The 129,136-nt window shown below is 40.5% G+C and overlaps 4 protein-coding genes across 9 annotated transcripts; all 4 read left to right on the plus strand.

The window, feature by feature from the left end:
• Window positions 1-4,692: 4,692 nt before the first annotated feature.
• Window positions 4,693-74,586, plus strand: LOC112564769 (calcitonin gene-related peptide type 1 receptor-like). 3 transcript variants are annotated; one of them, XM_025239833.1, is made up of 13 exons: window positions 4,693-5,706; window positions 35,306-35,413; window positions 45,608-45,705; window positions 50,650-50,759; window positions 51,502-51,628; window positions 52,468-52,621; window positions 56,954-57,020; window positions 66,322-66,385; window positions 66,667-66,746; window positions 67,274-67,409; window positions 69,771-69,812; window positions 70,063-70,239; window positions 71,266-74,586. In XM_025239833.1, exons 1-13 carry the CDS (start codon window positions 5,544-5,546, stop codon window positions 71,362-71,364), a joined length of 1,425 nt encoding a protein of 474 aa, XP_025095618.1. In that variant the 5' UTR covers window positions 4,693-5,543; the 3' UTR covers window positions 71,365-74,586. The 3 variants fall into 3 exon arrangements, with proteins under 3 accessions (XP_025095618.1, XP_025095619.1, XP_025095620.1); XM_025239834.1 differs by having other exon boundaries at window positions 71,288-74,586; XM_025239835.1 differs by having other exon boundaries at window positions 71,306-74,586.
• Window positions 74,587-83,705: 9,119 nt separating this feature from the next.
• LOC112564394 lies at window positions 83,706-85,817 on the plus strand. The gene is made up of 4 exons (XM_025239169.1): window positions 83,706-83,896; window positions 84,649-84,810; window positions 85,220-85,365; window positions 85,545-85,817. Exons 1-4 carry the CDS (start codon window positions 83,832-83,834, stop codon window positions 85,646-85,648), a joined length of 477 nt encoding a protein of 158 aa, XP_025094954.1. The 5' UTR covers window positions 83,706-83,831; the 3' UTR covers window positions 85,649-85,817.
• A 1,449-nt stretch (window positions 85,818-87,266) lies between these two features.
• Window positions 87,267-90,238, plus strand: LOC112565154 (ribonuclease P protein subunit p25-like protein). Its single transcript, XM_025240472.1, has 6 exons — window positions 87,267-87,418; window positions 87,598-87,828; window positions 88,159-88,193; window positions 88,580-88,621; window positions 89,144-89,218; window positions 89,421-90,238. The coding sequence occupies exons 2-6, from the start codon at window positions 87,598-87,600 to the stop codon at window positions 89,761-89,763; spliced, it is 726 nt and encodes a 241-aa protein (XP_025096257.1). The 5' UTR covers window positions 87,267-87,418; the 3' UTR covers window positions 89,764-90,238.
• Window positions 90,239-92,579: 2,341 nt separating this feature from the next.
• LOC112563889 (bcl-2-like protein 2) lies at window positions 92,580-113,478 on the plus strand. 4 transcript variants are annotated; one of them, XM_025238336.1, is made up of 4 exons: window positions 92,580-92,718; window positions 97,720-97,814; window positions 101,536-102,111; window positions 105,232-113,478. In XM_025238336.1, the coding sequence occupies exons 3-4, from the start codon at window positions 101,665-101,667 to the stop codon at window positions 105,370-105,372; spliced, it is 588 nt and encodes a 195-aa protein (XP_025094121.1). In that variant the 5' UTR covers window positions 92,580-92,718; window positions 97,720-97,814; window positions 101,536-101,664; the 3' UTR covers window positions 105,373-113,478. The 4 variants fall into 4 exon arrangements, with proteins under 4 accessions (XP_025094121.1, XP_025094120.1, XP_025094123.1 ...); XM_025238335.1 differs by lacking the exon at window positions 97,720-97,814 and having other exon boundaries at window positions 92,593-92,718; XM_025238338.1 differs by lacking the exon at window positions 97,720-97,814 and having other exon boundaries at window positions 92,700-92,718; window positions 101,539-102,111.
• The last annotated feature ends 15,658 nt before the right edge of the window (window positions 113,479-129,136 follow it).

The raw sequence follows: 129,136 nt of genomic DNA on the forward strand, positions 1-129,136 counted from the left end.
AGTATTACAACATTTTGATACACATACTCTAAACAGTAAACATGATACCGTCCCGTGTATTCCAGTAGATGAGGGCTACAGGATTGATATAAATTCCAGCTTCGATTGATTTATCGCTGGAGTTCACAAGATCGATGTTGATGAGTTTTTGTATAGCATTCTTAGATAAATATCTCAAACAAGAGGACCAAAAAAGGACTGTTCTGCAGGTACTAACATGTCTCTCTCTGCAGCTGGGTGCAGCTGTCTCAGGAGACTGACTGTCGACCTTTGTACAGGGTACCTGCTTCTCAGTAAATTTCTTCCATCCAGAGAGTCGGTTGTCTTTCAAAAATATTCCAGGTTGATAACAGTCTGCATTTAAAACAGTTTTGCCCCTTGCTCTCTAAGAAAACAAATAAAGACTTTATTGTATTCGCCTTTCTGTAGACAAATTTTAACTGCCAGAAAATTTAATTTTAATGTTGAATAGAGACTAGCATAAAAAGTCTGGTTATTTTTCACAAAAGAGATATAGAAAAGACATTAATAAGACCGAAGATGACATTTTAAAAAAGTGTTCAATAAGGAATCAGGAATAATATAATGTGAGGACAGGCAAGATTGGCCCGAAGACTTTGAAAAGCTTCCCCTAAGACTGCAAGCCTTTTTCAAAGGGACTTGGCTCTCATCCTTTGCCGCAGAAGAACATCAACAGGCGTGAGAATATTTCATGATTGATCTCCACGCTGTCTGGACGGACGACTTCTTCACTGGGGTCAGCAAATCACCGCCAGCACTCGACAACACTTCCACAAGAGCCGCTCTCTTCATGTTCTCGCCAACATCTTGACATCACTTCATACTTACAGGCTCCACAGAGGTTTACTGTATCTGCAGACAGACGGTAGCAAACCTTTGACAAGGATCGAACACATCACAGTCTTCTTGCCTAACCAACCAGCTTCCGAATCCTAACAGTTATCATCTACTGACATTGTCTCCTCTACAACTAGCAAATGGCTTTGTTAGTTCTCAACTTAAAATATTATCGTTTGTTCTTGATCAACCTGATGATCATTTCTGTAGATATAGAAACCAAAATAAAAAGTATTTCTAAAAAAAATCCTTGTTACACGCAAACTGTTTTATAGCCTTCGCGCATAATCGTTTGTCCTTTCTTCATCTTTTTTTTTTTTTTTTTTTTTTTTTTTTGTTATTGATTTAAGTTTTACTTTGTTCTTTCTTTATTAATTCTGTTCTCTTCTGTTCTCTCTTTTTACGATTTCCTAAATTTTATATTAATAAAGATGCAATAACCACATGATATATTTTTTAATTCGAACTTTTCTGGCAATAAAAACAACAAAATATATCACCGGCAGGGAGGTAATTAAAACCTTTCATGCATCCAAAGCTCGGAGTGGTTATTACCAATCACTTCATCTGTGATTGTGAGCTCTATTTAATTTTATTTATTTCTTTGCAGAAAAAGTGCATCAGGTCAAGACTACAAAAACGATGATGATGTCACATGCACCAACTTAGTTCTCAGTTGTTACAGCTGTTGTCGTACAATCCAAACAATCAAAAACTCACCAACACGAAAAATACAGAAATACAAGAGACTGCAACTCTGTCCATCCAGTTAGGCAAAAGGACATCACTCTGTCATTAGAAGTTCCAAGTTATCTATTTTTTTTTTTTAATTTACAAGTATTTTTAAAAGCAGAGGAATAAAACCAAATCCGGCTGTTAAATTCAATGGACAAAGTTCAGATAGATGCTCAGACCTTCTGTACAAAGGGTTTCTGGTGTCATCTCCAGCCCATCATTGAAACGTTTGATCAACAGCCGCAACCTCTTGACGAGGATGAGTCGATGGTCCAAGGAAGAACCCTGTACATTCAAGCTTCGCTAACAAAGCATCTTGCCTGCCCAAGTGAGGAGCCCCCACGTCCACATTGTCAAACATTCAGTTGATGTTTCCGTTTGTGACCCTGCTCCTGATCCTCACCATAAATCATCTCCTGACAAGTCTCCTGGGACCTCGTCCCTTCACAAGATACTTACCCCAGGACTCTGATGTGGTCACTGGCAGGCTAGTCATTAACTCAAGCTGCTCCCTTGAAGGTGCACATCCCTTGATTGTAATCAGTAAACTGTCAATATCCTCAATTATTTGTTTACGCTGAACCTTGAGGTTCAGTTGAGCGAAACGAGGGCCTCATCGCCTTAACAGATGACAAGGAGAGCTTTGTTTGCGTGTTAGTGTGCGAGGGGACGAGAGGAAGGATTATTAATTGTTTATATTATATTTCTTGGCAATATTAAACTCATCACATTAGTTCTTTAAAACAAGATTCTGTTTATCCCTTGTTCCCTCTTCTCCCCCTTTCTTTATCGGTCCATTTGCACCAACCTCTCCAGAAAATAAATTTCGGCATCCTTACAAAACAAATAATGTTTATATTGTTTTCTCTTGTTCCATCTCATTTGTTTTGTTTAAACGAGACTATCAGAAATATTAGCAGCAACAACAAAAAAATAAATAAATAAACAGCAACCCCAAAATCCTTCTCGCAGCTGTTTGCCCACAATGTGAAAGATGGCAGGCTCGATCTCATGTCAACATCTTTTCTATGGGTGGTAGGAGGGCGAGGAATTGGATGCTGTTGAAGCCTTAGATTGATAACTGAAACCTGACCTCTGTGCGGACAAATTTAAAAAAAAACTTTTCTTCCAAGATTTTCTTGCAAGGACAGCCATATATTACTGACAAGCTTTGCTTCATTCTCATGCAGAGTTCATGCGTAGGACCCACTCACAAGCAGAAAAATTGGTACACATGTTCATCAGTGAACGACAACAACAATCAAGCAGAGTAGTTGAATACCATTTTTCAAAACGGGATGTCAGAGAAGAATTGTATTTATGTGGAAAGAAAAATCATAGCAGTCTCGAGACAATTGTTTTTAAAAATCGGAATTAAGCGAATTTACTTTTGCAATCATTTTATCCCCAACCCCCGGTGTGATTGGCTGATGGCGGGTTGGCACATCGAGAAAAGCAAGTCATCTGTGTAGCCTTATAATGTTGTCAAGAAGATCACCTCACACTAAAAATAGATTGGGATGGGCGGGGACCAATAATTTCAACCCGTGTCTCAATAACGGTTGTGTGCTGACATATTGGATGAAGACCAACCTACCAAGCCACCCATACCAACCGGTCATCCAACCTGCCTGCTAATAAAGAAGGGTTGTTTCCTTTCTAACAGGCCGTTTTTAAATTATTTATTTTCTTTTTGAAATAAATAATACATTTTCTGTATCTCAATATTTTGTCTTTTTGTTCATATCAATCTATTGGCTTAGCTTTTTATTAGAAATGGATATTTGTATACTTTTACTGCCATATTTCTCTGATCAATGACTGATATTTGACTTATCTCATCGACAACACAAAGATAAAATAAAACGAGAAAAGATTTACTGATGATGATGGAATTAAACATTGTATTCTAAACGACTGCGCAGTGTTACTAGGGGACTATATAATGTAATTTCAAGCATTCGGTATTAAGTGATTTATATTTTTCATGTATCTTCTATTTGATTCTTTCATGTCTGCTTTAGAGGATGTAAAAGTGTGGGAGAATATCTGTGTGCACGCATGCGCAATGGGATTGTTTTGAATGCCCTCAGTACTCGAGCTGCTCCCATCCAACTCCATTTTGTGCTCAAGTGCTTTCCTCAGTTGATTCTTTTTTTTTCTCTCTCTTTCTTAAACCTTGGAGTATAAGGTTGGCTTTATGTCTTCAGGGTCCACACTCCACTGACTCCCTTTATTCATTACTCGTCGCTCATATGCGTGATCACAGAATCCCTTGTGTCCATGCAGGCAGGATGCAGATGTTCACGCCTGGACAAGCAGGGGACCGTTTCCATTGAACTATCTGTTTGTCAGCTCATTCGTTTGCTTGTGTTTTGGGGGTCGTTCTTCGGTCAACTGGGTTATGCTTTAATCGTGCTTCTATGTCAATCTATCTACATATTTTTTTATTTTATGTTTCTTCATTATGTTTTGTATACATGCGTGAAAGACAGTACAGTCTGTGTGTGTGTGAGAGCATGAGTGTTCGCTTGTGTGTCAGAAAAAGAGAGAAGAATATTCACTGCTAAATGATTATTGTGGATGGCTAAAAAAATAATACTGTGATATTTTCACTTAAAAAGTCGAAAAAGAAGAGGAGAGAGAAAACAAACAATATGTATTGAACACCTGTATTTCCACACCTTCGAGGATACTACTATCATCTAAATACCAGGACCAGTATTTTTTAAAACTACCAAAAAGTATTATTAATGACAATTACAGTATTTTTATGCAGCAAAGGGATTGGCTTTGCAATTCAATTAATATAATAGATCAAGGTTAAAGTTCGTCTCATAATTTCCCTGTCCTTATCAATTTATCTATCCTTCCATTTTGCAGTAGTGAGTTTTCATAGGTTGTGGACGATTAAATATACGAATGATACGTTTAGTTTAGCGATATATTTCCTGGTTTGACAAACAAGAAAAGTACATCATCATCAACTGGCAGTCTCCCCCGCGCGCTCCACCTCACAGCGATTGGCTGGCAGGTCCAGGCTCTTCCTGTATAACAGACCAGGCGTCGGATGGTCGCAGACAGCAGAGCCCCGGATGGAGAAAAAGCCGTCGCCGTGCTTCCCAGACCTTATGTTTCAACAACATCTTTCGCTTCAGTGGCTAGCGTAGAGCGAGCGAGCGCGCGAGAGAGAGAAAGGGGAGAGAAGCGCAGATGCTGGAGTAGTCGGAGCCTGCACGCGCGTGGGTTCCGCTGCTGCTGTGTGCGAGGGCCGGCGAGAAGTGATCGACGAACGAGCGAACACTCCCACCGACATGTGCCTGGCTTGTGAACACCAGGGATGCAGTTTTCTTTTTGTTGACGTATCAGTTACCCGACACTCAACCGCCGCTGCATCCGTTGTCGGTTAAAGAGAGAGACACACACCTTCATCAACGTAGCCTGCGACTCGCTGTTGTGGACTTTGTTGGACTTTGTATTATTCTGAGACTTGTGTGAAGTGCAAAACTTAATTTTGTTTGACTGTTCGAGGTTTTGCGAGACAACAAAAAATTTTTTCGGGAATACCCGGTTTACTCCCCTTTATTTCCCTCCCTTGACTGACTCCAACATCCCATTGGACAGAAGGAAGAAAAGAAATCAGTGATCGTGTTGGTATTATGGACCTGTCAACTGGAAGATGATGATCATGAATCATTGATGTCATCGTCGCAAGAGTCTTAACATCTCCCTCCCAACGGACTCTGGCATCAAGCGACGAGTGCAGTCCCCTTAGTACCGCCGCAATTTGTGTGTCATGCCCTTGCAAAGTGGTACACGAGCATGTAATTTAGAGACAGCGCCAGAAAGGCCACAGTGAGAAAGGTCAGGGGTACGTACAGGAGGAGGTAAGGTGGAAAAGCCGAGGAGGGAAGGAGGAGCTTGTTACGGATCCTCCGAGCGTTGCCGGAATGTCTTCGCGAAGTACCGGCGCCAGGATGGATGACAACGGGACCTCGGCGAAGAAACAGCAATCAATTCTGGACTCGGCTCACGAGGACATGCGACAACTGACGGCGATGCTGCACATGGAGTGTTCCGAGACTGTTCTGTCCTTAGCCAGGCCCAGCGACGGTAAGAAATGTCTGTTGCTTATTACCAGGGTGTCATTCCATTCCTTGTTAGCGATTGATTGTAGTGTCCCCCCTTGTTGTTTTTTCCTTCCTGTCATCATGCTTCATGCTCATTAAGAAGCCTTTGTACTGCTTCCGATGTCCTAAATGCTCTTCATTCTTTCCTTTGAGTGGGGAAGGTGAGGAATTTTGTAGATAAATAAAAAAGAAACATTTACGTTTAAGACAATAAACTCAATGGTTGTGCGTGCGTGAGTATTCATGTGTATGTTTGTTTGTGTGTGTGTGAGACAGCGCGCGTCTGTACGTGCGAGTGGGAATACAAGCAGGTAGGTGGGTGACAGGACTCAATACCTGCATGCAACGGAAGAGAAAATATTCAATGTTGAGATTTAACATCACCAGAACCACGCCCAAAGCTTATTGTTCATCCCAAACTTGTCTCTCACTCACTTTCTCTTCTTCACTCCTCCACTACTTCCTTCTCTCCAAGTCCTCTTTCTTCGAAATATTTCTTTCCATTAGATCCCCCTCCATTATTATATCTCTTTTTTCAAGTTCTTTTAAGTAAGCTTGTACTTATTTAGCGCGAGCGTGTGTGTGTGTGTCATATATAGAGAGAAAGAAACGAGGAGAGAGTATTTCTACATCCGTGATGAACAGAACAACACAATCTCACACAAACAAACAATGTCTCTTGTCGTAAATGAAAACACAAAGCACAGAGCACTCATATCTCCCATGCCACATTTTATATCGTCGATCAGCAGCAATGTTATTGTGTGAAGTTCAGTCAAGCATAAACATTGTCGGAGCTTTTATTCCTCTTTTCACACCATTCTTCTCTCTACTGGTCTTGCTGGAGGCTTGCTTGCTGTGGCTCTCAATACAATTCCTTTCCTAGCTGATGTACTTTGATCTTCATCAAACTATACTGTGCTTTATCTATTAAATGTTTTAATATTTGATGATTTTCTCCGACAATTGCATTTCCTTGTATTTATTTTAAGCAGAGTGTGGTAAAAGCTTTTTTCACAAGCGCCATCAGAAGTAAACATTAGTCCTCGCCTCTCCATCTCCCTCTCTCTCCTCTCCCTTCCAGTGCCTATCCCATCTCTCTCCTCTCTTATAAGCAGAAGAAAAAGCAAATAGTAACTAATTGAAAGACAGAAAAACAATAAGACAGGTTCGCTATTTCCCAGTCGAGGCACAATATAAAGAGAAAAATGAAGAGAGAGAGAGAGACTGTGTTTGGCCACCATGGCAGATTGGTGGCCATTATTGCTAAGTGCAAAGAACAGTAAAATCGACTTCTCCTGACGAAAGCTCATCAGCGACAAGCCAGCAGTGTAGGGGTGGTAGGGATATTGGGGATGCTGGGGGAATGTAGGTGAGGAAGAGCGCTCATCATTCCCAGAACTGGAACAAATGTCGCCTGTCGTCTCTCAGTTGGCAAACAAACTCAACATCCGCACTCACTGTGGCTAAAGTATTATTACCATCATGGATGCCCCCCACTTTCCTTTGTTTTAAATGTATTTGTCTCAGTTTCTCAAGCAGCTGTTGTCCCCAGCAGGAAACGGTAGAAAGTGGAATGAGATCCCGTCACACGTGTAACCAATTAATACAAAGCCGCGGAGACAGCCTCTACAGGACCCAACATATTTTAGTTTTCTAACATTCTGCTGCTGAAAACATCTGTCTTTCGATTTCTTTTTTAACCGTGTTTGTTTTATCTGACAACACCATCATGGGGAACAGGATGTAGCGACTTCCATGTTCCCGCTGCCTACGCGGCGAATGAAGCGAAGGGACAAATAAGAAGAGTAATTCGTTAGGACACACGCCTGACAGAGGGAAATGCAGGCTAAGATCAACTGGAGAATTTAAAAAAATTGTTTGGCTGCATGTTTGTGACCCAATGACTATATTTTGCGACTGTTTTCGCCTGAAAATTTTCTCTTCACGCAAACCCAACTTGTCAGATGATCATCGAGGACACCGAGTCTCGGAAACAGACTAAGTGCAATACTTCATCACCGATGTCCCCTGGTGATGTAGATATTGGTGTGAGCTGTTCAGACTGGTGCAGAATTAATCATAAAATGACAGCAGAAAAACAAAAACAAAATCAGTCAACACGATCACATAATCACGAGTGTTTTCAATTCCACATTTGTTGCTCTTCCCCTGTCGAAGGAAACTCTAGTAGTAGGCCTCAACTAAGAAGTGAACAAAATTGAAAGGCACTCTAAGACACGGATTCAAATTACTTCTGGAATTGAACAAGCTGAAAAATAAGTTTCAATCTCCTCTTCCTGGAGAAAGCAATCTCTGCAATAACAGAATAAAAGTCATGAAAGTGTAAAGGGAGACAATATCTTGACTCACTGATGTTGAGATGATTTTATGTTTAACAAGTTTTTATTGGACCTTTATTATGAGTTTCAAAAATCTAATCATCGCTGTACTGTTTCCTTAACTGTAAAGAATTTGCGGAAGTAGGACTTGAATAAGTTTCTATAAAAGATAAATTTAGTTTGAAAACAAGGAAGATGTGATGTAGGACATGGCTATCTAAAATATGTCAGAAGAAATGAAATGTCTTTGGGAAAAAGTTGTACTAATTTTGTAAACGAACTTTTTGATATTTTCACTAAAATTACATTTCATAAACAACTCCAAGACACAATGAGAATTTTTAAAGTAGATTATTTCGAAAAAAGTGGATATGTTAGTAGAATAGTAACAAGTATCATTCCAGGTGGTCAATAAACCAATCATTTTTAGTTTAAGGATCAGAATTATTGTGCATCAGTCACTCAGCAAAGTATAATGAAAAGACCTTAACAAAATCAGTAAAACTAAAACAACATTTTCAAAAAATTGTTATGAAATTAATTAAGCTTGCTGGACTGGGTATCCGGTCTTTGTTCCTAGCTCTACAACCACAATTTGTTTCAAAACCATCATCAACCTATTATCACAGACAGTCTCATCCACATCATACTGTTTCTATTTTTCTGATCCCACAAATCAACAAATCGATGTTTGATGCTTGTGGCAGATGCTCAGTGAAGACTTTAAGGTTCTATTTTAGTGCAAAATAGAAATAATCATAGAATTAGCCTCCTTTCTTCAGGCTGTTTTCTGACTTTTCGTTATTTGAGAATTTAGACCTTTTTTTTAAAATTCTCCAGTGATTTCCATTTACGGATTTAATCTCTCATTTACAGGTTGTTTTCTCAGTCTGCTTCTAGGGTTTTCGCCCTGTTTTTTCATACTTTTCTTTGGCTTCCTGTGTACATAAATCTCTCAGTTGCCACATGATTGTTTGGCCTGGGGGGACTTGCCTGACCGCCACTCACCACTGATTGCCGAGTGCTTTGCCTTCAGCATTAATAACCACAGCAAGCCCTCCTCCACTGTCTTGTCCCCCATCTCACCTAGCCCCACTAGTCCACACTTTATTCACTCAAACTGTTCAAATCACCACAGTTCCTTGAAACAGGAGAAATACATTACACAAATATATGTTCGGAGAGAGAAAGACTGTCATCAAAGGAAATTATTTTGACTGATTTGCAGTCCCGTTAGCAAACACCTTTTATGTCTCTCATTGTTTGTTCCCGTTGATATAATCTAATAAAGACTAGACAGAACATACCTAAGGTTGGGGGAGAAGTACAGGGGTTAACAACAGCCCCTGGTACTACAAGAGATAATACAATTATTAAACCAGCTGTACTGTTCTAATGAAAACTAATTAATTATGTAGACAGATTTATAGTCTTTACTATTTGATTGTTCTCGCAGAATACATTTTCGCAATTTCTATATATCTTAAAATTAATCGAAAACAACAGATTAAAGTCTCTCTTTAAAGTATTATTATTCTTATTGCTATTCTTAAATTATTAGTTTTAGCTGATGGTGACCCAGGAGAGAGAGAGGGAGGACACATGGTTTGCTTTGCTCCAAAAATTCAAGGAAGCGCTAAAAAATAGAAGGTTTCTTGTTTTAGCAACTTTTTTAACATTTCTTTTAAAATCTCGCTTCATAACACTATTCCACTGAAGAGACACCATTCGCTTTTTTAATAATCCTGAATCATAATCATCTGAATGAAGAAACAATCCAATCCCCGCCCTGGCAGTAAGTGAGCCCTCCCTCCGTGTGGAGAAGCATGTTCGCAGGCTACAAAACACTCCAGTTGATGTTGACTGGCGGCAAAGAAGCGGAAGGAGGCAGCACTTGTGGTCTTTGTTTTCCTTTCAAGGTTCTTCTTCATCGATTCTCGTCCACGATGGTCCTCTGGACATCTTGCTTCTACCTGAGCAAGCTCCGAGCGCCTGGCATTTACCTGTCGGGCCTGAGAGGACGGCTTTCACCTGCACAAGCCTCGGACACCGAGCTTTTTACCTGTGCAAAGCTCGTCTTTATTCCACGACTCAGGATGCCAAGAAAAACAGTTTTTCTTTGGGTATTATTGCTCGGTAACAAGGGCTGGCGGCTCTGACACCGTCGGCGAAGTGGGTTTCGCCATTCTTCCTATAAATCGATGTTGAAAAGACTGCTGCATGTGCTTCTAGCCACCAGACTGCTGTCGTCTGTCGTTCAATCAGCACTTTTAGAAAGTATAAAACTTAAGAAATGTCAACTGTACCATGTACTTGTCTCGTTTTACCTCAAGTGCATATAGGTGTGTCTCCACGTTATCTGGTGATAAAATTTCTTCATAAATTTTGTATCAGACTTTTGTGATGCCTGTGCCAGCTTTTTGTCTTCCAGAGACCGCCAGACCATCCTTCTTTGTCCCCACTTTCGTCTTTCTAATACTCCTTTCACATTAACTTCTCCTTGTTATCCTGATTTGTTTCTCACTTCCTTCTCTACGTCTTTGTCTTCTCAACTATTTCTTGCCATACTTTCTTGTTTTCTTTGCCCACTTTTTACCCTATTTCCTTGCCAATTTTTCTTTTATCCTTGCTTTCTTCTTTACATTTTTTCTTGTTTATTTCATTTTTGCTACTTGACTGCTCACTTCTTTCCCTACTTTCTTCTTCGACTTCTTCTCGTACTTACTGACATCATTGTCTATATTTGGCCTTTCGCTTTGCATACTTCCTCCTTAATTTATTCTTCCTTTCTTGATTTCCTTCTTCCCATATATACTTTTCTTGTCTGCCTATCAGTCCTGGGAGTTTACGCTGAAGAACAGTTTTAATATACTATAAGCGCAGACCGTTTCTATATTTACTTACACTTACTGTCGATAAGTCTTCAAGCTGTAATGTGTTTACAGACGACTCTCTCATATTTACACTCCAACCGCATCCCCTCACGGCGATGTAGTCAGATCGTTGTAGATAACGATGAACTGTCAAAGACACCTCATCAAACCTGCAATTACACCTGGCAATGACATTGTCCCATGTTTATTAATGGTAAAATATATGTTCTTATCTGAAATATTTCAGTGTGATTATCCTATAATGTTCAGCATACCAACAAGTTTCACGAACCAAGTCCCCGCGCGTTCAGTGCACGTGTGTTTGTGTGTTCGTGTGTTTGTGCGTTTGCTTGGAGAGAAAGAGTGATCGTTTTAAGACTGTAAGTGTTCCATTCTCTGTTGGGTCTGTCATCAAATAAAGCTAGTTGAAAGTACGACGACCCCAGACCGCAGACAAACAATGTACCAGGGGCTGTAACAAAGCCATTTACACAAATCTTGGTAGACGATGGATGTGCGGGGGAAAGAACTCTTGGAAACAAGAGAAGTAAGAAGGATGATTATGTTATTTTTTTTGGTTGGTTTTATTCTTATCCCTGTCGTCTTTGATATCCTCTTGAGACAGTCACGGCGGCGAGCAAATAAATGGTGATCTATACACAAACTGGTTTGAAATGCTCCCCGTTGTACTTTCAGGCTCATTATTTTTTCTCGCCTATCGTATTTCCGCTAATGACTTTGAATAGCAAATCAAAGTAAATATTTACAGCTTGTCACCTCTGCCAGGTATCTTGTTCTTAAGAATGAATTTGTTTATCCCCATCTAACTTCTTGTACACAACGGCTAATGCGCGCTTACTAATCACTTTAACTCCTTTGAACAGCTTTAAAGGGATTCTAAAGGTAAACTAAAACTGCTTAGAATGGCGTAAAGAGTAGGATACATTTGAATCTCGTCTATTTATATGTGTGTTCATGTGGAAAACGTTGAAGGTTTTTAGTAGAATGTTGTGTTTAATAAGAGAAATGACACGGGACTCTTTTTTTGCTTCCACGAAGTCTCGTTCTCCGTCACGTGACCCTATGACGTGTGGTTTCCATAGTGACAACCATGCCTCGAGAATGTGCTGCACCCGATTGCCACGAAAAGATGGAAAAGATTCAAAATTGTCTTTTCATCAGTTTCCGACAGACAGAGCCTTACAAGCCTGACACACAGAGTGCGTCATACGATAAAATGACGTCAAATCTTCGCAATGACCTCAGACACTTCCTGTGCTTCTGACGTCATAAGGACACTGACGTCATAAGAAGACTCAGATGCAGTAAAACAGAGCTACATTTATAAACCAATCTCAGTTATTCAACACCTGTACCTCTACTGCAAACGACAATGGCAATGCACAAAGTGGAGGATTCAGACAAAAGTCCTTCATTCAGCAGGAAATTTCTTTATTCACTCAACTAATCTCACTATCTCGCTCCCGCCTCCACCTTCTTCCTTTCATAATGTTTAAATGTCTATAATATGTTTCTAATCTGTCTGTAATATGTCTTTACGTGTCTAATATATTTATGATATGTTTTCCAGTCGCATTGGGTGAAGTGGTGGAATTAAAATTAAATTAGATTAAATGATTAGACCTCAGAAAGTTTGTCTCTCTCTCCACTTCCTCTCTCTATCATTCTTCCACCCGGCTGTCGTCTGCTGAGGAATATAGACATAGGATATATTAAGCAGTTAATGTTTTTACAGCGTCAGGAGTCCTCAGCGAATCAATATCACAGAAACACAAACACCACGCACATCTCAAATGTCGCGTCTAAAAATTCTCAAGCATACGTCAGCGCATGCGCTCTGACCTACTGAAGGTCGCAGCTCCAGGACGAATCACAAAAAAAAGGAAAAGTAAGAATAAGTATGAAATAAGCAAACTTCTTGCCATAAGCAATTTTACAGACTTCATCGTCATTTCAACTTTTAGAAACACTTGCGTCACCTTCAGACAAGCTCTTGACCCGGATCTTGCTGAGTGACGTCAGCAACCGCTTCACGAGGGCAGCAGTAGGCAAATCGTAATGTCCTGGGTTCGAATCTCATCTTGGGATACACATACTTGGCTGTGAATGATCACAAATGAGGTTTTTATTTTCTCCTCTCTTCCACCACTCTCGCCAGAGTGTACTAACATCGCTAGGTTACAGAAACGCTTCATAGTCTCGTAGTTGGTAGTTGTTATTGCGATGCATTTCTGACAAAAACGTCTACGGCTCGAGATGCTGGACTGCCGGCAATGTCTTCAGAAGTTCGTGAAGGCGGCCATGGATGCTCTGTCCGTAGAAGGCAAAGTGTGATTGTATCTGACAGTAACTGCGCTTTTCCTTCACTCGGACAGCCAATCATTCAGGGAAGATGAAGCCACTTGCTGTGACACACACAGAGCTTGGTTATAAATGGCCGCATCCTCTGCTCTAACGATTCATTGATCAACATAATTGGATGAATTTCTTCATTTTTTTCTAGCTGATAATCCCTTCATCTGTCCACGTGTGTCTATCAATTGTTTGTTCGTCTCTCTCTATATCTCTCTCTCTCTCGCCTTTATTTTTCCTTTTATAATGTATATTCTGGAGTTTTGATAAAATATACCGTTCAAAAATAGCGTGAACTCCCTCAGAAGAAGTATTCTTCTCTGTATAGTTTAACTCAAACTTTATTTTGTCCTTATTCCAAGACATGTCTTAAGGAATAATCATGGAGACGTCTACTGAAGTTTCCTTACATCTTTCTCATGCATCTTAGCTTCGTTTTCATGCGCATCCCATGTTTCCCAATGATTTTTTCTCTCCTGTCCTTGATTGTCTTTGTTGTCTTTGCCCTCCTCGAGGCGTTCTGCAAGAGATTGCGTTAAAGAACATTCCCGCTCATTGTTTTGCTTTGTTTTGTTCATTCTCAGTGCTGCTGACAACTGTTCTTTTTCTCAATCTGGAATAAAAATCCCAAACACCCATCTTTCTCCTTCCCCATCTCTGTCATCTCCATCCCACGTGTATGTCGCCTGCTTGCATCCTCCGGCACAACAGACATAAAATCCACCTCAGCAGACATCTCTCCACTTTGAAAGGTGTTGTCAGTACTGCACGTGCAGGAAATGACGTAACCACACCGCATCTTCATGCAGGCGGTGGTCGGCTGTTACCTCCGTGTGGAGACGTGTATGGACATAACTTGAGGGCGACAGTAATTTACGGTTACAATTTACAGCACAGACCCAGGTTCTGTCTGGAAGACAGCTTCTAATGGTTGGGTCATGTTTTTCACAGGTTCGATTTTTCTTTGCAGTATTTGCTCTTAATTGTCAGTTGGCCTGGAGTAGGGAGAAAAAAAAAGGTTTTCTGCCATTGATCATTTCAATTTTCGCTCCTGAGCCAAGAAAATCATGATAGGTACAGACGCCAAGATTCGACACTTTCTCATGATCCTTCTTTTTTTTCCCTCATCCCCAACCATTTCCAATGACTGGCACGATAAAAAGGCGAGCTCATCGGGATGTTTTATCATCCTCGTGTCGTGGAGATAGCGAGGGTGTTGGCGCGTACCTGTTATCAAGATGGCGCATTCTGATGCACGACGGCGCCAGCATGCAAGTGCGCATGCCCGCACGGGACGCATCTGGGGAAGAGCGCAGTCTGGAAACGGATAGAACCTTCTGTGCCATTAGAAGTAACTGCTGAAAACAGATGGGAGCAGGCTTGAAGAGCCCTGGAGATAAATTGATCTCCACGCCACTATTTCTTGAGTACTTTCCCCTTGACACTTTGGGAGGTAATCTATAAGAGCATCCCGAGAATGTCATACGGATGCCGAGCTTTACGAGTAGTGTTGCCAGACATTTGAACCCATTTCTGGCAAATTTAGGATGAAAAAAAGTATATTTATTATCACTGAATAGTTTTCAGCTGATATCCATATCTTGATTCTTCATCCTCAGCATTGATAAAAAATCATCATAACATTTATTACTAATATCATTATTCGCTTTGATGTACGATTATCTAAAGTGAAGACAGGAATCTTCTTGTCGTTAAACGTGGTTTCGATCCAAGCTTTCCCGAACAAGTCGACTAAAAATAACCTGAGATGTCGACGAGAGATGATTTAAGCTTTCATAAATTTTTTTTCTTCAATAATCTCATCGTCAATTTGCACATAAGGAGATGCCGATAAAAAGAACAGCCTACCATTATTCTTATATATGATTCCAGAAGCTTCAGCACAAGGCTGTGTCCTATAGTCTTCCTCAACCTCAATTTGTCTGCATGCCAACGGATGGCAAGCATGTGGAGCGAATCGGAGGGTGCACGCCGTTACAGCGGTTATAAAGGGTTGATTATTTGATTAGCATCTTGCTTTCGGAAATCGTTCATGAAAGCGGTATTCATCAAAGCTGTGTCTGAAAAGGGTTTCTGCAGCAGATAATTTGCCTACGTGGCCCCAGCCGCGTGTACAGGAAACGGGGCCACTGCACTCTGCGCAGGCATTTATCTCCTCAAGGGAGGAACAGAAGTTCTGAAAGATGTACTTGACGAGGGGAAATGTTAAAAAGAAGGTCAGGGATAAACGGTCATAGAAGTATGAAGAAGGAGGTCAGAGAAGTAGAGAGTAATGGTAACTTTCCTCAAGTTTGTCTAAATGGATTTGTGATGTCAACGGTTGAGGCTGTATGCTTTCAGGAACTGTTGATCTGTCTTCTGGAAGCGTCCACCGTAGGCAGACATCTTGCACTCGGCGTATGAGATCCTCTGATGATAGCATTTTCTCTTAACCATAAATATTTATGCTTTGGGAATGAGGTTTGGGAGGGGCTGGACTAGAAAGTTTCAAGTGAGACCAGTGTTCGTCTTCACCCACTGAAGCCGTCATCCACTCCTCGACTTTTTTCAAACTCGCGCATGCGTGATTCGGGGCACGTGAGTCCAACGTCAGCGTTCACTGTTCCACCCAAGCTTGGTTGCTCAGTCCAACCGTGGCTGAGACGAAAAGATAATCTCAACAACATAATCTGGTTCAGTGTCCAACAAGTGGACTAAATTGTCTCGGGTTACGATGATTTTACAGGTGGGAGGATGAAGACAGGAGTGGGAATAGGGACAAATACACTCGCAGACTTGCTTGAAGATCTGGTTTCAGTTTACTTATTAGTGTATGTACCCCTTCCACCCGCGCACTAAACACGTGCACGTACCACGCACACATTGAAATCCGTACTGATTTTTTTTTACTTCTTGTTTCATTTTATTTTATTTTTTTCCCGGAATAAAGTATTCAGTATCACGTTCATCTTCTGGCCATACTCCCTTTGACATTTCATTTAATGAGCAACATTAAAAACACTGAACTTGTCGTGAGGGCGTTAGAGAACGATTCTTGTACTTAAACGAATGATTTAAAGAACAAACGAACGAACGAACACATGCGCGTTTGCATGTGTGAGAGAGAGAAGGAGAAAGAAAGATTCCAGATCCTACAGGTCCCACTGCAGTAAGCAGAAGCTACTCGAATTCATTGCTGAATATTCTTTATCATATCTTCGTCAGCATCAGAGAAAAGCCTGACCTCATTCTACAATCATCGAAACTCCTTTCGCGAGCAGCGCCACGTGGACGTCATGGCGGACACCCTCGGTGGTCATGAAGCCATCGAGAGTAGGACGAGAGCTGGCGTCTCGTTCTCTTCATGTAAATCCAGCCAGACGATACCAGAAAACAGAAAACCACAATATGCAGGCGAACCTGGGTGCCATTGATCACTTCAGTCTTGCTGCCATCACGCTGCTTCTACAAGTAAAAGGAAAATTCATATTTCTCTTCACATTATCTATCTTCATCAGATATGACTAAAGCTTTCAGAAGACAACAAATATAATGAAGATAACAGAAGAGCAGGAAATTCATATATTAAATGAACGAACAAAACACACCCTTCTACTGATTAACCATGCTGGAAGGGTGATTAAAAAAATCAGGACCGATTCGGACCCAGCAAGATGGTAGTAAAACAGTAACCAAGGTAATAGAATCCGTCACCGCCCTACCTGTCTCCAACGAAGAGAGCAAAAAAAAAAAAATCATTTAACTTGCTGATCCTATTCCTGCACGGGAAGTTCATACCCCAGGCTACCACCGTAACAGCTCTCCTGCTGAAAAAAAAATTGCTCAGACCCTGAGCTATCAAGTGCTTCTACCTGTGATGTAGAGAGGAGAGATAGAAAGGTGGAAGAGACACTCTAGAAAGGTTGCGGCAGGTGATGGAGGAGCACCTGGGCGGCGGCGCGATCCGACAGAAGCCTCCGGCAGATAGACTGGGGCGGACGCCGTAGGAGCGTTGAGGCTGAGAATGATGGAGAAACTCGAGCCAGACCGTGGGACACCGAACTCTCAGGTGTAAAAATCCCAGCATCGCCCACCGACTGGCAGTCCGCGATGGCGCACAGGTGACAAGGTGGGAGGAAAAATGTTCAACAACAAAGAAATAAAACAAAACAGCCTCACAAAGTAAGACAAAAGTTTTATAACTTCTCCGTGTTCCCAGAAGCCCCTAACTGACATGAATGATGAATGCAGGGAGCTGTTGTTGCAGTAAAAAGACGGTTTTGTCCTTAAAATGATGCAGCAGGCAGCTGGCTAGCACACATGTTACATTCGACTCTGGCTTGAACAAGGGAAATTTAAACCCACGGGTTTGAAACCATACCTAGGGACATCAAGGACAGAAAAAAGAAATATTTTATCTTTGAAATATGTTGTTCTTAAAAGATTTAAACCATTGCGGTAATAATTCTGGGCTTAACCGTTTATCATCTGTCACCTGTATGCGTCCAATGGTCTTTAATTCCTTTATTAATCTACTTTTAAAAAATTTTATCTAACACGTTTCTTAGCACCATGATCTGGGTGTGAAGAATATCTGCTTTTGATAATTCTAGCAGAAAGATTTCCTTGAGAGAAAAATGTGAAGAAAGTACATTTAGATTACAAGAGCCAGTAACATCCAAAGCTTATTTCTACTTTCAAGTCTGTCCGCTAACTGCCGCATGTTGCGAGACAGAAAGATATTCAAAATCGAACTTGTCGGAAGGATTTCATACTAGAGCGCACCAGCTGTTGGTGTCCGCTTCACATCCCGCTTTGTCAGCGGCTGTATTTTTTTTTTCTCGAACAATTTATTCGTCAATACTGCCATGATACCCAGGGTCTGAGGTCGGACTACGTCCTCAACACACTTTGCTGATTTGAAAGTCTAAGCGATGTCTGAATATCCTCGCACCTGTGACATGGACAAACCATAAAGTAATGGGTTCCAAAATATTTTATTACATTAAATCTCCCTCTTTCTCTCACAGATGGGTCAATATAAGCAAGAGCGACCACCTGGCTCTTTAATCTGCCACCGCAAATAGTTCATCCTTTGTGTATATTTGGCTTTCAGCTCGCAAAACCACGGTTACGATGTTTTGGTTTAAACAGCAGTTAATACTACTGGAGGTCAAAAGTTCAACTGCCATATCATCAAGACTGTGTACACAGCTCGTACCTCTTGCAGCTGAATCTCAGTTAGATATTAAATAAATAAATTGTTTAGGAGGATGTTTGTATACCGATTTTTTTTAAATTTTAGAATACATTTATCATTCGTAATCAATCATAAATATTCAATATCCAGTTACTACCAGTCTTAGTCCCAACGGAAGTACAGGGTGAGCTCCTAAGTACTTATAATACTGATCAGAGGAAGTTTCTGGTCTACCCTGGAGTTAAGAAAGTAAGATGTTGACTGTACTTGTGGTACAATCTGCTACGTGGCGAAGGTTTGACGGTTTGATGATTGTTGAATTCCTAAACGACTTTGACAAACCTGATCTCTCAGTTGTAACCCGCGAACAACAAAGATCACCTAAACTATGAATTTTCTCAAATGTCTTGACAATCGCATGTGTGAACATTATTCAGACAACCGTTGGATGAACGTTTGTTTTTATAGTTTTGCATAATAGTTGAAAGGTTTAAGAATCGTTCTGGGACCGTAGTTATGAAAGTTGAGAAAGTTGTTTCCGAGGGGCAATGTGTGGAACTTCAGAAAAAGCATCTTGTTTACTAAGATTGATGTTTCCTTTTCCTTTGACACTTTTGGAACTGTTTTATAACTACAACTCTTGGGACCGGGACACTGCTTATAACTTCGGAAACAAGATGATTGCTCTTGAATTCTCCACTTGCCCCAAGACACAGAGACTGACCCTTTGTTTATTACTAAACCATTGGCTTACATGTAGAGGGTATACAATCAACAACAACAAAAAAATCAACCATAACAAGCGTATAACCAGTTATATGGATGTTTTGGCTACCGCCCAGGAAAAAATATAATTTTGTAGACAGAGACAGATGTAAGGAAATTGTGGTAAAGATTTGTCTTAGTTTTTATTGCTTTTTATTTTAATTTAGTTTTGTTGCGTTTTTTAATATTTTTTTTTATGTCGAAACATTCAGTATCGCCGGAAGACTTCGACTTTCAAGTCCGCTTAATCAAACCTGAAGATTCCCATGTTATCGCTCTTCTGGTTTTTCCAGACAGTTGCAGGGTGGCTGCCCCTGTACTATCCCCTCCACCCAGCAAACCCGCTGCTATCTCTTCTCTTACAAGCGAACGCGCATGCACGCACGCACACAATTCATGAGAAATGTCACGTGTGACCTGCAACCTTTACCCTCCCACCCTGTATCCACTACCCTCCGGTGTGCTAGATACCGGGAATATCATCAAATGTTGAAGTGGTCGGCCCCGTTATCTGCGTGGTGCCCACCTCGGTGTAGCAGCCTGGAGAGCGGAGAGTGTGAAGAGGCGGAGTGATGGATGCTGTCCGCTTTTCCTGGACAGGTGTCCTCAGGTGCCAAACTGGAGATGGGAGGCAAATGATGGGGTCCGAGTAAAGCCTTTGGCCTCTACCTGGAAGCGAGGCTGGTGAACCAGGTGAAGCGTTTCGAGGCTTATCGTTGTGCCAATCGATGTCGATGTGAGAAGGAGGAGGAGGAGGAGAATGGTGTGTGTTCTTTGTGTGAAACAACGACGCAGGAAGGAAAGAATAGTCGGGCGTCCATGTCAGACAGATCATATACACACAGTGACAAACATGCAGAGTGACACATACACATACAGATGTGTCTTTGAGAACCTAAGACAAACTCTTTCCGGTTCCAGACAAGGAGCTTGTTCTCACTTGCCCCTCTGTGACACAATGTTTTTTTTTTGTTTTTTGTTTTTTTTGTTTTTTTTTTTTGCCCATTAATTCGCTCATGCTTTCTCTGCTCCGTCTGTTGTCTTCTGCTCTGGTTGTGTAGATTAGCTTCTCTCCTTCCCTCGTCGGTAATTTATACGATTCCTGCTCCTCCCATTGGCTTGTCCTTCCTGTTCATTGACCCTTGTCTTTTTTCTAAAACTAACGAACGCAATTTGAGAAGATAAACTGCAATTCAATACAAGCCCGTGCATAAAGTAGGACCAAGCTAACCTGCTTGTTTTTGTTTTGCTGATTTCCGGACATCCTGCAGGACACGGAGTGCGGAGGGCAATGATCCTCGTGCGACTAATTGCAGGATACATTGTGTCCACCCTTGAAGCGAAGTCTGCAAACAATTACATTGGAATTGTAAACGAAATGAATTCAGTTCCTTGTGCTGCAGCAAAACCAATTTTGACTTTTTTTTTTTAAGATGTAGTCGCTCTTTTGCTTTTCTTCTTCTTCTCTCCACCTCTTCTCTTTAAAAATTATCTTTCCAGTCAACTTCTCAACTACTCTTTCTCTCGCTCACTCTCTCACACACACACACTTCTCATTTTCTAATTTACTTATTCTTAAGATTGCTTTATGTATTGTAATCAAACTATGTTGGTAATCTACATGATGATTACAATGAAGGCAGAATGACTCGTTTGATGCTTAAACTTCAGACCAAAGACCGTTGCATGTTGTCACAGCCTGTAATATGATTGGATTACATGATTAATTCTAAGCTTCTTTCTTCTTTGAGTCCTCTCATTTTATCAAACTGGTTTTGCTGTTTGAGGGAAGGAGTTTGCTGACTGGCAAAAATTTATTTAAAAAACTGAAAAACTGAAAAAAGCGTTAACATTAAAGAATGAGCTCAGCCAGGTTTTGATCGTGCTGACAACAATAATTCATGGAATCCAGAGAAAAACTAAAGAACTGTTTTTACTATTTTCAACAATGTGATCCTTCGTTTCTTGCGATGCAAAAGGGATTAGACAGATATGGATTAGATGGACAGGCAGACAGACAGAAAGACAGAATGTTAAAAAGATAAATCACACAGACTGAATGTTTGTGTGTGTTTTTGTTTACAAAGAAAAAATTAAGGAGGCAAAACAGTGGAAAGACTAAAATTTCTAGTGCTTTAATCACTTTAAGTTTTTGTGTTTCTAAATAATTTTTTGATTGAACATGAACATTTCTGAGTTTACATCTTCCTTCTTACATCTTACATCTCTTTGTATCGTTGGTTGACATCATCAAGAAGAGTTTTTCTAGTGGTTGGAATCCATTCGTTATTGAAAACATGGATTACGTCATCCCAAAATCCATTTTCAAACCGCTGGTGAATACTGTTCAGCATCTATTCAGGAGGGAACTAGGGGGGTGGCATCCTCCAATATCCTTTTCAAGGTGCCGACAACAAGAAGTAACAGTGTGCTTTCTTCCAATGTGCACTTTGTTACACAAATATGATCTGTTAACAGGTTTGCAAGAGATTGGGTGTGTGATGGAAGCAGGATCATCTATTTCTTCACACACACGCACACACACGCACACACGAGCGCACACACACACACTTAAACCTTTGAAAATTGCAAACAGCTTGGAGCAAAGTAAAATCCGTCGGAGATGATCTAAAACATCTTGTCGAGGGTTTGGTTTTTGTTTTGCTTACCAGTAGATATGAATGTCGGAAGGCCAGTGTCTATATTGAGGAGAGCTGCGATTGACAAGGACTGGCAGCAGTTATCTGAGCTTTTCAAGATTGCTCTACCTTCATCCCGCCTTCCATATTTTCCCGGTGAAATCTTAGCTGATAATAAGTAAAATGTAAGGTGGGGTTAATAACGAAAGGTGTAGTCTTAAATGTCGACCTCAGACTCGTCTTTTTTCTTATCATTGTTATCGATATTTGCGAGATAATTGCCCTACTTTTTGACCCTCTCTCTTTCTTTCTTTATTCTTCCGCTGTGTGTGCAGGTCAAATTACCGATGTTTGCCATATTGTAATTTGAATCTTTCCGGAGGACATAAAAATAACAATGAAGTAAGAAAATGAAAGAGACATACATATCAGATACATATCACATTACAAACATGTACGCAATGCCCTCAGCACTCTGATTTGAGACTCACTGATGAGGGTTGGTACAACTGCGGAAACAAGACTTCTTCGCTCCATCTCTGATGGCGAGTTCTCCTCTTCCTTCACAAGATGTCGCCATTTTCTGGTTTTTTGACGATGGCGTGGGGGACACCCGTTACCTTCAAGTTCTCTCGACCACATGTTCAGAATTTTTTTGAAGGAAGACGAGGTCTGAGAAGGTTAAAATAGAAAACCAAAAGTCGTATCAAGAGATTGCACTGTCTGAAACTCTAAACTTCTTTTTTTCCTGAGAAAGAAATCAATCATCTTACGAGACCTCCCGCGCACAAGATAAACGTACCTCCCTTTCTCTCTCTTATACACTCAGTCTCTCTCTCTCTCCATCTTGACCATACAAACAAAGCACACACACACACACAAGCACACACACAAGCACACACACACGCACGCACGCGAACCCTTTCTTGTCCACGAAGACTCCCGTCGCCTAAGCAGTCTGAGAGGACCGATGCTGGATTCCATGGACTTCATCTGTTGGTAAGCTCGCGCTTAGAACTTTCTAAGTGATCCGTGCACAGTGCACAGACCAATCAATGAGGCCCGACAAGTGACAAAGAAGTGTCTGCATGCATTCCCATTCTTCAAGCTTTGTCAAGAGTCCCAGGAAGCACCTAACCCAAAGAACCACACAGGCGGTGTGTAAGCTCTTTTGCGGATCAAAGAAAATGGTTTTTTTTTTATATTATATCGAACGAAAAACATTTTTCTAAAGTTAGATGAGTTCTATACAATTTTTATGCTTCATCTGTTTGTTTAATTTGTTGTCGTCGATATCGAGGCGCCCACTGAAAAAGAAAAAAAAACTTGCCAGCAATTTGTAGTCATTAAAAGCCGGTGCTTGGTGTTGGTGTATAATGTCGTCTACATTTTTTTTTCTCGGGAAAATAATCTCAAAGATGTTTCACTACCAGCTTTTTTTATTTATTTTGAAGAGATTAATTGTAGCGGCAATGTCTTTGAAAGAGCACTGTAAATTATTAATTACATTCTCGCCAACCTTTGGGTTTAAATGATGCCATTAAAGTAACCGACTTCAGTAGCCTCGTAACATCTGGTTTCTGGTTCAAAGTGTACAACAGCTAAACTGTCATGTCTACTTGGCAGTAAGTGTGCTGTTAGTGTAGATAATGTTTAGCCGCCACATCGGGGTTATTATTGTATTCACTAGATCTTGACTAGGTGACCTCGCTCCATACTTTATCAGTGCCAGCCTTTTATTCCCGTCTGCCTCTAGGCATGTCTGGGTGTGATGACAGATCCTGTTGGTACCCTCGTTTATCATGTCATAATTAGTTTACTATAAGTAGAAAAAGTAGCAGGACGGTTGGTTTATCTTCTTTTATCTTTCTAACAATCGAGTAAGGTTCGTTTGTGTGTTTGTTTGTTTGTTTGTTTGTTTGTTTGTTTGTTTGTTTGTTTGTTTGTTTGTTTGTTTGTTTGTTTGTTTGTTTGTTTGCTTTGGTTGTTTGGTTGCTTTGGTTGGTTGGTTGGTTGGTTGGTTTGGTTGGTTGGTTGGTTGGTTGGTTGGTTGGTTGGTTGGTTGGTTGGTTGGTTGGTTGGTTGGTTGGTTGGTTGGTTGGTTGGTTGGTTGGTTGGTTCGTTCGTTCGTTGGTTCGTTGGTTCGTTGGTTTGTTGGTTAATTGCTTTGGTTGGATGGTTCGTTGGTTCGTTTGTTTGTTGGTTGGTTGCTTTGGTTGGTTGGTTGGTTGGTTGGTTGGTTGGTTGGTTGGTTGGTTGGTTGGTTCGCTGGTTGGTTGCTTTGGTTGGTTGCTTGCTTTGGTTGGTTGCTTGGTTGCTTGGTTGGTTGCTTTGGTTGGTTGGTTGCTTTGGTTGGTTGCTTGGTTGCTTGGTTGCTTGGTTGGTTGCTTGGTTTGTGCTTACCGTGCAGCGTTGATGTTCCCAGCAAGAGAGTTGAGGCGAATCTTCCTCTAAACAGTTTATTTTCATGACATAAGTTTGTTTCTCCAAGCAGCCGACATTAAAACTGAGAAATGGCATAGAACATAAGTAACCTGGTTTAAAAATCTTGTGTTTCAGCTGGATTTGTTTTATGTTGCAACTGCTGTCACACACTTAAGTCTGCTTATCTCTGTCGTTTGTCAGCCCAGAGCTAGAATATTGATGCCGCTTTTTTTTTTCCCACGAGTTTTCAGGTCCTGTTTGCCGGGGTGTGGAGGGGGACACCTCCCAAACCTCTCAGAGTCTTTACAGGCGCAGCAGCTAAAGAATCAAGCTTATATGTTGTAATGAAATAGCACCGTTTCCAGCTTCCAAATAAATTGAAATATATGCAGGTTCGGATTCCTCAAAGAACTTTCTTAAGTGTTTTCCAATAAACATTACAACGCCAGACATTCCCCAGGTGCCATATTTGTTTGCCATCGTGTCCACTAATTTATACATTTGTCCATATTTTTCTCTACTTAGACGACTTTTTTTTCTATCTGATTATCATCATCATTGTCGTCTTCATTCTACTGTAGATTTCATCAACGTTTTTGCCTTTCTTTTGAACTCTGGTGTTAAAGCCTGCGCTCAGAGACATGAACAGACCTGCTTTTGCCCAATGTGATGAACGGTTAAACAATAATTAGGATGCTGAATCAGAGAATGCCGGAAGGGTTTTCTTAATCACCCGCATTGTCGGCAATTTTTTATGAAAATCACTGTTAGGCATAACGAACGCAATATTTTGCTCTCATGTCCAGTGATTTTTCATTGGTCTATCAACATCAACTTGACAGTGACAAAGAGTTGGTGTCACAGCCAGCTTGGCACAGCTGTGCTCCCTTATTAATTAAAGTCTTCCATTCTGTGTTATATCCCAGTTTTAAGTAGTTTATGTTCAGCAACAAAATGGTTGTATCAGGGCTTCTGCTTACGCAAAAAATTGCGTACAGTACGCATTAAAAGTTCGGAGGACCCCTTCAATTTTCGTCAATGGGGTCCCCTTCAAATTTGAGCGAAGAACAGGGACCCCTTAAAAATCTGAAGAAGGGATCCATGGGACCCCAAAGAATTTAGCCTTAGCAGAAGCCCTGTGTATGATGTGACTGTAGAATAATATTGTCTGATCAACTCTTACCTGTGCAGACAATAATGTAGTATGAAACAGAAGTTAATATTCAGTGCATCTGAGGTAAGAATATATGTTTTTATCATTTTTACACATCTATTTTTTGTTGATTTTTACAAAACTTTGCATTTGCACACCTTTGAATGTCTGCAGCCTTGTAATAGCTTTAAATGTAGTTGAATTAGGTATTCTATTTTTACTCATACTTAGTGCACTTAAGACTTTTACCGGAAAAAGGATGTCTGTGTTTGTTTTTGTTTGTTTTTTTCTTTATTATTTTGTTGAAAACAGTGAAGCCATTAGTAAGGCTAGGCGGAAAAGAGAATGTTAAAGGCGGCTTGAGGTCCCAGAAATCCTCTTGTGAGAGTTTGAGTCTGTGATGTATTGTTGTCGGGGGGACAGCGGAGGGGGATCAGAACTCTAACATCAGGTTACAGCGAGAGTGTCTGCTCGGTGTGTAAAAACTACTTTAATGTTATCGTCTGGGTATTGTGGACCCTCGTGTAGTTTCAAATTTTAAAAAATCTCTAAGACTATAAAAACAATCTTTAGAGTAAAGGTGTCCTGAAAGAGAAAAATCAAAATTATTTTTCAGGTTTGTAGAGATAAAGGACAGCGCTGACTTTTTGTTTCGTTTGATGTTTGTTTGTTTGTTTGTTTGTTTGTTTGTTTGTTTGTTTGTTTGTTTGTTTGTTTGTTTGTTTGTCAGACTGGTCAAGGAAACAACGTGCACGACAGTGGGTTTGATTTTTTTTTTACCTCCCACCAGCTAAATGTAATGAGCTAATAGAAACATTCTTCATGTAGATAGCAAGTAAAGTTTTCAAGTCCTGGTCGAATTTTTTAGCTGGAGTACTCCTTGACCATGGAGTTTCGAATGGAGAATTTGTGTCTATTTTTAAGTCTTATTTTTAGTTTTGATTCCTTTATCTAGTTTTCCTAATGTAATGTTAGTTAATAACATTATATCATATACTATGTTAGTCTACATCATCCGCTACATACTTTTAGCCGCTATTTCTTACAACCCTGGGAAAAATGTTACTTCCTAGGTTTCATACGACCATGATAAAGCAAAACCTTGTTTGCCCGAATCTCAAATCTTCAAGCATCGCAAATACTGTCTACAACATTTAATACACTTTTTCCCCTAGTTCCTGCCTGCTGCTTCCGAATATCAGACTCCAGCCGAGGATGGAGGGAGGATGTGATGTGCAAATGCACAGAATATTTGCAGCCTCATGCTTGTCTATGTTCGCAGGAGGGCGGAGAATGTTTTTGACAAACATAAATGCTCTCTGAGCAAGACTACTGCCATCAGACGAATGTGCGTGCACGAAATGTCGGCCTTGGACTCTAAAAACCACTTGCAGGCACTCCCCTTCCACAGACCCACTTCTGTCCACACCAGTATTAGCAGCAACGAACCCTAGCATCACAACTCCACTACTCCAGCATTGTTATCATCTGGGAGGACGTTGCATACCGATCATCAATCATCGATATTAGCCTGGGAGAACTTTACTTGGACATGGACCTGGACGATCCATTGAAACCAGGGTTGAAACACCGACATACTCCTTCAGGTTTTCGTTGTCCTGTGAGCCAAGTACCGGCTGTTAGGGTAAGACTAATCTCATAAACTAGGGGCTGAGCTTTTCTATGTTAGCTTTCCGCACCACCGGCGTTCCTCAATTTGGAATCAAGATGAAAGAAACCAAGTCATGCCGGCAATTGTGTGGCGCCGGAAGTCGGCTAATCCGGTTAGTGCGCCTGCGCAGAACTTTGTCAGACGGAATGACATCTTTTTCTCCCTGGCAGGGGCATTCCGGCTACGGCTCTTCATTGCCGACGACACTGGCTCCGTCTCTGTTTGACCCGCTGACCCAGGTGATGGAACACATGTCGTTCAAACTGGAGAAGAGAGTTCAGACTGGTTGAAGGTGGGGCTGGCGGTTGTCAGCGAAAGTCTGGGAGTTGCAGCTATCTGTTTATTTTATTTTTTTAATTTTGTGATGTTGATTGACTTTCTGTATCTCGGATGCTGGCTAAATTAGGTGAGCTTTTTTCTTTGCTTGGCTAGGACGACTTCAATCAAACACTGCTTCAGCAACAAAATATTCTGGGTTTTAAACAATGGACAGGCAGACAAAAGCAATAACTTGATACCCTTAATTTAAGACACTTATGTCCCTCACCAAGACAACACAAAATAACACCAAGCTTCAACATTTTTAAAGAAACAAAGGAAGATTAAAGTTATTAGGTATTTTAGAAAATATAAAGTATTAATCTCCTAAGATAACCGTTATAATTAGAAAACCAAAAAAATTTAATGACCAAAAAAAAAAAAATCTCCGGCTTTCAAATATTTTTTTATAATTAAAGACTATAAAGCCGGCCATAGAATAAGGTCATAAGACTGCTTCATTTATACACATTTAATAACCATCCATATATTTAAACAAGTTTCTTTATTCAGTTTAATTAAAATTTCTACATTTACGATACTTTTCATGAAATTTTTTTTCAATACTGTGTGGAAATATTTGTAGTAATCAGCCGATATCGTCCGTCTCCTGATCTTCAAACAGAATCGTTTTACACGGACTTGTGTTGAAACTAAGTACATATTGTCTGAGTCTACTGGGTGCTGTAGGAGAAAATACCCGTTCAAGACATTCCAGTATCTTTTTGTTTGACTTCAATCATCTGCAATGTGTCTGGCCAGACCTCTGTTACCACAGCATCGGATGTGTGTTAATGTCAACAGTCTTCTGTCAAGGAAAGCAAATAAGATATAACATCAGAAGCGTGCTCTACGACCGTCAATAATCAGCTTGAAAAGGAAAATATAAAATAACAGAATAAAATATTTAAAAAAAATTACAACGGTTTGTGTAAGGGATAAAAAAGCATGGTAGGTGTTGGCAAACACGTTTTCCGTGATGATTATAAAAATATATTACTGGATTGAAAAAATAGAGAGAAATCGAAGATAATTCACACCTCGCTGCAACAATGAGTACAGCAGCATCGTGTAATTATAAAAGGACATCTATAAAAGGACATCTATGATGATCCGCTCGCGGCATGGAACAAAAGACTCGAACATCGAACGCCTGACATTTGCAAAATGTTGCAAGCAGTTACTCCACGGAAATATTGAAGGTTTGGGTATATCAGCCGCGAATATTGAAACAGGAAAAAAAATAAATAAATACAAAACAACTCTTTACCGCCACGACGTACCGCGCGTTCAATGACAACAATAAATAATATCGAGCTCATCGAGCGAAGCCTTTGGGAGGCCGACATGCACGCGCCCACACGCGCTCATGTTTTGTATGCACGCGCGAACACACAGACACACACAAGAGTGCTCACATATAATCACATATACTGAACGTGCATGCACGCAAATTAACTTCCTGCCGCTTGAAGTAATGTGTATATGGATGGTAGGGGTGGACATGCTCACCTAACATCTCCCTGAAACCAATCATAAATTATCCGTCTTCACGGTACCGATCCCTGGTATTAAGGCTGCACACACACACACACACAAAACAAAAACAAAAAAACAGAAAAAAAACCACGGGCTTAAAAACATTCTACAAAAAGAAAAAAGACTTGAATTATTGTGTGAATCACTAAGCAGCCCCACAGCCCTCCACGGAAGACGGAGAAAGTGATAATGGATTTACTGGCTCCACTACTTTGCCTACTGTGTCCAGCAAAGTGTTGTGTCGGGGACCTGGCTTCATCAGAAAAATAGGATCGAGCTTATTTTCCAGAAGCCTGGCACATGCAAAGTAGCACTTCCGGTCCAGCTTGCGCATGCGTCGTGGAACGTTTCGTCTTAATCCGCACAAACGCTGGTCCCACGTGCGAGGTTATAGAGCATCCTCCATCACAGGGACCCGCGTGAGAGGATGAACTTTTTTTCAGTTGAATGCAGAGGCAGTCACTTGGGTTCTTTGGACTCAAGATGTCCTCGTCAGTAAGAACAATCAAGCGGAAGGATACAACATTCAGGGGTAGGGAGGAACAATGCTCTGAACATACTACAAAGCAAATGGATGTTTTTTAAAGTACTAAAAATTCTTATCAAATAAGCTGTTCTGTGAAATGTTATTAGGGTTAGGTGGACATATTTATTACTGATGTGCGCAGGAGCATGTAGCAGAGTCGGTGATTAGTTATCCTCTAAATTTGTTTATGGGAAATATGAGAGATTCTGTTTCAAAACTGATTTTACAACGAATGAGTTACAGACATAAATCTACTTTTATTACCAGTACAGTAGGTATAAACGATAAGTGTAACATTATAGCAGAGGAAGATGAGAGGAGGGAGGGAGACATGGAGAGGAAGAACAGCGGACGATACCAAATATCTAAAAAGACTTCAAAATAATTTCCTGACAGAGATGGAATGAGAAAGATTATCAATTTTAAATAGAAACGAAAACTATTGGATCCGTTAAATTTTTGTAGAAGGAAACTAGTGTGTGTATAGATAATAATGACTTTATTAATTATTAACACCAGGAAGAAGACAGAAGAATGTTTAAAAATTATATACAGAAACAGGGTTTCGTAAATTTTGATTTTATTTTTTAATAAAAGGCCAAAACTCATGTTCTTTTTCTTGGAAAGGATGAACGATTTAAAAACTAGAGAGAATTCGGAGTTCGTGTTTGTAAGATGTCAAGTCTTAGCCGGGTAAAGCCATACATGTCATCCGGGTATCAGCTCAAACGGATGATACAGATACTAGATACGACTGGTGGTTACTAGGGATTCTATTTGCGTGTTAATCACAGATGCAGTTTATCATGGTCTTCATCTGTCGACACACACACAAACACACACACACACCCACATTTGTTTTGCTTGAAACAAGAATACTTTAGTTGGACTCGTAATGAGCTGTTTATTTTCAATTATCCTCACCGCAACTGTCGCACGATCGAATGAGCATTTGTCGAAGACATAAAAGAAAATGAATCATTAAAAAATCAGTGTATGTGTATAAATGTCCTACATATGATTGCATGTGTCCCCACATAATGGCGATGGTTGTGTATCTCCGTTGCCACAAGTGTGGGACCACAGATGTTCATGTACACAACACAATGTGCGTCTGTCTAGACACAGTGAGCCACCTGCCTGATGCTCAGTGAATCATTATCGACAATATTCACAATATTGCAGTTCACATAGTTCATGTCTAGTTAAAGCATTAGTATGATGTGATGCATACCATTATTTTCATATTATTTCCAGATGCTTACCATCCCTAGACACACGGGCGCCATTAGTCGCCAACCGTTCAACACCGAGTTCAAACACTTTGCTGTTACAAACAGAGTAACTAACCTGTTTGTCAAACATCTCTAAATTTGATTGAATTTCTGATTAAACAAATGCAAAAATATGTCAGAATAGTCCTTTTACTCTTTTCTTAATAATCTTCCCACTCATTAAGAACATTAGTATGAAACCCCAGATGACTGTCTTGGTCTTATTTTAGTAATACTGTTTTTTCAGGTGTACCGATGATTCAGGTACAATCATTTGATGAAGTACTTAGGTACATAAACATTCATTTGACATTATGGTTACAGTTTAAATATATTTTATATAATTTGATCGTAAAGACCATTCAGGCTCATATTTGTGAATATTGTCCATCAACATTCTTTTACAACTTGTACAACTGTCATTTGCGGTTGCTGTACTGACAGTTTATTTTCTTGAAGTAATATTTGTTGTTTATCCAGTGCGGCATTGAACACCTGGAACAGGAGCTGTCCGTTGCCGACATTCGTTTAACTCATCTAAATTTACATCCAAACTGTTTCGTTGTGTACATCAGGTATACTTCTATTCTTTCCGAAGCATCATTGTGAATTATTATTTTCTCTGTAACAGTTTCAACATTCTCTATTTTCGATATTCAGTTGAAAGTTTACGAGGAACTGCTCCCACTAAAAGTCTGATAGCAAACAAAGAATCGGTCAAAAACAGGGATGATAAAACTGTACTCGGACTCAATGCTTTTGATAAAAAGGTTCGTATCCACTCGTTGCCAGAAAACCAATCTGGGAAAAAGTGCCAAACTAGTGGAGAAGAAACGAAACGAAGCTGGCTTCAACCTGACACAAGGTTTGCGTGCAAGTTGGTGTCGTCCGCTGGCCATTGACAAGATTATTAAAGAGAATCAATCAATCATGAAATTATTACCCAGTAGCTTTGGTGCAGCTGTACTTCATTCTGAAATTAATACTTCTCAAAAATGATTTTATTTTTAGAATCTCATAAGAGAATCTCACAGAAAGGACAAAAATCTTCAAGTTTCTAAAAAGTGTTTCATTCAAATCTTCCTTGCAAGGCAACCGGTGCCATGAGATCTTTCTTTCTCTCTCTCTTGATCTTGACAATGCTTTCAACCATGTTAGTTTTTACTTCTATTAGTTTCTTGAGGTCTGATCAGTAAAGACATGTGATCCTGATTCATCAGGAGGAGTAAATGTAGGGGAGAAGTGGCTTGGTGTTTGACTTACTCGTCTTGCAACAGACACAGAACCACTTACCAGCTCTGTCCTTAAACCCACTTGCTCTGCGATTTTTTTCCATTTTTTCTCTTTTTTTTTCTCTCCTAGTCAGTATTTTGGACAGCTCAGGGGAATAAGGCTCGCAAACGTGTAAAGTGTTCCAGAAAAGGCAAAGATTAAAGTTTAAAAATGCATGGTAAATTGATGACATGTCTTCCCGTAAGCACAGCAAGAATTGCGCACTTCCGTTTCTCAAAAAATTAACTTTTTTTAAAAACAAAACAATGGGAAATGATAATGAAGACTTACTGGGTTTGTGAATTTTTTTTTTTAGCTTTTCCGTCTTTTCTAGAAGACTTTTGAAAGACGTGTCTGATCTTTCTAGGCCTCGGTCTCTCCCTAATATCACACCTTCACAACCAATCAACTCCACAGCAGCTCCGCTAAGTCACCTTTCTCTCACCTTGTCTCTTCAGTTGCAAAAATGTTTTTTGTCACTCCCTCTAGTGTCGGAGGAGATATGTCATGGGTGAGACTGCTACCGTCAGCCTAACCAAAAGCAGATTGCTTAAGATAAATACAATGTCACTAATGCATTTTACCCACAAAATGTTTATATTCAGAAAGTGAGAGAGAGAGATGCACAGGACTGAAGTTTGTCTATTTATGTATATGTCATAGCTATGTAAAGGACATTCCAGGTGCGAAATTCAGAATCAGTGAACGCGATAGACACCTGAGTAGACACAGGGAACATTCCACACAGATTGGCTGTTCAGCTATTTTTATAGTCATCAATAAACAATAAAAACAAACAAGATCAAAGTCAACAAAAGTACGAATACCTAATACCCCAATTTCATTCTTTTGGGTTTTTCTTTCGTTTCTTTTTTTATTTCTTTTCTTCCTGCTTACATTCTTTTTGGTTTGTTCGCTTTTCGCTTGCTTGTTTCCATGTCCTCTTGTTTGCTTCTTTTTAAATTGAAGGAAGGTTGATCGGCTTGGACACAATAGGAAAACCAAAATAAAATTCTATTTCAGTCGTAAAACCATTTCAACAATTTTTTTTCTAATCATCTCATTGACTGATCTGCAATTTTTGGCACAAATGCTGTCCTCTGAAAAACTTGAGTCTTCTCGCCATGTAGATTTTCAGAGCCGTATATTATTTCACTGAGCTCCTATGTAGAACAAACTATCCCCAAGAGCTTGAGACCAACAAAAATCTGTAACCATCAGGTGGAAGTACCTCCACAGCGGAATAAACCAGAATTTTGGCCGACGGTTTTCACCATGTGTGTGAAACTAAAGCTTATTTAACACCTAAGTATTTTCCCCAAACTCTATAACAAGGAGGAAAACCTAATTACTAGACAGGGTTTCTGAGAATGATCTGAGACTCCTCGGCAAAAAAAAAACTATCACAAATAATAGAGGATGCAATCCTTTCAGCTTCTCTTTGTTGGAGCTGCAATCTGGAGTCACCAGACCTAATCGTAAAGGACGCGGGTCGTTATTGAGGAACTGAATGATTTTTTTTTTAACAACGGTCATCATTCTTTCTGGAATGTCTTGGGCTTTCTAGGCCGACAAGATGTAACAGTCTGGACTGCTTCGCACAGAACAAGATTTAGTCCCATTTTATTATGTAAATAACCAAATGTTTATAATTACTTCAGAGAGTAGCGACACGTGGTCCTCATGAAAGTAAATGGTGGTGGTGGCAAAAGTGAATTTGAGGGAAAATGTGGGGTAGTGGCAAGGATACAGAGAAATAGTAATACAGACAGTAAAACTTTGTGATATTCAGATCTCAAGAAAACAAATTTTGGGTTCAAGAACTTTGTTAAGACATTCAAACGAAAACTAGCATAGGGGTTTCTTATTTTTATTGGATGAGAAAGGATGAGAAAGTTGGTTTTTATTCTTCTGTTTCTTGAATTTTTAAACGTCTATCAAAAGATAAATAACTTTGTTATTAGCGAAGCAATATTAAAGGTTTTTGAAAACAAACAGCGCATCATTTAGTCTACTGCTTATAGTCTAAGGTCTAAAAGGTCTCTCAGTGCATCATCCCTCAGACTTGGGGATATCAGAGACCCTATCCACCTACACCTGATGTAACCCAGGTGGGTTAGCCGACTCCTGTGCTTTCCGACATCTTCCACTTTCAATGGCGGCGACAATAAGATGAACTGGACGCCAGCCCTAACAACCGACAGCAGGAGATATTGCCATCATCTGACTAGCCTGGTGATGAAATTGGCCTCCGCATGCAACAGTCCGCAAAACAGTGGCTTTGACCTCCATGAACTGAGCCCTCCTCGAATAACTGGCTCGCTGCAGCCCCTAACGGCCCGCGTGTCCCGCCAGCAAAATGAATGGCGGCCAATCGGGAGTCTTCGTCTGAAGCTTCTGGAAACATGATGACAAGACAAACGCCGAAACTAAAGCCCTGGTAACAGAGGAAAATATTAGACTACTCATCGGGTGAGGCCGTCTGTGGAAGAAGGGAGGAAATGAAACACATTCTGGGTCAACCACCCGACACAGGCTGGTGGCTACGGATATTTGACCGAAAATAAAGGAAATTTCCGGAGCGTGGGTAAAGGGGGAGACATCTTCGTTCAAGCGGAAGCAGGATCATTGAACTGAATGAAACCTGAAACTGTTTCCAAAACAGTACAACGGAGGAAGCTGTTTATCGAAGACCAAGTTGAAAATGAGTTTTCTAAAACATGGAAATGGTGAAGGGACGACTGTCAGTCAGTCTCCAGCCCGACACACATCAAGAAACTTTAAAATGTTTCTACTTTACACAAATTGTTTTTTCGACACTAAAGAAGACAAATGTGAAAACCGACTCCCCTGTCATTTCTCAAAAAAAAAGCAGTCTGGTCCGGAATAGAAGGGATGTGGGTGAGAAGTAGGTGTGGAAGAGATGGAGAAAGCAGGAAGAGGTGAAGGAAGTGGTGGAACAATACCAAATGAACTTTGAACTTGTCAGGGTATAGACTGCTTCACTAGTCATTTTCATACAAATAAAGAAAAAAGTAAGACTACAGATGTGAAGCAGCAGAAACAATAATAATGAATATTTGACATACATTCCTCACCCCCGACAGGGAAACTCAAGTCTAATAGAAATTATTATAATTTTATATATATACACACACAAACGCCTGGGGTGTACAACTGTCAAATTCTCATGAACTCTTGTCTGTGTGCAGGTGAGGTGTACTGTAATGCTACATTCGATGGCTGGGGATGCTGGAACTACACCATAGCCGGTGGCATCGCTGTCATCCCGTGTCCTGTCTTCTTTAACAACGGCCACGGTATGTCACCACTCTTGCTTTAAGTCGATACCGATAAAATTTCATAATTAAAAATATGTGCTGTAAGTAAAATTTCTCATTTACATTTATATATAATTTTATATTGCCCAATGACATGCAATTCAAGTTGGATGACTTATGTTGTAGTTTTATTTTGTTGGGAATGTGATGATTTTTGTGTACAACTAGATTTTTTTGTTTTACTTCTTTTTAAATTAAATTGTTAAATTGTTTTAAATGCAGACGATGGACGTATTTTTGTTCTACGGTATTCATAAAAAATAACACAAAAGAAGACTTCCCAAGATTAACATCGCCTTCTCATTCAGTGTGGGTGTGTAGATCGAAATTAATTAAATAAAAACTCTGTTGGCTAGGGATGTCTGCTATTTAGAACATGTCTGTGTGCTTCGTTTCAAACAGTATCGTGTGTTTCACGGGGAGATGGCCTTCGATAAACTCCGAAGACTGCGCCTTGAAGTAAAAGGAGGTGTCCCAATCGGTCCTGTGCCCCTGTGTTCAGATAATAAAATAGAGATTTATACCAGCTGCTACCCTCGCCTGGCGCCACCTCCCGCAGACAGTCCCAGACCAGTTGTGTAGTGCTGATTGTATCTCTGGTGGTCTTTGAAGAGAGTTTGCTGTGTTGCAATACTCCAGTGTTCTTTTTTTTGCTCTTACTACCAACACCACATCAATCGCGCTGCCAAGTGCTTCTCCATGTTCTCTGTATCAGATGCTGCAGGGGAAGGGGCTAGAGAAAAGGTCGGGTTGAGGTGGAGAGCATAGTTGGGAACTTCAAAAGATCTCATGTCATTTGATTCGGCTATGGTCAGAACTTCTCTTGCTGTCCCTTGTACTCATGTAAATTGTACTCAGTTGTGGTGTTAAGTGGATAAATCTTCCCTCTATCCATGTTTTCTTGTAGCTCTCGCCACTGTTTGGATAAGCTTTACGAAAGAAATTATATTAAACTTTTGCGATGTCGAAGCTTGCCGTCTTCTGCTTCTTTGAATAAGTCGGACTGTGTGGAGACAGCTTCACCGATAGAGGAGGAAAGCCCAACGACTATTTTGCGAGATGCTTAGAAGACCTTTTCAAGTTCACATGCGTCTGATAACAGGTCTTACCGTCCAATTCTCACAACTCGGAGAACAAGCATGCGAAGAATGGCTTCGCTAAGATACTTGATGGGTCCCATATATCTCAAAGAAAGTTCATCTGCTGTGTGCTGAGGACCATATCGTCTACAGTAAATCTCTGAGCTTGATTTTTGTTTTTTCCACACAAAAAATCAGTAATATAACCGTAGTGTGCCTGCTTCCCTTTCGTCCAGAGCATACTGATGCATGAACAGTTTGTCTGCTGCTTTAGTGGCATCAAATACCAGTAACTTATCCACACATCAACAAAGGGGGTCCTCTTATTGAATCTATCAAGTTACTTGCAAGCAGACAGTGGGGGACATCATGACAACTCGTAAAGAACACGCTTAACAACATCATCGACAAGTGAACAGCAATAAACAGTAGACAGAAGGAGAGGCTTGGGATATTAACGGGTAACACGAAAACAAACTACTCGGTTTGTTACACTGTAAGATGTGAACCGTTGAAAACTGTTTCTGATGGCTTTCCTCTAAGGGATAATTTCCCCCTGTTCTCGTAAATTCATTTGTCATTTGCAATATATATACAATGTACAAAACATGAAAGCTTGTGCAGACCATTGCAGAAATTAATTCACTACATGTACATGTAATGAGCCATAACATATGAACTTAAATAGGCAGAATCACAAGATAACCTACACAATGAAGGAGTTGCAGTCATACTAAAGAAAAAAGTAGAACGTTCTCTGTTAGGATGGAAGCCAGTCAACAGTAGACCCATCTCTGTTAGGCTGAAAGTGGAGCATGAAAACATAATGTTGATTCAATGCTATACACTAATCTATGACAGAAAACATGAAGAAACCTTTCAGGAACATTTCAAGAGAAGATTGAGAAGGCGTCTTGTCATAATACCCTGATTGAATGGGTGATTTCAATGCCGAAATAGAAAAAAAGACTGCAGCATCTCAGAAAGTAAACAGGGAAGAGATGGAGAGATGTGAATGATAGAAGAGAAGCTGGGATGAATAAAGTCACGATCATAAGGACCCACATCGTGACCTCCACAAACTAACTTGGCATTCACTCAATAGGAGAGAAAGAGAAATCAGTCTGACCACCCGCTAATCAACAGTATATCAAAGAGCTCACGACTAGATGTCAAAATAAGAGGAATAGACTTTGGCAACTGTCGCTACTTGGTGTCAGCGACTGAAAGGCTGAGAGCTGGAAGAATACAACAGCAAATACAATGGAAAACTGATTAAAAAAACTGAAAGTCAAGAATATAAGAAAAGCATTCATCTCGCCAACTAAACAGATTCCAAGCACGGCATGGCCTCTACTGTGAAGGGACATCGCAGGATATTAACAGAGATGTGGAGAAAATATCATCATTGTTCACCACGACAGGTGACGAGTTCATTAGTTACTGTCAGAAGAAAAAAAGCAGACTGAATATTGAATAAAGAAAAAGTAGAAAGAAGAAAGTTCACATTGGCAATTAGTAAAAATGCCTGTAAGACGAGAACAATGCTGAAAACATTTGGTTTGTCCACGATTTCAAGTTGCATTCTCATCTTGGAATGCGCGGGTGTCCAGTGGTGTATCGTAATCTTCACTTTAGAAATACCGAAACAAATCGTGAACTATGTGAAGATTAAAAAAGAAAAAAAGAATAGAAAAAAGTGGATAAATCTTAATGGAGAAGCAATCTTTGACTGGCTTTTTATGATTTTACCTACTTCATTTTATAATCGATCAAACACAATACGTTGAGATCACGAATCAATAATGTCATTCTATATTCAATCTTACTCTTGACAAAAACCGAATATCTCTGACCGATAGGTGTTAGAAAGGAACTACTTGCTATACAATGTCGCTTAAAGGGATTGTAAAGGCAAAATAAAACTGCTTACAATGGCGTAAAGAGTAGGATAAATTTGAATCTCGTCTATTTATATGTGTGTTCATGTGGAAAACGTTGAAGGTTTTTAGTAGAATGTTGTGTTTAATAAGAGAAATGACACGGGACTATTTTTTTGCTTACACGAAGTCTCGTTCTCCGTCACGTGACCCTATGACGTGTGGTTTCCATAGTGACAACCATGCCTCGAGAATGTGCTGCACCCGATTGCCACGAAAAGATGGAAAAGATTCAAAATTGTCTTTTCATCAGTTTCCGACAGACAGAGCCTTACAAGCCTTACACACAGAGTGCGTCATACAATAAAATGACGTCAAATCTTCGCAATGACCTCAGACACGTCCTGTGCGTGTGACGTCATAAGGAGACTGACGTCATAAGAATTCATAGAAAAAAAGGCTTTCATCAATTTTTTTCTTGGCGTCTAACATAAATGTTTTAACTGTACAATAGATCAGACACAAAATTCACAAGCAACTAAAAAGATATGGTGAATAAATTCATTCTTATTTCGATATTTTTCGAATGACTATTGATAAATACACAGGTATCGGCATTGTAACACCACCTGTGCACCATACAGAAAATCATGCAGCAAGATTAATTTTGTTTCTAAAGTAGGAAGTATTTTATACGAAAATTACACCGAAATTGGCGTTTGATAAATAGTTTTGTATTGAATTCTGTTCCTATGAACTGATTACCATACGCTCACATTACACAAGACTGTAAGTGTCGAACAAATCAAATGCCAATAGGCGCAATTATGTCCATAGTCGTCTGACTGGTGGCCAAGCTAACTGTTCCCTCATTGCTTCTGTAATCTGAGAGCTGGAAGTTGCCTGGACCAGTTCATGGCTGTTTTACTGCCACTTTCCTCTCAGCATCTCAGTGCCTTGCCATGTTCTTCATCTCATTGACTGGCTCTCTTTCTATTTCAAAGCGAATGCTGGGAAACTGGGTTAAGAGAATCAACTTGAGTTTTATGACAAACATAAACACAGAAATGCTTTAAACAAGTTAAAACTGTGTTCGTATACCTGGAAAAGTTTGTAGTATTGTTGCCTCAACTCTTAAACATTTCACTGAAAGCTAGGCAATAGAAATGGGTTCATAAAGGACAAATTGGTGGGGTATGAAACCCCGCGGCTGATTGGTCACAAACGAGCAATCGGAAAAGGTAACGATGGAATATATCGTTATGTTGTTAAAGGATTACAAGCAATTTCACACGAGAGAATGTTATTTACACATGATAAACCTTTATTTCCTATTCACTAAGCGCATAATTTGTGAAAGCTTAAATGACTTTTTTTACCACCCACACATTGCGAAATATGAGACTATTTTTTGGCACGTCTCGCCATTATAAAGAACTTTGTCCAACCAAAACTCATACATTCGGAAATAATTATATGTCCAGGTACTAAGGCCTTAAAAGTCTTGCAGATTAAAGGAAATTTCTACTTTTGCTACGACCAGAATGTCTGACGATAAATTCTAAATAAATTCTTTTCATGAATATTGGATGCTCCGTGTCCGGCCGATACACCACGTGACGGTGGTTAGGTCAGGGGGAATGGTGATGCTTTGAACAAGAATTAAATTAATGTGTGAAGAGGTAAAGACACATGACTGCGCAGATTTGTTGAGCATTATGGGATATTTTCCTGCTGTTGGTCTTTAGCAGGCTTTTTTGAAGCAAAAAATTCTGTCATCATCGTAGTCATCGTCGTCGTTGTTGCTGTCATCGTCATTGATCCCCCTTCTCTTTCATATGCAAAATAAAACTTCTGATGGATCTCGTGCAGTTTTTTGGTAGAAACTGGGTGAAGCTTGGCGCAAGATAATATTTCAAAAAAATCTGGTTGAATAGCCAGCGCTTTCTGTTCTCTGTCCATGAGAAGGGTGGACAAGGTTTAGGGAAAATACTCTCTTGCTTTACCCAGTCGTTAGGAAAAAATTGCACCACACCAGACCTTTAATTAGAGAAATAGGCGAGGCTCACGGTGTAAGCCCCGTGGCTAGACCATTCTGACCATCCATCTAGTGATGTCTTGTTTACCGGTAACTAAAGGAGACCTCACAGGACCAATGGTCCAGACGAAAAACATCTCTCGTAGCCTCCGACCTGGACTGCTCGTCTGTAAACTATCGCCAATAATTCATTTTCATACACGTGAGACCTGGGTCCTGACTCCTGATTTACACAGACAAATCCAGGCTATGGAAATGGAGTGGTATCATCTGGATGATCTCAGGCAAGACAAAAGCTCTCTGGGTGTCGTTTCGGACAACGGTGAGAGTCCCTGTCTGTGGACAATCTGTAGACACACAACAACAAAAAAAAACAGACGAGAGTTACATTTAATTGGGTCTGTCTCGAGATTTTTGTCAAAGTTGCCAGACAAACAAAACAAAACAAAAAACAGGGAAGGTTGGCTGTTTTCATCTTTCATAATGATCATAAACAAAAGCCTACAACCTTCAAAAAAAAATTGTTGTCGTCAGTCGAGCACGAGAGGCAATGTACTAAATAAAGAGTTCAAATGTAACCGTTCACATTAGAGTTTATTTTTAATTAAAGTTAATTTGTTATTTACATTTCTTAACATCCAAAAACTATTAAAATATCATCCCAATATCCACTTACACTGCCTTGGAAGTTTTTAAAAGTAGTTAATGAGTATTTTTTTTTTCTTTTATGTGTGTCTGTCCATTGACTTATTCTAGGATGCAGCTGTAGCAAATATTTTCACTCCGATGTCACAGATGTACATTTATAGATGCTTACTCCCACGTGCAAGAACAGGAGAAAGCGCGTGGAGTCGTTGGCCATTAGAACTCTCTGTGTCCAGACACGATGTCTACGTGAATGAAGAGAGAAGAGACACGCGATGTCTGTCACGTGACATGAGCTGCCAATGGGCGACGTGATGCTCGTAACATTTGTCAGAAGCTTCCACCGTGTGTGATTATCTCACACATCTTCGCAGCGACTGAGGATGCTACCTACCACGTGTCTGGAGAGGCAGATCACGTGTGATGCTGACATCAAGAGAGGACGAGTACCTGCTGGTGCCATTCAGTCTGGTCATGAACACAAATAATACAATGAGATGTCCTCACCGGTTCTCCCTCTTCTCAGTCTCTCTTTCCCCTCCCCCTAACCCTGACATTTCATACCTCTAGCTCTCTTCCCTTCATGAACAAATAACAGTCATCTGAATAAAGTGACAAGACTTTTGGAACATTCAGAGTTTCATCCAGCCATCAGGACCAAATTTGCTCTAAACCTACAAAAATGATTTTAACATTTCGTTTAGGTTTTTCTGTGCGGGATTTTTTTTTTTTTCGTGATTTGCTGACATCGCACCTACAAGGAGAGAAACGTGGCTAAGAGCAGGAAGGAAGAAGGACAAATCACTCCAATTCGCGGAGTCGAATGTCGGACAGAATTAACTCCAAGCGGAAACAGGTCAATGGCTTAACCACTTGGTCTGGCAATAAAGATTTTATTGTAAACAACACTAGGTTTGATGGAATGCTTGAAACTTTGCTTGTTCTGACCAGGAGTTCGTTCTTCTCCCTTTTTTCTTGCTAGCTTGTGATGTAAAGTCGACATTTTGAGGCAACTGTTGTATCCGCAAGCGAGAGTACGTATAATACCCGGATAAAACAATGTTTTCAGTCAAGCATCAGAGTAAGAAATGTTCAGGAGTACTTCACAATTTATTGGCTGAGATTTCTGTCCTTCTTAACTGTACCTATTAATAAATGTTGAATTTATTAATAAGTATGAAATTCATAAATATACAACGATCGTGATGGCGTATCTCATCGACTCCACCACCTTCTGTTGTTTGATGTTCCATTGTCAAGAAAAGCTCTTAAATGTTTAAACCAAAACAATTGTTGTTACTCTCAGAACTAGCCAAAATAGAGAATGTTTGTGACAGAGCAGCACAGTCGTTAAAAACCTGAGAGCATTCATTTACCTTTTAAAAGAAAGCTCTTCAGGGCCAAAGGAAAATTCCCCAAATCAGTCCATGTGGATGTATTTTATTTTCCTCTTAAGTATATCGTTCCTTAAATATTGGATACCGAACATAATTGCTTGTGTTATAGGGATATAAATGACTGTTAAAATTAAAAAAATTTACGGCTGATGTTAATCCATTTTACAATCAAATAATCATCATCACCATTGTCGTCACCGACCAGTAATAACCAGTCGTGGCCATGATCAGGCTAGACCCAGCTGCTGACAGGGTTTGCCACTTAGGTCAGTTCTGAGCGATTGCGGGACGACCAGTCCACTCCTTCACGTTCATCATCCAGTTGCTGGCCACCTCGGCGTCGACATCGCTCTCCGGTTCCCTGAAGATTGGAATTAGACAGACTGTCCTGCCGGGGGACATTGGCAAACCAGACCACCTTGCGCCGCTTCACTGTTGTAGGAAGGGCTTCCTAGTGTCCCACGAGAATGGCAATCGTGCTCCGTAAGAAGAAGTCATTGGTCTTGTGTCCCAGGAAAGAGATTCGGTGTAGCTTTCTGAAGCACTTGGTCATTCCTGAATTTGTTTTTCGGCATCAGCAATCGAAATCCACGTTTGGCAACAGTACAGAGGGAAAAAGGACTACGATGGACTTGTACCGCCTATACATGGTGATCAAGCTGATGACATTACTGCACCAGATCCTGTTCAGATTTGCCATTGCACCTCTCCTTCTTGAAATCCGGATGCCAATGCATCTGCCATTTTTGGTAAAGGTGTATCCCAAGTACTTAGAGATGTTTACCTCCTCGACCGGTACTCCATTCATCTAAAACAATCCAAGATTAATGAGAGTTAAAGAATAACAAAAAGACTGGGTTGTTTTAAAGAAGCTGTATTAAAATACGAGTAAAAGTTCAACAACAGGCATCAGCTGTGTGCACTGTCACACTTGTATAAACGGAGGCTGGTGGCTCCAGACTTCGATTTTCCACCTAGCCAGAAATGTAAACATTTGTTGGAAAGAAGTGAAACGAGGTGTTCAGTGCAATGCTGGGCGAGTTGTTTTCAGCACTACAGAGAGAAGGAAGCAGGACAGCTTCCGACTTTCACATCTTTTCTTGGACGAAAAATACTTTTTCATTTCGAGGTCAAGTCGCAAGGACCTGGAAGACGAAAGGATCTGGTTGCCAGCTCATCTACCGTCCTCCAGCCCGATGTCTGATCGATGGATGTTGGCGATGTGCTAATACTGTGCCATTGATAGATGCCTGCATTCACGTTATCGACTGCTTCTGTCGTTGTCTCTTCGTGGATTGGTCCTGGAAACGATTTTTTTTTCTTCCTCTCTGTTCCCTCAAGACGCGGGACACTTTGGAGCTGTCGTGCGATAAACCGCTCAGCGAGATCGAGCAGGTGGAGATCACCCATAATTTTCTACCGATGTAGAAACTCGAGGGTAATTTTAGGCCAGAGACCGACATAACCACAATAATTCTCCTTCCAGTAGACTTCTTCAAGTAGAATACACACCCGCACGCACCCTCTCTCTCTCCCTCCTCCTTCTGTCATGTCATGTGCTAGTTACCCCCATCACTGTATCTGCCGGATAGTCGCAGAGTTTCTGGAAATATGTGGAGATATTGCCCTCGGCAATGAGGACCTCGTCCCCCTTTTTTCCTCACAGAGAAAGAAGTTCCTATGTCCTATCTTTGTAAACAGAAATTCCTAAATTGGAAAGTCAAAAGAACGATGATCTGGAGATATAAGTCAGTTACGAATTAAGTATAAAAAAGCTTTCTCTTTGTTTCACTCGCTGGCCTGCCTTCTCCGGACATGTTAAGATGAGAGACGAGCAAAATCCATTTACTCTCCGACGGACTGCCGACTGTTGTCTGTGGAAAGAGTTCTCTTACACGGCATTCGTTGAAAGGAAGGTGATGATAAAGAAAAGATAAAGAAAAACGATTGTCTTGCTTTTTTCTAAATTGGTTTTTGCCAGTTGCCATTATCTTTACACTCCTTGTAGTTAGTATTTCTTGCCCGACCTACACAAGCATTTGATACTGAGAATAGCTTCAATAAATGTCTTTCTCTTGAATTATTGCATCTGGAAAATGTCCAACTGTGTTCTTAAGTTACAAGCATTTTCTTTTTTATTTGAGTACTTGTAGCATCATTTGTAGGTTCAGAATGGTAAAGGGATTATGATAATTATGGTGACAAAGGGCTAAAGAGAAGGTCCACGCGAAATTTGTATCATAAAATATCATTCTTCTTCTTTAGTCGACTGACGATCGTGACATTGCCACACGTGCGTGAGTTCTGCTCCTCTTCTAACACCAGGAAGACCCCAGCCATGGCTTCCTGACAGTTAACCTTTTCAAAATCTCCATGATATCTCCAAAAGATACCAGAAGTGTCTTGTTTTCTGAAACCTATCAGCGGTAAGAAGCGCCGAAGGAAACCCAGTCGCTGCAGCCGATGGTGGCGTGGGTCGGCTTACAATGGCGGCTTCTACAAGCTTAGTCCTACTGACTCCAGCATCGGGCCCTGACCCCAGCTTCCCAGAGCAGGGCCATCGCCGAGGATTTTGTTACGACCGTTGTTGCCTGGTTTACGACCAGCCGTCTTCTGCTGCCAAGATGACATATGCATCTTCAAAAGCCACCCGGATTTTGCCAGAATTCAGAAAAGGTGCCATGGGAATAGACGTGGGGATGGTTAGAGATGCTTCGAAAAAGGAGCTTATCTCGAGGAAGGGGCTTCAGAAGGAGGCAACTAATTCTTGCGACCAATTGCATCGTATCTCAACAGACCACAGGCTGTTACGATGAGTCAAGGACATGGGGATGTCTGTAGGGCTTGCTCTAGTTCTTCTTATCTTCATTAATAAAGTAAATCGAAGGTTTATGAGGGAACCTCATTTATTGTGTTCATAGGGTTCAGTTACAGGTTATGCGTGTATTCAACCTGTAGAGTCACGTGACTAGTTGGTGTCCTCTGCTTTGTTGTGTGTGCATCAAAACATCATTGGTGATGAACAAGAATATCTTGCTCTGTTGTTTGCTCATCAAGTTCTGTATGAGGTTCTTGATTGTCTTGCTTGTTTGTTTACTGTACTCACCTGGCATCCCTCGGTTCCCTGGTTGCAGATGTTGCGGTGAAGGAGTGCGAGCTGAACGGAACATGGCGTCGCTCCCCGGTCACTGGAGCCCCGTACGCCAACTACAGCTCCTGCTCCAGAAACATGGTGAGTGTGACTAGTCATTGTTTGACCATCCCAAAGCTGTCTGCCTCTTACCAGTCTTTGTCCTTTCAACTTCTGTGATGTAAGCCTTGAAGTGAACTTCATCCTGATGCAATCTTCATCATCGACGGACACTTTTCTTCGTTTTCTTCTCCTGCTCCATGACTCAGTTGAACGGAGCAGAAGTCAAGTTTGCATCACCAATGCAGTAACAATTAATTGCTCCTGGGATTTCATTTCTTGTCTCGTGGTTGATTTTTTTTTCTGCTCGTGACAGGACCGTTTACAGGACTGGCTACTTGGTTGCAATCCAGCCTTAGTTGCTGATTCGGCTTAAACCATCAGTTCTTCCCCATCTTCGTCCATCTCCTCCTCTTTCTTCTTTACAATCACCTATTTCCTTTGTATTTTTCCCTACCCAGGAATATTTATGTATTTTTTTAAACTTACCTTTCTTTTTTTTTCTTTAGACCTTCTAATTATCTTTTATACCTTTTTTACTGTTTATTGTTACAATTTTTTCTTTTGCACTTTTGTCTCGTACAGACACATTGTCCTACTAAACTGGGTCAACAAGTCTATGTATGTTTTATCGAGAACAAATATAGAACGACCGAGTGCTTACATACATTTAACCCTGCTGAACGGTTTCAGAACCTCTAGTACCTCGTCTACAAAGTTACAAAAACGAATGCATGTAGTTTATGTCTAGATGCTGACCTATGATCTTAGACATAAAAAATAAACTGAGATATTATTTCATCTCTTTTCCAAGCAAAGAGCCTGGAAAACTGTCGGTAACATTTTTTATATATTTTTTTTTTATTGTTGACCAATGCGTGTAAGTTTTATGGCTGGTTAAAAAAGAGAAATGAAGTGTAAGATTCCATTAACGATTTCCATCGTTACAAGAGTCTAGACAGGAGCGAACACTTACCAATGCGAGCGGAGACCCGGCAAGAGGTCAAGAAAAACTGCCAAACACTTAGCGAGCTGCCTCGGGACTTGACCACAGTCGTGACACAGCGGTTACAAAAGTATGGAAAACTGAGACAGTAACAATTGCAGTTTTATTGCTGCCTTCGGGCCAGATTGTGGAAGCAAAATACTATGAAGTGCAACTACAATGATTTAGTTTTGCCAATCCCTGCGAACAATCAGGTCAAGTGCTATTAGTAGGTCAATTAAAACTTACACGAAAATATCAACTGCTTTAAATTAGTATATATTTATGAGCTGCTAATGTTGTTTAAATACTTATTGTAGAATCTTTTGAAAGGTGTAGCTTTCAGACCTGCTTCTCTCCTATCTGAAACGGTTTAGGTAGGGAGAGGGTTCAAGAAAATGTGTCCTCTGGGATCTGGTTTTTCGAGTGAAAAGGTCAGGCTGGTCTGTATATATTCAAAAATGTAGAGTTCGAAATACAATGTTAAATTTGTAGAGAGAGTGAAAAACCGGTCCAACTGAGCGTGGATTGGTGTTACTGCGAAATATTTTAACGAAGCACGCAATCAGCTTTTATCCTTGAAAAAAGCTTGAATGGTAAATAAATGTAGAAGTAAATGACTTGTTGCTGGATTTTCTACTTGAAATACTAGATATTTCTGGAATCCTGTGGTAATATATAAACAGATTAAATTTTCTGTTTTTGCTATCGTTTGTCTACTGTACACTTCTCGACGCTTGCTTCCCTGTTCTCAAATTTCGCCGGAAGCCTTGGCAAGTAAGGAAAGCATGAGAGCTGGAGCTGAAAGAGGAAAGACCATTTAAGTGATCACAGACGTGTGAGCTTCGATCGCAGTGGTGTTGATGACCTGACAACACGAGGACCCAGCACCTCTCAGGGAACGGTGCGGAAGAAAGAGGAGGAGAGGTGAAACGGAACTTAGAAATGTTGACGCCACTACGTCGCCTTTACGTGCTGCCTACGGGCTACGTGATCATTTATTCAAGATTAATGGTCGATTGTATGACTTTTTCTACAGTTCTTGAGAGATGACCAGCACTGAACTAAGCGAACAGTAGGAACAATACTTAGCTACAAGGTGTTTTTCAATCTTATACCACAATCAAAGAAATCATTGCGCCGAAAAACATCTTAAGCAAGATGTGTGTTCTAAGGAAACTAAGGGAAAATAATATTCTCCTTCACGAAAATCAAGAGATAAATTCAATAATAATCATAAAACTTTTAAAGGAACCTTTTTTTAACTTGTACTTTGGAGTAGAGCTTGAAAAAGCTTTAGTTTAAGCTAAACTTAGCTAAGTCTGACCTCAAAGAACACTACAGTCCAGATCCAGCCTGGCTGCTAGTGCGGCTTAATCAAAGGGAGATCATGCGGAAGTCTATAAACCGTAAATGCTTCCTCTGAGCCTCGGTTTGGACTTCCGTCATCAAGTGGTGAGCGAACGAGAGAAGTTGTCACCAGCAAGATGGGGAGCTGAAAGAAGTTTCCTGAAGCTCACAGACGGAAAAGAAAGTACCATCGACGACAGGGTCCTTCAAAATCATCAAGTCGATGGTGTCGCGATGACAGAGTTTCTCTGGGGATGCAGTCGAGTTTCGGGTGGGGTGGCAAGCGGAGAAGAACCAGAAGCTGACAGAGGACAGGGGGGACATCAAAGAAATGGCTAACCGGATGCATAATTCATGCAACCCGGCGGCTTATGAAGCAGAAGGCTGGCGTCGTCAGTTAAACAAAGAACAGCTCGCAATATGCAGGAAGCGGTTCGGGTCCCTGTCTAGACTGCTAACCTCAGCTCTACTGCCAATCAGCTCTAACTATACTCCCCCAGACAATGTCTCTTATTAAAGTTAATTTTTATCTCCACCTTGCCATGATCCAAAAATAAAAAGAGTTCAACAAATTGCAATCAAGGTGGCTTAAAAGCTCTGACAGGGGGAAGGTAGTTAAGTTTTGTAATTATTGTTGTAGTTATTATTATATTGACCTATTTAATGACTCATTGTAAAAAGAAACTACTTATAATAATAAAGAAGAAAAATAACAAGAACAATATCACTGTTTTAATTCTTTAACCCCATTTTCGTAATTTTTCAAGAGCTTCCACGCAGCAAGCAGGATAAAATGATTTATATTTTATTGTCAGTGTGAAGACTGGTCCAGCCTTGTCCGCGATGTCCATGATGATGCAGGCATTAATTGTAATCCTAATTCCTCATTATAATCCTCGAAGTTGTTTATGTTCATTAACTCTCACATCATCTTATTCCACACACATTAAGCCCCATTCATCCTCTGAAATATCTTCGCACTTTTATATCTTTACAGGCGCTTTTACATTCAGTCTCTGGACCACGTGCTTCTCTCCTCTGCCCATCTGTTTCCGTGTTTAATATGTGCCCCTAATCTATTTAACATTGTTTCTTGTTTTCATGTTTTCCTCCCATTTTCTGCTGTCGTTGTCGACTGAGCCTCTAGGGACCATGGCTTTGCCGACACTTGTTAGGACATTGAGTGCAGATGCAGGTGGTCTTCCCAGGAGATATACAGCTTCGCGGGCAAAGGGTAGAGGCCAAGATTTGCCGGAATTTTTTTACGACCATTTCCCTTGTTTTTAGATGGTAAACAATGCAAGTTAATCCATCTGTGAAAAGGCAGTTCCGCGATAACAGTTCGTGTTCGAGAAGGAGCGCTGTTGCCATGATTGATATTTTCATTAGATATTCCTTTTAAAAAAATGTGTTTTCTTGAGCTTTCACGAAATTTCTGTGTTGGAATTATTGGGCTTAAAGTTGTTACATCAGACCGGGTTTTAAGTTTCTTGTGTTTCATTTTAGCTCAGATTTAATATCTTTAAGGATTTTACAACTCATAAAGAGGCTAATCGTCCCAGAAAATCATGGTGCTCTGAAAAATCTCTGCTGTTAAAGAATATTCTGGACGTTGTAGCTCTGTATATTTTCAGCACAATAGTTTTTCAAACATTTTTAATAAAAAATATGCAAAGTTTTGACTGATTTTTCTCTGTCCACCATAAAACGTTTTATTGTTAGTTTTTTTTCGGGGAAAGAAGGTTAGGCTGATTTTCTTTTCTCTGAACTCTCCAAGAAAAGCCAGTTTTCATGTGTGTCATATATTTCGTACTTCCCATTCAACGCTTAGAAATTTCACACCTCGGTCACTGCTGCTGGACGACCACCGAGCCGGCAGACATTAATTACGAGCAAAAGTCTTCCGAGGGTGGTTTCGACCCTCGGCGTTTTCATAAACTAAGCAATTACCGCCATAACGGCGTCATCAGCGCCGCACAAACGCCGAGATTGTTTCATTTACCCTGTCATCAGCATCTCCTGGTCATCATCTCCTCGCACATATTGCATCTGTCCCTTTAGGGGAAACAACCCTGAAAAACTCCCTTTCATCCGCCGTTCGGTCATTGTTGTGTTTGTTATTCTCTCCCTCCTGCAAGCTGTCCTCAATTCCAGGGCTGGTGGCCGACGCATTTTCTTGTAATATTATTATTTTCTCTTTGACGATCTTTATATCCTGAGTCTGGTGGGTGGTGGTGGTGGTGGTGGTGGGTGGTGGTGGTGGTGGTGGTGGTGGTGGTGGTGGTGGTGTGGTGGTGGATTGTGGTGTATCCTACACGATTGTACGAACACAAATTTTTGTTTTTATTATTTATTCTAATTTATGTAGATGATCATGATAAAGACTTTGATGGATGTGGTTGTTGTTCACTTTCCCCTTGAAATGGGTTCATGCCTATTCAATGAAAGTTCTCTGCCTCACTCTTCCCTCCCACTCTCTCTCTCTCACACATTTACACACACAGTCCACGCACTATCCTCCTATAGGTGTGTTAGGTTACCTGTTCATCACAGTTTGCTCGCTCGCACAACCAAGGGGAAGGGAATAAAAGATATTTTCTCTTTTATTAAGGTAACCACACAAAAAATATTTTCTTTCTCCTCTTGGACAGGCCCAGATATCGGCCATCCACCACTTCATGCCCCTGTACTTGTTCATCGCAGGGTTCTCCCTGTCCATCGTCATGCTTCTCATCTCTCTTGGAATCTTCTTCGCTTTCAGGTCAGTATTACCTCGTGCTCGTCTTCGTCCTCATTAAATTATTTACTAATTTTAGAAGTGTATGTAAGGCATACATCCATAGATTTGCTCCTTTATTTGATCTTTCATTTGTATCACATTCTATCGATAATGTATTATAAAAATAGAAATAATTAATTCGAGAATTAATATGTGTTCAATATGTTGCTTTTCTCAATTGTTTCACTTTGCTTATTATATTGTCTCTTGCTTTTTCGTTTGTTTGTTTTTGTTTTTTTTAACAGAACACGGTTGAGAATAATAATAAGTTCTACAAAACTAAATATCAGTTCTAAGTTCTTAACTCCTTATGTGTGCTAATATGTTAATATTTACAAGCACACAGTTATTACTGATATTTCAAGTGAGGTCATAAGAAAAAGTTTTTAAATATTTTATGTTTATATATATTATTTATTTGTACGATTGAATTTTTAATTATTTCCCTGTCCTATTTGTAATGTCTATAATTGACACATGGGTGTACTGTAGTATAAAGGCTTTTAAATCCAATACAGTCCAATAATTTTAAATCCATAATTACTGAATAATAATTTTTGAGTTAGAAATCCACCGCATCTGTCTGGCACGGACTGTTTATGTGGCTTCTAGTGCATATTGAATTCGTGTTCATCCATTACGTGCCTCTCATATGTGTCTGTGTGTGTGGATGGCTGGGTGGCTGGGTGGCTGGCTGGCTGGGTGGACGTGTGTGCGCGCGCAGACAGCTGCGGTGTGAGCGGATTACTGTCCACAAGAACCTCTTCGTGTCCTACATCCTGACGGGCGTCGTCTGGATCCTGTACTTTGTCCTGGCGGCTCTGGATGGCGACGTGCTGCTGGCAAATCCCGTGGGTATCAGGCACCGAGGTACTCGTTGAGATAAACGAGTCTCGTCTTCTCGGCAAGAAGTTAGCGAATTAGTGAAACGAGGAGACTTTCTTTCCCTTACTCTTGTCGCCTGCTCTCTCCGTCTTAGTCTGTCCGTGTTTTTTCCCCCTTGGAATCCAGATAATAAAGGTTCCGAGCTAATTTGTCTTCAGGGAGAATTTATTTCCTTTTGACAAAGTAATTAAACTTTTTAAAAAAATTTTGCAAGAACGAATTCATTCTTTCTTTCTGGTTGAAGTGCTTAACGGTCTGCAGGCCTTGTGTCCAGGAGTTTGCTCTCTCCGTCCTTCACTCCGCGCTCGTAATCTGCCTGTCAATGCTCAGTGTTCGGAGAGCAAAGGTCAAGGTGCGACCATGACCTTTGATCAAAGACCAGGAAGACTAGATAGAAATTAAACAGCAGATGCTTGGGTCTTCTCTGACAGCATCTGACAGCCAAGCTTAGCAGGAATCGGATCTGTAGTTTTTGTTTATTTAATTTGGCAAATGTAAATACAGTTTGATAAACACGCGTAATGAATGACCTCAACAAATGTATTTCTGACTAGTAACTGAACTAAACAAAACGATATCTGTTTTTATTGTATAAATTCAAGACACAAATTATTATTGTATCCACCCAGTCCGCTTCTGCCCTTACCTAGTAAGTTACCCTATTTTTGAGATTTGAAAACTTTGACATATTTCTGTGATTTTCTGTATTATTCGTGGAAGAACGACTGATAATTAATTTTTAATGAAGTGTTCTGCAACAGCAGCAGCAAAATACTTATTGTAATTTATTGTCTTCGCCCTACAGCTGTGGTGTCGCATGCTGCACGTGCTGACCCAGTATTGCACGGCCTCCAACTTCGCCTGGATGTTCTGCGAGGGTCTGTACCTCCACGTCATCATGACTCAGACCTTCCGCACGGGAAAGACACTCATCCGAGTTCTCCTCTTTGTCGGTTGGGGTCAGTGACACTTTTCTGTTCCAGAGTTTTCCTTTTTCTTCCCTCACTCAACAATGTCTCCATTTCTTGTCTCATCATACACTCTATGACATTCCATCTTATTTTGAGGATTTTTTTGGATTTAATTATTTTTTTCAATTCCCTTGAATCGCTGTTCTGTATTTTTTGTATTTTAATGGATGGGATGCTTTCTTCTTTTCCCACTTTTGCTAAGATTATATTCATGCAATATTGGAGAGACTGTAAATAACTGTTAGAAATGATAAAGATTTTATTCCATAAAAATTAGAAAGCTTGCACTGTCTCTACTGCCAAAGATTTATCGATACTAGGGAACATTGATCACACAAAAGCAGAGGAGACCTCAACTATAAGCTGTGTTTATTGAGCAATCAATCTTAGCAAAATTTAAGCTTTCTCATCAAGTCTGTTGTATTTTTCCAGGTGAGCAAACTGTTCGCTACCTGTAAATAGTTGATTTGATGAGCGAGATTTCAACTCTGTGAGACAGAAAAAGTGAATGAGTGTGGGGGGAAGGATAGTGGGGAGGGGACGAGCGTCGAGGTGTGTGTTTGTGCCCGTGTGTGTACTTATTTACTACGTGTTATTTACTTTTAAAATCTTATCCTTCTGATACTACTTAAAGCGAATCTCTTCACTGCGTTGTGGCTGTTTACAAAGAAATTTTAGGACATGGTTAAGAATACATTTTATTTTCCTTAGAGTCTCCTCTGTTTAAGACCTTTTTATTTGTTTATTGAATACGTACATACTCCTGTTCTGAGCAAAAAATTATATTAACTGTTCAGCTTCAATAATGAATTTTTCAACCCCGTCCTTTGTACTGTTTTAAAACCAGGAACCACTGACAATCCAGTCTAACCTAGTAATTCGGAGGAACACAAATACAAGAGAAGATAGAGATACAGGGTAACCACATCCCAACACTGGCGTCTCTCAATCACATCAACTAAATTATCTCCCCCTGTTTCCTTTCTTAACTTCCTGCTTGTCTGCCCTTTCTCGCGCCTGTCAGCGCTAAGCGAGAGCACGAGAACAAGAAATCTCGTCCAGCTCCCTGTCTGTTGGTGTGTGGTTGGCCCAGGGTGTGGGTGAGTTTACACAACCCAACGGTGAGAACTGTCCTCCACACAGAAGAGCTCCATTGTATTGTTTGGCGCCAAAGAAGCCGAGAGAAAACCGTCTCTCTAGAGTAATATTTGCGATGGTCATCCGTAGTCGATGGCGGCAAACATGGTCGATCCCACTCCACGAATAACGATGACCAGTAATGTAAAGGATGGAGAGAAAGTGAGATGGCGGTGATGGAGGAGGGGAGAATTAATAGCAATGAGACGCACGACCTCAGACTACTTGTGCAGGCGGACGCCCGAGGAGCTGAGATGATTTACTTGGGAGTCGAGAGATAAGAGGACGACCATAGCTTTGGATTACCTTGCATATTAATCTTCTCTTACGGTTGACCGGAAAACAGAAAAACAGAAACTTCCATTCCGACCTTGATCTTTAACGCTTTTCACTTTATCATTAGGAAGATACCCAGACTCGAGGTTGTCAGCCAGTATCTTTCTATTTTAGGAAAATCTAGAGAAATCCTCAGGTTCTTAATCATCTTATCTCCTCTAGATTGCTAACAGAGGTAGTTGAACATTTCCAAAGTGAATGGTGAGGCTTTATTAAAGGAGATTTAGGGTTAGGAGAGAGATGAGTGTGTTCGGTTTTAAATTGAGATAATGTTGTTGTTGAAATATATTCTCTCACTCTCTCTTTTCTTGTTTATCGTTTATAATACTCAGTTCTTTGTAATGATTTTTTTCCGAAACATAATCTTCTTACGGTGCAAAGTAAGCTTCATGTCATGTCCTAGCTTTGCGATAATCTCCTTCCGTGCATTGCATTCAACGGCATCGATAAATGAAAGACTGATTTCTCAACTGGATAAAGCGAAATAACATAAACGAGATGTAAGGATAAGATCAAGATCGAACTTTTTAGCGTGATGAAGAGAGAAGCAGAGAGAGAGAGAGAAAGCTAAAGGACTTCCTTTTCACATCTTATATTTGGTCTGGGGTCGTAGTTATGAAGAAGAAGCAATGTTACTTCAGGGTTAGCAGGGTTGTGTGGTCCGTACTTCTTCTTCATGGGTATGGTCAGTAGCTTTAGTTTTCCAGAGTTGTATAAACATGGAGGTACAGAGTTACCATTGTTTCATATGGTCCCTGTTAAAGGGATACTAAGGGTTTGTGATAAGGCTCGGGCGACTGTCAAACGTTTCAAAACTATATTTAGTTACAATGACAGAGCACGAGAGCAACACAGGAGAAATAAAGGATTCGTTTCTCACTTAATTACCACTTATTAGCACTATTTCGGTTGCCGATGTTTATAAACATTGAAAAAATCCAGTGAAATCGACCCTTGTGTCCTTCCGCCGAGTAACCACGATAGCTTCCCGAGATGGTCAAGCAGAGGAGTCTTATTGTGACGTCAGTCTCCTTGTGACGTCAGTCTCCTTGTGATGTCAGTCTCTTTATGACGTCACACGCACAAGAAGTGTCTGAGGTCATTGCGAAGATTTGACGTCTTTTTATAGTATGACGCACTTTATTTGCCCCGGACTGGCCCTGTCACATTACAAGTAATCGACTTTACTCATGGAGTCCACATGATGGCCGACACGTGGTCTGGCTCCGAGAATGTCTGTCATTCACGTGATATCGTGTGCCACACCAACAGACAGAAATTATTTCTGCTCCTCAAAGATGTGTTGTTAGGACGGTCGCGTGTGAAGTATCTACTTTGTTGTTTTCGCTGGCGATCCAGTAAGTCCTGTCAATTTTCTCGGAGGATGTACGGAATCAATGTCTGCAATCACTGGACTCATGTTACTCGTTTCCCAAACAAATTTCCTGTTCTCAGACTCAGTTCTCTCCCTCTTCTCTATCTATCTTTACCCACTTTTCCTACGTTTGCTTTAATTTTGTAGTAGTGCTAAAGTATTAAGACATCATTTTAAAACCTAAATAAGTTCATTCTTCAGAACCTAGGTATAAAAATTTGCTTGCACGGAAACTGTAGGGCAATGGTTAAATTTTATCTCACCTGAAATTCGTAACCCTTTCCTTCATCGCCGGTGGTGTGATACAGTCCACGTGGTGAGATGTGAGGTGAGCTGTGAGTAGATGTAAGGGAAAATTTATCATTTTAAAGAAAGTAAACAGGTTGAGGTCCTGTACACCATGCATCCTGCCACACACACACTAGTAGTTCCGAGGAATTGTCCACAGCTTTGTGCTAAAGTCTTAAAAGTGTTGAGTGCAAATCTTGCATCTCGCCAAAAACAATTTCCTTTAAAGAGTTCAATTTTTTTACTGATGTCTAATCTCTAGTTCTTTGAAGTTCCCCGGCGATAAGCTTTGGGTTCTCATTAACCCACGTCACCGTCAGCGGGTTATCTCCTTTAATCTTATCGGTGATGGAACGATGTTGTCCATCAAAAAAAAAAAAAGACAGACACTACATAAAGTCTGTGATATTTTTATCACTTTTTTCAAGGGGTTGCTTTTACCGATGAGAAATCGAGTTCTTTGTTTGTTTCTTTGGTAACTGTATTTAAGTAGGAGTTACCTGAGACAGTACCAAAGATTTAAATGGTTTTTTTTCGTCAAGAGGTTGTTGATCATACCATTCTGCATACATGGTTTCTAAAGTATTTTCCTAGTCCTACATTTGTAAAAAACTATTTCATCAAATTCTCATCTGTCTCCTGACAAGTAAATGCAACATTTGTTGAAGCAATCAAAGAGACTCGATCGAATTTTCTTTTCAAAAGTATCACGAAATGCTTTTTGTTGTTGTGTTTCACTAGAAGGCAGCTGGAGAAAGTTGAGCCTCCCTGCTAAATGGAAGCAATTTTTTTTCCAGTGAACTGATAAGATTAAGGATTTTTGCAATTTAAAATATGTTTGATTGTTCAGTTTAGCATCTCTGGCTGACCTTAACATTAATGTGGCATGAGAAATGAGCTTGTTGCTCTCATAGAACAGATTGGAATCCATTTTTAAGAAGAGCAACACACTAGCTCGTCTGCTGCATGTATTTTGGCAGAAACGAGAAATAAATAAATTGTAATGAATTTTCTAATATTTTTGTCCTTTTCCTTGGGTTTTGTTGTTGTTGTTTATTTGCTTTTAATGTAAATTGAAACTTTACAGCATTTTAAAGTTCATTGATTTATTTATTATAGATGGCTGTTTAAGAAGGTCTTTTCATTACTATCACACTTTCTAATAGTTTGGGTTTCACTTTCAGGTAACCCTCTCATCTTGGCCATCGTGTATGCCTGTGTCCGCGGGCTGTACAGCGCCAATACAACGAGGTAAGAACCCTGAGTCCCCCTCCAATATATTTACTGGCTCACATGCCAAGGAAATAATTAATGTGGACATAAATTTATTTTGATGTGGACTTCTCTTTACATTTTTTCCTAAATGAGCATTTAAAACAAACTTATATTTATAGAGGTTATTGAAAGACTCATTCAGACCTACTGACTGCTTCTCTCTTCACTGACACCTGATACTAAATAGTTGAGCTCATCATTAGCCAGGTAGTTGCATTTCTACTGTATTTACTGTATTACAAGAAATATATGTCTGCATTGTGTGCTTGGCTTCAACTAATTAACTTGCTGATTTCCCTTTCTTTCATAAACAGTACCTGTATATTTTATATTCAGTACATTTTCCAGAGTGCATAAACAGTGCGACTGGAATTATTTGGAAGTTTAAAATTAAAATTTAACATTATATCGATATACCAAACTTTTGCGGACATCTAGTCTAAAGATTAACACAAATAAATCATTAAAGAGATGAATACAGGTAGACTGACAAACAGGAAGAGAGGCAGACAGAAAATTACAGTAAGCTTGAGATACTTGAGTTCTATTACAATGATAATACCAGTCAAACACAGTTCTAGAACCTGAACGATATGTAATAAATAACTACCACCTCTCCATGTATCTATCTTCCTGCTGTTGCTCCTCCTCCTCCTCCTCCTCCTCCTCCTCCTCCCTCCTCCTCCTCCTCCTCCTCCTCCTCCTCCTCCTCCTCCTCCTCCTATTTACGATGTTCTCACTCATTTGCGGTTGCCTGCAGGACCGTGCTGTGTTCAAAGAACAAATTTGCCGAGTGTAAGACCAGGCGACACATTACACCCGACACGTGGTACAATTCCTGCTAAAGGACTCAGGGTCCTGAGACTCACATTCTAATCCTCACAGAAGAGCTTCAGAGGATGCTGCTCACTCTTTGCTTTCGGTCTTTGCATGGAGGAGCTCATGTAAAGCAGTTTTGCTGCCGGCGAATGCCAATGGATATTGCGAGAACCAAATGAGTGGATTTCTGCTTCGATCGCCCGACATTGAGTCGTGTTTTGTAAAAATGGACTTGGGGACACCCGAAATGTCCGAGACACTAAATATTTCTGACAGCCGCTAAACTGTTCAGATTCAATCGATGTGCAAGTCCAGGTATCGTGTTCGTCAAGACGAGGTGTGAGGGGTGACCAGTGCCAGAAATGGTCTGGCTCCTGATTGATGACAAAGCTGATAAACTGTTTTTAGGAATAGAACTAAAAGTAAACAAAAGATTGAATTTTTTTCAGAAATCAGTTCCTGTTACTTGCTCACATACTCCAACATTTTTTTTTATATTTCGAATGCAATATATAAACTATTCTTGTTGATTTAACCACACAAATTCGGACACTCCAGACTACTTTCTTTAAAAGAACAAAAGATTGGCAGACCGCCATCTTATCTCGATGGTATACTTTAAGCCTCTCCTGGCAACAATGAAGTGGGGAAGATGATCTGTTACCAACCGTTTGCCAGATCCTCTCGTTGCCTGTAGTCTCAGCTGCCACCCAGTGTTCCCTCAGTATAGGGGGCTCCACCAAACCTTCGCTAACTCCGAGAAGCAGCATCGGAGCACGTGTAGCACCGCAGGGCCCGCCGCCAGACGCTTCGACATCGTAAATAACAGCTGACGCTGCCTGTTGCCTCCCCTTGCTCGATGGTGGCGCCCTGTCATCCGCAAGCCAGGACCGCCGCTGTCCAATTTGTTTCGCGTGGCGTCAACTTTAAAGGGCATGTCACAACTCCCACCGCCCGTCCATCTTTGAAAATTAGACTAAAGTTTTCTTACCAAGAGAAACTCATTACTGAACTCTCGTGAGGACCATCTACCCCCTTCACCTCCCCCTCCTTTCGTTTCAGTCGTTTGCTCTGTCATCATCAAAGAGCCAAACCATTCACAGACCATCCAGCATCGCACATAGCTAGCTTTAAACACTTGTAGCCTCTAAATCTGTTTAGATAATCAGCTTCATGGAAACACAGTGCACAACACAATTTTAGAAGTTTTTTTATTAAAAAAAAACCAAAACTGTTTTAAATAAGATAAAATTGCTGAAGCCAGACTTTCATTCCCGTCAGCATCTTTTTTGTATGCGCTTGTGCAAAGCTTCTAAATGCCATCCAAACGATTTTTGAATTTTTTTTTTAATTTGCTTCTGTGGAAAATTTTTAGAAACATCGTGTGCAACTAGCCTCTAGATTAAATGCGTCTTTCTCAAAATGAAACGGATTTTTATATTGAACTTAAATTATATTAAAACAAGGCAAGTCTGACTGTTATTATCGCTATTTGAAGATGTTGAATGTTATTTCAAATTTCTTGTTTCTGTTGTTGTTTTGGTCTTTTTTAGCTTTTTTCTTCTTTTAAAGTGTAAAAGCATGTATACTTGTATACTTTGTGGTCCATTCTTTTGATTCTAATGTCTTTGGATACATCAGCATCAATGCTCGAGGTTTTTTCTTGTGTGATTAAGTAACTCAATTGAATCCACCCAATCATACTGAGGTCCACTAATATGTAGGATTCTCACAACTTTTACGAGTTCTTTCAAGATTAGGTCTCAGGCTTTTGGGTGAGGATAAGCAGGATCGTGAGGAATAATACAGTCTGAGTGGAGTTCACAGTTTGGCAATATTCAGTGCACACACTAATGCAATATTCACTCCCCTTTGCTAATGGAGCTCTCTGGCGTGTATGAGAAATCTTGGCTGTCTTCACCAATAGACCATTTTTGCATCTGTCTCTTCAAGGAATAAGCAGTATTTTGTCCTGCATTTTGCAGTTTCCTTTGTCGTCGACATCGCTTTTCAGTTGAGACTTCTGTGGCAGCTGCTTTATTCTTCCTTCTCTGCCTTTTCACTCTCCGCATTGATAATAATGATAAGGACTTTGGTCTTTCAGATTCGCAAACTAACTGAATTATTTTCTAGTCTAGGATTTCTGCGGATTTTGTCTTTTAGTGTTGATTCTTTCTTCGTGGCCTTTCTTTCGTTCTCTTTTTTCAGATTCATTCCTTTCTTCCCGTTTTCTCCTTATTTTTCACCTACCTCATCCACTCAGCCGTTCACGGAACCGCTCAGCAATTTAAATTTTTATAATATTCGTGTATCGAATTGCTCGGTGAACAATTCATATAAGCTTTTATTAGTTTATCCATTGGTATCTGTTTTGTTCAAATTTGATGATATCATTCTATTTCTACAGATAAAAATTGAGAAAAGTTGGTCGAACATTCACGTGCTAGCTCGCCCTGCGTGCAACCACCATTCTTTTTAAACATCACAGTTTCAATTTTTAAAATCGTTTTAATACAACCCAGTGGGTCGTTCACCTTTGCAGTGTGTGCCAATCAATCTATTGTCATTCTTTGTCATGCTACATGAAAGATCATTCCATAAAATGTCTACAATTTTTCTGTCTCCTTTTCACTACTCAATCGCTGGGTTCTTCACATCATTTTATTAAGAGGGAAGAGTAAGATTTGTTTTCGAGATAACACACACAAAATTCAACCGTTGAATTAAGATATTTACATGTCAGCGTAGTAAAATTCCGAAAATCCGTTTTTCTCCCATTTCTCCACATGGACTATTTTAAGGCGGCTGCAGCTCGATGTGGAGGTGGGAGGCACTGACGGCGTCATGGAGGTTGGCGCAGGGGCACAGAATGCACTTTGTCAAGATGAATCATTGCTGCCTTTCACATCCTTGCAGTGCAGCCTTGCTAATCTGCTGTGGACAGGACTGCCTGCTCATCACAGTCCTCCCCCTCCTCCTGTCTTGCATCTTCCTCAGGTTTAATCAGGTCTTAAAGGAGATGTACGGGAGGTGAGCAGGTTGCCATGCAAATGCGGTGCTTGCCCTCGAGAATCTTGCCTCGTGCAGAACAAGCTTTGCAGGAGACATGGGAAGTGTTTTAAATGTTCGATTCTTCAGATTCTGCGTGCTGAAAATGTTGCTAAGCAAATATTAGTGTGCTTCTTCTACTTGACAGTTTCGCCTTCTTGAATGTTGAAATCGACTGGATGACATAAAAGTTCGAACAAAATGACCTCCATCAAGAGGAGGGATATGTTTGGCTCTCTTATAGCCGATAATGTTGAAACTCAATCTCTGAAACTAAATCAGTCCATAATCTGTGTATTGAGCAACACATACAAAGTTAAATTTAAAATAAAATCCTGTCTAAATTTGTTGGCCCTCGTCTTAAATATGTTGAAAGTAAAATTTGTTTCTAATCTTTGGGACCAGATGGCGAAGTCCTGTGAAGCATATTACAAAGTATTTCCCAGCCTCTGACCGCGTGTGTCGTCTGGTCTCCCACTCAGTCATTGACCAGACTCTTGGGTCCCAGCTTTTTCTTTGCTGGGTTCTCCATATCAGTCACTTTCATCGGCCTCCACTCATCACTCATCCTGTTCCTTTCATCGTTCTTCGCTTAGCTTTCATTTCATTTCCTTGCCGGTCTTTGTTCCTCTCCGTCCTTGTCCTTTTTTCCATTATCATTATTAGACAACTCTCTATCTCTTTCTGGGTTCCTCCCATATTTTCTGCGAGTACATTCGGTTGTTTCAGTCCACAAACTCAATCATCTGGTCTATCATTACTTTCAAATATCTTGTAATGTAGGCTTTGAACAGTAATGCCCTTCTCGAAACTCGTATCATCTGATCTTGACAGTTTTGTGGCCATGGACGAGTTAAAGTTAACATTATCAGCTCCTGAGAGCTGCAAGGATGGAAACACATTAATCTCTGTGTACAAGTCCCTTCAAGGGCCAGGTTGGTGCTCAGAGATGTAAACCTAGGCACCTAGACAGACCTGGCAATTATCTTCGTGAAAGATGACTTTTCTTAATTTTATTAGTCACGTGTAATAAGATCTGTCGGATTATATATCTTCTTTATCTCTCCGCATGATGGCAACATCTCTCTCTTCGTCTGTAAAACTGTAACCACACCCTATCTCGCGACAAACATAAAAAGACACTTTTGTAAAAACGGGGTTGCTTTGACATTTGCGTATTTCTCTTGAACATTCTTTCTCGAGAAGAACTTAAATAAGTTTTTATAAAATGGATTAACGTGGTGATGCCAGACATTGTACTTAGCTTTTAGTTTTTCATCAAACTGTTTTTGATGAGCACGATTGCTTTTGATCGCCATTTTAGTACTCTTTGTCACAAAGGTATCATTGTTAAGAATCGTGTTAAGGATCTGGACTAAATGACATAAACTTTCTTTATTTTTGCATATATCCGTTTAATAACATTTTAGTTACTTTAAAAATTGCCAGTTTTACTTTAAAGGGATACTCAAGGCTTGTGATAAGGCTCTGGCGACGGTCAAACGTTTCAAAACTATATTTAGTTACAATTACAGAGCACGAGAGCAATACAGGAGAAATAAAGGATTGGTTTCTCGCTTAATTACCACTTATTAGCACTATGTCCGTTGCCGATGTTTATAAACATTGAAAAAATCCAGTGAAATCGACCTTTGTGTCCTTCCGCCGAGTAACCACGATAGCTTCCAGAGATGGTCAAGCAGAGGAGTTTTCTTGTGACGTCAGTCTCATTATGACGTCAGTCTTCTTATGACGTCACACGCACACGAAGTGTGTGAGGTCATTGCGAAGATTTGACGTCATTTTATTCGTATGACGCACTCTGTGTGTAAGGCTTGTCAGGCTCTGTCTGTCAGAAACTGATGAAAAGACAATTTTGAATCTTTTCCATCTTTTCGTGGCAATCGGGTGCAGCACATTCTCGAGGCATGGTTGTCACCATGGAAACCACACGTCATAGGGTCACGTGACGGAGAACGAGACTTCGTGGAAGCAAAAAAAGAGTCCCGTGTCATTTCTCTTATTAAACACAACATAAATATAGATAAAATGTATGATCAAGTTTGCCAAAGTTTTATGTCACCTTCATGTAAGAAAAGAAGCTTGCCAGACATGGTTTGTCCATATTTGCGGGGTTAAGATGACCTCAAGCAGACACCGATATGGTTTTGGTAAAAAGAGTTCTGTTTGGCCAGACGATTTATGAACTAAATGAAACTGAGGTGACTTTCATATGGTTTTTTTTTTTCTTTTTTTTAAACCATAGACCATAGTGTTCTCAAATACTTCGTTTTATTGCATCTGTGTGTGTGTGTGCATTTTTATGATACTTCAAAATGGCATAAAAAGCACGCGCATGATGAAAGCTGCAGTTCTAAAGTGGTGCCACGAACTCTGGAGTAAAAAGAGCCATTCAGGATTTTCCAATATCCTACAATCTGTTTGCTAAGAGCTCTACACATGGACAGCAAGCTGAGAGGAGGGCTGTCGTCACCAGCGAGGGCGAGGTCAGACCACGTGACCCGCTGCTGTCGGTCCCCATCCCCTCCCTGTCCCACCCCCCCCCCCAGGCATCCAGGAACCGTTTCTGCGGGGGCGAGCGGCACGTCTCTTGATGTACCCGGTGATATCCACCCTGCCGTATCTGGCTGATTCCATTCTGTCACAGACAGACAGCCTCGTTGTCGCGACGAACAGCACGAAGTACACGCACCTCCATCCTCACAACGGTCTCTGTATCCTCCACTCACATTAAGCCTGTCATTTCTGAAATCCAATATTTCTGCCACACAACCGCTAACTTTTCATCTCCTCAAAGATTACTCCTTTCACAAATCGGGAATGTGAGCGCACTAAAATTGCTGGCACCGAAAAGTTCCCTTATCTTCCTCGTGGGGGAACATGTTCCCTGTGTTTTGCTTTATTTTCTGAAGAGGCTGGCTGAGGGAGGACACAAATATAGCATTTGGCAGATTTGACTGACCGGATGCTTGATCAATATAGAGTATTTTTTTTAATCAGTCTGTGAGTTCAAAGTTCAATACATGACATCTGTGTGTGAACTCATTTGAATAAATGGCACAAAGGTCAGCACGTGCCCGCCGGGATTGCAGACAACACAAGTGTTAATACATCTTTTAACCCTCCTTGCTTCCATCCCCTCTCGTTCACCGACTGTCTGTCACTTGTGTCCACTCACTCACTTGATGGACAGCTCATTGGTGTAGACTAGGAGGAGACGCTCGTGTCTTTAGTGCCCGGTTCAATTCCCTACCTGTCTGTGTTTTATCAGATTAAAGAGTTCGGCCGTTTCTCTTCAGACAATCTGTTCGCCTGTCTTCTGTAGTGAGCCCGTCGTTCACTACCTCCCGGCTCTCCCTCCATCAACTGTCTGAGAAAAATTGTGTCTTATCTCAAGTGCATGAGGCTTAGTCGTTCAACACGACAAGTTGATATAAAATCGAATACAACCAATCAACATCATCGTAAAAGCTCGCTTCATCCTCTTACTAAGACTTACTAAGATTATGAATCCGCAGCCAGACAATCTTCCTTTGGAAATGACAAACTGAATGACTCCACTGAAAAAGCCAGAGGTTCACATCCTTAACAGATGTGCCCCACATTTCCTGCCAACGACTGCCACTGACACTTCTGTCTCAAACTCCTGCAGTCGTCGGTGTCTGAATGATGCTGGAACTTTGTTTTGTCTTTGTCTTCACAAGACACCCGGCGAGTGAAGGGTGCTGACCTGTTCTGTGAGTGTCACCTGGTATCGGCAGTAACAATGCAAAGTAACGGAAGGAACACTTTCTTTCTATCGGTTGTTTGTCCATTCCTACCCATCCACCCCCTTTTTGTTTCTTTTGGATGATCAACCTACCCCACCCCAACCATAGACATGAGCAATTCTCGACACCTGCTTGAAACCTCGCTCATGAACCACTGGAGATGTGAGAAAAGGGTCGGGAAGGATAGTCCTAGTTGAAAATTAGCAAGAACTACATCTTTAATAGATATATAGATATAAATAAACAATTTCAGTCGTCAACTATTAACTGTATACACCACCAGCTTTGTCGCCCCGTCAAGAGCCGTTAAAGCCAGAGATGTTTGAATTTCAACAGACTTGTCGTAGACATGAAAGGTGGTAAGTCTGTACATCTGTAGACAAACATCCCCCCATGGCCTGCATGTGAAGCAAGACACAGACATTAGTGGTCCAAGAAAAGTGGGGAGGAAGGGAGAAGTAAATGCGTCAACAACGAAATGAATTTCGTCGGCGGACATGCTACTTCCGGTCCCGTCTGGTGCCGTGATTGGCGCGGACATTGCGTCGGCACAAAACGCTCGATTACCTCGCCTCTTACATCGATTATCGGCCTCGAAATACAAAGCTTCCATAGCGGCCAGAAATCAAAGACGGTTTATGTGTAATCAGTCCTCGATGGCGGGACTATCAAAGGCAGGTAGCACGTGCAACAGAAGGTTCTTCCGCTGTCCTTGGAGTGCTGAGAGTTTAGCCCGTCTTTCGCGGCCTGGACTGAGTCCTGTGGGCAACTTCAAGCCTCTTTAATCTTCTAAAGTGCAAGGCATTCTATTTTCTGGAGATTAGAGAAAATATCCAGGTCTGTTATCGGTTCAGAGTATCCGTCGCTGGACTGTTGTAACCAAAAATAATCTCATGGCATCATGTCTCATCAGTCCTTAAAGTATTTCCTTCTGCCTCTAAAAATTCTTTACTTTTTCATGAGCTCACAAAAAAGAGGGATTTAAAAGGCAAGAGGATCATCACTATACAGAAAACATTTTATTTTTGTATTTGTTTTAAGTACAAAACTTGAAAGAGATGAAAATAAATTAACGCCTGAAGCGAGCTGTAATCATAAGGGTGCCAACCGCTCATACATTTGTTTTGAAAAACATTAAAATAAAATATTATCAACCAGCTCTGCTAAAACAAGAATGAGAGGAAGGATTAGATAATCGTCTCTGTGGAATGAAATACTTCATTGCCACAGGCAACTTTATTTCCAAGCATCACGATCTGAAAACAAAACCAAAATAAGCTGTAATAGCTCCAACGCTCCATCTGTAAACAAAACAACCAATAACAAACTCAGGATAATGAAATAGAGCACTGTGTGCTTCCAAAAATATCTAAATTAATCTACATTTTTTTTTTATTTGAAAGTCGTGGATGGTCTAATGAGGATGGAGCAATCTCAGCTGATGTTTCTTGTCACCGAAATTCTCAGTCCTCGTGAAGTCTCACAAAGACAAGTGCGTCGCCCTGCGTTTACTTCATCAGAGTAGAGGGTCTTCATTTTTTTAACAGCCTTGATACTTGACACAAATCTTTCTCTCTCTGCCTGAAGCCACCATTGTCGTAAACTCAATTTTGTTACAGCTGCTGGGTGAATATCGACTCTCTCCAGTGGATTGTGTTCGGCCCCGTCATAGCCTCCATCGTGGTGAGTTGATTTTATTTTGTTACTGATCTTTTCTGAGGTATCCTTGCTGCACGATACACTATTAAACGATTTTACAAACATACATACATGCATACATACGTACACACATACATAGAGATAAACACACCCTTAAAGAACATATCACTCTGTTGATTTATCATGTGTCGTCTGCTAGAGTTCAGCAGTTTGCTTGTAGGCCACCCGCCACGAAATTGTTACTGTACACCTTCTTGTGTCTGATGAAACAACCAACAAAATATATGTTCGTGAAATGTCTGCAGGTCAATGTTCTTATTTTGATCAATCTTGTGCGTCTTCTGGTCACGAAGCTTCGCATGGTGCCGGATGCTCCGCAAAGCAGGTGAGAATTCGTGACAGTCACAATCGCCACGTCACATTATGGCTGTCTGCTGATTCTGTTTTCTATTTACCGGAACTCATTAATTATTTAGAAAAAGAATACACAAGAATACAGATCTTGTTTAGATCGTTTGGACAAAGTCAATAAAATTGTAATAGAGAGTTGCAAGGTTTTCTACGGTAAGCACAGCGTGAGGCAAAGGGTCAGAGTTCAGACATGTTGATACGTGGCAGTAGCTGTAAGGATTGTAGAGAAATAGTTTATTGACTCACAGCATCCAAACCCATCCACTCACAGCATCCAGACTCATCCACTCACAGCATCCAGACTCATCCACTCACAGCATCCAGACTCATCCACTCACACCATCCAGACTCATCCACTCACTAAAACGCCGCAGCAAGCTCCACCCGACCTAAAGTTCATCAGTCTTCTGAACTTACGACCAATGTCTGGCTTCGTCGACGTGGTCGTCGTCGTAGCTGCTGACGTCTTCGTCAACATTCAGGCTCTCGTCTTCGTTGCAGAAAGGCGGTTCGAGCCACGTTGATCCTGGTGCCGTTGTTCGGCATGCAGTACCTCATCTTCCCCATCAAGCCTGCAGAGGACCACCCGCTCCACGGCCCCTACCACTACCTCGTGGCCTGCTTCATCTCGCTGCAAGTACGTTAGCCAACCCAGTTTCTAGTTTGTCCCCAACCTCACTCCCACCCCTTTGACAACACAACACACCCGGCATCAGCACCCACCCCACTAAAGACTTGGAGCAAACATTTTTTCATGAAAAAAGAAAGGTAGATGGCTCTTACCTGCTGAACAATCTACCCCACATGTAGTGACTTTGCATTCATTTACAAACCAGCATTAAAATTGTTTATTTTTAAACATCATTGGTAACCATTTATTCGCACAATATTTGACTGAAAACCTGAATGTTTCCCAATTTTTATTGTAGCAATATTTGTCTGTTTCTGGGTTTAATTTAGTAGCTTACCTATATACAGTAACACGATATTTGTGTCTACTAAACCTCACAGAACTACTTTCGAGCGTGCCCAAAGTACTCAATCTTCTCAGGCAGTGATTAGGGCTGCAAGCTGGACCAGACTTGGATTCGTCAGTCCGAGTCGGAAGGAAAGTTGTTTGAAGGAAAAGACATTAAAGCGACGGAATCGTTTAGGTGCGTGCGGTCTGTCCGAGTCACGCTGCCCCCGAGGCTGGTGACCGCCTTTGACCTCCTCCCCCTTCCCCACCACCATGGATCTGAGATATACATAAAAAAATAAGATATGCCCCCATCCTACCCTGGGTGCCCCCGGGTCGTGGAGACCTGTTCAAATGAATTGCAGGCGACGCAAGTCTTTCGCAATGATCTTCATCAGAGCCGAAAACACGGCGTCTGCTTGTCACAACCGTTTGTGGCGGAGGCGGGGGAGAAAAGGGAAAAAAAGAACTGTTGTTATGCAAATTGCTGATAATGGATGTTCCGTAATTTTACGCTTGTTGGAAGGAGTTATTTTCCTTTTTTTTTTTTCTTTCTTTTTTTCTTTCTTTTCCCAGTAATACAGCTAGTACAGCTTTCCCTGACCCGCGTTTTCTGTCTGCTTCGATTGTATTTATTCTCCGATGACAAAAACTCTGTTCCTCACCCACTTCTTTATGCATCTCTCGGTTGTTTACTCGTGAACATTTAGATGAACACAAACTTCACAAACTGCACTCACATTCTCTCACATCCCTCTCACCACTCAATCCACCCAGCCTCTCACCCACACACACTCATTCACACATACACACAAAACCGCTGCACACGTGTTTGTACAAGGTGCAGTTTTTTCTTCAACTTATTTTCTTTGCAAATAATCTTCGCCCTTCGATAATTGATAATATCGAGACTTGGTGTACGAACAGTGGTGCAGGTGTATGGTCACCTTGTTTTCTATCCTTTTAGAATTAATTATTCAGTCCTAGAATAATTCATAAAGTACTGGAATAATTCATTTTTTCGTTTTTTTTTTTACTTTGTTGATATTTACTTCAAAATATATAACTTAAAGTATTTTTATTTTAATTTTACTCCATTCTCCTGGGACACCGTGTGTTCCCTGAATGAGAAAACTAAGTGTTCTACTTATTCGTCAACTCCCAGCAGATGTTGAATAATTCAACTGTTACAAGCTCGATCCCTTTTATCTTGTATAAGGTTACAAGTGTGCGATGTGTATCTCTCGCGAGGAAACTCGTTCACCACTCAACGTACTCCACCACCACCACCACTACCATCACCACCACTACCACCACCACCACCCAATCTCATGAAATCTGAGGAGGCCCTGCACCAACAGTCTCGAGGCACGTGTCACAGAGAACAGATAACAGCAGGCTTTCATCCAAGCCATCGAGACCAACTTTGTCGTTAACCTTAACGTCTGTCGAGTCCCGCTGGCTCCGCAGCAAACAGTCGGCCTGTGTTACTGGCGGATAAATACCTGACCCTTGACCTCACGAGCCTCTGCGACAGCACTGAGTGTTGATGTCGAGTCGTTTGTGGGCGACGTGTGAGTAAACGTGAGAACAGAAATGTCGAGGTGGGGGTGACAGGATGAGGGGTCGTGATCTCTCCCTGGGCCGTGTTGTTGAAAGTGCAAGGATATCAGGTGAACTTTGACGACTACCATCAGCAACTTGCATCAATGGCAGACCGGTTTGCTCCACCGGCAATAAACTGTCTGCAGGAAAGAAAATGATATCTTGAACTGCAGACATGGCCAAAGTTTTCAGGTTGGTGCCATGGCCTGGCTGGTGGCTAGAAGAAGGAGGGTTTGGGGACTGGAGGGAAGCAGAACCTGATTAGGTTACGAGCGTGTACACATTGAACTGTTCTTCTATAATGAGAGAGAGCTATGCTCTCTTAGTTTCCTTACATATCTTTTCGAGAAATGTAGTCTGTTATTTTATTTAAAATTGTTTGCTATTATAGTTGTCAGCATAAAAAAAACTGAATAATTTTTTTTATTCCTTCAGGGAGCTCTGGTGTCTATCATGTACTGCTTTTGCAACGGTGAGGTGAGTGAATACAGCCGACAAAAAATTTCTTGTTCTTGTTAATCGAATTTTAGTTTAAATATATGTAAGTTGAGCGGTAAAAACTCTCAAAATACTTTGAAGGTGTTTGTCAATTATGTGATCGATAAAAATGATCGAAATGGCCGGTGTGCATTGATTGGCCTCCGCCCTAAGTGCATTCAGTGGGTTAGTCCCACATCCAACGCCATTTTGTTTGTCTCGTTCCTACTGTTGTTGTTGTTGTGTTCAGGTGACGTCACTGCTGAGGCGGAAGTGGCACCAACATCGCCTGATGAGTGGTCAAGTGAGGAAAAACACGGCGCTGACGTCATCGACGTACACCGAAGGCTACTCAGTCGTCAACACCTCCATGAGGGATCTGTCCGGGCAACGGCAGAAGGTCGCCTCTGACCACAACAAGACTCTGGTACGATGACAGGCGTGTCTGGGTGTCCACGTGAGTGAACGGAAGTCACTGTGACAGCGAGTCACGTGACTTTGATCCGATGCCATTGATAATTTTGTTGGAGTTAATGATAAGTCAGTACACTAGGTATAGTGTAGATAGCGTGTGTTAGGTATATAAGACGAAATTTCTGAGCACAGTGACTCAACTAACTCACAAACTCACTTGTACCGTGCGTGTCCTGATCATGAGCATCACGTGCATAAATATGTCAACAGGAATTACTTGCTGCTTTTCTCCATAAAAATGCGCGATGTATATCTGTATGAAATGTCTGAGTGTACACATTGTCCACCTGTCACTTGTAGGTGCTTGTTGATATGACAGTGCCCGTGTTTGTGTGTCTGTGTGTGACTGTGTTTCTATCTCTGTGTATGCATTTGTATATGTAAGTGTGATTTATTAATAAATAATTTCACAACACTTTACACTAACTGACACGATTATATATATATTTTTAGATACCGGTAGTTGTAAAGAGCATTGTAAATACGGTAAATCTATTAAAAAATGAAATATCGTTTCAAAAATTGCTTGTATAGGATATCCATTTTGAACATTTTTTTTAAAGAAAAGAATCAAGTAAGAGTTATGTTTAAATTCGTACGATGAACTTGTGAACGGTTGGGAAAGAGAAGGTGAAGGCTTTCCTCTTGAAGACAACATTGTGAAACCCTATAAGAATTAACTCCAAACTATTCGGTAAAACGAAATAATAATGATTCCCAACCTCTGGTAACCCTAGAACCAGTGAACTATACGTGGTTCACTGTGTCAAGGGGACGGAAAAAAAATCAAGTAGGCAAAGGCTAACACCAGCCTCGAGTTGGTAACTACTTGGAAGTCGAGCACACGATTACATGGTATGTTGTTGTGTCGCCTTTTTTAAACTGTTTCGGATAATGAAAAAAAACCAGGCTGTTTCATCGTCTGCTCTTTTTTTTTTTTGTGATGCAGCAGCGGATGGGTCTGAGGGCAGAAGCGCAGGCCCGCAAGCTGCATTCATTAGAGAGCTTTGTGCTTGCAGGACGCCGCCGAAATGAAGCCGCTCAAACAGGAGGCCGTGGAGGTCACGTGACCAGATGATGGCGCTGGCAGTCTCTGTCCATCGACACGCTAATTCTCCATCAGCAGCCAGCACGATGACATCATCTACAGTCCGCGGCCAGGGTGTCGTGGTTCCCTGTCACGTGGTGCATGCGCCACGCTAGTCAATACTCTCTTCTTCTCTTTTATTTTGTTTTTTTTTTTAACTGTGCTACATGCCTAATTGCTGGTCCGTCTTCACCCTCTTATTTGTAAAAAAAATTCTCTTTCAAGCCTTCCCTAGCCTCTTGAGGATGGAATGAAGCCATTTCTTCTTAGAAACAAATGTTTAGACATGGACAGTCGTACACATTTCACTTGCACGAACTGTTTAAAGCTTTGTTTATGTAGAGAGACATAGATGTTCAAACTTTCGTTGATATTTTCAAGTGTAAGAAAGTTTCTAGACAGACGCGTGTCTATTGGGCTCTGACATGTAAGAAAGTTGTATTGTATACATAGAAGGGAAATAGGTGAGCCTTTCCAACTTTTTTCCAAACCACAACAGCAGGAGCTATGTCTAGGTACAGGTCTGTGAACACTTGCTCACAGAGATAGATAGATATCCTAATTATAATACTATTGTTGCTTATATGTTATCCATTATTTCAAGTTAACTCCCTGTGTATATATTGTCGCCATTGAAGCCCCCATTCCACAGAACACACACTTCTGTCTGCCTGAGCGGTCCGGTGGCGCAACGGTTAGCGCCTGTCACCAATGCAGTGAAGGTTGGCTGCCCTGAGTTCAGTTCTCGTCTCGGGCACGCTGATCTTTCTCTGCACGTGGCATCTGTTTACATGGCTGGCTGCTTGCCGTGATATAGCCTTAGTTGCTGACACGGCGTAAAACACCAATTCCCCCCCCCTCTGTCTGCCTGACCCGGACAAGGACCAGTAATCGCTACAGTGGGAGGGTGGAGTATCCAGCACACTGAGCACAGCTCACTCAAGACACTACATTATATTTGCTATATCCCACCCTTCCCCCGCCTTCTGTTCCTATCACTGCCCCTAATTTTGCATTACAATGAAGCAAGAAGAGTTCTAAGGCCATGAACCCCTACCTTGGGAACCTGGACAACCAGCGACTGTGAAGACATGTCACGTGGAAGAATGGTTTTCACGGCTTGCGGCTGATTTTTTTTATTGATGATTGTCACTTCGTTAGTGTCATCTGTGGGCTGAACATTTACTGAATAGTAAATCACTCAATAATAAGACAACGTGAGGTTTTCTTGGATTTTTTTTTTTTTTTTTTTTTTTTTTTTGAAGGGAGGGGAGAGGGGTTGGGGGGAATCGTAGAATTCCTACGAATTAGAATTCCCTTGACACATCGTTTTACATCCATTCTCTGTTGGACAGTTTGCTCTCCCCTTTGTGTTTATCGTCCAGTCGATCTGTGTCCATTCTCTCTCTCTCCTCTCCCCCAGTTGTTCTTATGTTGCTGCTAATCAATGAAAATGTTCATAAATGACACAAAATAAAATGTATGATACCAAAGAGAATCACTTCGTGAAAAAGTGTTTATAACTGTTAGCCCAAAGATTAACTGTTATTTTGAAGTATTATTATGGTCACCATATTTTATTCTCGATTGCTTTCATTCTGTACAAAATTAATAATTCATTTGATGGGAAATTAACGTACTTTGTTTCTAAAGAACCAGAAGGTTGTGGTGTGTTTTGAATGAAAACGAAAGAGAAACTGCTCTTCTATATGCATATAAAGTCATACAGTCGGGTTTTTCCCTTACAAGAACTGTGAGAAAGATATTAAAATAAAATCAGATTTATTCCTTACAAATTTGATCATTAAGAATTCTTTTAATAATCTATATTTCCTGTATTATTTTGCCTCGCTGACATGGTACTAAATTACCTAAACAGCTACCTACCTGTGAGAGGTAAATAATAAGATTAAAGGTTACAGGTGTTTAAACTTATATTCGAGACACTTCTGTGGTTCTATGACAAGGGTGGGCAAAGTACTGCCCGATGATGTCTTTGGACTGGCCTGTCTGCCAAAATGTGGTACCACTTGTTTTCTTTTTTTTTTTTAATTCAATCTAGGTTAATTTGACTAAAATTTAAGATCACAAATAACACGACTGACATGTCTGATGGAGTCATCAGAGAGCATCGGGGCGGCTGCCTTCAAAGGAAAGGATTGTTTTGAAGTTCTACTGTGAGCGAATTCAAACAGCTTCACTTTTTAATAAATTTTTAATATGTACTCCTTTGTTGTCCATTCCATTATAAGTAGGTTTGTTGTGTAGTCACCTGACCTGGGTTTTGGGTGTTTTACCAACCGGTCGCATGGCTTAGAATTTTGACACCGGTCCGCAAAAAGAAGACTTTGCCCATCCCTGGTGTAAGAAGTCCAAATGAAATACATCTCGATATTAAATTCATCCTGTCAGGCGGAGCAAATCAATCGTCTTGTAGTTTTGTCCAGTATCTCGGTTTGTATGTCCGATCAAGGCTGTAGTGGTGGTGGTGTTTGCCATGTTCGTATCTCACCCCGGTGGGTGAAACGTATTCACCATTCTTGCTGTTGCCAGATGTTATGATTACTGTTGTGATTAATGTGTCCATTTTAACTCACCTTTTTCTTGATTTCACAATACACCACTCGTCCTTGTTATAATTATATACGTGAAAATCAATTCATCAGTTCGATTTAACACATTTGCCCGCCATTGTGTACTACTGCTAACTCTTGCCACCACCATGGGACGATTAATACAAGTGGTGAAGACTGTGTCGAGACAATAAGCTTTGTGTACTCCAAGTTATCCGGGTTCCTTTCAATTAATTAACTCTGTTCTTTGAACAAGACTCCATTTGTTGTTGTCTACTCGGTCGCCGTAGAAGTGTTATGTCGGTATTCTTTGTTGGAACTAGGATTGTTTGTTAAACAGAAAATTTCCTCTTTCACACAACGGCGAGCTTGCAGAATTATGTTTCATTCCAACAGCATTGTGCCACCGGAAGCCAGAAAAAAATTTATTTGATGACAAACGAGCACTGCACGAGACTTCATCTCTTTTGACTGTTTTCATCTTATCACCCTCCTTCCCCCTGTTTCCAATACTTACCGATCTTTTTGTCCCAGTTCTCTTCTGTTTTTGACATATTGTCGCCCTAGTTAAGTCAATATTTGTTATTTATTATCTGTGATCATACTTGCATTTTGTGAAACATTAAAAAGTGTTTCCGCACTTTCTTGTGTTAGGCTTGTGGATTTTTAACACCCAACTCTCCACTCGCTTTCTTTATTTTGTTATTGGTGTTGATCTTCTAATTTGTGTAATTATTAGTGAACTAATTGTCATCTTGCAGTCAGTCTGGGGTCCCTATATTCTTAAAGTTAATATGTAGACCTATTGTAAAATCACGTGCAAAAATATGGCAAATGCACAAACGCACACGCACGTAAAATGCAAACGCATGCATGCACGTGTATAAATATATAATCGTTAACAAAGAACTGTACATCAGTCACTGTTTTCGTTGACCAAGATTCCACAAAGAAACTCAGACCACGTGGTCAATTGTTGTGAAAGAGAGAGAAAAACTCCCTCTTCAAACCTTTGAGTTCATCGAGATGTTCAACAACCAGTATCTCTACCTCTCTTTTCTTTAAGCTATTCACAGAAAGAGTCCAGTTCTTGTGAAATATAAGAGGCTCTTAATCCAAAGCAACCACTGGGGTGAGACGTGACCTCCGACCCTCATCGTTACTAGACAAGAAGCCAGGGTAACACGCAAAGAAAGTCGCCCGGAGCTTGATGATGGCTAACCTCTAACACTTAGCTAACATATACCAACAGTTGATGAACAGTTTTAGCTGAAGGCTTCCCGACAGCCCTCGAGCTGAAGCCAAGGGACGCTGCCAGCACTCGGCGCACAAACCAGCTGCTACACATGCTTGGAGCAGTGATTAGCGGTGTTCTGATGTCGACATTTTTTTTATCCGCCTGTCAGAGAAACGTGTCGCCATTAGTGGAGACGACAACCACACGAGTCGCTTGGAGAGCTCACGTGCAGTCAAGTGCTGCAAAAACTGCAGCAGAAGCCAGGGGCTCCTCCGACCTCTTATGTCTTCTTTCTGTTATCGCGAATCAACCTCATCAACCGCCAGTTCTGCGCATTGCCTTCTTCTTAAATTCGATTTGGTCCTCCTTTGAACTGATTTAGTGGGCTTGTGTCTGGAAATTGTTGTTTGCTTGTACAGTTGCGTGATACAGAGCAGATGCATGTGTGGATGTGCGATTGTGTATGCACGGGAGAGATGGAATTGTTGGTCTGTGTATATGTTTGTGTGTACACGTGCGTGTATGACATGTGTGTCGGTGTGTGTGTGTGAGTGCATATGTCAGGGGGAGATTCGTCACTTCTGTCCAAGCCCATTGCCCTATGGAAGAGGGGACGACAAATGATATGACAATATTACAATTTAATCTATCAATATACACCGAAGCAATATGATATATGAATATATATATATAAGCAACCTACATATTGACCAAATATTAAGTCATGTTACGCCAACATTTCTAACTTTCAGAACATTAAAAAAGATATAATAACAAGGACTTGACTATAATTTCATCTACTAATGACAGCAAGATATTACCCTTAAATAAATCAGGCAAAGTATCGAGTTTCATATGAATGTATCTAATTTCAAGATGCAAATAAGCTTTACAGCATAATACAAAATAAACTTCCTCTTCTTCACCTACTTTACATGAATGGAAAATTAAATCCTGGACACAATGTTTCCTTTAACGGGAGTAATTAGTGACAATATTTTATAAACTCACTGTAAACTTTGCCATTTATCCTGCTAATGAAAATCTGAGCTCATTTATAATTATATTTCAACACTTTGTGAAATACGATATGTACAGTAAAAGGACAATCTATCACTGCTGTTAATATGATGATTCCATTCCTACCACCTACACATAATTAATCTTTCTTTCAGTATCTTATTAAGTCTATTTACATCTTCCATATCTTGGTTGAACCAAACTAAACCAAATACAAGATAAAAAAAACTTTGCTTTTATATTACCCAGTTCATTTTACCTTTATTATCTACATCATACATTTATACACTTTATATAGTAGTCTTTCATTATTTATTCAATTTAATGTCAGAGAGAGATGTACTCTATTTTTTTCTCCTGGTATCCTACCTGCGCTCTTCCTGTTGTTGTTCAGTCATTCATCTGTTTTGCAGGAGAGTGTTTTACAGAATCAGAAAATAAATTTTCCTTTTTTTAAATTAAATCCTAAATCATTTTGAGTCGCTGCATGACGACAGCCGCCATGCCCTCACACCCACCATCGTTTATCCGGATCCTGAGTCTGTTCCAGGCTTTCTCTGCACCCCACCCCACATCTCTCCCCACCCCAACCACCAAGGCAAGACAACCTCGTGTTTGTTCACTCTGGGATGGGTTCTCAGTTGTCCATATTTCATATGATGTTATGTCAGACGAGGCAATAATCCTGTCTTGTTATTAACTGCGGTTTTCGTCTCGCGTGAAGACTGATCTCGCTGACATTTGGACGAACAAGGGGCGGCAATAGAGAGTTGTCTCCCTGTTGGTGTGACTTATAACTTTATGTCGGACTCTTTATTGCTGTCTCGTAGCACGCTTCGGGGAACGTGACCTGCTCCGAAGCGAATATTTCTTGTCAGGCAAGAGAAATTCAAGCGCTACGACTAATTTGTCAAAGGAAATTAGTTTGTGCTGTTACTGCAGCTTGGAGGAGCTCATCGCATGCATCCTCCTTCCACACTGTGCAGAGCAGGAGTCTTGAAATCATTGTACAGGCTGGAAATAGGCACAGCACTCCAGATCGTTGAACCGGTTCCTCTTTCATGTTAGTGGCATCCACATAGTAAGTCAGAAGAACATATAACACAGTGGTGCACAGATGGATGGATGGACCAAGAGCCAGGAAGACAACTTGTGATAGGCTTCTTGTCCACCATTTACAGGGATCCAAGTAAACACGCTTGCAAAGATGTCAGACCTTTCCAAAATGTGATAACGAGCAATCACACAAAATATTCCCCATAGGGTCTATCGACCTGACAACAACCGATGTGAGGCAGAATCGCTTTGTCCCCGACATCCTCCCAGAAGGTTCCAACAAGAAAGAACATGCAAACACAAAGAAAAGAAAAAAAAATAAAAGAAAGATGCATGGTGTTGGCGAGAACCAGAAAGAGAATGAGTCAAAACTTCTTGAAGCATCTCGCTGGAATTTTCTGTAGACGACATTGAAGTTCAAGAACATTTGCTGTCTTAAAACATGTTTCCTCAGTTTTGCATCACCGGCATCGTCAACGATGTTTGTTTTTTCTTTCCTCTCTCACTCACAGTTCGTCGTTAATCATCAGTCATCTTCAGTCATCAGTGAAATAGCTGAGGCTAGACAACCTCCGTGATGTTTTAGTGTTCATGATTGTGTGTCCGCCCTCGCACTGACCCCCGCCCATTCTTCTAGCCTCCTCCCACACACGATCTCATTTACAATTTTCGTGAAAGCTGCGCAAAAAAGCAGGACAGTTCCCCCACCCACACTCCTATTTTCTAGGCGATATGAACCGTGAACTTTGTCCTCGCTGGTTAAAAGTTTCCTTCAATTTTTTTTTCTAATTTTTATTTTATATTTCTCGAGTTTCAGCGGGTGACAGGCAAAGTTTCTTTAGTTTGGGAGTATTTCAAGTCACGGAAGACTTGTATTTTTTATATTTAAAGAAAAATGCTCATAACACTTTTTCATCGTTTGTGTGGTGCTCTGAGGAATACAGACTGGAGCCAGATTACAACAGCATACATGTCTCAAACCAGTCCCTGGGTCACTGACCCTCAACACAGGTCAGATGATGATGCTGCACATTGCCAGGCGACATCACCACGGATATTGATGGTTTGGAATTGCGGAAGGCGCCTGATGTCGGCTGAATCGTCTGCCTTTCAAAGCAAATTTGCAAGCTTACATTTCCAGTTTGTAGAGAAAAAAAAACTTTCAAAGAAATGAACTGAAAGTGCACTGAATGTCTCTGCTCTTATGCCTTGAACTTCTTTGTTCCTCCTTGTCATCATCATCATCATCTTGCCCTGCACAGGAAACCACGTACAAGACTGTGTAATATAGGCTTGTATGAATATTTCCTCTAACATGGTAGTGTCCTCCCTAATTGGCAGCTTTTCGTTGACGACAAAATATGTATTCCCTGGACAGGATTTGTGCTGACTGCTGCTGCGCCGTGGCATCCTTGTTATTGAGTTAAGGATGCCTCCTGTGATCTCCTTATTAAATTAAAGATGCCTCCCTTGACCACCGTACACGTCATTCAGATCAGATGCTGAGACGAAAATATCAATAAGCATAATCAATATATAAGAATGAAGTTGTCTCCCATGAAATAAAGGGACGTGGCATGGACAGACAGACAGACATGCGTACAGACTCGTCAGACAGACACACTTTAACCTCGCTTTCCACCAGCAAGTCTCCACACATCGCTCTCTAACTTGTCGCTTGGTGTGTTGTTAAACTGAAACGTTTGCTGTCAAGATGAGACAGTTAATGCAAATTAAGACTTCAAAGAAAAAGGCAATAATTCTTGTTGTCCATAAGAGAAAAACGCCTCAAATCATCGTCAGTGAAGCTCGTTGTTAATGAAGAAACATTTTTCACAACATTTTTCCATTGTGACTCATTTAATAATGCCATCAGAGGGACACGCCCAGACCACAGATGTCAGAAACCCAGAAAAATCCAAAAGCGTTCAGACGTTGTTAAGTTCGGTCTCTTCATCATTTAAACCCTCGTTTCTTCGCCAGGGAGCGTCTGACAGCATCAATCAGGTCAACAGATCGGATTGGCAGAAGAGGCGACAGCCGCAGATGGATGCGCGCTTGGAGAGTTACGGTCTCTTTGTTTCCAGTAGATGCACAGACCACGTGACCTCGGCTGCACGTTGACGTCTCCCATTGCCCTATAACAGGTCTCCTCACCACTCCGTCCATTTTCTTTTTTTTTTTTTTTTGCTGAGGGATCGTGAGCAAACAAGGCAACTATTTCGAGAGAACATTTTTCTCTCAGCTTTTGACATCTTGTAAGCCTCACCGTATTCGTTAGACATAACTTCTGTTGTCTTCCTGTGACAGGAATGCTGCATGCCTTCTTCTATCTATCTGTGTGTTTGAATAGTTTTGGCTGCATAGTTTTTGTATTCTTCGTCGTCATTAAATATCTTGCTTAGAGTGTGTCGACTACAATGATTTATGTGTCTGTGTGAACAGTGGCTCGGTACAGCGCCAGGATTTATTCAGAAAAACATCAAAAAAATAATGGGACATAAAACTTGCAGCTTTATAATAATGAAGATATTTGTATTTCCAGCCATCCAATACCCTGATCCCTGGGTTTTGTGTGTGCGTGGGATTTTTTTTCTTCTTCTTTTTTTCTTTGATAAATGAGAAGATTGTAAAGTGTGTGCTGAGTCTGACATCTGAATCAACATTCCGGGGCGAATAAAGGATAACATGAGATCAGACAAAATGAAGAATTAGGGGAACAAAAGGCGGAATACGGTATCTACAGAATAGAAGGAAATGTGAAATGCTTTTGATGTACAAGATTAAGAGAACAAGTTATTTACGGCGATGTAAAAATGAAACATACTTTGCGAAATAAGCTACAGCAGGAATGGATTTATATTAATAGAAAAAAGTAAGTCTTGTTTGAGAAGCTTGGCACAGAAATGGCCGAGAACCTTCTCACAAGTCACAAGGGTTTCATAAGTAAATGAAACTATTTCTGTTTTGGGAACAAAAGGTGGGCTACCATAAATTATTTGTCTCTGTGTGAGTGTGTGCATCGCAAGAGATTTTTTGAAGACAGAGTAGACTAGTGTGTTTGTGTGTGTGTCATCCCCCAGACACACTTTATGACTTTTCAAGCTTTTATTCAGATGTACGTGGAACAACAGCATGCAACAACCGTCCATTGAGAAATAACTGTCTCAGAAGAGTAAGCAACAAACATCGAACAGTTCTTTAATAAGACTGGTGTGATGTCTTAGCGACAGATATACAGACGGAAGAAAGGACAGATAGAGGAATCCTTAATAATACTTGTTCAACACTCTGTTAATTACATATATGACGAAAATCAAACAACATTTCTTGTAGAAGGTATTCACACTCTCTGCTGAAGTGACCCCGACACAAACTTCCCCTAATGAGGTCTTTAGAAGTATCTTCATCTCTTCCGCCATTGAACTGACTGGATCCTCCCTCCGTTGATGGGGGGAAGCTACCCTGTTCATTTGCGACGCTCAGCCTTGTGGATTTTTTTCTGTTAAGTTTGAGCTTGATTTTCTTTTCCTGTTCAAAGCAAATTTATTTTTTGCAACAAAATGGCGCCTGGTTGAACCTTTCTTCAATGGCAACGAGCAAGAGCGCATATCCAACGGTGGAGCTAGTGAGAATTCAGCCTTCTCTCAGTCCTTCTCTCACTCTCAACCTTTCACCCACCCACCTCCTTCCACCCCTTCAAATTTTTTAAGAGTTGAGCTGGAGCCCAAGACAGAAATAGGCAGAGCATGCTGATGAAAAGAAAACTTTCATGAGGCTAATTTCACGGGGAAAGCACCGTCTTTTCTCTCGCTCTCACATGTTCACGGGTCGCAATTGATGTTTTTGAAATGCGACTTAAAAAAAATGTTATTTTGGTGAGCATGTGCAAGCCTCTTGGAAGCTTCCAATGGTGCAGCTAGCTCTGTTCCCAGGCTCTGCAGCATTTTTTATTATCTTCATATATAACTTTCGTTAAGAATTCTTTTGGTCTAATGACTATTGTTATATAACTTATTTGAAGACTTGGTGATAAGTGAATGCTGGGTGGAGAAAGCTAAGTGATGTGAAAAATGTATTTGGGTTGGGCTAGGTACAGGAGGGACTGCGAAAAAATAAAACGAATTTAACAGTTTGATAATTTTTATAGATAAGCATCCTGTCTAAAACTTCGGAATCGACAAGAAATCTTGAAAAAAAAGGGGCTTACTTTTTAATAGCTGTGTGTCTGTGTGTGCTCCCGCATCATCTTATCATCTTATCGTCGTCATCGTCATCATCCTCCCACCTCTCTTGTGACATTAATTGTGACACTCTGCAGAACTCAGACCAGAGCTCACCACATCTCTCTCGGTCCCCCTCCCACTTTCTGGGATCTGATGAATAACAAGTCTGTGCTCTGCTGTATGTTATCTTCCTACCTCCTGCCCTCTCTCCTTGGCCTCCCTGTAATGTTCTCTCACGCTTGTCTTTGCAAGGTCTGACGCTCTTGAGATATGCCCTCGCCAATTTAATTTGCCTTTGCCGACTTCTGTCTCGCTGAAATTTACAGTTTCTTGCTACAAGAGGAACTTCGTTAACCAGACTAAGTCTTACTTGTACTCTTTCTTGCCTCCTCTTGCAACAGTTAAGCGAGCAAAATAAACTGAAGTCTCAAAACTGGTTCATAAGTCATTGAATAAATGGGACCTCGTGAATGTGCAGGCCCCAAGATATCTTATTATCAGTGGACAGGACAGCACCCAGTAAACATTCTCTCTCTTAATCTGTTGATCGTGTAGACCACGTGACTTTTATTTTTTGTATTTTTTTTTTTTTTTGGTCTTAATACCAACGGTGAAAGATACTGGTCGCTTTTTAAAGTTAACAGTGTGTATGTGTGTGTGAGGATGATTGATGGGAAGGTAGGGTAGGGATGTAATAGGTTTGGTTACGGGTGTGTATGAAGGGAAGGGAATGGATTCATATCCGCGTTTGTGCGCATGAACATGCCTGTCGTGTAATTTTCTTGGTCTCATATTCAGACACTGGTATTATTAGCATCAGTAGCTAAAGCAAGGCTGAGGATCGTGACCAGCGAGAGACACCAAGGACGATTACTCGTGAACTCTTGTAGGCCTCAAGTGTACACTCCCCTTGATGTTACAATACAACAGAACTTATTACTGGGAGCTAAAATCAAGGCATTCAAATTCTGATGAAAGTCCATCTTCTCCCAGTCATAATGACCTGATTATGTTCAGGAAAAGGGGTTGATAAAATTTGATAACAAACACAAAGTTTCTGATATTTAACACTCATTCGCTGAATTTCACACGGAAATATGTCTGCCGAAATTTGCATTGAACATTCCTATTGTAGTTCTTGTTCAGAAAGAAATATTTTGCTACGTCAGTTTTGGTATTTCTTGCTTTACATTATCCTTCTCAAACCCCTGGGCTTTCATTTGGTCATGGGTTGAGTAGAAAAGCATTTGTCTGCTAAGGCCGATATGGCGCCATTTGAAGGTACCACAGGTAGATTCTACAATAATTGTTATCTACAAGCATTGCTGTTCTACGTATGTGGCTTATTTTATTCTGTTCAGTTTTAAATGTTATTCCTCAATAAAAAAAATTGAATTTTTTTTTTTAATTTAGTCATGCTCTTGTCGTTCGACCCGCTGTGGACCACCTCTGGCTGATTGGTGTGTGCGGTGATCATGTGAGCGGCTATGTGTGAAACGACAGACGCTAAAAGAGATAAAGGACATTAAAAAAATTCTCGACTGTAGAAAGAACTCGTTCGAAGACTCAAAATCATGCTGGCACCTCCGAGTATACTTACTAAACATAGAAAGAGACAGCAACTCAGGCAATATCCCAATATCAGGGCCAAACATGGCGTGGTAAGAGATGAACAAGTTTCAATCAGAAGGTGAAACTTTTGACTGAGAAAAACTATTTTCGTTCCCTACTATGCAGTCTCTTCACCAGCCTAATAGGAACAGTATTTGATGCCCCTGGTGGGGTGTAACTCATGTGCATATGCAAAAAACCGTTCATTGTGCACAGCAATGTAGATGTCAGAAGTGATTGTCCTCGTTCATATCAGAATCTTAAGGTTTAATCGGATTTAAAAGATGTTAATCTTTCATTACAGCTTTCGTTCTTCCTTTGTTATTTTGTTTTTTGATTCTCCAAGAATCAACGAAGGATGGCTCTACGCAAAACTGACAAAGATGAAGACGAGAACATGTTGGTCTGGCTGCTCTTTCTGGTATCAGAAAGTTTATGAAAGCAGAACATCTACCTTATGCATGTATAATACCTTTCTAAATGTTTGCCTGAAACATGAATGGCATGCTGAGTCATATCAAGTGTGGTTCATTTAGTACGACAGCCAAAATAAACTTGTGCAGATGTTTTTTCTCACAAAATATTAAGCATCTATATAAAGCTTTTCCAAGAGCAACACTGAAGCCGCTGCACTGATAAGTCTTGCAGACGATCAGAGTACAAGTGCTCCCAGCTTTACAACTGTTAGCAGAAGATTGAGAGATATCAGTGGACCTGCCATCAGATTTTCTAAAAATGATTTTGTGCTTTGTCCTTGGTATCCTGTCCTTCGTGTTCGCAGGAGGCTTTCTTCTAAACAAGTAAGTCGACGGAGTTGATGATGGTGATGAGGAGGAGGCAAGCTTGCAGGTAAACAGTTAGCCAGACAAAAGAAGGGGTGGGGTGACGAAAAATCTGAAAAGGGAAAAATCGAAAAGGACAGACATATTTACTTACAGAGTACTAGTAACTTGAGCAAAAAAAAAAGTGTAGTTTTTCGCTGCATATAAAATTTTCTGTTTTATATTTTTGACAAATTAAATCACTTTTATTCGAATGTTTTACATCTTTTGCAAAGAGTTTGAAGAAATATTTTGAATTTTACTTATTTTTGAATTTGTTCTTATGATTGCGTTCAGTCAAACAACTTCCCAAAATCTGCGTGAATGCACACCTTCCGCTCCCAGCATACCTACAAACGTCACTATGCACAGACAGACGTCAACAACACTGACGTCAAGATTGTACGTGGATACGTTAACGTTGTCAAGGCTTCAGCCAATGAGACTAGACGTGTCTATGCATGCATGTGACGTCACGATTTTGATTTTTTTTTTTTTTCTATGCACGGCAACGTTTGTAGGTGTGTATCTCGAGATCAGAAGGATCATATCTGGAGATAGACTATCTTGAACGTAGCTTTACCCAATCATAAGAACAAACGTTGCACCTCAACGCAATCATTGGAAAAAGAATCTTGCATCCGACTAGTCCTTTAAAAAGTCTGTTAACACTTTGTTGATTGTATTAGACGAAGCACATACGACTATTTCTTGCTGTGTTTGTCCACTAGCGACCCTTGCTCCAAGTGTGGGGAGCCCATTGATGTGACTCTGGAGGCTATAAACGAGTTTAGGGATCCTCACTTCACCATCTCGGTCAAACTTGAAGCCACTTACCAAAGGGAGCTTATTCTCCTCCTTCAGGAGGCAGCAGAAAACGATGGACATTTTAAGTCAGTGTCATGTCTGTCTATCTTATTACCTACCAAACGTGTCTGTGTTCGCTAGGCCAAGTGTGTATGAGAGACATTGAGGTCCTTTTTTCTCTTTCTCTCTCTCTGGAGTTAAAGGTTAGGGAGGAGGTATAATAAGAATATTATAAAACAATATATAACATGAACTTTTATTTTTGGCTGCTTTCTTAAAATTTTTATATTATTACTACTACCTTTAAGATGCAAGAAATTGTAAATTAATAAAAATTAATGTTAGTTTCTTTTTATTTATCTTTTTTTAAGCTACGACATTAGAATGACCATGATGATGAGACAGCGAAATGCAGTTAGACAAAAAAAAAAAGCTTAATGAAACAAAACGAGTATATTCAGTCGGTCCACCACACTGTATTTTTGATATCCACAGCTTTACTGTCAGCTATCATAAATCTCTGGGCTTCATGGTACAAGCCATCAACAACACGAAGACAAACTTTGCAGAGGACGGGGCATTCTGGCAAATCTTCGAATACAACCCGTCCGTATCTGTTGGTTCTCGGCATATTTGCTATGGTACGTGTGAACACACATGAACACACATGAACACCCAGCAGTAGCGTATGAACCAGGAGCTAATTATATACGAATGTTCTGCATCAGAATTCCATTAGGACCTTGAATATGAGACCTTCGCTTGTATTTAAGTAAATTAAGTTTGCTGATACAAATATTTTTCAATTACTTGTTGACAGGGGTAAGCACCCACCGCCCTAACAATGGTGACATCATCACCTTTCTGTTCTCCAACACAACCGTCTCCCTGGCTCACTGCCCAGACGTGGTTCCCACCCAGTGACCACAGCAACACCGACCTCAAGTTTAATTGTTTCTTCGGGTCTTTGTTTTGCCAGCTTCAGTCCTTGACAACAAAGGAACAGAACCAGCGCGTCTACGTGGTGCAGATATTTATTAATAAAGGAAAAATAAAGATTCGTTTCAGACAAGGACTGAAAGAATACACACGATTTAGAGTTACAGTTTTCCTGTGTTTACCGCCATAAGTGAAACATTGGCCTAGTAAATGGGCTTGAATGACGGATATGACGTGACTCGAACCACCCACACTAACCTTTCACAGCAGGGGAACGTTTTGTAACATGTTCTTGTGTCGGTCACTATACCTTATACTGCAGAAGACTAAAAATAACTTAACGAAATGCGAAGTAAAGCACAAAAAGAAAATGATTTAAGAAACATACAAATAATGCAACAACATACGCTTTCATCTAGAGGCAAGCCCTGATTATGTAAACAGTGTATGAAAGCGCACGCACTCACATATTCACCCTCACCGAAGAACATAACAATACCTATAACCACACGTCAGCGCTCAAGAGATAAATGCAGTTTGTACCTTTAACCAGAAGTGATATGACTTTGTATATCACGAATTTTCATTTCAATGTTATTCAGATATTGTGTCAAATTCGTTTTATGTATGGGTGATACTGATACCAGTGAACAAATTACAGTTATATCATGTTGTTCCTATACGTATCTTACCGTCCACTATCTGTTATCTAATGTTCATCTATCATAACTGGTCTGTGCAGAGAGTGCGATCTATCTTGGTCGTGATGCTGCGCGATATAAATACTGAAGTACACATTATTTTGGAACAAATTTCAAACACATAGAGCGCAGTTGTTCTCAAAGTATGGTCCGCACGCGTAAGTCCGCGGCTGGCAATCATCATATGTCAGCAAAGTGATGTTTATCACTTTAATATCTCATAAAAAAACAACTACATTCATCGCATTAACATTTTAATTAATAAAGACCTTTGTGAAGTATGTAAGTTTATGTAAACTTATTATTATACTACGGTCACAAAAGTATATTTCGTTCTGAATTGTAATGAAACAAATGCGGCAATTTAAATTTGAAATTCACGGTACAAAGTGATTTTAGGCATTAGTGAGCCGTACAGTCTTGTAGTGCTTTGCTGTCTGATGATTACATTTCAGACGGCGTGAAGGAGAATAATTTTGATGTCGATGGTAAATATACAGGCTGCAAAGCTTTGCACTCTTTTGAGAACAGTAACAACAATATATAGAAAATACCAGAAGTTTGAATCAATACTGAGTGTATGCAGGAGACATTTGTTTCATAGTATGTTTTACTGTAGAGAATGATATATGATGTAAATGGTACTGATCCTTCATTGAGTCATTTTTTAGTTACATAGTGTCTCTGAACACACACCATGTTGGTGCGATTGCTTCCCTTGTGAATGATTGTGGCGTTATTGCTTCCCTTGTCAAAGAGCAGACTATTCTCCGCGGTCAGTTAAATTGGTTTCTTTCGTAAGGTATTTGACAGAATGACTTTGATTTTCACGTTGTATTTCATTTCAACAGAAAACGGATAAAAGATGTGAACATATCCTTATTGTAAAAACGAAATAATTTTTTTTTCTGCTGGCAATGTCGAAAGTAGAACTCTCTGGTCATCGAGGCGACTCTCCGGTGTGTGAAGGTAGCTTAAGCCACGCAGAGTGAAACATCGTCTGTGGAGAAATAGTGTTTATTTACCCGCAAAATTTAAATTAAGCGAACACAAGGTAAAGAATCTAAAGTGATTACTCATACTAGCAAATTACTTATAATTTTCATATATAATTCAGTGGTGAAGTAGGTATACTGATGCGTATTTCAATCGCGGTTTGGGAACAACTTTTGGATTAGTCAAGACGTTAAAGCTTAGTATTAAAACTATGTAAAATGTTTATAATTATGACAGATGGAGAATTACACAAAAGGAGAGGTGAAAGAGGTAGAGGATCCATTTCCTTTTCGTGTGGAAGATTCTCTCCAGATGCGGGTAACAGCTGGAAGTAAAATCAGAAACCTGATGGGTTTTGGACTGAAAAATATGACAGAGAAAAATACTCGACAGATCACATGGAATGGCTCAGGAGCTGCTGTTTCAAAGACTATTTCTTGTGCAGAGATCATGAAAAGGAAAATAAAGGTTTGACTTAAATAAATATATTGATCATTGACTTATGAGCAAAATGCCAAACTTTGCCTTCACTAAGGTTCTTAAGAGTTCATAACTAGTGTAAATGGAGATTCTGTTGCTATGCATTCATCGTCCCTGCCTCAATATCTCTCCCTTATTAGGTCAATCTGGATCTGATGATGTACGCTCACTGTCGGGTGTTGTTATTAGGGCATCCAGTATGTAGTACACCATCTTTAACCTCATTTAGTGATCAACCTTACATGCATAAACACAATAATTTGCATCTATGCAAACTGTCGTTTCATTTATGGAGTTAAATTGCTGTTTTATTTTCAGGGCCTACATCAGATTACAAAAATCCGTTACAGAAGGTATGACATTTTTTCACACTTGGTCTTCATCAAACACACATTTTGTCCACTGTAGTCAATTGTTTTCTTGAATTAGCATGGTCTGTTGCCAGCAAGGCTATCCTTGCAGTTAAGACTTAAAAATACATGTGTAACAAACAACTGTTATCGTACCGTCTTTTAACTTGTGACCATTCTGTGTGAACTGCAGTAGTGATCACAGTAACATCAAATGCAAATAATGGCTGTAATTTATTTTTCTGATGTTTATTATGAGAAGTATACATAGCTCTTTTTCTTGAAAAGTTTCTGATGTTTAATCACGTTTTATCATGCTGTCATTATGGAGTGTACTTTACAGAAAGCACAATTAGGTCATAAATTTGATGAAAGACTACATTTTTCAGAGTTGAGGAATACTGGACACCAAAGGTCAAGGGACTTGAAGTGTGAGTGTCATAACAAAACAATTGAATCAAACCATTGATAAGCTGCTGTTAATTCTATCAAAAGCAATAAAACATTGTTGATATTATTTTACAACTATTTACATTTGTGCAACCATTTCACATTCTATTATTGTAAATAAGTTGTAAGACATACCCATGTTACAAAACATAGTCATTTTGTACACTTTTAGGTAGAATTTAAGTGAGAAATGCACTTTCATCTTCTAAATTAAACTTGGTCTAGTAAAAGTTTTAAATATATGTGCACATTTTTAAATGTATTTTAGAAATGAAAAATTATGCATTGCAATCTCAAATCAAAATAACAAACTCATTGTCACTTTTTTTTTATTTGTGATGGGCCTTACTTAATTTAAGAAGGTTTTCTTGTTAATTTCTGTCTGGGGTTTAGTATGACACTGGTATAGGGTGCTGTTTTTTATTAGAGTTCAAGTTATAATCATGTCATCAAAGATCTTTTATTTCTTGTTCTCAAGAGAAGATTTGCTTTGTTCTTTGCAGCCTTAAAGTAAACCGTGACATACCAGCAATCTCCATCCTTCTTTCAAAAGACCCATTGGACTCCAGTGAACCAGGGTAATAGCTTCACTTTGATTAAAAATATTTTTCTAAAGTAATTAAACATGCTCACTACAATAAAGTAACCCAATAATATTATTGTAAACTTACATGAGTTCATGCTATCATTTAGGAAGTAGATGATACTTTTAAGGACGACACAAGTTTCTAGATTGTTTCTAGATTCAAAAGAAATTAACTGTTTGGACTTTTGTCTCAGTTATCAGCCTCCAGGGAACTTTGAGACATTCTGGCAGGAAAAGAGAGGTGGTGAGAAAGCACATTCAGGAGAGCACCACAGACCTCAGCAGAAATCTACAGCAAGCCATGAAATGCAAGCCTCTAAAAGGAAACGTAGAAAACCATATAAAGACAATTCGTCGGCTGCAGTTCAAGCTAGTACTACAAAGAGTCAGACCACAAAGCAAAATACAAACATCACCAAGGAGACCGACCATTCTGAAAAAGATGCTGAATCATTAGCTAATAGACAAAGTGAAAGAGATTATGACACTGAGACAAAGGAGAGCATGGACATTTCTGAAGACGCTCAAGCAAGATGAAACCAATATGATTGATTAAAATGCTGTGCATATTGGTAAAAGAAAAATTCTGGTGTTTATGCCAGGACTTGTGTGTGTGTGTGTGTGCATGAGTGTGCGCATGTATGCATGTTACAGCAGAGAAATTTGTCCAAAACTATTATTTCAGTTGGATAGTGTTTTCTCCACTTTTGATACCTGCTAGTAATGACTGTGATATACTTTTTATCTATTCACTTTCCGAAAACGGTATTAATGACAAACTATTTGGAAAAATTCCTTTGATGAGTTGCTTCCCTTCGATTGTCATAAAATCTGGAACTTTACGCTTTCACCAAAAATACTTGTTTCAGGTGAAATAATTGAAGCACATAGGCAAAAGGAATATTTTTTCTTATGACAGCATTAAATAGTAAAAATAATAGCAGTTTGTAAATGTTTTTATCTACTTTATTAAGCCAAAAGAAAGTGCACGTGAATAAATGTCCTTGTAACATAGGTGTGTGTCACTATGTCACAGCAATGGTAATGGATAAACTGTGGTTGACTGACATTTCTCTTGCATTTTCTGTAACAGTCACATATCATTTAAATATCAATCAACTCCTTTGCATCTACAAATCACAACATCAAGGAACTCAACTGAACACTATGGTCTGAAGCCATTTAATATGGAAAGTAAGGCAGCAAAGGAGAGGAGATAACAATCACCCTCACAAAAGCTGGTCCCAAATATTCTAAGACAGTAAGGTCAAGTTGAAAGCAAGTTTTCTAGTCTCCAGTTTATAAATGTTTGAGATCTAGTGTGATTGGAGAGTGTCTATAAATGTTTGCATTGTGTTCACACCATTCCTCTTGACTCACTCCAGTTATGTCCTGGATATTGTAGATGCTTTCATATATGTAGGCAAATATGCTCACATACTGCTTGCACAAAACTTTGGCTCTTATTTGTTTTCATGGTCTTTATCAGATTACAAAAACCCAGTACCAAGGGAATGATAATTTTTCACATTTTTGTTCCTGTGAAGTATTAATGTTTTTTTTCTTCAGTTACTGGGAAGGATGTGTTGCCAGTTCAGACCATCAAGTAAATACGCTTTGAAAATTATGTGTGTCAAATCCAAATAACGGCTATGGTGTTTTCTGTTTATTTTGTGAAAAACACTGCTCTTGAACAACTGCTGAATCAATATCATGTGAACATTTACGTGCTGTAAAGCCTGTAATCTTAAATCAGTACAGTTAGGTAACAGGTGGTTGAGGAAAGATTCTTTTTGACTTGAGTACCTGACGCTGAAAATCAAGGGTATTGAAGTATAGGTGCCACACAGAAAGACATCTCATAAATATGTTGTTGGTGATCATTAAAGTCTGGTCATGTTAATGTGAATAACATAATAAAGTGTACACAATATGCAGGCTAAATAATTCTGGCCCACAATTTTTATAATTTTTAATCTACAGGCAGTCATATTTTCAATTAACTGGAGATGAAACTTGCCCCAGGAAAATTGAGATCTCGGTTCCCAACAACTTGAAAGAGGCTGAGTGAACCTTTACTGTGTTTTAACCTAACCTATAACAAAAAAATGAGCAACATTTATTTGATCTGATCATCACACCTGTTGCTTGCCCTAGACTAATAGAATTTATAAAACTCACTTGATTATTGTTTAAAGAAATTGTAGTCCTTAGCATTGCATTTTTATGACAGTGACAAGCATTAACAAGTTTAGGTTCAAGCTGTTTCAATTTTAAATAGGCTACTATTTCAAATGGCACCACCATCATTTTTGCCATCTGGTTTTTTAGGTGCTTCAACCTAATAATAATAATAAACATTCGTGCTCTGCAATATTAACCATATTTTGTCTAGCTTTTAAAAACTTTAGAAAGATAGAACTACTATTTAAATAAACAAGTTTGACCACTAAAATGAGCAAACTTTGGTTATCTTTACACACTTATGATAAAACTTTAAAGCATAACTTTGTTATATAACAAGCCCATAGCCACAGTTTGATACCTTTTTTAGAAAGTCTATTAGCAAATAGTAGAATCTATCATAACCGTTATACTGTCTACAAAGATAAGTGACTTCATTTTACATGACAGCCAAAAATAGGGTAGAGGAAGGAAGCAATAATCTTGATTACTCATTTTGCTTTTAGTCACCTCAGCCAATAACAGTTTCTGATTATGGGACATTTTGCATCATGTTAATTTCTCAGGAAAATCAAGCCGATTGTATAAATCGTAGAAAGAGTGTTTTGTATTAAAAAGACATTACGAGGAAAACAAAACATGTATTGCTGCTGCTGAAAAACCATCAGTAAGTCTTCCCAGTGCAAAATATAACAGCTGGGAATACTACGTGTGGGTGGTGGTGGTGGTGGCTACAATGTGTAATTGGGAAGAGGGTAGAGTGATGTAGTATTTATTACATACCTCATCACTCCCTTAATAATGTTTTAAATCAGACCTTGTTATTAATAAAAGTGTTTTTAATGCGCAGAGCTGCAATATACTTGTATGTATACATACTATAGTACTTATAGTAAGTATGTGTAGGTGATGAGTATCTGTAAGCGCGTGGCAAACTGACAGCAGCAGCACGAGGCCTGGCAAAGGACAAAGGAAATCTATATGTACAATATATATTACATTAGTTCATCCATTCTTCTTTCCAACTGTTATACATCGGGGAGGGCAAGTATACACGTCGCATGGTCTACGCAGCAAGTCACACGAGGGCTGAGTCACCACTTTGTCTAGTGTCACCAGAAAGGGGGGAAAAGGGCTGGGACTTTACATGAAACAAACAAAAACACCACTCACGTGTTTGCCTGCCTTTATTACCGGGTCGAGGTTCAGGCCGCGGTTATATTTTCCTGTACATACGACCCCGTCGCCTGCTGTCAAGAAAGGCTGTCGTGGTTCCCTCGGCAAAAATTTGGCGTCCTGCTGTGCTCGGTATGGAGTGTGCTTGTATTCTTTTTTATTATAATTTTTAGTCCATAAGCATATGTTTGTTAACTCACATTTTTCTGGTAATATTTGTTGGGGGATCGAGGGGAGAGTGGGCAGCCTCTGTGTGTGTAGGTGTAGTAAAATTCCTAACATTAATTAAGTGGTATAAGCTTGAATCTTCCCACACTGTTTTAAAGTAAATTTGTTTACACATAATGAAAATAAAAATTTTTTTGTTCTGTTAAATAAATACAAAGAAGTTAGTACACCATATGCCAAAAAAAAAAAAAAAAAAAAAACTTGTCAAGAAATCGTTGGAAATAGCTAGAAAGTGGCTGAATGATTCGACATCGCTTCGGACGGTCATGCAGTTTAATTATTCCATTTTGATGTCTGAACCTTTTCGATATATCTTCATACTCGTTTTAAAATACAAAACAGCATAGGACAATATTTCACGGAGGGTGTTTAAATTTTTACCAAGTTTAAAATCCTATGGTCTCCTGTGGTTTCTCAAAGTGACACTAATGAGCAATGAGGTGTGACAAGAAAAACACGGGAACCAAGGGTAACAGCAACACCTATTACTCGAGGTATGCTAGTAAACTGAGTGTAGAGGCCGAAGTTCTGACATTCAGACCAGGGGCGGGAATTAATAATAATGTGTGTACTTGTATCACGCGGCATCACGGTCAAGAGAGGTCACACTCTACCGGTGATGATAAATGAACAATGAGCTATACGTATATACACACACTGAACAACATAAAGATGATCGAGGTGGAAGAGAAGAACGCAAAGCAATGGATGAATGTATGAAGGGATTTAAGTACTTTAAAGACTGTAGAGATGGAGTAGTGACATAATGGTTCACGTGCAAGACAATATTACAAGGGAGATGAGATAGTAATTCAGGGATAGTACTTAGTGAACAGCTAGATGTGATTTCAGAGAGTGTGTGAATGTAGCCTTGGTGTCCGAGTGGCGAATGTGACGTGGTAGAGAGTTCCACTGATCAGCAGCACAGAGGGAGGACGCCCGGTGTCTTTGAATAGAACTAATCTTCTCATAGTATGCAAAACGACAGATGTGAGAAACATGTTCATCAAGAGACATTGTATAACCTAAGTTACTTGATGAAGTCACAAAAAGAACATCGGCATCGCCTACCCGAACAGAGACAGGTAGTGAAGGGTAAACTCTGGCTCTCCTCTTTGAAAAAAATACAAAAGCTTCTATTTTATCGTCTAGTATCTGAAATACAATCTTGGATGCTCTGGATAGCAATGTGTGCGTGACAAGGAGAACAGCTGGCATACAGCTGAGTGTCGTCAGCAAAGGATTGATCCGATACAGAATGATATTGAATTAGAGCATCAAGTGGCTTGGTATCCATGATAAAGAAGATAGGACCAAGTACAGAACCTTGGAGAACTCCTGAGCGTATAGTGGAGACACAGCCATCAACTATAACTGAGTCCTATCTGAGAGATATGACTGAAACCAGATGAGTAGGGAGCCTGAGATGACAGAGAGAACTTAGTCTATGAATGAGAGTAGTGTGGTCTGTAGTATCAAAGGCAGCAGGCAGGTCTAACATGGTGAGAAATGAGATGTCACCTCTATCTAGAGCAAAACAAAATGTCGTGTTACCTTCAGAAGGACAGTCTCAGTTCTATGCAAATGGCGATAAGCAGACTGTGATGGATACAGAAATCAAGTTTTCAGAGTTAAGATAGGACACACTGGACAAGGAAAATGAGCTTTATCGAGACAAGACGCAAACAAATTAAAAACTAGAGGTAATGAGGTCTGTATGCGCATGCGCAGATCATTTCAAGACGATCATTCCATCCCAGACATCGGAGCACGTGACAAAACTTTGAGTTACTTGAGGTCTGGAAAATTGTCGTCTAGAACTCTAGATGGTCAATGACCATTGGTCCTGTATCCCCCTACTCACTTGAACACCTAGTGCCCCTCCTTCGTCGATCAACTATACCTGCAGTTGTGGTAGACAGCATAGAGAATGCAGGGGTAGGTGGTGAGTAACCGGTTGGTGGTGGCCTGCTGATGTTGTTGTGTTCGTCATTGTTGTTATTAAATCCAATCAGTTTATTTAACTAAACGCAGTCTTCAGCCAGCACTAACTGCAATATTAGCTGACATAATACTTTATCAATCACAGCTGTGTGCGTTCATGACTCATGACATCTAGAGATGGTACCAGATGGTGTTTACACCTGCTTTGCCTTTGTTTTACAAATAAGGTCATCAAGACCAGTTAACCTTACCTCACCTTCCTAAGTTTCAGAGTAAAGTTTTCTGATTTTATAGTATTATTTGTCTAGCAAAAGTTTTTCTTCTTTGTTTTGTTTTTTTGTTTTGTTTTGTTTTTTGTTGTTTTGTGTGTGTGTGTTTGTGTTTTTTGTTGTTTTGTTTTTGTTTTTTGGTTGTTGTTTTTTTTTGTTTTGCTTTGGATTTTTTTTCTTCTAGATTTTTTTCTTTGAATAATCGAGATATATGTTCACATCCATCGACTCTCTTAAGACAGCTGCAATATTAACATATTTTGCCGAACCAGGATACGTATGTCAGTATATCTGTCATCATACCATACAATAAAAATATGTAACCAGTTTCGATGTGGGGAAGTGATCAATGAGGAGAAATATATTTTAAGCTTATAAAGATCGGGAAAGCATTTGACTCAATTTCGACTAGGAAATAGAGCATTTCGAGTTTCGTTTCCGTGGTTATTACATCTGTCGGGGCTTCACCGTTACGTAATTGTGGACATCCATATATGGACATGTTATATCCGTGAGATACCCACTTACTTTTGTTGGCTATTTATATTTACCAAAGTGTGCTTGTAACTTGCATGATTGTTTTCCTGTGAGTGGTACAGGAAGCTTTCTAGTTTAGAACCAGAACGTGTGGGAGGCAAAGCACACCAACACCCGAGGGAGGGAGCGGGGAGTTTGCAAGGGAGGGGTAGAGGGAGAACAAAACAAAGATTGTAAGGACATAAGAAGGATCACTGTAGACTATTCACAAATGCCTATAGTACGATCTGAACTTCCCCTGCTACACAAGAAGCCGGGACCAACAGTCAGTTCTAAACAACTCTCGTCAACACGATGCTGTCAAGCACGACAGCCAACCCACAAAAAGGTCATCGACCACTAAATGAGTCAACCGGAACTCCACGCATCGTCAGTTTTAGCGGCCACGTCAGCAAGTTTAGACGATCGAAGTAAATACGATATATCAGCTTTGTATATTGAAGCAAACATAATTGTTGTTTCGTGTTAAGTCAACAAACACTCGATCCCTCGATTGACTGACAACACCCTCCTAGAACCATAAAGTGCAGAGATCGGCTACAGACCATGAATGCCTGCCTTCGACCATTACTCTAGGTAAGGTGGCAATTATTTTTTCCTGTCAAAAACCTCAAAACAGACCTGTACTCTTCCTCAACAACCAAATAAGTTCCCTGTGTAGTTCCTTGACCAAGCGACTATCTGGCTATTGCAGTAGCCACATCCTGATAGTAGGTTCCCATTCATCTCCTTCACAATCCCCAAATAGTAAGGATGACACCATTTGCAACAAGTCGTTGATTATTGTAATCATCAGTCAGTCACGAAAGATATGATTTTTTAGATAAACCGTTTCGCCGTGGTTTTTCTATGTTTAATGCCAAGACAGAGGAGTAAGAGCGGAAATCTGACGCAACCTATCAACCAAGATATTTTTTCACACCAGCTGTAGTACAGCTCTAAAATAATTGTCAAACTATCAATGTTCGGGAATTATTGCATTCGTCACTGGAAGTGGTCAGCACCACACCCTGTATCATGATGCAAAGCCACATGAACGGCGCAGCAAGCGAGCGACGATACGGTCATAAATATCGAAAGTGGGAATGTTATTCATAACCGATACAAGATGACTCTTAAATATTTGTAATTAACTGTCGCTTATAGGATTATTGTGCTGCACTGCAATTTTTTTTTTTTTAAGCGATTGGGTGAAGCTCAAGACACTATTTACCTAAATCTGGGTGAACACACCCCGTCTGTTGTCGAGATACACTCCTACAAACATCCCATACACAGAGGTCAACAACACTGACGTCAGCATTGTACTTTACATTATGAAGGCCTCAGCTTGAGAAAGAGCTGGGGCCATAATTGTATTTACAGGGGCGTAGGAACCATAGGGGTCAAAACACAAACTGAAGAGGCAAGAATGTGAGCGTCGTTCACTGTCAGCATGGAGTCCCCTTCCCTCCCAAAGCCGAGCATTGTCCTACGCCATTGGTTACCTAGGTATGTTTTTGTTTGTCTCGACGAAAGGAGTGGTTTTGCTTTTCATTGAAGTCCTCTAACTGTTCTTCTCGTACTCAGTTTACGATCATCAGTTCCCTTTCGTTTACTCGACATTTCAATGAATGCTTACAGGTGACAGTCATAGTGGGTAGGTGGGGTTACTATGCATTCCCATGGGCTAAGAATTCGGTGGGATAGTGATTTATAATGGCTCTGTGTCACATAAAGGAACCTTTATGCGCTGGGTCGGATCTCTTTTGCGTCCTAGTGCGTGCCATGGCAGGAGTGTGTGGGTGTGTGCGTGACAAAAGAGAATGGGAGAGGGGTATAGTGATTGAATGAGAGGAGGGAGGGGTAGGTGACAGAAAAACAGGGAGGGATGGCAGAGTCAGACAGGTAGATTTCAATCAACAGGCACTAATATGCACTCAGAAAATGAAAATAAAAAGTTTGATCTCTAGCCAAGTGGTGGTAGTGGGGTGAACTGTAAAACAACTGTTCATGAGAGACCAGCACACCCCGTTAGGTGGGCAAAGAGTTTTCCACTCGCTAACCTGAGCACTCTTCACACCAAGGAGAGTTAATACCACCTGTCCTTTAGAAGCCTTATCCACTCACCTACTTCCCTCGACTTACTTTTTTTTTTTTTTTCAATATTTGGCAGGTAACTTTTCGTTGCATATGACATCAAAGGAGCTGAGAAGTACTCGTATCTGGTTGGATGACACCATCGTCGGTAGTCTAGCTTAATGTCTCAAGGTAACATTTCTTCAAATGTAAATTGTATAAAAGGATTTGTTGATCCTTTACAAATTCTACTTCACCTAAAGTAGCCCTCACGTCAGCACTGCCATGGTGTGGAATGCCAACGATGTCACATCGCGAGCAAACGAGGAACTGACGTAAACAGGGGACACAACCTGACCCTGGGCTGAAGAACTCCAAGGTTGTCGACCTTGTCTAGTCGCCCTCCGCCTTCCTCCACGCGCTTTCCTCGCTGGACGAAAATACTTCTCTCCTCAGCCTGTTTGCTTTCTTCTTTGTTATTTCGTCTTTAAAACAAGAAAACATCGGGATCCTTGTTCGTTAGGTTGGGTAAGGTAGGCGGGTGGATTGGAGGTGGCGGTAAAGAAGGATAGGGGGAGGCATGCAATGATCTGAGAAAAGACAAATACAAAAATAATCACAAAGAAAGAAGAAACAAATTAGCAATCTAGATATTTTCAGCATTTTTACGACTAAAATGCATGTGACAAGCCCAAAGCAGCTGGAATGAAACTATCATGCAAAAGTACAAAAGGTTGTTTTCCATACATTATCAAACAAGGAAAGTGAACAAAATAAAAGAAATTAAAAGAAATGTACAACATTAAATTATGAATATAAATAAAGTTTAATCTTAATTATTAAAAATTCTGGAAAACAATTATAAATTCGCAAAGGAAAATGAGAGTATAGTCTTCCCATCTGCTCGGACTGTGGTGTATCCAAGATAGAAGCGGAAACTGTGATCGATCAGTTGGCGGCTGACTTTGAAGTCTGATCAATAGTGTCTCCGAGAACCATTCACCTAGCTATGTCGGTTACCTTCCCATTATTCGGACACTGCTCTCTCTCTCCTTCTCCTCCTCCTCCCCCCTCCTCCTCCTCCTCCCCTACAGCTCATTGCCAGTCAGTTTCTATTTTCTCTTCTCTCACAGTAGATGTAAATACTATCACAGTAGATAATGTTGCAGAGAATAAAAGCGACGGCTTTTGATAGAAACTGTGAATCAGCGTTTCGTACTTGCTGACCCGATTGATTTTTAGTCCCTGGTTTTCTTCGTTTGTCCAGCTCTTATTCGGCACCTGTGTAGGTGAGTATATAGCTACTTCACTAACTCTGATTACACTCTGGGCAACTTCTTTGTTGTGAATCAAACCCTCATCTTTCCAATTTCACCCTCGCCCTTTTCCCTACCTTTCCATAATCCAGGTAAATTGAATCAGAATGTTAAAGGTATACCTCACGTCTACGCAAAATATTTTTTAAATTCGCTTCAAACACTCACTGTGTTATAGGGTCTCCCCTTCTAGCTCAAAAAAGAGGCATCGTGCTGACATCTTTACAGCAATAATCAAGTAAATGCTGATGTAGAGTACGAAGTGTAGACGAGAAAAGAGAGACAGACAAGCTAACCCGTAGTATGGACTCTGTACAGGAGAGACATAAAATGAGGGCAGAGAGAAAATGGGGAAATGCTTGATGAGGTCAGTCAGAAAATGGGAAATACTTGATGAGGGCAGACAGAAGACGTGAAGTACTTAATGAGGAGAGCTAGTGTCGGAGACAGCCCCCTGCTCTCCAGAGGGCGCCACACCACCAAAATGAGGTGTCCATCGTCTGAACCATATATAGCTACCGCAAAATTCGCCAGACCATCTCACGCTCCTACCGCTGGCTTTCCCTCCTCCTTTCATTCACTTTTGTCATATCGATAGACTCAGTCCGATGAGCACATTCTTCCTCCCTGTTGATAAATCTCGGCACGTGTCATTCGAAGGTTTCCGCCGTGCCCGGTACCCGGTTATCGTAAACCAGAAATAGGTCTGGAACAATCGATTTCCCTCCTGACGTCACCTCCGTACGTCCTTCTTGAGTGATGGCTACTTAATTGGTTTTGACTGGTCACGTGACAATTTTTGGCGGTTGGTCAATGTCTGGAAGAGGGGGACACAGACATCTTTCCTCGATCGGAAGGACCTTTAGCAAACAGCAGCACTCTTAAACTGATCAGCCTTTGGTTTGGTCATCAAAAAAGTGCTTTACTTCCACCCACTGGTGATTTCGCACTTCAAACTCTATGCAAATGAATTTTAATACGTATATACATCCCTCCTGGGCAAGATAACATTACCGTGTCCTCTCCAGCTGACGGAAGACGAACCTACGTACATTGTTGACCATTTTGGCCAAGGATTCTGACGACATCGCTGACCTCTCTGCGACCCCGACTCAAAGGTCAAGCGAGACTATGGATCACGGGATGCCTTGACGAGTGCTGATAGACGCGCAGTGAAACGAATCAGTGTAAAATATCATCGCTTCTCGTGGATCCACATCCTACTATAGTTTCTCTCCACTCACAAGACGTCCGTAAAGCTCAGAGGAAAAACAGGATGTTTCCCGTGCTCCGGGAATACCAGAGTCGACATCACGTGACGCGGATTTGTTAGGTTCGCCGCTTGCGCCCCGATGCTGTTTACATGGGACTAGCGGTAGACTAGACTACTTTCAAGATATTACAGCTGGAAGGCATTAGTAAGCACCCACCCCAACAGAAGGGCTACACAGAACTCACACGAGAGACTGCTGAATGTTTTGATTGAGGTATGTGTACTATATCGAGAATATGAGAGATGGACAACCAATAAATAACATTACAGAACGGACGTTTGACTTTTGTTTGACGACTTGGAAAAACAGGATGAAGTACGTGTATTGTTCATAGGTCTTTACTAATGAAGACTAATAAGCCAATTGTAGGTTTGAGATTTTTTTTTCCCCTTTCCTGGCCAGCGTTACGTGGCATCTCGCTAAATGAACTGAAAATTGAATGTTCTTAAAATAGTCAATCGAATTGTTTATGATCCTTGGTTAGTGAAGAAACGTGTACATCAGACAATTAATATTATGAGTCAGTGTGCGTGCTGTCTGGCAAATGTTCAGGAAGTTAATTCCGTATCAACAAAAATACTGCGTGATCATGTCTTTTTTGATTGCGTCAGTTGAATGAAAAATTTCCATGAGCTCGTAAGTGATCCCAGTACGCGCAACCTTATCTCGACCCCGCAGGCTTCTATATAATCCCTTTATAGCCGACGCTTTGGGGTTAGTACGCAGGCGGTAAGCTTCCTCTCTTCCCACCCTAAACATGAGGCAGATGACTGAGGTATAGGCATAGGAAGTAGTTGGGTGTGTGCTGTGGTGAGTATAGTCAGTCGATCGTGCTCGATGACCGGAGTTCAAACTAATTATATCTTGGGAAACGAATGATTCGATCTGACAGACAGCTGAGACTTTCAATAGGTGTGTAATGGGGATTTTTACCTTAATTTTTGTGACGATGCATGCAGGCTGGAAGGCCTGACACACGCACAACACACGTTTCACAACCGATAGTCTTACGAAACGCCGCTCATGAATGGTACCCGGCCACCTGCTAGGTGCGAATTTTTTTTTCCTTGAAACCCATTGGCTGCTTGCTTCACCTTGACCTACGAAGGTTGTTTATAAACCGCTCATTGTCGATCACCGCTTTCCGAATTTTCTTCAGCAGCCGAAACAGTTGAGATATGAATGTACGTAGCTTAAAAATAACACGTAAGATATATTCGCCGCTAAACTTTGATCTATGCGATAATTGCGAGCCCGGTGAATGGCGTGCTGCGATTGGCTGGCTGTTCGTGACCCCTGACCTATGCCTTTGATTCCATTCAGCAGGCTGACGGCGCTGGCTTGCTTCGCTCCGATCCTCGCTCGCCTTGCGTGCTATGGTGGAACACTCGCAGTGCCAGAGACAGAGTCCTTGCTGACGAGACCTCTCACCCTTCACCATGATCATCGAAGATGTACGTGAACAATAATAAACCGGTCATCATGGATGTGGACAGTTCGCGGAGCATAGTGGAGGACTATGTCGCTTATCGCCTGGAAAGAAATGGCCTGGCTTGGCAAAATGGACAGAGGGATGTGACGCCCAACGAAATTCAGCGAGCAATGCGGGCGCTGGGCGATGAGTTCGAAAGCAAGTTTAGTGCTCAGTTCGACGACATGATGAGCCAGTTGCAGCTGACTCCAGACACTGCGTATCAAACGTTCAGGACGATTGTGACGGAGATATTTCACGACGGAGTCAACTGGGGGAGGATTGTAGCTTTGTTCGGTCTGGCTGGTCGTCTGGCTGTTCTTTCTAGTCATCAGGAAATGCCGCGGCTTATAGAGTCTATCGTGGACTGGGTCTCAGCATACGTGGATACCAATCTGAAACAGTGGATTACAGATCATGACGGCTGGGTAAGACATATTTCGGCATTGGCCGCATGTTTGTTTATTTGTGTGTGTGTGTGTGTGCACGAGCTTGTATCATTATTACCACTGCAATTTTCTGTAATAAACCTCTACCATGCACGCCTGTCTGTGGCTGTGGAAGTCGGCGTGGGCGTTGTAGCACCGTGAGACCGGTCGGTGTGCCGTCTGTGAAGATGCCAAGAGAGGAATTATCATTTTTCTGGAGACATAGCTTCAGGGACTTGTTTACCTTTCATATTCACCTTCATTAACCAACATTACTACATCATTGTTTAATTTTTGTTCTATCTTGACTCTCTTTCTCACTCATTCTCTCACACACACACCCACTCAAATTCTTATTCTATAAATAAGGCAAATAATTAAGTCCTGTTGCGAACTTCCATAAACTATATTCGTGGAAACTTTTCCAAACTTAGTAATTAATTTTAGATTTGAACATATAAAGATAAGTTTTGTGGGATACATGAACAAACACTATTCTCTATTGATCTTGGGTAGTGATGTTCTTGTAGACAGCGTGACAATTTGTGATAATTTCAGGTTTTTTAAAATTATTGATTGTTCATTATATTTTAAATAGTAGTTTAAAATGAGTAAAATACCCATTGACACACCTACTGGCTCTTATATCAAAACTGAAAGTATTTAGCCATTTAGATTTTTTTCGACTAGATCTGACTTTCCTTCATTTCTATGGTGCTATTTTAGACATACTCTACTCATGCTGAAAGGATTGGGATAGGCACAGATGTGTTGACCCAATTGCTTTTGTTAATGGTACTCAGTGCGGTTCACTTTTCCCGCTATCTTAAAAGCCAAATTCTTCAATCACCTAGATACTTGATAGTTATTTAGCTGTGGTAGTATAGTTATAGAATGGTCTCCGTTTTTGCAACAATAGCACACAATTACTTTATTGCTTTAGTCATTGCTGGATTTTTCTCAAAATAGTTATTTTCTATTGTTCTGTGACATAGTAGCCTATGATTATATGAGTTTTAAATCCTTAAACTTGTATGATATTACTGTCAGTAGTTGTTTCATAGAACCATAGCACAGCATCCAATGCAAAAGTAAAACATAGGCGAGCTCTATTTTTGTATTTCGAATTTTGTTCAATATCTGAATTGGGTTATATTGAATATATTTCTTGGGTATTTGCTTAATTGACATGTGTTTCTTCATGTACATTCACTTACCATAAAATGTGTACTACTGTCCTTTTCTTGCTGACAGTGACATATACAATTTGTGTTGTGTATAACATCTGGTAAATCATCCATGATAATGCCTGATCATGGGGACAGTTGACTGTTACTAGCAAGTGTCTAAGCCATTAGTGTTTCATCTCTAGTAGATGGCAAAGAAAACTGATATTTAATTCTTAGATTTAAGAAGTCAGCTTTTTTAATTAAAATTTCTGTGTAGCTGTACATTGTTAATGAATATGTTAAAATTAGGTATAAACTTTACACCTGATTTCAAGAAAACTCTAATTACATTGAACTTACAAAATCATAAGCATAATACGACCCAAGATGTCCAGATATTTTACCATAGGCCGTATGTTACTAAAACAGAGGAAGCTATGAACAGGTTGTATGCATTAACGACACCTAAAATATGTGTCTGTGATTTTGTAGATGGTATTGTGTAAAGAAACATTAATCTAGTATTATACATGCACACATTTGAATTGAGGGAGAGTTGGCAGGAGAGAAAAGTCGAAGCCTTGTAATACACTAGACTGTAGAACGTCTCAGCCTGGTAGTACACAAAACTGTGGAGTAGGTTGTAGCTTGGTAGTACACTAGACTGTAGAGCAAGTTACTCTTCAATGTATGATGCAGCCTTGCGGCAGGAAACTTCCCCTTGCCCACACAGCAGTCCAGCAGAAACAGGTATTTTTCAGGGGAGGTGAAGACAGCAGAAGGAGAGGGTTCGGTTCTGTTTTCCCTTGTGACCCACTTAACTCTGTTCTCCTTCAGACTATGGGACACTTTACCTTAATAATTAGAAGCAGACAGTTATTAATGAAGGATCTAATTCATACTTGTAGCGTGATGTTGAGTTTTTTTTTTAAGTATGATAAACTTTGATGTAATAAAGTAAGTGACATTTAGGTGCAGCAAGTAAAATTGTAATATTAAGCAATGACGTAGATAAATTGTGGGTATGTTTTATGTGGTGATAAAAAGTTTCTTGCAAGGTGTTCTTCAAGTGGCATGAGACAAGAACTTCAAATTTATTTTTTTTAATTTTACTTCCTTAATATATTTTTATAAAATTACTCACAAGGGAAAGTTACCTTCATTATTTTACATCCTATTCTCACATTCAGAATTAATGCATGATAGAGTTACTTCAACACGATTTGACATGAAGATACAGCAAACGGATATATGACAATAGGATATGACGGTAAGCTATGAGTCTTTTATTAGCAGAGTAATTGGTGCAGTGGCTTTTACTACTGTTTTAGTCATTGTGACAAAGCATGTCTCATCTACTGGAATTTTCAGTTAATGCAGTGGTTAAAAATATAGTTATCTTATTTCAGCCCTTTGATTCATTTCTGTATCCCAGATTTCCTGCTCTCCCATATTCTGTTCTTTCTGTCTGGTATTTTTTCCCCTTTTTTTTAATAACATTCACTTAACCCCACTAAACAAGACCAGGAGGGAATTTAAAGTCATTATAGCGGAAGGCGTAGGTCTGTACCATAATTGACCATAAAAATCATTGACCTTTTTTTAGATGACACTAAGGATTTGTGGAACATGAGTAGAATATGTTTAAACAACTTGGTATTTCATTCTGCATTCATTGAAGAAATGTTTGTAATATAACTAACAAATTTCAGCTGTTTTGTGGTTCTTTATCATCAGACACATTTTCTGGTGGTTTTTATTTTATTTTGCTCCCCGCACATAATATCGATTGTAGTTTGCATGGTTAAATGTTTTTCTCTTACCGCCTACATAGTCTTTTACTAATACCATATTTTATCATGTACATTGCTTGCATAAATGCTCATCAATATTAAATGTTCTTTAAGATTTATTGTTTTCTCTGCATTGATAATCGGTTCTTTTGTTGCAGGCTGGGTTTTTGGAGTTTTATGCTGGAGGCCCAGAGAAACGTGTGAAAGAATCCTGGCCGTCTTTAAAGACAATCTGTGGTTATGCTGCAGCTGGTCTGGGAATCTTGACTTTGGGAGCTTTTTTATCTCAAAAATCATAAAGCACAAGCCTGTTGGATGAAAAGAAAAGTAAGCCCATGTCTATTATCCAGGAATTTGCGGAACAAAATAGAAATAAAATGACAGTTTTGGACACATTCATCAGATGTCATGAGGATGTGCTGCAGATTTCTGTTGACAAGGCATCAAGCTACTGCATCTTGACAGTGGATGTGAGAAATTTCATTCCAGATGAATTCTAGCCACGTTTTCAAAATACGATGAAGAGTTATCTTCCCAAGTAATGTCAGCATATAAATAGTACTCTTATTATTTCTCAAAATATAAACTGATTCAAAGAACAGGAGAAACTACACAATAATTATGACGTTGCAAATCATTGAAAAAATGTTGTTTCCATGCCTCCAATGCACATCTACATTATGTTTTGATAGTGCATATATTTTGAGCATTTCAGAAATATTTTTAGGCTACAACCTTTATTTGTCATTCTCAAATTAAATAATGACAAAAAAGGGGATAATTCCTTGATTTCAGAATAGTGGTGAAAATTAACATTTTGGTCTTGGAATATAAGCTTTATTGAAAAATGTCAGATTGCTGCCTTAATGTCAAATTTGGACAGAGATAAAATTGGAAGACAGTGGCACATTCTGAATTTATTCATTTAACAATCTCAGAATATATTCAAATACAGCTTCAGTCCATAGCTCACATAAGATTGTTTAAGATGTTTCTGGGATGAGTTGGGCTACCTGTCTGCGAAAGACAGGCCTGTTGGTTGACGTTTTGATGACGGAAAAAATATCATCAGGTGTTCCAGCTGGAGAGCTTGTGATTTTTCTTGTCTGCTTTCATGTGGTCAAGAGTTGTGATACAGTGTCATTCAGGTTCACATAATGTACGAAGGAGGGCATCTTTTTTTTCCTAAATTCTCTATCCTTTGCAAAGCTGTTACCTGGTTTGAGTCGTAATGACGGTGTATGTAAAGCATGCTGCATTATATTGTGGCTGTTTATGTGTGTTTAGTAATGTGTGGAGAAGACTTGCTAGCTTTATTGATAAGTACCAAGTTTTTGTTCCATTGCAAGCTGAGACTTCTTGTCAGCGAAGCGAAGCTAAATGCTTCTGGGTGGTCTTCCTCTGCTTGATCATTTAAAAATCCTTGGGCATCAGATGTTTTCGGCAGGATTTACTGACAAGGATGACACTGGAGCAAGAAGAATTTTTTATCATCCCAAGATTGATGCCCACCAGCTTTAAAAGAATGAAGTGTGCTGCAGAGTGCTTTTAGTTTAACTCGGTCAAGTGTAACACAACAGCTGAGCATGGTTTTTTTTGTCCAGCAGTCACACCTTCCAGAACTCTGGAGTACATTCAGTGCCAGGAAGACAGGTTGCACCAGATAATCAAGAAACTTGTGGGCAAGATTTAATGTTACAAATCAAGTTTCAGTACCTTAGACCTTTGAGCAGAGTTAATGCTGCATTTATGTGCATGCCATTGGAGTAATTTGATTATACTTACAGACATAACTTTTCATTGCTTTTTTGTGGGGATGGGGGGATGACTGGAAGAAAGAGAGAAAGGCTTCTAGTCACAATGCTACTTAATGTTGTTCTTATTATATTAAACTACCTTTTTAAGAAGAAATTGTAAGTCTTTATTTTCAAATATTGAAAAAAGGTGATGATACTAATTGTACATTTATATAGAACTCTATCATAATCTTGGGTTATGCTCCAAGTACTGTTCCATTAAAATGATAAGCATCAAATTTTTCAGTAACAAACAATACAAATACAGTAAACTCTCCATTAACCAGAATTCAAGCAGCTGGCACTCTCAAGCAACTGGCAAAAAAATAATAATAATAATTCTAGTGGAAATGTAAGTTCTGACATGACGATCCTGATGTGATGACTACCCAGCAAGCTCTGTATCTCTATTGTAACAGTTTCAGGTGTGTGGGGTTGGTTTTTTTGTTTTGTTTTTGTTTTTGTTTTTTTTGCTGTTGTTGTTGGGTTGGGTTCTTTTAAAGTTCTTTTAAGTTACCTGAGTTTTAAAAAATTGTGTTAGTGAAGTTTATTTAAGTTGAAAAGTTTATTGACTGCCATTAGCTAAAATTGCGCACCGCATTCACAAAGCTGCTTTTATAAGAAAGCGGCGTTATATTAAGTTTGTCTTTATTTGTCTTAATTTGCATTTAATTGCTGTATTTCAATAACAATATCAAGTCAGTACAGAGTTTATGGTATGACATGATATGCAGCATGAGATATAGTATTAGGCCTGTTTTTAATCATAATTCTTAAGCAAATTAGAAATATATTAATCTGGCCTATGCCAATCCATATAGATGCTGGTTAACTGAGTCTGTTGTAATAGCAAAGTATTTTAGCTTCACAGACCTGAATAAACTAATTCTTAGATTCTCACATAAATGGTTTAAAGTACATTTGGAAAGTTTTCTTATTGTCATTTTATTGGTGTTATATTATTGAACTGGCATAATGGGTGATTCTGAAAGGAGCATTCAAACCCTATGATGTCTACTACTTTGTCTCTCATAATTCTATCAAATGAAAGACATGGCAATGTGTAATATTATTCTTGCTTTCAGAATAGCCTCCTCACAGTAAGCCAGGTTTCTTATGTAATTGTTTAGTTTTATTCCTTAGTGGACAAATACACCAGAGACATACAAATACCTATAAAAGTACAATATTTTACATTTCACCTTACAGAAAAAAAGAAACATGTACACGCAAGGCAATACAGTCACTTCCACCAGCTGAACAAGTCATCCAACACAGTATGTACACACTTCCCTGTCAACTTCTCTTTATCAAAGCACTATTCTCAAGCCCTGGAGCAGAACAGAACAGCAGCAAGAAGGTATGCCAAGCTAACAGGAACACCCTCCTCTCAAAGCAAGGATTCAGTCCAAAGCCCAAAACAGAACACATGACCACCCATTCCACCCAGAAGTCAATTCTTTTCAGTATCATTCTATTTGTGACTCCCTGCCACCAGCTCCATAACAACACCCCAATGCACATCATTATTAATGTGTAATATGGTTCTTGATTTCAACATACCCTTTACTCAGTAAGCCCTACCATTTCATCCCCCAGCTTAATATCAAATTAATTGAATGTAGGTGAACAGGTTAATATGATCTCAATATAATTATTTATTTCACTTTTTAGACAAATTATATTAATCCTCATCCCTTTTTTTTAAGAATTTGTCATCATAACAAAGAAAAGCAGCTCTGCTAACCTAGCTTTGATAAAATATATCCTCTGATGTCTGAAACTACTGTGTTGTTGTCTAACTAGTGGTTTTGCTGGCATTTAAACTGAAGACAGTCTGTACAGGTCTATGCCTGGTTCAAAATTAAAACAAAAAATATGGAACTGCAATTGAGTTATAAGATGGAGCTGTACTTTCTGACAGGTAACGGAAATGGTGTTAAAATAGCGTGCTTTCATTTATCACAGTATTATGTACATGCTTGTTTGTTAACTTGTAACAAGAGGCACACACTGAAAGTGTCTGTTTCTGCAAAAGAATCATGTAACAGTTGTAAAAATAAATATGCCGATTTTTTAATGCTTTTATGGATTTTCCTGTACGTAAAACGATCTTTGTTGTCTTTAAAGTTCTCATGTAACATGCTTATTGTGGATCTTTTTTTTATCAGTATCAGAAAAGCCAGCCTTGTTCTTGACACCTTTGTGCTGTTATCCTGTATTAACAGGTAGTGACCAAGTGTCATATGTTAAGCTTAAAATCAACAGGCCAACAGCAGAAACCAGCATTTATAAAAATAGCACTTAACAGTAACTAAAATGTGCTAAGTATGCATACTAATGTCTTGCTTTATTTAATCAACAATGGATCATAACATTATCTACTTCTCTGTGGTGATATCAAGATCCTACCTCATGTTAAGTATCAGTGAGTACAAAGAAGTACTTAGGTACCTTAGGTAGCTTGGGCTCAGAAAGATCTGAATGGCATACAAAGATATGACCAAGAAAATGTGCTTGAACAGGTGGGTAAGAGTAGGTAGTGGATTTGTTGTATATGGATGCATGACTGTATACGCAGGTGAATGTAAGAGAGATTGAAGGAAAAAATATTTTTAAATGGATAAATTATAGGTTTTAAAAAAATACTTCTGGGAAATTTTAAATGTGAGATTTAAGGAATATAAATCCTTCAGGACAGTCCAACCCACCAAAAACTAAGAGCAGAGATATGGCTTGCTGACACACCTTTGAAGATAGGTGTCTGCAGCACACAACAGATTTTGTCAGGAGCTCTGAAGTTACTGTCTAAGCATCCAAAGAAGTTATACAACCAGCGCAAAAGTCAAGAAGTGTACATTATAAGTAGAAATTGAAGGCAGATTTACTTTTAGTGTATAATGAAGCAAGATAATAGCATGTTTTTAGCATAATGATCTGTTTGCAGATTGCATAAATCACTCTAATGAGCTGTGTTGTGACAATCGCTGTGTTGTGCATTGTCCTAGATTACCAACATACCATTTTTTTAAACATAGTTATTTTATCTAGTTCATGGGTTTACAGAGCTTTCTTCATGCTGTATTTAATGCTAAGGCAACTGTAATCAATTATTAAAAGTAAATATCATTTTATTAATGTAAACTATAATGTCATCTTTTGTTTTTCTTTTCATTGATGTGGTTAGATGTTAAGTGTAACACTGAATCATGTTGATATACACATTTTATTTCTTAAAGTCTGTTTATAGCATCTAAATCAGATAAAAGTCAAAAAAAGGCCTTCATTGATTTAACATCGACTATGTGTTAATTTAATTTATGTTGATTTAAATTTCTAATTTAAAAGCAAAAGACAGCCAATTTCGTTAACATTGACAGGACACAATGCCTCATACTTTGTTCATCGTATGATGTAATACTCATGATCATAAGGAAATCTTCAGTTTTTAATCTTAGTTATTTTACATTTTTCTGCATGATCCACATTTTAATCTTTAAATGGTTGTCTGCATTCATTGGAAACATTCTGTTACTGTTTGTCAAGTTTGAAACAGTCAGGTATATGGGCGTTGTATGTACATTGGGATAACAAAAAATGAACGAACTTTGCTGAGAAGTGCTATGAACCAGTATATGTTAATTGTTTGCATTCAGTGCATGTGTGAGTTTCTGTATATAGAGGCCGCTTTCACAGGATGCATGAGACAGACCTGCTAGACCAAGAATTGAGTGATATTACCAGAATTTTAAGCTTGTTGGATGTGATGTGCATAATGTTACTATTTTGCACCATATTGATCAAACTGCTAGATTATTTGCACTTTCTATTAATTGGAAATGACTGACAGTGAGAGAAAGATTAACAACATGTTGTTGCATAACACTTCTTGTGTCAGCAATATATTCACAAATAAGTCTTCTTGCAAAGACATGTACAGCGATTTGAATTTGCAGTTTTTTTTTCCCCCACTTTTTTCAGTCCAAATATTCGCCTCAGCTGTAGCCCATCTGCTAAAAGTACTGGCTATGAAAACCTGGCATCAATTTGCTTAGAATGTGGTTGGACAGATAAGCTGTGCCATGAAAAAGAATATGCTGTATACTCTATATGATTTGCACATAGCAGTCTGGTTGAACTGTGGGTGAATAGTGCACTTTGTGAGAATGGAGAAAGCATGTTTTCAAAAGTGAAAATGGGAATGGAGATTGAGAAAGTGAGAATTTATATTTGAAAATTATTTTTAATGTGGCATCTCATGATAAAAAAATCTGCTTGGGCCTTCATGGCGGTTTGTGTACATTTGTCGGAAACTTGCATTACTGATCATGTTTTTGTATTTATTATCAAAGGGACCATCTGCTAATAGTGGCTCATAGATGATCTGTTTCCACTTGTATTTTTCACCCATGTCCATCTTATTTTATGGAATTCGTTTGTGCGTGTGTATGTGTGTGATTTTGTGTAGGTGTGTACATGTTTTCAAGTTAAAGGAGTTGCCAACATGTATAGCGTCATAAATAAACGCTCCGTTAGAGAAAACAAACAACTGAAATCAGGAAAACAATAGATATTTCTTGTTTCTGTTTGTTGTTTTTGTACCAGTAGCAGATGTCTGTCGGCGCTATGTGTGTACTTTTTCCAGGGACAGCACTCATGTTCTGGATGCTCACCCTGTTCAGTTGTTTTCTTTTTCCATGCGCGGTGTAATAGTTTGTATTAAGCCAGTGGGGCAAAAGTGCTGTGTCTGTAGCCAGCGGTAATTTTTTTGTTTTCTAGTCCAGACCGAAAGGCTTATTGCGGGGGAAAGGGTGGATTGCTGTAGACAGGGAGGAGGGGGTGGTATACAATAACACGGATATAAATAGACACCCGTCATTATTACCACGGAGTGGCAACTACTGAAGTACTTGGGAACATAGCTCGACCGACCTAGCATTTTCATATTTAATGGAGATTTGAAAGCGAAGCACAACTCGATATCTGTCACAGGTGTTCAGGGTCTTTACTGGGTCTCCAGCATCCCCACCCCCATCATGACACACCTGTGTACAGATACAGGCTACACGTGACACCTGATGACCCCCGAGTCATCTCGTGTCCTCATGCACTAGTCTACTCCGCGATTTTGTATTTATTATTTTTGAAGTACATGGCACTCCCATCCCTCGCTTGCCATATCGAATAAAGCAGAAGTTCCCGTTATCATCTTCAGTCACCTGCCATCTCTAAGCTCGAGCAGTAACAGTTCACTGACCACAGCAGTGTCACACCAGGTCAGCTCCAGAGGTGGTGAGTAGGTCTTGTGTACCTGACCTGATGGTCATTTCAAAATGCTGAGGTCGCCTTCTCTCAGGTGATGTTCACTTTGCTGTTACCCACCTCCTCCTCATCATCATCATCCTCTCAACGGTCTCGTTGCGGGCATTATCACCGTTGTGAGTTCTGTTCTCGGTACTCGAGCCTCTCAGCCACTGCGCCCCACGTTGTTCGTAGTTTGTCCTACTCTCCTCGTGTCATCCATCCTCGTTATCCTTCTGTTCGTGTTTTCCATAGGCAGCTTCAAGTTCGTCGTTAAAAGCACCAAAACAAGATATGTCTGTTTGTGTGTACATAGGTGTGCCTTTCAACATTTTGCGTTTCAGCGACTTGTTACTGATGTCGATGTGTTCGTCCTTGCCACGTGACTTGTTATCTGGTGGTCAGTCGTTGCTAAACATTCTGGAACTTCTCGCTGGCCTTGTTTCTTTTCTTACCCTCCTTCCTAAAGGCATACGGTTGTCATGGGAAGTTCCCCCTTTCCCCTCATCCCCCTCCCACCAACTCCTGTCTCGTGATGTGTTCCCTTTTTTTGCTGGGTCATTACGAAATGGAGGTTTGGGGTCACGTGAGGGCTCCTAGTGTCGTGCCTGGAGTCTCTTGGGTCTGGTATCGGGTGTGTGCGTACCCTGACGGTGACGGGTGCAAAAGTACCCTACCTCACTGGGTCCGGATGGCGAGACGTGCTTGCCTGCCAATACCAAAGAAATCTCTCCCACCCCACCTGCCCTTCCTTTCACCCAAAAAAAATTGAGGTGACTGACCTACCCGTTCATTGTCAAAAAAGTCTGCCGACACCCGTATTATTTTGGTTGCTTAAGTCAGCCGTAGCTTCAGTTACAGTTTGTTTGCCACTAGTACCCGACTGTGTCCGACATCTGGATGGAAAAGTTTAGCTTTTTATGGTCGGATTGTTGCTGGTTGGTTGTTTTTATTTGTTATAAACATGTTTATGTGTTACAGAAAGATTGTTTTAAGAGAGCAGCGGCCGCGTTTCGTGCAGGCGCAGAATACAGTAACCCACCTAATCAGAACTATTATTTAATTATTTTTATAATTTTAATGAAAGGAAGTGTATATTTGAAGCATTTGAAATCTCCAGATTATGTGTTGTTTTTTTTTTAAGATTGTTGCTTAAATTTATGTTAATTTTACATATCAGTTCTTGGCAACATTTAGTTGTTTTACCTGTATTTAAATAAACGTAAATTCTCTTGCTCATACTTATTTTTGTGTTAAGTGTTTAAAGTTGACTTGTGCACTGGTCAGAATAAATTTTTGCAATGAGCATAATGTATTCTGTCTTTTTTTCTCCCCAAGCTCAGAGAAAGCCCACACAGAGGCTGCAATGAAAATTTCCATTGCGACATTGAAGCCAGAGTTTATGTTCGGGAGAGACTCAACATCCGGTTCCCACATAGGTTTCAGGTTCACATTCTAGTGAGGCCTGGGAGAGTCTCCTCGAAAACTGCCTTCACTTTTCTCTTCCTTTCTTCATCCTCCCTCCCCACCAACGACCAGTAGTGAAAAGACGGGGGGTGTGTAACGACAAGGGAAGTCATGTCGCAGGTGGCGCAAATTAAATTTTGTAACTAAGCTAGTGGAAGGGCTAGGGTTTAAAAAGATGCTGGGGCAGTGGGAGGAGAGATGGTTGAACATGCTTTTAGACGCAGCAGAGAAAACAGTGTTAAAATGATCTCAGGAAATGGCTGAAAAGGAATTTTTTTTTTTTTTTCTGTTTGGTCCAGGAATCCGTTTCCTGGCTTGAAAGTGTGAGCCAGTGTTTGTGTGTATTTTGGGTCTTTGCTATACTGGCCTCAGTTTTCTCTCTCTATCTCTCTGTATGTCTGTTAACGGCTTTCATAGCTTGCCAAAAAATATAAATTCTGGTGTTGATGGCGATGTTATATGACTTACAATCACCTGCACGCATTGCCGTTCGTCCATCATCGCTCTGCCAGTTCTTCTATTTGTTCTTCTATCTGCTATTTGTTCACACTCTTATTGAGACTGCGTGGGGGGAATATTTTATTTGGGAGTCGTGCTGGCAGAAGCCATTGAAACGCTTGTAAAAGGCCGGTAACATGTAATCACTGGATCGAAAGAAGAAGGACACGCGGCGACACGAATTACGGGTGGAACTACGGGACAGGGGGGACTGTCTTCCTCCTTGGCTTCTTTCCCTTGCTAAGTCTGCAACCTTTCATTCTCTTTCCTTTTATTTCCTTCTCTGAATAAGTCTTTACTTCCTATTGTTTGCTTGTGTCTTTTTCTTTTGGTCTATGCATTCTGACTACTCATTTCTTCGTTCATTTAGGTTTCTGTATCTTCCTCATCGTCGTCCCTTGTTTACTCCCCTTGTGCTCACTTTTCTGTCCATTATGTTTTTATGCATCTGACTTGTCAACACTTCAACGGTTTCTGTTGACAAAGAAACAGTGATACAGATGTAAGACAACAACAACGATGAGTGGCAGGTGTACTGTCCCAGGTTGCTCTCATTTGGAGCCGCAAGGCCTTTGTTGTTTATGGCTGGGAAATCCGTAGACAACAAACAAAAAAATACAATGTTTACCTGTCATATAATCCTTTTCATATTAGGTGTTTTCGGAGTACAAAATCCCAATAAGAATGCTACATGAAAAGAAATCCAAATGTGTAGCAGAAATTTTATATATATATCACGCGCGCACACAAACATTCGTTAACACAAACATGGTTGATATAATACATAACTTGAAAAGTTTAGTTTTGACATAACGTCTAAACTTAGGAAGACGGGATTTCCAACGCCCACGTTTAAAAAAAAAAAAAACTTCCGATAAACAAGTTCAAGAACTCAATAGCCTCCACGCTCTATGAATAGCCGTTAACCAGCTCGTGCCCTACCACCCGTTCAAGTTGAATACCGCTTTTTGTTTGCTGGGCTAAGAGGTCAGGGAGAGAGAGAGAGGGGGAAAAAGAGAGAGTCTGTAGGGAGGAAGAAATATTGAGATTGATGCAAGCAGTACTTGCTTGGACTCCTGAGCGACCTGGAAGTTGAAAGAACTAACTTCAAAGCCTTAAGAAAGTGTAGTTATAATGTGATGCTTCCTCGCATGTGGTGGATCCATCAACAACTGTGATAACTGCTTCAGTTCTGAAAGATCTGAGAATGTTTCGCCACCATATTTCCATTCTGCACATCGATTGGCATGAGAGAGAGAGAAAAATAATAGTGCACGCGGTCAATGAACTGTTGTACAACATCAGATCACAATTCCGTCGTACCTTCACTCACTGGTTGGCTGGCAAAACCAAAACATACAAAACCACTAGAGAGATATACACATACAAATACAAAACCACTAGAGAGAGAGCGAAAGAAAAAGTAGAAACAACTCTCCTACTAAATATATGCATTTCGGGACTGTAAGCAATGAGATATCAACACTCAGTCTGTATTTCAATGACCGGGCGGTGATCGGCTACTACATACCTCACAATATCAATGCACATTCCTTCAGTGATAACTAGTACTTTGACAGAATTATCTGCCCAGGGGAAAAAAACTGTATGCGTGGGCGTCCAGCTGTGTGATGACACAGAATGTTAATTATCATTTGAGTTATCACCACAACACTTTATCATGGAGCGTGGACTCTTGCACCACCTCGTGTGGTAGTGGTCGAGGGGCTTTGCGGGGATGAAATGTATCTCTTAATCATGGGGTTGTCGGTGCTTTCTTTTTTTTTTTTTATTTTTTTTTTTTTTTTCCATTGAAGTTGAAACTGTCCCAGAATAGCAGCACACCTAACACGATATGTTGTGGTTGCTGGATCGCTGCCAAATACTACCGCCATCAGTCCTCCATCTGAACTCGCCATGAGAAATAACCACTGGAAATAACCACTTGCAGAAGATTCAAAAACAGATTTGAGATATCAGTAAAAATAAAAACAACAATATTCATATTTTCCAACCACTTAACTCTCGAGAGCCAAGCGCTGGAAAGGAGTGTACTGAAAGTATCCCCGGAACAAAGCAGGAATGGAGTTTTCATCTGACTTATCTACAAATGAGTTGTAGATGTCGAAATTGATCAACAAGAGGACATCCCTTCAATCCATATCATGAGAGTTTTTTTTTTTTTTTTTTTGTTTTCTTTTGTTTTGTTTTTTGTTTGTTTGGTTTTTTGTTTTTTGGTTGTTGTTTTTTTGTTTGGTTTTTTTTGGGGGGTGCCAACAACTGTTACATTGGTCCTGGCATTTCTCCTTGTTGGTTTGTTTTATTTTTCTCTTCAGTTCTCTTCATCCCTTCAATCCATAGCATGAGAGGGGTTTTTTTGGTTTGTTTGTTTTTTGTTGTTTTGTTTGTTTGTTTTATTTTTTGTGGGTTTTTTGGTTGTTGTTGTTTTGTTTTTTGTTGGTTTTTTTGTTGGGGGTTTTTTTGTTTTTTTTTGGCCAACAACTGTTACTTTTGTCCTTTTTTTCTTTTTTTCTCTTCAGTTGCGTATCTGGAATGACATGCTCGAGTGACGCACGTGCAAATGCTCTGTATCCCCTGTGTTTTTAATCTGCGCATGCGCATTATACTAGTGAACACTAGTCAGCTTCTACTCCGTGCAGAGCTCAACAGCCGACTTGGCTTCATCAGCTGCTGTTTGTTCTACGGATGTCATTCGTAGTTTGTCTTTGCGTGCAATCAATGGCAGTCAGACAGCTCGTACCCACGCCACCTCCAAATTCCTCCTGCGATTTGTATCACAACAACCAAGTCTTAAAGCTCTGCCACGCCAGCCCCCCACAAAATTCGAGAAATTTTCTCCCATTTTCAAATAATTCCCCTCTTTCAGTAAATCCCCCATCCCCCACAACACTTCTCCATCCTCCGCATTATCGATCGTCGCCGAAGTGGAGGCAACTGAGTAAAAATTGTTACCTTGTCGTTATTTGAAATTCATGTTTAATGCATAAACACATTTCACGTCTCGTCTCGAGGCGCACGAGCTCGGCTTCTTTGCCGGGAGTCTGGCGGCCGCCTGCTAACTGCCTTCCTCCATCCATTGACTACCTTTGCTCGATGCTGCGTCAAGCTTGACGGGACATCGCCGAGGAGAATAATCTGTGTGAACTGACTGCTAAGCCCGTGGGCAGTGGAGGCTGATTTGTGGGTTTGTGGATTGCCCTCTTGCATGTCCTCTGAAAATAACCGCCCACAATTACCTGCAGTGCATCTGATGACCTTTACCTGCGGCAAACGATTGTAACGAGACGGTTCCACTAAAAACCAGCTCGGTAAAGACCCTCCGAGGCGTTGCTAGGCGACGAGGACGTATGGCATTGGTCAACAACGTAGCGTGACACACTGTTTGGCCAAGCAGTTCCCCCCAGTTCCCAAGCAAGACCTTAATTCCTTCTTAGCAACGAATTTAAATAAACCAGGAAAAAAAACCCTTGATTTTAATATTTAAAAAAAAGAATCTCTCTCTCTTTCTCTTTTTCTCCATGTTTGTGTGGTTCTTGGAGATAAAATTGTAAGAGCCCTTAAAAACTTCAATAAAAATAACAGAAAAATCCCTACTGGGTCTCGATCCTGACAGACAGAGGTTAGCTGGCTGGTTTCCACGTGACTAACAATGGGAACCTCATCTGGTTTGTCTTGGGGTCATGAGGTCGTCTTTATCACCTGATCCACACTCCCATTTCGTCCCCATCCCCCTTTTTTCTTCCCAATTCTTTTTTTTTTTTTAAGGACGAATTATGTGTCTGCTATTGATTCTGCATGCAATTGCAGTGTGCGCCATGTTAATCATCTGCTGCAGGCCTGTTCCTGTGGTCTCAGACGAGACCTGCGGTCACGATGCTAAAACCCACCTGCAGAGGGTTTCCAGACTTCGGTCGTGACGTCATCACGTGGCCGTTAAAGTCGACCGTTGGTATACCAGCTGTTATTATGTGATGACGTGTGCCTGCTGAACTCAAATATCGTTAACTTTAATGGATTGTAGTGAGCAAAGTTCACTCTCATTCACTTCCAGTGTGTGGCTGTCAGTGTATGAGCTCCCTTGTGTTAAGTGTGTGAGAGAGAGAGAGAAATGCCTGGCGCATGTGTTTGTGTGGTGTGAGCGTGCGTGTGAACGTGTAACAGGACATCAACCTTCAGGGTTTTCCCGGAGGTCTAGTCTCTCAGTTCACTTTTAAATGAAACTTCTGATGGGCCCAAAACACAATCGAGACAACTCACGTATCTAACCTTTGAGTTCCTACACTCAGCAATGAAACATCATAATTCCTTCTGGTTGTATCCCTTGAGTCACGTCTTCCACCATAGTCATGGTACAAAAATGATATGAATGCGGAAATAAAAAGAGAGTAGACTGAATGAATTCGAAAAACAGAATTAAAAATTCTTTCATGAAGCACTTGATCTTCTGGAACGGGTAGGAAGCATGTAAAAGGTTACAAGACAGGTCACCTGGGAGACGAATCGTAATTTATTTTCTACTTTTATCAGGCCTTACTACACTGAACTATTACTGTGATTGATTGGATTGATTGATTGACTGATTGATTGGGAGGAGTTTGGTTGGCTGCTCGGGTGGATGGTTAACAAAAGATGCAAAGCAGCAGCAGGTTGGAGAAGTTACAGAAGAAGATCGTGACCAGAGCCATCTCAATGAAAACCTTTCATCGTTCATGTCAGTATAACATCTCGGAAGTTGTGAACTAATTTCACCTCCTCTCCAACCCCTGAAATTTCTTTCAAATGTCAACTGTCTTATCCAGAAAACCCTCATCACAGTCTCCTTCATCTTTAATCGAAGAGCGATAAAGATTTTCGATGGCGCGTGTCTGTACTTTAGTCAACTTCCTGCTGTCCGAAAAGTAGACATCTTGGTACATCTTTCTCCTCTTATTGTCTTTATCTCTAATTCTTGGCCATGACCCTAGGCTGTGACTTTGGTGCACTTGTTTACGTGGAAGCTATCATGGAGACTGATCAATACGAGGCTCTTTTGAGTGTTTTCTTTAAGGAGGAGGGATTTGATAGGCATGTAGCCTGAGGCTGGCAAAGCCCTCAACAACCTGTTACTTCATTGCGGAGGTTTGGTGTCGGTGACAGCAGCCGAGGCCAACAACCATGCAACCCTCTTCTCGGGAGGCTGCGTAGAAAGCTCAGCTGCGTAGTAGCATAATGCCGACTGCTCCTCAGCTGATGCTGTTGCTGCCTCCACTACTACGCCGCTGCAGCGCCGTTAATGTATAATGTCTGGACGGCCAGCCAGCAGCTGACAGCCATCTCCTCCGTTCTCACCCTCCCTTCTTCTCTCTCTTTCCTCATTGTGGGTGTGTGGCCGAAAAGCTCGGTGCCAAGAGGAGACCAGTGCAACACCCTCGTCAAACCATTTCTCAGTCGCAGAACCGAGAGCGATGTCGTCACCGGCGTCGAGATTGTCGTCTGCTCGTGACCTGCAAGTCCAACTTGTGATAGTCTCCCCCCGTCTGTCGCCCACTCGGGGAATGTGTTTGCTGACTGACTCCTGCTGCTGCTGTTGCTGTAAAGGCCGGCCCGATGCCAGGCCGTCTGACTCACGATGAAGTAACCACACAGTCAGACCTGTCATTAGCATTAGCTAAGATTAGCACTGATGCAAAAAGTGTAAAATTTAAAAAAAAAGTAGGAGATACTTTTCAATAAGTTATCTGCATGAACTCTCGCCCGAACAAATTATCTTTTTAAAATCGTTAACCATGATTGTATATGCATAACACCGGCTTAGATGATTATTTAATTAAGTCTGTAAACACTGTAAAAATCCTTAAGAAGAACTCACTTCCTCGTCTTAGGCAAGTACCCGGATGTCCCCCTCTAAACAGTTTGTTTACCCCTGTGTACTCAAGGTCCACTAAAGCAGTGATGGGTAATCTGTTATCTGTTATATCTAGTGTTGATGTCAACTTAAAGTACACCTTACAGGTTTACACCATCTGTTGTTGCTACAGTCTCCCTAGCAATAAGCCATTTCTGACTTTCAGATATCTTCATGTGTGACAGCCACCAAAAAATATTTTTAAAATTGAATATTTCATTATCTGTTATCTTCCTGTCCGTCAACCTAACCATGCAAGCTATGGATCTATGGATCTTGTTTCCTTTCATGTTGATTGCCAGGTGGTCTGGACCAAATGTCCACTGTGAATGTAAACAAAATGTTTACTTTTGGGTAGATTTCTCTCTCATACACTTTTCTTTGGTTCGGGTTTCCACTTACATCCAAGCCAATAATACTTTAGTCCGAATTTATAGTCCAGCTGTTTTGAGAATAGAATATTTAAACCAGGTTTTGTAACACTGGGTGTACAGGAACTTGACCGTTCATGCCCCTGACTTCAGGACTCTATAATTAAGCCGGATGTCTTCTAAGTTTTAACCTTTTACCCAAATTATTCAGCTAAGGGCAACAGGGTTTGTTGGCGGGGATAGACCCAGGCTTTGTAGCTGCTCATGTTGCCTCGACGACAAGGTCAGAGTTCACCGGTAGCAATCACAGGAAGATCGAGAGGGGATTTTCTGGGGTCTGACGAACCATTATCAGGATGATGGTGCCAGCAACCTGTTAAATCCTCTGATGCTGCTTTTGAATGACTTCTTTCACTAATGATCACATGCATCTGTGCTCTCTTGGATTACCTCCCCATCCCCATCCCCTCGGCTCCAGTTTCACCCTTTCACCCATCCCTAGCACTCACCACAATCATGTCCAACTTTCTACATTTCTCTCTGTGTGTGTTTGTTTTGTTTTGTTTTTTGTTTTGTTTTGTTTGTTTTTTTTTTGTTTTGTTTGTTTGTTGTTTTTTTTTTTTTACTCTTACCTACCTCTCTACCACAGTCTGTCTAAATTCCTTGCCAAGACGATTGTTTGCTACCATACTCTAGTGTACCTAGATAGAAACTAAAGCGTGTTTGTCCACGTCAGCTTTCGACTTCCGGCCAGCAAATCTGTTTTCCACTGACATCTTAAATATTTACGTGTATTTATTTTTAACTCCGCTTGAGTGACAATTAGCATGAGTGGCCTACAAATGGAGTCCATTAGAAGAAAAGAATGCGTAATTTATCAGTCACCTGACAGCGATGAAGGTGCGCACAGAATGAACAATTGCATCCGCAGTAAGTTGCATCAATAAGACAACAAATAAAATAGGGGGAGGAGATGGCCGGTACGAGATGGGGTGAGAGAGGGGGAGTAGGGAGAGGAGGACCGAATAGGAGATGGAGAAAGACATAATTCACACAATAATGAGATGTCGAACTGAGCAACAATGCCTGCCACGAAGTCTGTGCACAGTTTATTTATTACATGGTCGCCTTGTTATTTCAAAGCTCCTTTTTTCTCATCTTGGCCTAGTCTCACCCTGGCCTATAAAAGCTTAGTTGTTATTGTTATCATTCTCTGTATTGACGAGGCATCAATGATGAAAGAGTCAAGGTTCAAGACGTTCAAGTGTATAAAAATGTCACAGTAAACTTCATGGGGATTTCCACGAACTGAGCAAGTGAAGTGGGGGGAAGTTAACAGAACTCACACTTGCTAATAACTGTTTTCACAACACCCTCTCCCACTTCCCGCGGCCATGTGAGGAGACACGTTCGGCGAATGTCTCCGCATTCCCAATGGCAGGTCTGCACATAGCCGATCGAATTCCAAATTAAAAACATTTCTCGAAGAACAAAATGGCTTGAGGGGTTAGGAGACACTGTCTGGCTGGTTGGCTGGCTGGCTGGCTGGCTGGTTTCTCTCTTTTCCTGGTCCATCTGTTTGCTTTGCATACTTTACATTGTTACACCTGATAAAGTGCGAGGAGCCTGGCGATACAGCATCACGGAAATGGAGCTTCCGGTCCTCTGACTGCGGGGCTGCGACATCTTGTCGGAAACAGCAGGCTCACTTCTTTGCATGCTCCTTTAAAAATCCGTTCTTCCTTGTCACTGATCGAATACAGTGACGCAGAATTGCTTTTTTTTTTTTTTTTTAAACTCGACTGATGTTTAAATTGCGAGCGTGGGTCCTAAACACACATCCCTCCTGCACGTTTAATACAGCTCAAACATCGGGCAACACCTTCACTCTCCTCCATCATCACACCAACCACCCCCACCACCACCACCACCACCATCATTTTTCCTTTTGTTGACGAACCCTTTAACCGTCAGTCCCACCACCACCACGTGTTCTCACCGAGTCTAGCCCTCGTTAGCCGGCCGTGTCATCGTCCTCGTGCTGTGCGTCTTCGTCACTCCGCGACCTGTTACGTCACTCAGATCAACGGAAGTAACTGACTGCACCAAGAAACAAAGGACCCACATAACAATTAACGTCCCTAATTAGCTTACAGCATGTGAGGGAGGAATTTCCATTATGTCTAATCCCGTGAAGGGAGGCGCGTGAATTTTGTTCACATTTGCAGGGAATGGCGGGTAAGGCGGTGACGTTCATTAATTCGGATTGAGCGATCGTTCCCGTCAGGCACACGAGCCGACGATTGACCTCGTAAGCCGACGGTTGTGTGCAGCCGTGACCTCTCCCCTCGGAGCGAGGGTTGGAGCAACCATCATCATCACCCCTCCCACCACCACCACCACACCTTTCCTTGTGCCACGTCATCAGGTGTGGCAGCGATAAGACTTGAGACTGAGTAATAACTGGTGACAGGTGGAAAAGAAGGCGGAGCTCCTATTACAGATCACACGGGTGGATAAGCCTGTATGAAGACCCTTCACCACTTTCTTTCTCTGTGTGTCCATTGTCAATGATCTTTATTTTATTTCATAGACATTGATTGGACCCCGAAAAAATAAATGGAGTAGTGTCTTCTACTCAGGCCTGACGAGAGGGGGGGGGGGCTGGTGTACCCGGGCCCGCGGCTGTCAAGGGGGCCCGGCCTTGGTCAGTGGATTTTTTTCTTCTTCTCCTTTTCTTTTTCTTTTAAAGAAAGGTCTAAGGACAGAACACCCAAGCATTACACATGCAGAAGTTGAGTTTGAGTGTAGATATCGAGATTCGAATTGTAAACATACATTATATACTGGGAAAATAATTTACGATTACAAGTACAAGGGGCCCGGAGAGGTCTGTCCCGGGGCCCGGGCTGGCTCTCGGCGGCCCTGCTTGTACTTCATAAACAAATTTTATAAAATTAATTGAATACACACGATAATAGTTACTTTCTTGTCATTCTCTTTCTTTCCTTCTCTTTTGAGCACTTTGCACTGAGATGCACACCATGAATACAACATAAATACTACAACAGCTACCACCAGGCTTTGCTCCATTGCCAGCTGTTCAACAAGTTTGCCAACATCCTGAATACCGGCTTTTCGTGTCCAGGTGCAGCTTTATTTTCCCCACGAAGTTGTACCAAACAAGTGCAGACCACCTTGTAGTTGTTGCCATTTTTATGGTCAGCAATCAAACCGGACTACTTCAGATACAGCAAGTGCTGAGTGATGTGGCTGAAATTACTGCAATGTAGTCGGTTAAGGGAACGGTTATGAAAGCGAAGGATACAGATTCAACTTCTTTGGTTCACACCTTTTTATTTTTGCTGTTTTCTTGTTATGGAGAGCTGGTGTGTGTTTGAACATGTGAACTTGATAAGTGTGCATAAAAAAGTGCTGAAATTTAGGTTAGGGTTTCGGTGTAATTTTTGGCAGAATGACTGAGCAGAGAAGACACTTTGATTCGGGTAGTTCGCGCATGCGTAGAACAGGCCTGTGGCAGAAGTTTGTGAGGTGTGGACAAGGTACAAACTCTGTCCAAATAAAAACAGCGAAGACCAGAAAAAAAGGACCTGTTAAGGGCGTGAGGACGGAAGCGAAACAGACCTGTTTGAAAATGAAGCACAATAACGGCTACAACCACCCTAAGGGATGGAGTGAGGAGTAGCTCAGTGATAGGTGTGTTCGGAGCAGAATGTTACCTGTTCAAAGGTGTGTACCTTTTTCCATCATCAAAAGTAAAAAAAAAGGCAAAAGGAAAGGGTAGGATTCCGTCATCCACACCCGCCCTTGATATGCTGAACTATGTATCGTCCACTATCCCGAAGACCACAATTAAGGTTATGCGACCTTTGACCTTTCTTTAAAGACAGCGCACCACACCCATTTTTTTCATTTTCGATGGGACATGACATCTCAGCTTTCAGCATTCCGTTACCGGATGACACAGCACGTTAGTGTATTGATCATAAGCCACAAGGTCCTCAAAGAGACAGGACCACCCTCTACAGACCGAGAAACCTCGTTAGGATGCCTTCTGTTAGTCACTCCTCACTAGCGCTCGTCTGTCATCTACAGAAGCAAAGAAGGACGACGGCTTTCAGTCGTCCTGCTTTTGCGATGTCGAAGAGATAGTCATGTTAGTTTCTCAAATGTCAAAGTGCATCTGAACAGCTAATAAATTTCAAAGTGGGTTGTAGAAAAAAACATTTATTTCTCAGCATTTTCTTGCGCTAATAAAATGTCAAAATCGGAGGCGAGTGGCTAGTAAATGGATTGAGTTCGCTGGGGAGAGCTAATCAAATCCATTTCTCACTTAAGGTCGGGCAGTTTGCAGTAGCCATGCCTCAGCTTTATTCTTTTGTATAGAGAATGTTATTTCTCGGGTCTGAGATTGCAGTAAGAACAAACTTTTCAATTAAATAACACGTTTGGCATGTTGTGATTCAATGAAATTTTTGTTGATTTACAATGAACTTTAATTTTATTGCCTTCTGAGTTTCGTTAAACTTTAAATACTTGCCAATGATTAGAAAAGTTAAAGAATACAAATGATAAAAAAGGAAAGATAGAAAGAAAGAAAACCCCAGAGAAATAAAATGTATTGCACTGTTTCTTTACACTGATTGCTCTCAACTCGACAATCATTTTGTGTCCCTAGTTTTCGTTATAAATCACGAGAAACAGTAAATCGTGTTGAAGGGAAAAAAACATAAATCATATTATCCATACCAAAAAAAAAACCATAAATAATTATTTCGATTTTGCCCCTAGAAACACTTATGAACACGCGCAAATAATTTTTTCTCGTGGTTGGCACCAACTGTGTGGAATAAATGAAGGATTTACTGGTTCACTAGGTGCACAGGAGAAGACAGGAATAATTCTGTTCTATTTTGGTGTTCGACCTTCGGGAGAAAAAAAAAACTACGAAGAAACAAAAATACGATTGTTATTCAGAACGATCTAAGATTTGAAATGGAAGAAAATATGAAGTTTTTCTATTTTAATCAAATTGAATATGATGGGATAATAATATTTCTGTCAATCGGTTCAAGCGAACGGATTCGAGAGGAAAGACTTCCATTACTGGATAATTACTTTAGAAATATTCTTGGTCAGATGACACAAATACACTGTCAACGATCCACACGACAAAGACTGATAAACTCGAATTGTCAAAGTGGGACAAAAAATATAGACAACGAAAAAAAAAAAAGTTTAAGATGAACTTCTCGAGAAAAGCTTATCATTAAGTTCCAATAAGAGCTTGAGACATGTATGGCCACAGTGTTACATTTCGAGATAACACTGAGGTACTCCAAAGTCTTGGTTGCTAGGTAAGGAGGAAAATGGTTAATGTAGTCCGGGGGTCAAGTGTTCGAGACCGCAGTTATATCGATGTCAGGTGTTTCTTTTTTTTTCTGTGAGGGTTTTGCCTATTTACCTCTTTCCTACTGTAATTCCTTCTTCAGTCTTAGAAGAACCAGAAGCCCATTCAATGGATTGTCATCGAGGAGAAGTACGCTACCTGTAACTGCGTCACACGGGTATCGAACCAGGTGTCTCAAGCGTCGGACAGCCGTTCGCTTGTCGGTTTCATTACGGTTTAAAGGCTTAGGATGAATCTCTCTCTCACACACACACAGAACTCGAGCACAGAAAAACCACGATTAATAATATAAGGTAGCCAGGTGAAAAAGTCAAGAATGTGGCTGAAATCTGAGCCCGACAAACCTACGCTAAGATTTAAAAAAAAAAAAAAAAAAAAAAAAACCACACGATTTTCGTGCGATGGCACATTTTTCCGTGCACACAGAAACTATCGCTTTTCACCTACGCATCACGAAAACGTGTTTTCTCCTGCCGTGCATACCCGCTTCACAGAGGCCTGCTGATTCTCAACAGTTTTCATGTGAAGCAGCGACGACGGGTGGACGTGTCCTTAAAGGTCAGGCGCTAGGAGGCCGACATAAAGAGAAATGCCTTCCCATCCACCCCACACACACACACCTCATCCAGCAAGAAAAAAAAAAAAAATTGTCGAAGAAGCAGCAGCAGCAGGAAATAGGCGGTGGGCTCCAAAATAAATGAATCGGATGCTGCGGCGGCCCACGCGCAGTCACGCACAGCCGATGCGCTCCATCGACCAGCCGCCAGACTTCACTTGTCTTCCGAGATGTCAATGTTAGGCTACGCACAGCAGCCATTGATTAATTGAAATAGTTCGTTACGAGAAGAGCTTGCCCGCCTCTCACTTTTCTGTAGTCATACATTTGCACCTTTCGTCGACAGCTATAGAAATAAAACTCTGAGAGAGAGAGAGAGAGAAAAAAAAAAGTGCCGCACGCGCCATTTATCCTAAACTTACCTTCCACACTTTGATATTAAGAATATATTTTTTCTCACCGTTGGCAGTTATCAATATTCTTTTACTAGGTCGGCATTATTTTTGCTGCGTCATGCTTTTGCCGGAGGGAATAGGAGATGTTTCAGAGAGAAGAAACTTTTTTTGCGAAGGATGAGTGGAGATAACGTGATCGCGTTGGATGAAGAGAAAAGAAAATAAAACTTTCTTCAAGACTGCTGCTGACCCTGTGATGAGCACCGTGTCGTCTATTGACTGGTGACAGTCACCTAGGTAGCGACAAACACACCGATGGTTCTTATGAACAAGGACAGAGGTTGCCCGCCAGAGAAAAGTTTCCGGTGAATTGTCTTTGTGACTTGCCTGTAGTATATGCCAAGGGAAAAATGTATTTATCTATATATACATATAGCATACCGTCTTTGTGTCTCAGAGAGCTTGCTGGCATTATGATCAGGTGTCAGTCCTTGTTCTTGCACCAAAAACTCACATCTGAAAATCAAAGTATAGAAGGGTCTGCGGTCAGAAAACTGATAAACCTCAACTGTACCTATACTTTTACCTGTGTTTACTGGCCAGCAGTGTCCCCCTGTTGCCACCCCACACCTACGTTGCCATAATAAGTCTATACAAAGCACAGCCAGTCACAGGGGCTCTGTTTTATGGCCACAAACACCCACTTCAAGCAGGACATTAATGCCAGCACGGACCATATACTGTCGTAAAGGGAAGCTATTACTCCTGTTGTCACTGGCAACCGGTAATTAATACTTTGCCCATACGATGCAGAGAAGCTCCATGGCTTCGGTTAATATGGTAAGCAAAGAGGAATCTGTTAATAATCGGGTGTGCTACCGGGTGATTAACTACTTATTTTATATAGTCGGCTCCCGAGTTACCTTTCCATGTGTGACCAAGGGTGTGTATGACATCAATCCGAGGTGTGACTAGGTGTGTATAATATCACATATAATTATCATATAATTTTTATGAAAAGGTGTGTATAATATCAATCCGCGGTGTGACTTAGTGCGTGTATTCTCAGACTGGTTGTTTACAGTTGTGTAGATGACCGATTTAATTTTCTAGCAGATTCTGATCATAAACTAGCCCAGAAATAATAAAAAACAAATCCTTCCTCACCCTCTACTGCCAGTAGAGTCATCATTATTGTCTTGCGGCCAATGCTCGTGACCGGCACCTAAAGACACCATGACACGAGTGGCGCGCAAACTGCACGTGCGGTCGGCCACGGAGGTCACTCAGCCGTGACCCCAGCCTGCACCCAGCCTCTGGCTGCGAGCAAAGCCCGGAATTCGCTGATGTACGCACATCGCCACGGTCGAGTGGGAGTGTAGGCTATCGATCTGTACGCCGACCTCGCCGCTGTAAACAATGTAAACAATGGCCGCTCGGCCTGACTGGCACCGTGCCAAGTGGTCTCAGCGTGTGTCGGTGTGTCGGTGTGTGTGTGTGAGGTGTGGTATCGATGGAAGGTTCAAGGACGAGGGCTGGGTGCATCCGTCGGTAAAGGTCCTGATGCAGGCATCCTTCTTCCCACCCCGCCACTCCTTCTGACCATTCTTATCTTCTGGGCAACGCGGAGCCGGGGACTTGCCGGATCTTTGGCTATTCCGGGTGGTTTGCTGCGTGTGCAGATTCTGGTGTTGGTGACGCAATACATGAGGCTGGGGAGTGCACAAGGATGTTCATATCCTGTGGTTGGAGATGTTTACTATCACTTCCCGTGCAGTCGTGGTGAGCACGGCGAGGTACAGGACCTCGTAGAAGCAGGTCACGTGTTGTGATTAGAAGGTAGAAAGTGAACATAGCATTAATCTTCGTGTTCCAAACACATCCACGCACATATACATTTATATATATATATGTTCACACACAATTGAATATTGATGGTGATTCAGTGTGTGAGGAACAAACACACAAAACCTGAACAGCGGAGAGATCCAAACAATCAGGAAGCATATCAAATATCTTGCCTTCCTCTACTTCCTGAGGAAAGAGTTAAATAAACGATGTGGAGAAACCATCCAGTGCCTTTCCACATCTGTTATGTGGCCTTGCCTGCAGCAATGTGGAGCCCAGCCTCACATATTTCACGTAGTCTTGTGTTCTTAGAGTTGTGTGAATTTGTCATGTGATTGTTAATGCAATTATCATACGAGTGTTCATGCGTGTATAGAGGTAGGTGTGTGTGTGCGGAACACAAGAAAGATATCATGGCGATGGTAAAAAAAAATCCTATATTTTTCTTTTATAAAACGCACAACCATGGATGTGTGCAAGTGGATTGCAGTCTGT

This window comes from Pomacea canaliculata, linkage group LG5 (genome assembly GCF_003073045.1).
Source record: "Pomacea canaliculata isolate SZHN2017 linkage group LG5, ASM307304v1, whole genome shotgun sequence".
Lineage (NCBI taxonomy): Eukaryota > Metazoa > Mollusca > Gastropoda > Architaenioglossa > Ampullariidae > Pomacea > Pomacea canaliculata.

Excerpts from the sequence above, each read along its gene's own strand:
- LOC112564769 (XM_025239833.1), top strand. The coding sequence starts at position 5,544 with ATGTCTTCGCGAAGTACCGGCGCCAGGATGGATGACAACGGGACCTCG. Across the intron at positions 45,706-50,649 it reads GCTCCTGCTCCAGAAACATG|GCCCAGATATCGGCCATCCA; the intron begins GTGAGTGTGACT and ends CCTCTTGGACAG. Across the intron at positions 50,760-51,501 it reads GGAATCTTCTTCGCTTTCAG|ACAGCTGCGGTGTGAGCGGA; the intron begins GTCAGTATTACC and ends GTGCGCGCGCAG.
- LOC112563889 (XM_025238336.1), top strand. The coding sequence starts at position 101,665 with ATGTACGTGAACAATAATAAACCGGTCATCATGGATGTGGACAGTTCG. Across the intron at positions 102,112-105,231 it reads TTACAGATCATGACGGCTGG|GCTGGGTTTTTGGAGTTTTA; the intron begins GTAAGACATATT and ends CTTTTGTTGCAG.
- LOC112564394 (XM_025239169.1), top strand. The coding sequence starts at position 83,832 with ATGATTTTGTGCTTTGTCCTTGGTATCCTGTCCTTCGTGTTCGCAGGA. Across the intron at positions 83,897-84,648 it reads GGAGGCTTTCTTCTAAACAA|CGACCCTTGCTCCAAGTGTG; the intron begins GTAAGTCGACGG and ends TTTGTCCACTAG. Across the intron at positions 85,366-85,544 it reads TTCTCGGCATATTTGCTATG|GGGTAAGCACCCACCGCCCT; the intron begins GTACGTGTGAAC and ends ACTTGTTGACAG.
- LOC112565154 (XM_025240472.1), top strand. The coding sequence starts at position 87,598 with ATGGAGAATTACACAAAAGGAGAGGTGAAAGAGGTAGAGGATCCATTT. Across the intron at positions 88,622-89,143 it reads AAGGTCAAGGGACTTGAAGT|CCTTAAAGTAAACCGTGACA; the intron begins GTGAGTGTCATA and ends TGTTCTTTGCAG. Across the intron at positions 89,219-89,420 it reads TTGGACTCCAGTGAACCAGG|TTATCAGCCTCCAGGGAACT; the intron begins GTAATAGCTTCA and ends CTTTTGTCTCAG.